Source organism: Cyanistes caeruleus, chromosome 9, assembly GCF_971803275.1.
Source record: "Cyanistes caeruleus chromosome 9, bCyaCae1.hap1.1, whole genome shotgun sequence".
In the NCBI taxonomy this organism is placed as follows: Eukaryota; Metazoa; Chordata; class Aves; order Passeriformes; family Paridae; genus Cyanistes; species Cyanistes caeruleus.
This window is the reverse complement of record NC_141709.1, coordinates 5,498,776-5,625,901: the sequence shown is the minus strand read 5'-3', so window position 1 is coordinate 5,625,901 and position 127,126 is coordinate 5,498,776. Positions and strand designations below refer to the sequence as shown.

The 127,126-nt window shown below is 42.4% G+C and overlaps 5 protein-coding genes, 3 long non-coding RNA genes and 6 other non-coding genes across 90 annotated transcripts; 3 read left to right on the top strand and 11 right to left on the bottom strand.

Annotated features, from left to right (window-relative positions):
• Positions 1-13,952: 13,952 nt before the first annotated feature.
• LOC147651462 (uncharacterized) lies at positions 13,953-17,221 on the bottom strand. Its single transcript, XR_015274063.1, has 2 exons — positions 16,963-17,221; positions 13,953-15,785 (listed from the first exon to the last, which is right to left on the bottom strand). It is a non-coding gene; the product is annotated as an uncharacterized LOC147651462 (long non-coding RNA).
• Positions 17,222-27,991: 10,770 nt separating this feature from the next.
• Positions 27,992-53,956, bottom strand: DHX9 (DExH-box helicase 9). 3 transcript variants are annotated; one of them, XR_015273974.1, is made up of 28 exons: positions 53,666-53,955; positions 51,409-51,549; positions 50,337-50,451; positions 49,985-50,097; positions 49,457-49,602; positions 46,132-46,178; positions 45,590-45,723; positions 44,859-44,948; positions 44,605-44,766; positions 43,199-43,276; positions 42,699-42,890; positions 41,941-42,082; positions 41,365-41,447; positions 40,090-40,246; positions 39,822-39,922; positions 38,981-39,194; positions 38,693-38,787; positions 38,472-38,545; positions 37,688-37,840; positions 36,143-36,303; positions 34,395-34,506; positions 33,607-33,768; positions 33,379-33,506; positions 32,057-32,286; positions 31,583-31,666; positions 30,414-30,529; positions 28,939-29,139; positions 27,992-28,464 (listed from the first exon to the last, which is right to left on the bottom strand). XR_015273974.1 is itself a non-coding variant. In XM_023931654.2 (27 exons), exons 1-27 carry the CDS (start codon positions 53,774-53,776, stop codon positions 28,185-28,187), a joined length of 3,738 nt encoding a protein of 1,245 aa, XP_023787422.1. In that variant the 5' UTR covers positions 53,777-53,956; the 3' UTR covers positions 27,992-28,184. The 3 variants fall into 3 exon arrangements, 2 of the variants coding, with proteins under 2 accessions (XP_023787422.1, XP_086698787.1); XM_023931654.2 differs by lacking the exon at positions 31,583-31,666 and having other exon boundaries at positions 53,666-53,956; XM_086842661.1 differs by lacking the exons at positions 31,583-31,666; positions 50,337-50,451 and having other exon boundaries at positions 53,666-53,861.
• A 1,084-nt stretch (positions 53,957-55,040) lies between these two features.
• On the bottom strand, positions 55,041-65,608 carry NPL (N-acetylneuraminate pyruvate lyase). 4 transcript variants are annotated; one of them, XM_023931655.2, is made up of 12 exons: positions 65,384-65,608; positions 65,114-65,182; positions 63,452-63,525; positions 62,634-62,721; positions 61,439-61,496; positions 61,284-61,359; positions 59,944-60,036; positions 59,483-59,631; positions 59,212-59,258; positions 58,347-58,431; positions 57,983-58,022; positions 55,041-56,904 (listed from the first exon to the last, which is right to left on the bottom strand). In XM_023931655.2, the coding sequence occupies exons 2-12, from the start codon at positions 65,176-65,178 to the stop codon at positions 56,747-56,749; spliced, it is 933 nt and encodes a 310-aa protein (XP_023787423.1). In that variant the 5' UTR covers positions 65,179-65,182; positions 65,384-65,608; the 3' UTR covers positions 55,041-56,746. The 4 variants fall into 4 exon arrangements, with proteins under 4 accessions (XP_023787423.1, XP_023787424.1, XP_023787425.1 ...); XM_023931656.2 differs by having other exon boundaries at positions 65,377-65,459; XM_023931657.2 differs by lacking the exon at positions 59,212-59,258 and having other exon boundaries at positions 65,384-65,454.
• Positions 65,609-77,772: 12,164 nt separating this feature from the next.
• On the top strand, positions 77,773-85,473 carry HEBP2 (heme binding protein 2). The gene is made up of 5 exons (XM_023931659.2): positions 77,773-77,978; positions 79,700-79,784; positions 79,886-80,021; positions 80,138-80,303; positions 80,824-85,473. Exons 2-5 carry the CDS (start codon positions 79,710-79,712, stop codon positions 80,996-80,998), a joined length of 552 nt encoding a protein of 183 aa, XP_023787427.1. The 5' UTR covers positions 77,773-77,978; positions 79,700-79,709; the 3' UTR covers positions 80,999-85,473.
• Positions 81,896-87,745, bottom strand: LOC147651461 (uncharacterized). 15 transcript variants are annotated; one of them, XR_015274026.1, is made up of 12 exons: positions 87,612-87,745; positions 86,459-86,505; positions 85,915-85,957; positions 85,547-85,645; positions 85,203-85,233; positions 84,579-84,677; positions 84,093-84,117; positions 83,606-83,653; positions 82,850-82,916; positions 82,423-82,453; positions 82,186-82,228; positions 81,896-82,019 (listed from the first exon to the last, which is right to left on the bottom strand). It is a non-coding gene; the product is annotated as an uncharacterized LOC147651461 (long non-coding RNA). The 15 variants fall into 15 exon arrangements; XR_015274025.1 differs by having other exon boundaries at positions 82,850-82,895; XR_015274033.1 differs by having other exon boundaries at positions 85,600-85,645.
• LOC111932873 (small nucleolar RNA SNORD47) lies at positions 82,297-82,371 on the bottom strand. The gene has a single exon (XR_002866407.1). It is a non-coding gene; the product is annotated as a small nucleolar RNA SNORD47 (small nucleolar RNA).
• Positions 82,958-83,033, bottom strand: LOC111932872 (small nucleolar RNA SNORD79). Its single transcript, XR_002866406.1, has one exon. It is a non-coding gene; the product is annotated as a small nucleolar RNA SNORD79 (small nucleolar RNA).
• On the bottom strand, positions 85,314-85,394 carry LOC111932868 (small nucleolar RNA snR60/Z15/Z230/Z193/J17). The gene has a single exon (XR_002866402.1). It is a non-coding gene; the product is annotated as a small nucleolar RNA snR60/Z15/Z230/Z193/J17 (small nucleolar RNA).
• LOC111932871 (small nucleolar RNA SNORD24) lies at positions 85,714-85,795 on the bottom strand. Its single transcript, XR_002866405.1, has one exon. It is a non-coding gene; the product is annotated as a small nucleolar RNA SNORD24 (small nucleolar RNA).
• LOC111932870 (small nucleolar RNA SNORD75) lies at positions 86,027-86,093 on the bottom strand. The gene has a single exon (XR_002866404.1). It is a non-coding gene; the product is annotated as a small nucleolar RNA SNORD75 (small nucleolar RNA).
• LOC111932874 (small nucleolar RNA SNORD74) lies at positions 86,844-86,922 on the bottom strand. Its single transcript, XR_002866408.1, has one exon. It is a non-coding gene; the product is annotated as a small nucleolar RNA SNORD74 (small nucleolar RNA).
• ZBTB37 (zinc finger and BTB domain containing 37) lies at positions 87,384-108,692 on the top strand. Of its 50 annotated transcripts, none has more exons than XR_015274007.1 (8): positions 87,705-87,864; positions 89,627-89,725; positions 89,853-90,070; positions 91,989-92,937; positions 94,218-94,317; positions 96,528-97,094; positions 104,444-104,550; positions 108,183-108,692. XR_015274007.1 is itself a non-coding variant. In XM_086842665.1 (6 exons), exons 4-6 carry the CDS (start codon positions 92,015-92,017, stop codon positions 97,014-97,016), a joined length of 1,512 nt encoding a protein of 503 aa, XP_086698791.1. In that variant the 5' UTR covers positions 87,782-87,864; positions 89,627-89,725; positions 89,853-90,070; positions 91,989-92,014; the 3' UTR covers positions 97,017-98,187. The 50 variants fall into 50 exon arrangements, 6 of the variants coding, with proteins under 6 accessions (XP_086698790.1, XP_086698789.1, XP_086698791.1 ...); XR_015273993.1 differs by having other exon boundaries at positions 87,786-87,864; positions 96,528-97,568; XR_015273988.1 differs by lacking the exon at positions 89,853-90,070 and having other exon boundaries at positions 87,424-87,864; positions 91,986-92,937; positions 96,528-97,568; positions 104,444-104,545.
• On the bottom strand, positions 99,092-123,109 carry SERPINC1 (serpin family C member 1). Of its 9 annotated transcripts, XR_015274023.1 has the most exons (13): positions 123,051-123,109; positions 120,907-121,095; positions 119,925-120,009; positions 119,105-119,166; positions 116,701-116,935; positions 114,247-114,625; positions 112,337-112,552; positions 111,878-112,015; positions 111,369-111,762; positions 110,967-111,031; positions 110,571-110,752; positions 100,707-100,832; positions 99,092-99,191 (listed from the first exon to the last, which is right to left on the bottom strand). XR_015274023.1 is itself a non-coding variant. In XM_086842668.1 (8 exons), exons 1-7 carry the CDS (start codon positions 116,841-116,843, stop codon positions 110,579-110,581), a joined length of 1,509 nt encoding a protein of 502 aa, XP_086698794.1. In that variant the 3' UTR covers positions 108,141-109,073; positions 110,571-110,578. The 9 variants fall into 9 exon arrangements, 8 of the variants coding, with proteins under 8 accessions (XP_086698794.1, XP_086698796.1, XP_086698795.1 ...); XM_086842668.1 differs by lacking the exons at positions 99,092-99,191; positions 100,707-100,832; positions 119,105-119,166; ... (1 more) ...; positions 120,907-121,095; positions 123,051-123,109 and adding an exon at positions 108,141-109,073 and having other exon boundaries at positions 116,701-116,843; XM_086842670.1 differs by lacking the exons at positions 99,092-99,191; positions 100,707-100,832; positions 119,105-119,166; ... (1 more) ...; positions 120,907-121,095; positions 123,051-123,109 and adding an exon at positions 108,141-108,388 and having other exon boundaries at positions 116,701-116,843.
• LOC147651460 (uncharacterized) lies at positions 111,729-121,497 on the top strand. Its single transcript, XR_015274041.1, has 5 exons — positions 111,729-111,810; positions 112,084-112,621; positions 113,510-113,594; positions 114,210-114,363; positions 116,337-121,497. It is a non-coding gene; the product is annotated as an uncharacterized LOC147651460 (long non-coding RNA).
• Positions 123,110-127,126: the final 4,017 nt, after the last annotated feature.

Genomic DNA, 127,126 nt, shown 5'->3' with positions numbered 1-127,126 from the left:
AAAGTAAACACGTGTATCCTACAGAAGTCTTTGCATTAAGAACCTGAGCTGGACTGTTCACAAGCTCTGCACAGCACATACTGGTCAGCAAGCCTAGAAATTATTCTGCTGCTGTGAGATGTGGTTTTTACATGTGTGGTTGTTATTACACATCAATTTGGATTCCTGTTTTTGCTGCCCCACAGAGCGTTAAGCTGGCTGTGGTGAGAACATCCATGCTGAGGGCTCCCCTGGCACCCTCAGCACCAGCAGAAGGGATGCAGTGGAGTACAGTCACCAGTGCCTCACTATTGTTGAGATTGGGATGACGTATCGCCAGTGGAAAGTTGGATTTCCACTACTTCCTCCACTTCTCCTTTTCTGAAAACAAACTGTCTGTTGAGAAAGCAGTTCTGAGCTGATGCCATCAGGGCAGAAGCTCTGAAAACAACATTTTCAGATGAAGCACCTCAGGTTCAGCAACAGCCTGGCTCATGCCTGCAGCTGAGAGTGGACACAGCAGGACAGACAACAAGGAAGGCATGTGGAACAGCTTGATGTGAAGAAGGGAAGGATTAGGATAGATGTGAGAAGAGGGAGGGAGTCCAGGCAGGATCAAAGGGTGTTGCCACAAATCCCTATCAGTGATGCAATGAGATCATCTGTCCATATGCGGAAGGTTCCCATAGATAATGGAAAAAATTCAGCTTCATGCAACATTCCTGGGTTTAAAGATAGTCAGTACCTAAGCTAAATAATTTACTTGAGTTTTTTAACTATTCAGTTTCCGACATTTTAAAGTACCTATATAGGACCATGCTCTGAAGTTTGTTTAAAGTCCTCCCTGACATTTTCATGGTACTGACTCTAATAAATCCTGACAAAGAGATATTTGCTGATATTTACTATTTGCCATCAAAATCCAGCTTATACTCTTAATGCAATTTCACCTTAACACACCTAAACACTCTGACAGATTGAGTGATGCAGTTAATATTTCATTCAGTAAACCTACACTTATTTAACTGAAACCAGAATTAAATCTCATATCCCTGTGAAGACATGATTTGTGATTTCATTTTCCTTTTTTACCTACTGAAGTAATCTAAGCATTGCAACATATTCCCCTTACACCCATTTTCTTCCCAACACAGAATAAAAGCATCCTTGTGTAAAATAACTGCACCTTAAAAGCACAGAACCTAGAGTACTTCTGTAACTTGGCAATGCTTACAGGTTGAATAATAATAAAAATACCTTGGTAAATAAATTGTTACAGGTGGCAATACCCCTGATGCAGAGTGAGTAATCCTGTGTGGCAGGAGTGGCGTGGAAGGAAGGACAGACTACTTGATGGGATGGACACCTACAGTTAACCAGCTATAAAACAAGAATATTTGTGGATAAGGTTCATGACTGTGATGGGCTCAGACACACATATTGACTGTAAGTTATTTGTTACTGTAAGTTAGCTGTGAAAATGGGTATGTTCTTACTTAATTCTTTTTTGGCATACACAGATTGGGTTAAATGTCTGAGAAAAGTGAGGAGAGACTAAGATCAAAGAGAAGAATTGCGAGAAAGGAAAAGCAACATAAAAACCTGTCAGGAAACAGCTTTTATAAAGGCAACTCTTACAGGAAATTCTGTCTGTTCTCAGAAGGCCAGAACTTCCAAGGCTGGCAGTCTCCCTCTTAGAATACACCTCTTTCAGAAAAAAAGAAAAGAATAAAGGAAAAAAAATGAGAGAAAAAAAAGTGTTTCATGTCCTTTTGATAAAAAAAAAATCTGCAACAATATTGTGTGTGCCCACAAGCAAGTTGAAATAATTAATTGGGAGCATTGTTAGCCTCTGTCCTTTTACAGCAACTCAAAACAAGCACTCACACACCCTTGCACGAAGATATTTGACCCATTTGGGGCTTAGGAGGTCCAGAATGTTTTTCACAAGAGTCATGGGACAGCACTCATTTTAATTTTCAGTCTTTCCACACTGATTTAGGATCAGCATTTGTTCAAGGATTTTACGTGTGCAATAGGAAAGGAAAATGCTAAGGAAAAACTCAGAAATTTCAGACTGTAATAGCAGACCTTGGTTGTTCCACACTTGTCAATTATTAAAACAGGTAAAAGTAACACCCACGGAGATAAAAAAAACCCTGCTTATGCTAATAAAAGTAAATAGATAGTTTTAGGTTCCCCAAATTAAAACTGATGTACACCTTAACATTTCATTGCCAGTACATAGATGTCAGTTTACACTAAAAACTGAAGGACAGAAAAACCCTATGCTTGCCATCAGCCTCGTAGAGTTATCAGCCAGCGGAGGAGCCACCCAAGTGCCGCGGCGGTGGTGGAAAGCCCGGAGCACCGCGACTTCTCTAGAGAAACAGCCCTGAGAAGGGCTGGCCCGAAGCGTGTGCGGCTTCGAGCAGTTGAGTGATTCCAGCTCAGCTCAGTAATAGTATAGTGATTTCAGCTCAGCTCGGCTCGGCTCAGCGGCGGCGGTGGCAGGCAACACAGGAAGTAGGGACGAGATAGCTGGTCCAGCGTTCCACTGAGGCAAAACCTTTTATTCAGGCAGAGCTTTGGCGAAGGGTGCCAGTAACAGCAAATCCACCAAACAGGGGAGAACCCGGGGTATTTATGGGGAAGGAGAGGGGCGGGGGGAGCCCGAGATACATGTATCAGGGTGGGACAGCAGGGGGGAACACCAATGGGACACAACAGTTTAACATATCTAACTCAAAGGCCTCTGGGAGCAACACATTGTGTCTCTCTGAGTAAAGGTGTCTTGCTTCCAGGGGAGAGCCAGGATCTCGGGCTCGGCAGGCTCCTCCGCATCCACACCCAAGCAAGCTTAGGGAAGGTCACTTGTCATAATCTGGCTGGTTTGGGCAATATAAGACGTTTCCAGCAGCTTCCTGCCTTGCTCTCTGTCATGCAGGGGGCTTCCCACTGGCCCCACCACTTTTCTCAGCAGATACAATCAAAACTACAGTAATCACAGCAGACATCCACCCCCCAGCCACCAAACAGCCAAAAAGACTTAAAAGAAAGCGAATCAGCAGATCCACCAAAAAGTTGGTGAGGATGAGTCAAAATTCAGAAAGGCTGGGTGACAAAATTCAGTTGCTTTTACTGGCAGATGCAAAAAGAAACCCCTCTGCAGTCTCCAGTAGTGCACCGGGGACTAACACAGCACAGGATCGATGTCACAATGTATGAGATACACAATTTTGTATTAAAATAGGGCTTAAAGCCAACCTGCTTAGGAAAAAATTCTTCCACAGTCAAGGACAGCTGTGAAAGGAATGTGAAATTGTTTGGTAAATGGCCTGAGGTATTAACAATCAGTAAAAATACGGAGTAAGTCAGACAACCATACTAGTTACTAAATATTCAGATCTCATTGTGATTTTTATGGAAGCAGAAAGTTACTGTAATCTTATTAATAGAACTGAAAAACAGAGCTATTAGCCATGAAAGCAGAAGGTATTTCATAAAATGGTTTATTTAGGTTTGATTTCATCACTCTTTTGCAGAATGTCCTAAATAAACCTGTACAGCAACTGTGGGTAGTTTCTATAAAGGTGAATAAAAATATATCTTTGAATCTGTTCATGTGAAGTAAGCTGCTTCTTTACAAGTTTCTGAAAACCTTGGAGAAATGAAATATGTAAGTGGATTATTTCATCTCTTTTCTCAAGTGGGTCTGGGATGTAGCCTCCTTTTCTTAATACTGGTAATGTTGGGAAAAAATGTGCTACAACAACAATAAAACATGAAAAGCCTGTGCAGCTTTCCATCTTCCTATTGTGGATTCAAACACAGCCCATCCTTTTAACTTTTTTCGTGTATATAAACTGCATTTGTAATCTTTTATTCCTTGCAGATAAGATTTATATATTTTATCTTTATTCTCTGCTTTTGTTCTGCCATGTGTGGAATTTAATCAAACACTTCTTGCAGTCTATGTTAGACTGCGGCTGTAACATTAAGACCCAAACTAACCCAAACCAACCCAAACTATACTCCCATCTCCTCTCTAAGCTCTCCCCTCACCTGTCCCATATGTTTCCCATGGAGAAAGAGACATGCATAGGTGCATTCAGCCTTGAAACATCTAATGGATCTCTTAGAGAAGAGATGTTCCTCAGCATTTCTTTTCCCTTCCCTTCTCACTCCCATTCTCAGAAAGTACACCATCACTGCATGGAAGAAAGTGCACCAGGGGAATTGATTAGATTTATTTCTGTATTAAATTTATAGTATAGAGACACTAAATTCTCTACACCATCATCCTTGTACTACAGGGTCCACTGATGGATTCTCTGCCACCAAAAAATTCCATCAATTTTTAGGTTTCCAGCATGCCAATGAAGTTTGCTTTGTAAAGATCAGGACTCATTTACCCTAATCTATTTGGATAATGCCTGAGTCCTGTTCTTTACCAACTTGCTTGGCTACATAAATCCTTCGGATGCATGAACTGGGCCTGTTTACATTACACCAAAACATTTCTCAGTGAAGCTATCTTCCAAGCCTGATAAAATGCATCCCAGAAAACAGTGTGTGTATTGGAACTGGTCATGGGAATCTCACCATGTAGGGTGCATGACCACAATGAAGTTGTTTAACAATTTCCTGGATTTCCAGCAGAATTCCCAAGGTTGTTTCAACAGAAAGCTGGCTAAAACAGAAAGCTGTTACTTTTGCCAAGTGACAACAAGAATTAAATTTTCATCCCAGTCAGTTCTTTATAATATATAGTCACAGCCCATCTTTCCATGGTATCATCTGCCAATCAGTCTTTCCATGACTGTAATTTCATTAGCAGTGAGTTGTGATGTTCTATCATTTGTAAAACCCTTCGTTTCTTCATACATGATGGCTCCTGAGAACAACCTTGTGACTCCCTCATTACAAGAGCTCACTTTAGTCAGTCTGACATTCTTTAAGCCTAGTTTTCATGAACTTTCCTTTGCATTTCAAAAACAAAAGAAAAAAGAAGTCCCTGAGAAACACCATCTTCTTTTAGATCTTTCTTTTTCCTGTAAAAAACAGGATGTGATACATCATGTACTTTATGCTCTTAGCCTAAGGTCTCTCTTAGCCATTGGACTCATCCAACCTCACCTCAGCCATGTAACAGAGGAGCCATTCAAAGAGATATTCAAGGTCAGTCTGGACAGGGCTCTGAACCACTTGATCTAGTGGACAGTGTCCCTGCTCACTGCAGGAGAGTTGTACTAGATGACCTAAAGGTTCTTCTCCACCTCAAACCACCCCGTGCTTCTCTGACAGTCGACTGAGAAAGCCAGTCTTTTCAATGATGGGCTTGGAATGATCAGAGCTCCTGTTTCTCCTGCTAAATAAATAGTGTGTCTTGACAAGCAGGCTGCAGTTTGGTTTGTTGTTCTGTCAGAAGAGTTAAACCTGGATGACCACCTGGAGGCTGGGAACACTAGACGTAATTTTGGAATCTGGAGATCACTGATTTGTGCCAGCTGCTTGTCTCTCCCCACACATCTCAACAATTTGTCTCTGCTCCCACATGGATTTAAGGCAGAGCTGCTTCCCTGACATATGACAGGAAGAATGCAGTGAAGGGTGAGCAGCTTCAAGGAATCTGTCCTACAAGGCTGCTTTTGGGATACCAAAAAACATATCCTTGGCTGTCTGTCAGCATGTCCCAGTTCTAGTCTTGCTACCCCCAGCTCACTATGTCCTCCCCTGCATTATTCTGTGGATGGTCAGACAATTACCAGCTGAGAGGACAGAAGAGACATTCTTTGAACTCAAAGCTCCCCTGCCACCAAAGACTAAATAGACAAAAGAAGCTATTGAAGGAAAATCTTTTTTTCTTCTCTGTAGCCAAGAACCAAAATGAAAAAAAAAAAAATTACTTGGAATGAACAGAATCTTCGTAAAATATAACTCTACAGAGTCTCTGCAAAGCTACAGAGCATACATGAACTGCAATTTGCAAAGTTTTCTAACTCAGCCATCCTTAGGTAGATGCTTGCAAGAACACTAAAAGCTTATTTTTAACATCAATACCATCCCCATGTCAAATTGCTGTTCAGATCAGAGTTACCATGATATGTACAGTGGCTTTGATATAAATTGCATGTGCAAAATAAAAGAAAGGATCTTAATTTACAATCAATCCTGATCCATAAGGAAGTGTTGGAACCTCATTCATTGGGAAGAACTGAATTCCTGTTTCCTTCTATACCCATAATTTTTTTAATAATAGGATAATTTTTCCTGGTGCTTTGAGGCATGCAAAATGCTGTGTAAACACTCACAGGGCTACTTACAGATCATCAAAGAAAAGAGAAAAATCAAGATTGTTGGAAAGGAAATGATATTTTTAAACTCTTCACCGCATACCATAAACAATGGGAAAATGTATAAAATACTTTATAAATAGACTGTTTTCTGCTAAAGTCTCATTTTTTTTCTTTTTGAAGTTCCACTAGCAAATTATGTAAGGAGGAGATTTAAAAATTATTATTCTTATTAAAATAAGAACTCAATAGGCAAGAAAAAACACAGTTTTTATAGCTGCAGGCTGCATTTTGCTTTCTGGAAACCTCAATATATTACCCACATTTTCGTCCTTGACACTCAGTTCATGGAAATATCAGGGGAACAAAGTCAAGTGTTCAGCCAAATGGACTGATTGTGCTAGGAATGGGAAATTCTATACCCTATATCCTGTTCTTTTACTTGTGAGATCTTTAAAGAATAGGAAATCTGTAGCTTCTGCAACAGTTTTTAATTTCTTCCATTTTGGAGCTCAGGAAAACTTTTACATCATGTGTCTAATTATATTAAAAGCAGTGTATTTATTGTATTAAAAGCATTTATCCAATTGGATCAACTGCAACATTAATCTTTGATATAGTAAATTACCTCCAGCTATAAGCCTGTTACTTTAAATAACATTAAGAAGCAAAAGAAATATTTAGCATGTTGATTTATTAAACAGTTGTCATGGTTTTAAACCAATAACTAAGAAAATTACTTATTTCTTGCTGTGAGATATGGATTAGAACAAGAGCAAAACAGGCATACAACTTAAAAGGAAAAAAAAGAAAGTTTATTGACAAACTACAATAATAAGAACACCAGAATAAACTTCCAGAAAAACCTTTTCATCCCCTATCTACCCACTATTCCCTTGTTCACATGACAACAGAGACAAAAACTTTGGAACTTGGATGGTTAAAACAGTCTCAATTCTTGCTAAAGTCTTTTCACCAGTCTTTGTAGAACAAAGAAACAGAAGTTTCTTCCTGTTAATTTATGGAGTTTCTCACAAGAAAACTATTTTTGTTATAGTTTTCTATTGCCCTAATGTTAGCTGCCCAGAGCTGTTATTATTAGAGTTCACTCCTCCTATTTTCACATCACTCTGAAGTGTGTATGGGCCATGAGTCTAGAGATAGCATTTTTAAGGATAAGTTATTCAAAGGCAAAAAAGTCTTCTTCATCTCTTTCTGTGAGCTTCACCAGAAAACAGTTTTCTCATGGCCTCTCAAGGCTTCAAATCTCCCAGCACCTCACTATACCATAATTACTCTACTTTTTACTCAAATTTACACTTTGAACACTTTATTCCTCTCTAGATACTGTATCATGAATTAAAGGAGTTCTTTTCAGGACTTCATTGTCCATCTCCATAGTTTTAACAGAAAGATATTTCAGCTTAATTAAAGCATCTTCTTAATTCTCTACCTTTCCTGAAGCTTCTTTTCTTTCCTGTCACTGGTAGTTTATAAAGTCTCTTTTCATGTTGATCACTCTCTTTCTCTCTCTCTGGATAAAAAGATTAATCCGCAAGTCTCATCTGGGTAATGAAAGAGTTAAAATCTTGCCCAGGCTTTTGTAGATGGTTCGGAGATCTCTGCCGAACAGGAGCTGGAGCCGTCTTCGATGGAAAGTTCCTCATGGCTGCTTTGGAGAGTGTAGTTGCTGCTCCAGCCCGCTGCAAGTCCAGGGCCTCTCTCTTTCTTCACTGGGCAGTTTCTAGTAAATTAGTTACAGCAAAACCTGCAGCCGAGCCAGAGATCGGCTCGGCCCGGCCCGGGGAAAACCTTCCCCAGGCCCCGCCATCTCCCGGCCGGGAGACGGGGCAGGCCCGGCCCCATCCCCGCCCGGCCACATGGCCTGGGCAGGGAATGGAAGGCCTGCAGCTCCGCCACCCTCCACAGCCAGAAAACAAAGAGAACCCAGAGAGCTCTGCTTTTACACTTTAAGGTAGGGTTCACAAGTTGATCCCACTTTTCAATGGCTTAAACTGCTGTCAATTCTCATCAATGACCGATAATTGGTCAGGAGAAAAGACTCCAGGCAGTTCCCAGCAACTCCAACTCCCTTAAAGGTAAAGTAACTCCATGACAACAGTGAATTGTAATAGTTTGTGATGGAGTTAACTTACAGTAAATACCAGGGGAAGTTGCAGAGGAGAATCTACATCTTTATAGAGTGACGGTGTCAACCTCTTCTGCTAGTGTTTTCTCACAAAGATTCAGATTCCTGTCAGCAAAAGGTATTTTAAGTACTGTCACTGTTGGATACTAAATGATTCACACGGATGAAGCTCAAGGTATGGTGAAAGAATAATAATAGTTTATTTGTTCTTTCAGTATTTATAGGTTTTTGACCATGACCAGGGATTGGATAGTCAGGTTACCACCTTCCCAACCACACTGGCCATGAGAGACATTCATCAAAAGACATATCTTTAATGGAATGTAGAAACACCTGTGTTTATATTTACTTCCCTGGGAAAGTGGCTAGAATTTGTGAAAAACAATATCGAAATGCCTGATTCTCAGGGCGACAAGTAGCATTGAATCAGCATTGGAGATTTAGATACTATTTTAAATCACAGAATGCTCTTTAAAATGGCATCTCAGTGTGTTGCAGTCAGCAACCTCGGGATCTCATCCAGGGAAGCTGCAGGATTCTGGGGACCAGCATGGAACACCAACAAGATGGGCTCCCAGTTCACGAAACCATTTATTCAGCATGGGAACAAAGTCAGGTCCAGAACAGAGAGCTCTGAACAGAGGCACAGCAAGGGTTTTTGAGGGACAGAATCCCCGAGGGTTTCCACCTTTGAGGGTGGAGTTCAGGGTCAGGGACCAGTAGAAGCTCACCAAGGGAGAAACCCCAGGGACTCAAACCAAATCAGAGCACCTGGGCCACCCTTCTCAAGGGGTTTGGGGTGGGACAATGTTAACTCTTTGTCTCCCTGAGGCACACTGCCACAGGTTACTATGGCTACCTGATGTAGCCGTTCTTTTTAACGTATATTTTTTAATATTTTTGAGTCTGGGCAAGTATTCTACCTGGAACGAATTGCAGAAGGATAAGATACTGTTCTCACAAATGCTGATTTTTGGTTTACATTACAGACCATTTATTTAAGTAACTTTGTGAGCTGAATCACAAGATCATACAGCTATGTCCACCTCTCTGGTTCTTCATATGCCCGGCAATGTTAATGTCACATTGCTTAGAAACTTCTCTGGCTCAGTTGACCTCATGCAGACATGTCTATCAGCTTGTAGTTGCTCCATCCTTGGCTGTACAGAAATCTCTGATTTTAGTCTCCTTACTCCAGCTGCATGTCTTTTTCCCACCTTGCTCTTGTTATTCCAGAGGCATTATTCCATGTTGCTTTACTATTCTCCATGCACGGTGTTTTTAAGGCTATAGCAGTTTATCTTGAGAGCTGACAGGATGTTTGAAAACATCTTTTTGGTCAAAAATATCAAGTAGGCCACATTGGTATGGATCCTCTCATGATTGACAGCCATTCAGGGAGATAAAGGTCGTTGTAACATTGGCTTTGTCCCAGTGATAAATTTAAAGTGACACTTTAAAGTGACTGTACACTCACTTAAGGTAACACAATCAGTCTGAATCCCAGAGATGTTTCTTTGGAAAAAAAAACAAAAGAAAACAACTCAACTTTGTTGAGTGCATGTGACTGGTAACACTCGAACACAAAACTTCTGAGTTTTGAAAGTTATCTTTGGACTTTGTCCTGAATGAGGGAAGAAGAAGAAGAAATCTTAATCTGAAGGTTTTGAGAGTCTGCAAACCTAAAAATGCTTTCACATTCAGCTGTTGATTTGTTTTGCTTATTGATACTTCACCCTTTGAATAAAGATTATCAAACAGCAGCCTGCAACTTGTAAGCTGTTCCTACTCAGGGTTTGGCTTTGTTTTTCTCTTTGTTATGTGTTACAGCCAGCTTAAAAAATTGCAAAACCTCACAGCAGAGCAGGTGAGGCCCCTACGGAACCCTCTACTCATAGAGGTGTTCAAAGGCATAGAGAGGTGTTGCTGTTTTGGGGACAAACTGATATAGAGACTTGGTCTGATTGTCCCACTGTCTGGTGATGACAGTGATCCTCAGCAGTCATTAGCATGTGCAGAGAAACATCTTTCTGCATGATTTATCCTAATTTACATCAAACCAAAATCAATGTGTGTTGCTTGTTCAACTTTTTCCTAATATCCATGTCCTGGTGTAGATGCTTTGTGAACCATTACCAGTATGATCGTGCAAACATGGGCATTCCTATTGAAAACAAGGAAAAGTCTTTGGAAGCAAAGTTCTCTTTGTTTACATAACAAAGGTATCTTCCATAACTGATGCACTAGAGATGTTCCTGAGGCTGACAGCCTCTTCAGTGCCTCTCCTGGGATTGGAAAGTTTGAAGTTCCTTAGCAAGCCCTTGGAAAGGCATTGTTTGTTTCTGCTGTGGGCAGGATTGGTGCAGAATGAAGATGCTGATCCACTGCTGTCTATTTTTAGTCTGTTCTTTTTGGTCAGCATGGCTTAACCCATCTTTACTTCATTGCCCTTGCTCATCTTCACCAGCAGAGCAGGGCCACTCTGCTTCTGCTGGGCTCATACAAGAGTATCTCTCCCATATGACTGCACAGAATTGGCCTCTATAGACACAGGTGTGGTATTTTTTTACCCCCTCTTCTTTCTCTCTCCTCTTGTGACAGACTGCTGCCATGCCCAAAGGATGAGCAATGCCAAATTCCATTCCTAAATCATTGCTGAGCTTCCTGTGAGCAGCCTGCCAGCTCCACTAGCCAAATAAATGTCTGCACTAGCCGTAAGGGATGAACCATTTTATGGCAGCTGTAAAAGATCACGGAGTAAACACCAATGCTACTGCTCATCTGCTCTCCCAGTGATCCAAGCAACTTGGATACGTGGTAGTGGTTTGCATGAGAGCCAGCAATTCAAATCTCTCTCCTGGCTTTGTGAGGTTCATATTACAAACTAGAGAATTAGGAAAATTTAGTTCATTAATTTGGGGTTGTTCTATCCAGTGGGAGACTGGTTATTCTATTTAAGATGAGTCTCAAGACCTGTAACACTTTAAAACTTTTGTCTAAAAATACATTCTGCCTTTCCTGCATAAATCCATGCAAGGCCCAGGGCTTTTGGGCTTCTTTGTTTATGGGGGCATTCGAGGAGATTATAAATATCTAAAAGTCTAAAGCTGTCTCACATTCAGGGATGTACTAGAAAACTTCTCATTTGCCTTCTCCTAAGAGTAAAACTGAGCAGTTTCCATTGCTGTGCTTAATTTTTGTATTATGAGTTTAGTAGGCCTTTCCTCCTGCTTCCACAGTGGTCTTTGCAGATAGTTTACAGGTTCTGAAATCCTTCAGCTTTATCTCTGCAGGGATGTACTTGGGAGATGCCTTGGAACAGCTAGTGACGTGGCAGGATCTCAAATTCTTCTCTTTAAGAGAGTTTTGCTTATTTTGTGTGCAACTGACTGTGTTCTGCAGTAGAACAGATGTTTCATTGTCCTGGAATGCTTCTTGCTCTTCACTTTCCCCCATGAATGATAGTGTGGTGGTTTTAGCTCTAGCTAAAATCACCAGAGTACTTACTCATTTCTTGCTGTGAGATATGGATTAGGAGAAGGGAAAAACAGGCTTAAAACTTAAAAGGAATGAAGAAACTTTATTAATAGGACTACAAGAAATAAAACCTCCAGAAACCTTTTCTACCCCAACCCAACTTTTTTCCTTTCCCAACTGACACCATAGAGAATAAACTTGGGATGTTATAGCAGTACCAACTATATAATAGTCTTTTTCGTTAGTCTCTGTAGGGAGAGGAGTTTTCTCGTGTCATTCCACGGAGAGTTCTCAACCAGAAAACAGTTTTCTTGTGGCTTTTCATTTCCTTGACTGGCAGCCTCTTGTGCAAAAACTCTGCATCATGCCTTCCTCCCATTTTCACACCACTCTGAGGTGTGTGCATGGGCCATGAACTCTAGGGATATTATTTTAAGGATTAGTAATTCAAAGGCAAAGGTTCTCTTCATCTGCCTCTGTGATCATCTCTGGGAACTGAGGTTTTTTCCTTCTCTCACTTGGGGCAAAGGGTCTTCATCAGCTCTCACTTCTCTCTCTCTCTGTTCAAGCCTCTCATGGGATCACAACTGCTCCACCATCTGCTTAGTTTCTTCAATGGATAACTTTGCTCAATCTTTGATCAGATTGGGGGGAATTCATTCCCCCCAATACTTTTCCATGAATTAAAGGAGTTTTTCAGAACATTATTGTTCATCTCCATGGCCCTGCCAAAAGAATATTTCAGCTTATTAAAGCATCTCCTCATTCTCCTTCCATCTGAAGCATGACTCTTTCTCTTACCTTGATGTTTCATGTTGTCTTTTACAAGTCGATTTAACACTTTCCTCTATCTGGATAGGGCATTAAGTGTGCAGGTCTCATCTGTGTAGTGAAAGGGTTAAATCTGGCCCAAGCTGTGACAGGTATTCATAGTGTTGGATTTCAGGTGTCTCTCTCAGCTCAGCAGCCACTGGAAAGCAAGGGACAGTTTTCAACCTGGAGCCATCTGTGTGGGCCATGGGGGGCGGAGGGGGGGCAGGTTTCGTTGTTGGCAAGTGTCTGCAGCTGTGGCCTGGCCCAGCCTGGGCCTGGGGGAAGCCCCACAGTCTCCATCCCCTGCCCGGGAGCCACTGCAGTCTGGCCCAGGCCCCCCCAGCTGCACAGGCTGCAGGGGAGTGGGCCAGCCGCACAAGAGCTCAAATACCTTTCAAGGCTGGAAACAAAGAGACAAGAAGTTCTCAGACTTGGGTTTAAAAGGTGGCATTCACAAAGGTGATCTTACTTTTCAGTGGTCAAAAATGCTGTCAGTTCTCAAAACTGGCTAGCTATTGGCCTGATCTCAAGCAGAGAAGAAACTCCCAGCAGCTTCTCTCAGAGGAATCCCTTCTGTGGGTGTTTTCCACTTTTTTCCTTAATGCCAAACTACCACAGTTATGCCAGGATTTTATCTCATTTGGTTATATTTTTTTCCAGTCTTCCCATAATAGGAAAATTAATTGCAAGCTTTTACATGTCTGTTAAAAAAAAAAAAAATGCAACTTTTTCCTGCTCTCTATGACTGCTGTCCCCTTACCACGATGTGATGATACCCATGATACCCTTTGCATTCTTCAGCAACATGATTTGGAGGGGCTGAGATGGCGATGGAATTTGAAACAGTCAGCTCAGGTAAAGAAACTCCTCCTCATGCTGCAGCAGGTCCCATGTTAAAAATATCTGGACACATATAAGATCTTGGTTTTGGAGTGGAATAATTATCAAAGTAATGTTAAAGAAGAACTGGCAGGTGGAGAAGCTGATAAATACAAGAAAAAGTGACCTAGTCAGATTCTCTGAACTGCTGAAGATGTGGAGGAATTATGTCTCTGGCAATCCTTCTGAGTAATCAGCTACCTGAAACTTTGGGGGGAAAATAGGAAGATAAAAATATAAAAATTCCGAAGTATATTTGACATTTGTTATCCTTAAAAACTGACTTTTTGGTAACAAATGCTCAGATCTTTAAAAAAAATTATAATGGAAAACCTCTCAGATTATTCACCGAGTCCTCATAGAGGTATAGCAAACGTCCTTTATTTCTATCTTTAGCACACTTTTATAGGGTCCCACAGGGTTCACAGGGCTTAACAAGCTGCTATTGGTTAATACATATTCGTTTACATTCTTTTCCAAGTACACAATGCCATTGTTTTTCTTGATTCTCACTGTTCCAGGAGAGTTTCAAGGACACTGCCTTTAATATTGTCGCCTGGATTGAAAACTGGGTTGTGCAGACAGGCTTTTGCTAAAATATCATGCCCTAGTTCTGCTAAAATATTCTCTATAATTACCCCTTTCTCTTTTTGCACAAGCCAGGCTTTGGACACGATTTGTTCTAGACTTCTACAGATACAGAATAACATACAGCTTAAGACAGCTATTCTTATTAATACCATAAGCAAAATTTGTCCCCTTTCTAGCACAAGAGACTTCAACCACCCAGTAATGCCCCAGTTGGCTAACCAACTTCCAATGGGGTCACTATCTTATTTCAGGGCATTTAACCCATTCTGTAGCTGTTTAAGTTGTTTGTGGATTAAAACTGCATGGTCAGTAAGGTTCAAAAAGCACATACCTTCATACTCCTCACAACCATGTCCTTGTGCCAAGAGCAAGAAATCAATTGCAGCTTGATTTTGCAATACGGCACGATGTATACTACTTACGTCAGCTGAAAGTTCACTTAACATGGTTGATGTTAAATTTAGTTCTTTCCTGGTCCAACAAACGAGCCTTTTAAGAGTTGATAAGCTTTTAGCAGCAGCTGCTCCTGGGGTAAAAAAGGAGGCCAGCCATACTATACCACGACCCCAAAAGTCTGGGTCTCTAACATCATCACATTGTAATTCATTCAGGCTTCACTTTGAATGTTTGACGTTTTTTACTTTACCAGATATATTCAGCAATTGGTGTAAATTTGGATGGAACAAAGTAAGTTTTCCAAAGTAACAGGGTCCTTCATGTGGGCTAGTGTTGCCTTTTAAGCAAGGCAGACACCCTGGTTCAGGGACAGCACGGTGACCAATACCCAAGCCACTCGGTCCATTGCACACAGACATCAATGTGATGGATGGCAAATGGCGTTTATTGCTGGAGAATTTGACATTTTATAACCTAGGGTCACTATGTTACTCCCATCTGCTTTCATCACAGCTAGGTGCTATTGGCTAATTGCAGGAGTCATTACCATACCAACGGAGAGGGGGGGGTTACTATCTTTCCGTTACATTCCTATATCTTCCGAACGCCAGACCCTGCTTCAACATATTCCCCCCTCTCTATGCATAACTAATTTGCTAGAATATAAGGTGTATTAGTCTTAAAAAGTTCTAACGTTATTTTCTATATATCTATCTCTAAACATTTTTTCTAACTTATCTATAGTATATTAAGTTTTAAAAGTAGATACTATAAACTTGAGTAAAATATAGGACACACTATACTTAACTAAAAGGCTAAAAACTTATAAAATAGATACTGCAGTTTTTCATTAGTAAGCATAAGGCACATGTGGTGACTAAGTGTATTTTTAGAGCATCTGTTGCCTTTCTACGAACAGGATGTTAACTTTTTCCAGTCGGCTCTTAACAAAGGACACAAGCTTATTTAAAATACATGGTTTTTCAATTATCTGAAAGTCTTCATCAATTGTCATTTGAAGCTGAGACAGTCTCTGTTGTTGGGTCACGATGGCAGAGACACCTGTGGCAGCACCAGTTGCTCTCAGGCTAAGCAGCATCACTACACCTGTTACACCTGTTACACCTGTCACCAGTTCTCTTTTCTGAAGTCGGGTGAGTCTCTTCACTTGCAGGCTCAACTCTTCATCCAGGTGGTACAGGACCCTGGGAACAATCACAACTTGCACACGAAAATTGTTAGAAACACTGAAGTTATAAGCTGATAGGCATGTGGTAATCATTGTCCCGTCTGTGCTTATCAGCTGTTGCAGGCTGGAGCCTTGCAGTTTAGGGTTTATTGGTGAGTGATCTCTCTGTCTCCCCTCTGACACCTGGACTGGGAACGCTAGCGCAGCTGAAGCTGGCATATGCAGTTTTTATCTGTCCCCAGTCTGTGAGAGCAGTATCTTCTCTCAGTTCTTTTTTAATGTGGAGGGGGGTATTCTTGATTATCTTTGTTGTTTCCTCTTCTAAGGACTCAGTCTCTGACCATTTGTCCTCGCTAGTACCTCTGTCAGAGTCGGAACTCGACTGGCTGGCCATTTCCTGTTTCCCATGCATGTTTGTTGGGCTCCAGCCCCACCTACCACCCCTGTGGGCGAGCTGTTCCCTCCCTCCTGGCTCTCCCCGCCCTTCAGTCCACCCTCCACTCCGCCTTTCACCCCACCTTTCACTCTGCCGTTCACCCCACCTTCCACTCCGCCCTTCACTCCACGCTCTGTTCATCCCTCTGCTCCCCCTCTCTCCCTCACATTCTTTTACATTCCTATCCTTCTCCCTCCGTACACTTCCCCCACATCCTTCTTCTTCACATTCCTTATCTTTTCCAACCTCCTGACTATGTTCATCTCTCAATGCCAGCGTTTGTTCTTTGTTTTCACAAAGGATATTTCTTTCCCTCTTTATGTCTTTTTGCTCAGCGCCATTTTTAGGCACCAGGGAGGATGTTTCCCTCCTGGCTTTTCCCACGGCACCCCTGGCTTTTTCTGTTAACTTTCTCCAAAAATATCCTGCTCTCTGTTGTTTCTCTGAGAGCAGATAAGGATTTGGGGATTGAGGGGACGTGTCGCCCTCTTGGGCCCCTTTTGGCTCAGCTGAGCCTCTCCTGTCTGGGGCCTGTGAAATCTGAGTGGCCGCTCTGACCCCAAATTTCGGGGTGGCCAACAGACAGTTTCTTGCCACTCTCCAGGTCTCTTCGGCAAGGGTTTTAGTACATCTGTCCCACACCAGATGGATTATTAGGGTGGATAAACTTTACTAGCTGATTTATGACCCCAATATACAAAAGTCTTGCAATAGCAAGAGTAAAAGAATTAGGTTTACAATTTAATTGCAATCTGACCTTTATCAGGGCTTTCATCTTCCTTCTGGATACAGGGATGTCACCCTCGCCAGGACTAGTCCAGCTGGTCCTGACCACTGCTCCCATTTTCCAGGTAATCCTCGCTTTCTGGGTTTGAATCCTGCTTTTCAAATTTTCCCGGGTTTCCGGTTGCCTTTTAAGCAAGGCAGATACCCTGGTTCAGAGACAGCACGGTGACCAATACCCAGGCCACTCGGTCCTTTGCACACAGACATCAATGTGATGGATGGCAAATGGCGTTTATTGCTGGAGAATTTGACATTTTATAACCTAGGGTCACTATGTTACTCCCATCTGCTTTCATCACAGCTAGGTGCTATTGGCTAATTGCAGGAGTCATTACCATACCAATGGAGAGGGGGGGTGTCATGGGGTAGCTTTACCTTTAAGACAGCTTAGAAAGAGGGGAAGTTGAAGCTGCTAGTGGCTGATGGGAGTTTTTCCTCCTGACCAATTATCAGTCATTTACAAGAATTGACAGCAGATCTGACCATTAAAAAGTGAATTCAACTTGTAAACACCCCCTTAAGAAGTACAGACAGAATTTTCTTACCGTCTTTGGTTTCCAGCTTCTGAGGAGGTAGCAAGGCTTTGTCTCGGCCTCCTCCCCCCCCTCTCCAGGCCGACAAGGCCGCGGGGTGGAGGGGGGGGAGGGGGAAGAGAAGCAACGCTGGTCAGCTGAGCTTGGTTTTCAGTTTTTGCTGCTAGACTGAAACTTAACACCATGAACTCTTGCAGTTTTCCTAAAGCTTCTAATTCTTTTACTACCTGCATAAACATACAGATTACTCCTTTTCTCAGAAAGGCAGAGAAAGAGAGAGACAACCAACATAGAGAAGACATCATAGAACCACTAAAAACAGTGAAGAAAAGAGTTAAGTTTAAATAAGAAAGAGAGAATAAGGAGATGCTTTACAGCTGAAATATCTTTCTGTTAAAGCTATGGAGATGGACAATAATAGTATAAAAAGACTCCTTTAATTCATGATGAGTATTGGGAGGAATAAAGTATTCAAAGTGTAAGTTTTGAGCAAAAGAGAGAGAGTACTTGTGATACTGTGAGTTGCTGGAATTGAGTAGAGTGAAGATTTTGAAGCTTTGGGGGGCAAAGAGAAAACTGTTTTCCAGGAAGGCTCACAGAGACAGATGAAGAAGACTTCTGCCTTTGAATGACTTATCCTTAAAAATAAAATCCCTAAGCTCAGTGACCCATGCACACCTCGGAGAGATGTGAGATGGGAGGAGAAGATCTAATGACAGATTTCCGGGCAGCTGGCATTAGAGAAATAGAAAACTATGACAAAAAATAGTTTTCTCGTGAGAAACTCCGTAAGTTAACAGAAAGAAACTTCTGTTTCTCTGCAAAGACTGATGAAAAGACTGTAACAAGAATTGAGACTGTTTTTAACCACCAAAGTTCTAAAGTTATTTGTCTCTATGTTGTCATGTGTACAAAGAAATAGTTAAGATGTGGAAGATAAGGGGGTTTTCTGAAAGTTTATTCTGGTGTTCTTATTCTTGTAGTTTGTTAATAAACTGTCTTTATTCCTTTTAAGTTTTAAGCCTGTTTTGCTCTTGTTCTAATCCATATCTCACAACAAGAAATAAGTAATTTTTTAGTTACTGGTTTAAAACCATGACAGGGGGTTACTATCTTTCCGTTACATTCCAATATCTTCCGAACGCCAGACCCTGCTTCAACAGGCTAGCAGGAATCCCATTCCACGCTCTATCTCCACAGATTAAGAATATTTGCTTTGAGTAACTGTCCTGTGAAATTGCACTGTGAATAAAGGGCTTTACTTTTGGTGATAGTGATAAGATGAACTATAGGGTTAACTGTAGCCCAGTGTTGCATCACTTTGTTGGAGTGGCTTTTTGTTGGGGCTCAAACATTATTCATCCACCTGAGGTATTGGTGGAGCCTAACAAGTCCAATTCTTCTGGAGACTCTATGGTAACATTAAGAACTTCAATAATTTTGGCTTGCCAACAGGCTTCAAGTTGTCTTGACATGAAGCCAACAGTGTGATTACACTCTTGTAACATTGCCAATTGATTCAGTTGAGTTTCATTACTAACTAAACCTTTAAATGCTTGAGGATCCCATTCAGGGACTCCTATGAGACAGGTGTGAAAAGGATCTCCAGGTGTGACTAGGCTTAGACACATTGATTTTTGGCCTGTTAAATGTGCCAGCGTGACCCATATGTTCTGTCGCTTTTGGATGTTAGTTAGGCGACAGTTGGTATATGGACAGTTGTCATATACAACACAATTACTATGAGTAGTTTGTTCCACACAAACAACACCATACTTTCAGAATCACAGCTAATCAGGCTTTCGTAATTTGTTGAATGAATTCCTTTAAGGTTTAAAGTTAAATGAACTTTCAAATGTGCTCACCTTAACTCTTGAAGGGGGGGATAATTATACCTTATACTAATATCTTCTCTAAAATTATCAATAGTTTGCAAATAACAATTATCACACAAGCAAAAACTACTTTTAATGCATGTGCTCTGGTATTCATGCAATCTAAGCATGAAAGCAATTTGTCTAAATGGTAAAAATACAGTTACAATTTTGCTTTTATATATAGTCAGATGGAGTCTCTATACTCTTTTAGATCTACAAAATTTTTCTCACAAAACAGACTATGATTTAATCTGATTCAGTCTTGGAACATCCGCTGCTCCTGTGATGTCATTTGGCAGTCAGTCAGTGACTGACTGAGGGCATTGATGTATGGATTGTTATTCACATCCTTTGTGGCTGGTTTGGTCCATTGGCTAGGCACCCATAGCAGTCCAGTATCTGTGGAAACACAACTGTAACCTCACCCGTTAAACAGCAATGGGTTTGGTCCCTCCCAGGTACCTGTTTTTGCATTCTTATAATATAATTTAATTTCTGGGGTAGCTTGCTTTTTTATCTGACTATTATGAATTACCACAGGGGGTTGCTAAATCTCCAACTAAACTGAGGAAATTTCGAGTAAATAGCACATGTTGCAACCGAATGACAGGGTCTAATTGTTCTGGTGTTTTTTGTTTACTTAAATACTCTTTTAACATTCTATGGGCTCTTTCTACAGTGGCCTGTGCAGTTGACACATGGGGAATCCCAGTTATGTGTTTAACTCCCCATTTTTGCAAGAACCAAGATACCCGTGTTCCTACATATGCAGGCCCATTGTCTATTTTCAGCTCTTTTGGCACTCCCATCACAGCAAAGCAAGCTATTAAATGTCAGATTACATGTATGCTTCGCTCTTCCACTTGTGCAGTGGCCCAAATAATTTTTGAAAAGGTATCTACTGTAACATATACACATTTGAGGCGACCAAATTCTGGCACATGTGTTACATCCATTCGCCTGATCTCACAGGCTTGAAGACCTCTAGGGCTAACACCTAAGCCTAGACTGGTTCCATATTGGCTACATTGTGGACAGGATTTTACAATGCCTTGTGCATCTATTGAGCTGATATCAAATTGTCTCTTTAAGGCTTTTGTGGCTTGGTGAAAGAGAGCGTGACTCTCTCTTGCAGCTGCAAAAGAGTCTCTTGGTGCTGCAACAGACTTGGGGTCTTGTGGATGGTACTGTCAATGAGAGTGACATCTACTGATGCTGCCAAATTGATTCCCAGGCTTCCCCTGGTTGCTGGTGGGTTGAGTTGCTGTACAGAGTTGGGCCAGCTACTTGTGTCCCTGTGTGACGACTCTTCACGCTCTTGTTCATGTTTTTTTTCAAAACAACATGCAGGAATAGCATGATTATCTATCTGGCATCGATCACACCATACAGTAGCTTGGGAGGACTTTCACAAGTGGCCTCTATTGCCACATCGGTAACAAATGTTTAGAATGATAGTGTTAGGTTTGTGTCCATTTCCCAATTTACTGACCGCAGCACCAAATAAGTTTGGTTTGGCTTCTGCAACTGCACTGGCTACAAGTTGTCCTTGTTGTGACTGGTTAACTCTCAGAGCAATATCCAGCATGTCTCCCACATCTGCTTGTTTTGGGAGCATGGCAAGGATAGGCTTTATTTTTGCATTGGCGTTCTCAAAAGCTAACAGTTTAAACATGTTCTGCTTTGCTTCCTCAGTCATGTAATTTTGAGCTTTCAGGGCTGCTGACAGACAATCAATAAAATGAGGATATGGTTCTGTGAGGCCTTGCCATACTGCTGTGAAGGAAGGATGAGGTTTGGAATCAGGCACAGCATTAAAAGCTTGACGAGCAAGCTGCGCTGACAAGTGATGCATTGTAAGGGGATAATTTAATTGTACAGGCATGTGACTGTAGATTCCTGAATATTAGCGAATATATAGTGGTGATCATGAGAGGATTAAATCCATACAGTACATCATTTTGATCTCGAGGCCGATGGGCTTCCAAAATAGCTAACCTTCTCCATTCCTTCTCCTACACCATAAACTGTGATGGAGATAAAAGCAGATATGCTAAGTTCTGGCTGTCTGTGGGACTATTAACATCAGAGGTGAATAACCAATCCAATGCAGTACTTGCAGCTTCAGACTTAATGCCATGCTCAGTAACTGTCTTTTTGGCTTGCTGCAAGATTTTCCAGTCCTGCTGTTCATATCGTGGATTTTGCTGGTCATATAAAATGGGACAAGCTATTGCTCCTGCTGCTTGCCATTTCCCTTCAAGGATTGCATCGCAAATGATGCCAGTCCACCTTTGCCCTGATTTTTTTTCTTGTTCTCTTCTTCTTAGGGTAGTAGTAGAAGCTGAATAAGATTGTGGTGTTGTGTCTCCAAAGGTGGAGCAGATGGTTCAGGATGTATCATATCCTGTAGTTGCTGAACAGATTCTGCTTGCTGTCTCAGTGTTTGCTGTGGAGCTGCTTTCTCTTGATGACACTGAGCTCCACTTGTACTTGATGACTGCTCAATACGAGCTTGCAGTTGTTGCACAAGTTGTTCTATTTGCTGTTGCCATTATTATTAATGGAATTAATGTTGCATAATTATTAATGGCATATAATTAACTATTAGAGAATGGATCTTTTTTCAATGCATCGTTACAATTTATTGGTTCTTCTCCTGCCGGTGGTAGCCCATCTTCTGAATGCATCAACACGTCATCGTCTGGAGGGAGAGGAACGTCTTATGGTTTTCCCCAGTGAGCAGTAGATGGCAGTGACGGATAGATTTTCGGCTTGCAATCTGGGGCTTTTATTTCCACTGACATTCGGGGCTCTGCCTGTCTGGGGCTGGTGCCATCTCCTTCTGGTGGTTAAAACAGTCCCAACTTTGCTATAGTCTTTTCATCAGTCTTTGTAGAGAAAAAGAAGTTCTCTTTTGTCAATCTATGGAGTTTTCACAAGAAAACCATTTTCTCATGATTTTCTATTTCTCTGATGCCAGCCGCCTGGAAAACTCTGCCATCAGTTCTTTCTTCTCATTCCACACCACTCTGAGGTGCATTCATGGGCCATTAGGTCAAGGGGTGTCATTTTAAGGATGAGTTATTCAAAGGCAAAAAGTTATCTTCATTTGTCTTTGTGATCATCTCTGGAAACAGAAGTTTTCTCTTTGTCTCTTGAGGGCCACAAATCTTCAACAACTATCACTTCTTTTTTCTTGTTCCAGCGTCTCATGGGATCACAACTACTTCACCATTTGCTTAGATCCACACTTGGAAATACTCCTTTCCCCCCAAAATACTCTGCCATGAATTAAAGGAGTTTTTTTTAAAACATTATTGTCCATCTCCATAGCTTTAACAAAAGAATATTTCAGCTTATTAAAGCATCTCCTTTTTCTCTCCCCATCTGAAGCTTAATTCCCTTCTTCACTGTCTTTGATAGTTTATGTTGTCTCTTTACATGTTGATTACTCTCTCTCTCTTCCCCTTTGTCTGGAAAAAAAGGATTAATCTGCAAGTCTCATCTAGGTAGTGAAAGGGTGAAAATCTTGCCCAGGCCTTGTAGATGGTCTTGTGATCTCTGCCAGAGCAGCGGTTGGAGCTGTCTGCGATGGAAGATTTTTCATGGCTGCTCTTGGGGGAGCAAGAGCACTGTCTCAGCACAGTGCAGGCCAATAGCTTTCCCTCTCCTTTCTCAGCAGTCTCTGGTGAAACTCAGCAGCAGCAGAAACTGCAGTCGAGCCAGGGACCGGCCTGGCCTGGCAGGCCCGCTGTACAAGGCCCAGCGAGCCCTCCGGGAAGGGGCTCCTGACACTTCACAGTCTCCATCCTCCCTGGGACCCGCAGAGCTCTGGCCAGACCCGCTCTCCCCACAGCCTTGTCTGGCCTGGGCCGGGGGGAGGCTGAACCGGAGCCCTGTTACTTCTTCAAAAGCCAGAAACCAAAGAGAGCAAGAAATTCCCAGGCTTACGTCTTAAGGTGGTGTTCACAGGTTGATCTCACTTTTCAATGGTCAAAACTACTATAAATTCTCAGAAATGACCAGTTACTGGCCAGGAGAAAAACTCCCATCAGCCTCCAGCAGCTTTAACTTCCTTAGGTGTTTCTCTTTGTTTCTTAAATGCCAATCCATCACACCATCGAACAGTGAGAAGTTTTATTGATTACTATTATTCAATTTCTGTTAAATAAACAGGTTTTTCCACTTCTCTCCAAGGAAATCTCCTTTTCCCAAACCAGTTGGGAGGAGGGGTCATTTGAATTTTGCTTTTCTGGGGAAAACCCATTTAGAAGTTCTCCCCCAAATTTGCCCTAAACTAGGACAAATACAGGGTGAAAAGTAGAGGACAAGCAGAAAACAAATGTAGAACAATTCTTCGGGAAGGTCACTTATCAGTGCATGGAGTGAGGCAGAGTGCCTGTGTGGGAAAGTGTAGAATTAACCCACCAATATACCCGCCATGAAATGGTGATCTGGGTTATATGGTACTCAAACTCCATTCAAAGTACTTTGGTCCTATCTATTTGTCAAACAACTGAGCAGCTGAGAAAAAAATGAATAGCAACTGAAGTGGTTGTTCTGTTGGAATTATACACTGAAAGATAAATTACCTTCTGAGATGCTTTACAACAAGCAACATAATCAAAAAAAAGCAAAACCAAAGAAAATCCTCAAAACCAAACAACCAACACTAGAGGTACCTCTTCTTCCTCCTTGGAATCCTGCCTAAACTCCTGGGTACCACCTACCAGTTTTTTCCAAGGACTGGTAAGGTAGGTAGGACTTCTCAAGGCCAGGGTGGACTTCAGCAACATGGTCATGAAAGGTGTCCATGCTCATGGCAAAGAGGTGCAATGGAATGAACTTTAAAGTCCCTTCCAATCCAAACCACAGCATGATTCTATGATTTATGACTGAACCTTTGACTTTCTGTTCTCCATCCATAGGTAAGAATTTTGGCCCAGCATTATAGCAATAGAGCCACATTATATATTGATATTATGCTTTTTGCTCACCATAATGAAGATTTTCTGCACTTGTCTTCTTTGGAAAATGCACTGATGCAGTTGGGACAACTCTTACTCCTCTTTCTCCCAAAACATCCAGATGGCTATTAACTCTTTTAAGTAGAAAGTAAGAGGAAAAGTGAGGAAATACACATCAGGCACTGACTGTAGGTCAGGAGTTAACATGTGTGTGAAACCAGTAGATAGGGGAAAAAACACAGTTCTCCATGTATTTTCCAGTACAGTCTTTCTGAACATCTCTTTGCAGATGGCAGGAGGAAAACTTGGAATTTTATAATACAGTCCTGGTATCTAAAACCTCTGCTAAAGGAACCGACTGCAGGAAACAGGGTGGGGCATATTTATAGATTGCTCTTAAATTGAAAACTTTGCTTATTTTTTTTTTAGTTGCTCAAATGTAGGAAGTGGTGCTCAACTCTGAGAGGTGGAAAATTTTCCTAGAGACCCTCAATTTTAGCAACATAAATTGAATGTGGCTTTAGTAAGTGGTACAGTAGAGACCATGAGGTCATTTTGCCAGAGGAATATGAGGCTGTAAACTTATCCCTGTTAACTAAACACATTATTATTGGGCCTTTATGTTCTCTTCTAATTTATGTTCTCTTTTCTGTCCTTCTATTATGTTCTCTTCTAATTTACCTTAATGATCCATAGCTCAATACAGTCCTGATTAATGGTTCTCAGCAAATGATAGGGAAGTGTTAAGTTCCCCAGGGCTTTTAATGGGATTAAAAACTTTCAATGAGAAAATAAACCACAGAGGAGAGCTTGTTAGCTACTGCCTAGGCAAAAAAATAGCACTGCTGGAATACAGAGAACAAATCTGTTTCAAATAAGACATGTTTATAACAGACAATGTTTGAACTGACAAACTGCTTCCAGGTAGTCATTTTCAGAACTTTTCCCATCAAAGCTGCAGGTGAGCAGACCAGAGCCAGATTTAGAGGGGTCTTCTCAAACATACGACTTTCAGACTTAAATAAAGCCTCATGGTATTTCATGCTAAGCCACTCACCTTGGTCAAGTTGTACCCATGATATTAGCTTCCCTCTGGCTGGCACTCCTCACTCTTTTGATTTGGAGGCAGAAAAAAGAAAGAAAAATTAGTGACTTGCAATCCTAATTTTGAAGATAAAAATTTAACTGTTAAGTGTTATCCTTCATATTATGATTTTGAGACTACTGTTAATATTTCTTTTCTCCTTTTCCACTTGGTACTGGAAAACCAGAAGAAATCATTATTGTTTCAAAATCCCCTTATCAGAACTCTGTGATATCAAAAGCCAAAAATATTTGATATATGTGATATACAAACCCAAGGTGCCTCAGGTCGGTGCAGCAGAGAGCAGTCGATGGCACCATGGCTCAGGCAGTTCTTTCTTCTTGAATTTCAGTAATTCACTATGCTGAACAAGACCCGTGAGTGCTCTGGGACTCTGGCTTTTTTGAAGCAATGCACAGATCCATGCACTGGCACAGTAAACTCACTGCTGGCTCTGTCTTTACTGGGAAAACGTACATGTCATTTCAGGTTAATTTCTGGTTTTCTGTATCTCGATTGCTTAAGCTCCTCATTAGCATGTCAGTCCTTGTTTAGACTGTGCCATTCATCAAGTGTAGGAAAGGATTATTGCTTCTCCACTTAATTGGCCATGATGGATTAGATATTAAAAACCAGACTGAATGTTGTTAAGCAGTACTTTCATGTTTGACACTCTTTAATATATAAAGCAGTAAACACATAAATAAAACCATAAGTTGTCATTTGTAGATGGTAAAAAGTCCATGGCTCCTTCTCCCTTCACAACCTGCAGCTGAGCTCCCAGACACACTTTCACTTTTTTCAACACCTGGCTGTTCCCTTAAGAGCTCATTAACTTTTTTACCAGTTCTTGTAAGCAACGTGTTATTAGAATCATAGAGTATCACAAGGATCAATGAGCCAAATTCCTGGCCTTGCACAGGACACCCCAAGGATCACACAAATTAGACCTTCATGTGAATGAATGGGGCTGTGATGGGCTTTAGCAACCAGTAGGGTATTAATGGTAATATTTTTTAATCTTTTCTTCCCAGTAATAGTAAATAATAGCTTTATAGTTACAAATTAGAAACAATTCTGTAAATAGACCAGAGAAAGATCAACTTCACTCTAAAAAGGAAATTTCTTTAGCTAGGACTTAACATCAAATACCCCAGTAAAACCATTTTTCACTAGTATCATAGAATATTGTACATATACTTGATAGTACCTGGTATCCTAGTCTACTTCCTCACCTTGCATCCATCTCTTGCCTCCCATTTAGATGCTGACCAGTAACAGCCGGAGGAAATTAGAAAGTTTTAACAGATATTAGATCATAGGCCAGACTTGTGAGTTTGATATTAAAATTAAGTAGAGTTATCTTTAAAACCACTGGACTTCTGCTTCATGCTTCCAGTTTGGTGCTAGTAAGATGACTGAGAACACCATGTGTGAGGGCCAAGCCAAGGAAAGCAGTTTCTGTCTGAATGCAGTGACTACAGATTTGCAAAGGGAAGTTGGGTAATGCTATAGCACATCTTCTAATATCCATTGGTGCTGACTCCCCCATAAGATTTTCCTGGGCCCAAACAGGAAAATAAAAATAATAATATTTTGGTAACAGTGGCATAGAGTGACAATTGTTCATCCATTCATTCTTCAACCCACAGAAAAATCTGCATCAGCAGAAGGAAGTGTGGGGTTTACTGCAGCAGAGCATGCAGGAGATAATACATGTTCCACAGTAAATCAAATGTGGAAATTAATATAAATCCTCTGTAATTCAGAGCAGGATTAAAGAAGCAGTGCTTCACCCTTACCTAGTTTTTAAGAACTCTTCATGAGAACACAAAAAATGTTGAACTTGCTTTGCAACCACCACCATCTCCCACACCCCAGTAAGCACAAATAATTACTGGTTCTGCAGTGGCATTAGTGGAGAGGTTAATTTTGTCAGACTTGGTAATGGAACAGGGCTGGAAGGCTTTTTATCCCCTCTATGTCAATACACTTCTGTGAGCACCAGGCAGCAGATGAGCTTCCCATGTCTGGAATCCAATGTGTTCCCATTAAAGAATTGTCCTCTTCCACATGGATATGAAGGAATGAAACCTGACTGTTTGGGAATAGTAATGAACACTGTCTTGAATGAAGGGAGAAATTCATGCTTCTGAGATTGCTCCAGGTTCTGCAGAGGCCAGCAGCATCACATCAGTCTTGGAAAAGGTATTCCATGTTCCTGCATGACCTGGATCACTCAAAGAACTCAGCACAGAGGGTTACACAGCATGCAGGACACTGGCTGCAAAGGAACCTAGTACTGCCTGGCATGGTTAGAAAACCACTGCAGCAAAGACTGTTGGTACAGCTTGTTAGACAATGAAGTGAAATCCCCACTGAGCCTAAGATGTTGTTCGGAATCTGTTTGGCAGGTAGTAGTTTTAGCCACCAAAAAGGTTTCCTCAGAATGCCTTTTATCTCCCATAGTCACAATTAGCAACAGAAACCTTTGAAATTCTAATCCAAACACAGAATCAAAGGTATAGCATGCAAGTTTTTAGAAACAAACTCTTTATTTAGAATAAAATCATACAACTTGCAGGAAATTCCCTAAGGGCATGATATATTACAGAGCTGTAATTGTACTAAGGAACCAAAAAAGGCATACAAACTGGGAAAAGGCAGAAAGGAATTTGGGAAGGAAACACACTTTTGTTAAGTGGAAAGACTCCACTGAACTGCTATCACTACCATCCACCCCTACCCGAATCCCTATAGCCTCCTCGGTAGCCCCTGCCTGCTCCTTGGTATCCTCCTCCTCCTCGGTATCCTCCTCGGTAGCCACCCCCGCCTCCGTAGCCTCCCCCAGGACCACCAGGGTATCCTCTTCCCACAGAGTGCCAGCTGGAGTTGCCACCATAGCCTCTGCCCCTGTGGCTGGAGCCATGCACATAATCTCCCCAGCCTCGAAGGTTACTGCCGTTATTGTAGCGAGCCATCTTGGGCGGGCGGGGGCCATCCCCGAACCTGGCAAAGATGAATAACATACACTTGAAGCAATCTTACAAATAACATCTTTTAAAGATGGGAAATAGCATGACCCTCAACTAAGCCACCTCAATTTTCTGTGAACACAATATGATGGTTGAAGTGCAGCTACACTTCTGCACCATTTCCACTTCAGAAAAGTTTCCTTTGCTTCAGAAGCAAGGGATGGAAACAAGAAGCAACAGAGGGGTGTAAGCCCAGTCAAATATGTGTTTTCTTTCCAGGAAAAGGTTTGCCCAAAGTAAATATGGATTATCTTTTTTTTAAGAGATAATTTGTGTTTTGGAAGAGGAGATGACAGCTTTTATTCCTGAGAGCTGTGTTCTTGTGGAAACAGGCAGTGTCATATCTCTGCATCAGGCTTTGAGTGCAAGCATTTCATGCATGCTCAGAGCATGGGACTGAAGTCAAAGCCTGAAGACCCCATCCTCACCTCCAAGCTCCGGCTCTCACCTGGTGCTGGCAGCTGTGAGTGCCATCCCTGCTGCAGCTGGCCGGGACAGCTGCCGGATCACATTCAGCATCCTCTCGTATGCAGGGTCCAGCTGCCGGATGATCCCAGGATCTTTGGTCACTTCAACCACGAGGGCCTCCATGGCAGCACGCAGAGCAGTGATGCAGGCAGCTGCCAAGTGTGGCATCTTCAGCTTGATCCTGCAGCACAAAGAGGGTGTTAGAGCTGCCATGACTTCCAGAGGAGCACCTGGGAAGAAAGAGGTTCTGAAGAGTGGCTTTTCATTGGGCCAGAAACCTACATTCTCATCTCAGAAGTTCTAATTTGCCACTGAAAGTGTGAGAAATTCAGGGGGCAAATTTGAAAAATCCCTAAAATTTGGCATTGTTAAAACATAACTATTCTTCTGGCAAAATTTGCTCTTGAAATTTAACAAAGGGCCATAAAGATGCTCTGAGGGCTGAAGTTTCTCTGCTCCAGAGACAGGCTGGGAGAGCTGGGGGTGTTCAGCCTGGAAAAGGGAAGGCTCCAGGGAGGCCTTAGAGCCCATTCCAGTGCCTAAAGAGGGCTTTCAAAAAGGAGATACAGGCAGACAGTGATAGGACAAGGGGGAGTTCCTTAAAATTGATGGAGGGCAGGGTTAGATGGGGTATTGGGAAGCAATTTTTCCCTGTAAGGGTGGTGAGGGCCCTGGCATAGGTTTCCCAGGGAAGCTGTGGAAGTGTCAAAGGCCAGGGAACAGGGTTTGGAACAACCTGGTCTGGAAAGTGAGATTTAAACCTGTGGAGAGATTTAAAGTTCTTTCCAACCCAAACCATTCTGTGATTCTATCATTTTATGCTTGGATAAATTCAACATGTAACCTCTTGCATCAAAACAGCAAGATACTATACATAAAATAAATTGAAAACATAAAGCTCCAAGATTTTGAAAGGTCCAACCCTCAAACTGTTAGCAAATTAAGCTTAAGGATTCTTTGTGTCTGTTTTACTGACTAGGAAGTAAAACAAGAAAACAAAACAAAACAACCATTCAGATGGTATTTGGTGATGGCCATAACATTTACACTGCCACAGGCATTTTTCTCCTCAAGCCGTATTTCTGTGCCTTGAAAACATGGTTTCCTTTGCCTGTGGAGGAGCTTCAAAACACATAGGGCCTTTTACCTTTCAGTTAAAGAGGAAAAAACCAGCAGTTTTTATGGAAACTGTCCTGTCCTGTTTTCAGTTTAAGCAGATGATCTGCATGAAACAGGCTCAAATTAACCTTCCTTCCTCACAGGAAACAAAGGTGATGCCTTCCCAATACACCTGTGACACCTGGCTTGCTCTGGGATCCCTGTTCTTTAGACATTTGGTTTGTGATAGCTGCACTTCCCCTCAGTCAGGGGGTCAGAACTGGATGAGCTTTGAGGTCCTTTCCAACCCAAACCATTCCATAATTCCATGATTCTGAGCACCAAGGAAATCCATACCAGTCATCCACCAGAATGATCTCCCCATCTGACAGGACTTTCTTGGAAGCAAAGAGAAGCAGCTGCAGTGGGCTCACCAAGGTCATGGTTTTGGCAGAGATGGCTCGTGTTCGAATCTGCAAGTGAAAGAGGAAAATGACTCTTGAAATGGAAAACAGAGCTCTACACCTTCCTCTGGGCACTGAAATGAGAATTTTTTTTAAAAAAACAAACCCAAACAACACACAACAAGGTATAACATTAGGAAATTGCAAGAGTATGTGCACATACAAAATTGAATGCCAGGCAGAGGTTTACAGGGATTCAGCACTGTCTGGTGTAAAACCTCAACAAAAATCTTCCATTTAAAAATATTAATTTTCCATGTCTGTAGTTATGCAATTTTTGCAATTGCCACATCATGCTTTACCAGCCTGAAAATGACAAGGACACATCTGAATTTCTTCCCACCCTTCAATTACTGGGGCTGTGATAAAAAGCTTTAGTGGGGTCCTACTCATGCAAGTGTGGAAGTTGCCAGGTGTCCAAGCAGTCACTTCTGTGTCATGTTACACTGACCTTGAGCTTGAACTGGGAAGATGGACAACGTCAAGCCAGAGATAACAGCCCTGACACATGGCTCCTGCCCCTCAGTTTAAAGAGGAACAGAAGAGGTATCTATTGGGCAGGAAGAGAGCTGCATACAAATCCTTCCTGCATCCCAGCCTCACCCAGGTGCTGTCTAAGCTACTCTTAAGCCACCATCTCAGTCAGTCTCCATTTGCTATATAGTATTTTGGTTTAATACTGTTTGAGCTCAAAAGTCTTTTGTTGGGTTTAGGGGAATCTCACTTGAGAGAGATGGTCAAGGTGAATCAAAGGTGTGACCCTCCTGGGATCCAGATACAAAGGGTTAAGAAGCAGCAAAGCAGCAAAGCCTCACCACAGCTCTGGATTGTGGAATCCAGATTGTCAAGACAAAATCCCTGTACCCAAAGGATTTAAAATTCTGGTTATTACCAAACACAAAAGCATGGCCTTCCTTTGCTCCTTGAGCAGGAGTAGCTGAGCTCATAATAGAGAGAGCTCACAGGGTTGCAATGGACATGCACAGAATGTACATCAAAATCATAGGATGGAAGAAAAGGTCATGGAGACCTTTTGAGTGATGTTTGGGAAATGCAAATTACCCTCGGGAGATGATGCACTACCTATAGGCCAGAACAGGAGCACCCCACTGCCATATTCCAAGTTCCTGTTTTCTTCCTGTATTCCTAAGAAGCAGAAGTGATAAGGGTAAAAATTCTCTGATTCCCAAATAGTATGGAAGAGCTCCTAAAACAAACTCTTAAAGAAGATAATGATTTAAGTCTTTCTATCTCTATGACCTGGCTGTTGCAGAAAAACTCACAGTAACTTTCTGTAGAACTCTACTTCTACTGAAAGTGGTTGACTGGAAGCTACTAGGAGGCTGAGTAACACCAAGACCATATAACATTTACTATCTGGAAAGAAAACCAACCAACCAACAACAGCACCCCCCTCCACCCCCCCAAATCTAGGTAAATATTGCAGTCAGGTTTTTTTCTTATGACTTCTTTACCAAAAAGAGCCTCTTGAACCGTTTGGCAGCACATGATCAAGAATAAACTCAAAGTCTCTACCTTCTCTCCAAAAACGAAGAAAGGTGATGGATACTTGATGTCCTGGCTGCTGAAAGGGCAGTTGACAGATGATTTGTGGATGAGAGCATTGTGCCCCTCGGTGGTAAGAATCTTCCTCTTCTCCTTGTGGTAGCAGACATTGGGGTAGACCCCAAAAGCCAGCAGGGAGATTACAACATCCAGGTTATTATCAGGGCCAGTGTTGTTAAACGGCTGAGTCATCAAACATTCTGTTGGCAGAGAACAGAAGAGTGGCTCAAATCCATGGGACATGTAGGAGAGCACAACTATTTAGGATCCTGGATCAATGCAGAGCTGTTTAGGATCCTGGATCAATGCCTTTTCTGATTGAATCAACTGCTAGATATGATCTCCAATGACCTCTGTACTCAGACCATTTAAGTTCTACATTCAATTTTTAATTTCTTAATGGAGAATGAAAAGCTGAAAAATACTACTACAAAGAGGTATTTTTCTCTCCCAAAACAAAAGAGAAACAAAACCAAAGAGAGAAGGGTTTGCCCAGAATGTGCTGTACCACAGTGTGTTTACTGTATTTGTTTTGGAAACAAATCTTTTCGGAAATGTTAAAATGAATATTTTTATTAGTTCATTTATTACAAATCTCCCTCAGAGTCTCTGGCAGCTTGTTTTCAAGTCATCTTGCTCAGAATGAAAGTTATGGATAAATGCAGCAGTGATCTTAACAGCATAAGGAGGGGAAAAAAAATTAAAGTAATTTAAAGAGAAAAAAAAAAAATAAAGAAAAGGAGAGATAAGCATCTGCTTAATCCAGGCAGCCATGCCACTTCACTGAGCTCCTTGGCTACAATAGACAAATTCAGAACCTGGCCAAGTTTAAGATTTTTTTTCTCTAGAAAATGGAATAATTTTGGACACTGCTGTACATCCCTCCTGCAGCGCAAACCCAAGAAATCATAGAACAAAACACTGTTCAGATCATACAAGCTTCACACTAAGGTCTATGGAAAGAAAGGGGAAGCACAGCACATTTTGGAGATGCAACAAGTGAAGGAGAAAGGAAGTCAGGGAGGTAACACTCTAAGGACACCTGTTTAATAGACTTTTAATCCTGCTGCTCTAACTTCAGCCTCCAAAATCTCCGTGTTGTACCACAGCCATCACAACTTTAGAACACTAAAATTCCACCTGAATGCAGTTGGTAAAGGTGGGGTAGTGTTATGGCAAATCCACTATACTCCCCTTGTATTGGGTGCTCAATATAGATTATCCTGGTTATTTATTTATCATCTCAGAATGAAATATGCAATCATTAAATTACTGAACTTAATCAGAATCACCTTCAGGAAAGCCAGAACTAATAAGTATGTCTTTTAGCTGGACTTTTGCTTCCCAAGTCATTCTAAGAGTGGCCATGCTGAGTCTTTTGTGTTCACAAAATCTTTTCTCTGCTTCTTCACCACCCATTCTGAAAAACAAACAGAGTGAATAGAAGCCTGACCAAGGAAAGGAAAAGCTTATGCTGTGTTACCATAACTTCCCATCACCTGTTATGCCAGACAACATACCTTGCATCATCCCAGGCTTGGAAGACAGAGAGCAAAGCTACATGATCTGAATACCTGGTCCCAGCAAAATTCCTATGGACATAACCCAGGCGTTTGCCTTCATTGATGAAAGGTTCAGGGAAACAGGTAGCTGCAGAGATGGTACATACAGCATCTCCCACGCTGAAAGAAACCATAGAAGGGATCAGGCTCATTCAGAGTTAGTACTGCCAGCATCTGCTGCAGGCTGCAGATATCAGGCAAAACTAAACTAAAACTGCTAAAGACCTTAGGAATTTGGCCCTTATCTGCTAGAGTTTTTCACTGAAACACTTCCCTGGAAGTGGATGTTAAATTAGCTCCATTTGCCCTCCTTTCCATCCATACACCACCTTCTTCTGGTGAAAATGTCCCTGCAGTAACCACAGGACCCTACAGCCAACACAGCGACAAAGAACAGATCTTATACTAAAGCAAAATGTGGAGACTGATCTTTCTCCTTATATCATTGTTAAATTCTGTATCTCCCCACCCCTAGCTCCCTATTATACCTAGGTGTTTCAAGTCCCACTCTTAATTCAGAAATATTCAGCCTCCACTGGTGTCTTGCTGTTAACTGAATTTCATCACCACTTTATTGCCTAATAAGAGAAGTTATTTCTTCTCTGGTCCATGAAGATTCAGTCACCTCTCCTCAGCTGCAGCACTTATTGCTCATCTAGATATATTAGTTTTTCTCTCTTGCACATATCAAGAGGCTCAGGAACTCAGAGAAACAAGAACATGACCACTGAGACCACTCAACTTACTAAAAAATACAGCCCATGATCATCATCTTGCCCAGACGAGGTTCAATGGGAAGTTTGGCCAGGATTCTTCCAAGAGGTGTCAACTCATCATTGGAATCCAGGGCATCAAGCTCTGAAACAAGATCCCTTGTTATCAAAGAGAATTAGCTAAGCCCAGAAATCTTTAGATAAGAAACTCAGATTTTTAATAGTTGTGTTTACACCATACCCTAGTCAGATTTAAGTTTAATGTTGGTTACACTGTTGTTCTTGAGGTGAAAGTTTTACTTTAGCTTTACAGAATTTTTACTACCTCCTCTGCAATTAGAATAATCACAATGTAATTCACATACATAATTTTCTATTCCTTTTTAGTTTGCTTCTGTACAAACCCCTATTACACTACTAAACTATCTATTATCTAATGAATCTAAACTAATTTCTGCCTCAGAAAAAATCAAAGCAGCCCTGCCACAACCAGCTGTAGAATCTTCATTGCCATTGCCAAATCACACAACTCTCTTCATCAAAAAGAGAACACCACAAACTCTCTCTTCCTTGAGGCTTCACCTACCTTTCCCTCATCCCATTACCTAAAAATTATCACCTGTACTCATCCTCAAAGCTACTAAAGGTTTTTTCACATAAAAAAAAAAACAACAAACAAAAACATAGCAGCTTTGTAGCCTCAGCAATTAAATGGGAAAGGAAATCAAGGATTCCTTGGCCACTATCAAATCCATTTTACCTGGTATACATTGAACCCAAAAGCCTAAGGAATACTTTGAAGAATAATGTTTCACCTTCCTAAGAACATACTAGAAGAGTACCTGCACTGAAAAACTACCCAGGAAAGGGAGACACCTGCAGAAACAGCTATTTCGTGTCAGAACTGAAGACGTTTGCCTTTTCCTCTGGCTCTACAATTCTCAGCTGCACAGTATGAAAAGTACTAATAATTTTCAGAACAGAAATTCATTAAACTAGACTACATATCCCCAGCTATATTTTTTCATTCTGGTCTCCCACCTGTATACAAGCAATGTAGGCTCAGCACACAATTTTTCCATAAAATCAAGAATCAATAGATATTTCCATTGTTAAAAATTGAAGGAAGGGCTTATTTAGTGACATTTACAAAGTGTGCTGAGATTTGAGGTCACTTTTATGCTCTACATCTAAAGCACAAATTTCGAGTTCTTCCCTGCTCTATTTTATTCATATTCTAGTTAGCTCCTTGAAGAGAGTGGGGAGACAATCCACACCTCAGTTTCTTCAGTTTTCATGAAGATTTAATTATCTGGAGATTTAAATTCTTGACAAAATCTGTGATATTGGGTCAGCAAACTGTACGAAGTGGTAATTATTTAATAAACTACCAAGCTCTGTTTTTCACTACTTTTATGGAAGCTTTCTGAATGCCTCAAGCACTGCACTGAGTCTATGTCAAACACAGCAGTGCCACAGCTGGAAAACAGGAAGCTGAAAGCTAACATATGTTACTGGTAAAACAACAAAATAAGTCTCAAGTTTGAAGGCTTAAGTTTCTAAAAGAAATCCACTGGGAATTCAAATATTTCTTTAGGTGCACAAACCACTAACACCCACATGATGCCTCCAGGTTGCTCTGTCAGGCAGAATATGCTGCTCTACCAACCCCTCCAGAGATGGTACAGTCGTTTCTCAGAGATCACATACATGGAAAACCACTTGGAGCCAGTTCCACTAGCCCAGGATTACTACCTAGCCCCATCGGCACATGAGGATACCTCTCAGCGTGCGTTCCGCTTCAATCACTGCGTCCAGTGGGGGCGGCTCAATGGCTTTGGCCAAAAACTGCCCGATCCCTCCCAGCTGCAGCAGTTTGATGCTCAAAGCAATTTCATGAAGTGGTGTTCGAAACATTTCAGGCGTCATGTGAGTCTGAAGTCTGGAATGAGAACAAAGTCCCATTTCTATGAACACAGGCTTTGATCACCATGAGGAGTGAAATCAGCAGAAACCACTGCCCTCCTCTGTCTCCAAGCCCACCCATTGGCTCTCTCTGTGCTCCTGGAATTTGGGCTCTTCTATCACAAAATTCTGTACTTCTCCATTCTCCTTTGGGGTAAATTTACATTGGAAATGCAGAGGGAGTAGTCCTCACATCTCCACTGCCTGCTGTGGGTTCTAGCATGATCTGACCACAGAGAGCCTGCAGGGCTGGAGCACAATTACCAGCATGACTATGTCCAGCCCCAAATTTGTCCTTTACAAAGGATAAAGATAATTCCTTCTCTGATAAGAAAGCTCTTATACTCCTGAGAGACAACCTGCTTTCAGCCTGCCCTATGAAAAAACATTTTTCTAGTGCAGCTAGAAAAGGTTTCAAAACACCTTGAACAGACACTCTGATTCAGCTGGCACCAGATTTAGATGATTTCTGTAAAAAAATCTATCTGTAGAAGTCCACAAACGTTCTTTCCTAAGCACCAAGGATCTTGCATATTTTGGGTTTATATTCTCTAAATGAAGGTAATCTTAAAACCATGATTACTTCAGTACCCTAAAATCAGTTCACTGTCAAAAATTGTTAATTAAAATCATTGCACTGTACTCAACAACAGATCTAAATAAATTCAAGGAGAGTTTCTGATCAACTGAGGCTTTCAAGAGTTTACAAGAAGTTGAACATCAAAACACAGCTATGCTGTTACAGCCAGAGAAAGGGGCACAGAAACCTTCAGCAGAGAGATCAGAGTGTAACTAACAGCTGTATTGCCTTCTCCAACCAGCAAAGAGATTTCCATGGCTCTAGTAATGGAAAAACAGCCTGGCAGAGGTGAAAAGTTTAAGCAACAGGTGCTAGAGCACTATGAAGGGGCTTCCTGGCCATGGAATGACAATGGAGAGAAAAATAACTTCTGCCGTCCCTGTTTTTTTACCACTTTCATGTCAAAATGGCCTGTTACATGGCAATGCCAGGTGCCCCCAGTGTTTGAAGGCAGACTAGGGCCTTGTCCTCACTACAAAGCTCTTTTCCTTGCCTCAATTCCCAAGCAGCAATGCTCTCTTCTTGAGAGGTTTGGTAGGTTGCAGTGACACTCTTAATTCTAAAATCATGAACTATTTATCCACCTCATACTATGGGTAAAAGCGTAACGTATGTACATTTCTTTTAAGCCAAAGAACTGAGGTATATCAGTGTGAGCCAACATCATCCATCTCTTCTCTGTACCTTCTGCAGTGATTTCCCCAGTTTGACCTAAAGCAGCACTCAACAGTTCTGGGAGAATTCCCTGAAGGCATTTTATTTCTGGAGACCACAGCCTCACCTCTCAAAGCGAGCTCTGCTGCACAAATGGAAACAGAACCCGGCTCGCACACGCCCAGCTCTCCCTTTCCGCTGCTCCAAATTGGTTTTTGATGCCCAGACCGTAGCATAGTTTGTCATATTGTTGTGAGCAGTGAACAGCTTCACTTTTTGCCTGTTACAGGAAAAACACCGCTAAAGATCAAACGTCTTTCATCTTAAGCCCTGCCAAATCAGTTCCTATTTTATGGCTTGCAGACACACTGCTTTTAAGAAGCCAGCCACCCCCAAGCTTTGATTAGTCAGGCATCAGTCTCAAAACTAAAGCATCACATGCTTTCTAAAGCAGTGCCCCAAACTATTTCACAGAATAATGTTCTCACAAATGTCCAAAAAGCTTAGAATTCTCATCAGTTCATGAGCTCTTCATGTGTAGTTTTCTCAGAGAGCATGCACAGCAAGGCAGGAACCATAACAGACTACAAGAATCTTCCTCTTTATCATCAGCTAGACACTGATTTGTAAATCTCCTTTGGCAGATGACGTCTATCAAACTGGTGTGGAGACCCAGTGACACCTCACATGAATAGTGCCAGCATGACCAACCCAATCCCCTGAGATGCCAGCATGCTGTGTCACTGTGCTGACCAGCTAAAGACAATGCTAATTTGTCCTAAGGGAGTTAGAGTCCACAAGCTCAGCTCAGGGAGTATGGGAACACAAGGCACTTCTGTGCACCCGCAAGAACCTCTTTTGCATTCCCAAGGGTAGGATTTATGAAACAAAAAGCTGCCTCATGAACTCACTTGCAAGAGTCAATAACAAAGACCACATCATTGATGGTAATGCTGGTCTCAGCAATACTGGTAGATAAAATAACCTATAAAAACCAGGAAATGCAAAGTGACATTATTTGGTCTGAAAAAGCTGATAATGCCCAGCAAGATAAACTACAGAATTTATTTTAAAAGCCAGCAATATGTTCCCCAAAAGCCCAAGAGAACTGCATACAGAGAAGGCTCCATACTTTGGTCACCCCTGGAGGCACAGGATCAAACACTCGACGCTGCTCCTCTAGAGGAATCTGGGAATGCAAAGGTAAAATCCTGTACTGGTGGCCTCCTACAACAGGAATACAAGAAGGTTGGTAACTACTACTATGTGAATCTCATTTCTTCTTTCCACAACATAAAAATTTCTGGACATTCACTCTCACAACAAATTAGCTCCCTAAGCCACTCATCCAACTCCCATCTTCACACAGGCAGTAGTTTCCTTGGGAAAAGATGAAATATAACAAAACAGCTGCTGGTACCAAAGCGCGGGTTCATTTCTAGATGCTTCTGCATTGTATAGATTAAGTTCCAGCCAGGCAAGAAAACAAGGACAGCTCCTGGGACATTCAGAGTCCTGATATAAATCAGCAGAGCCTCAATGAGTTCAAAAGAGGTTTCTCTCTCGTTCAGCTGAGCCATGGAGTGCTTTGTTTCTGGGCCATATTCATCACTGCAAATAAGGTTGCAGTTGGTCTACAGAAGAAAAATACAAGAAAGGAAATAATATAAATTATTTTACTCAAACTACAGAGACTGGCTGGCCAGGCAAATAAGAAAATGAGGTGTGTGGGTAGATGCCTTTCAAGGAAAAACGGCCATTTAAAAAAAAATTTAATTAAGTGACCCAAACAGAAGTTTCAAACCTTCAAATTAAAAGTTGAATAAAACTGATATTTTCTTGACAATGTATGTAAGCATTGACAATATCAGCTGCAAGAGAAGAAGGGAGAGAATATAAATTTTCACCCTAAAAAGGTACCACCAAGCTCATATTTCTCTATTTCTTCTTCCAAGGTTATCAATCTTCACATTCAAAAGCATTGCAGTTTTAGCTTTTAAGAGAAGTAGGCTGACAAAACATGAAAACCTTAGTTTAAATGAAAAAAAAAGATTCTTCAGTTTAAAAGGGCAAGAAAAAATTTAGTTTGACTGCTGAAGTTAACAGCAATCTCAGATATTAAAGATATCTGAAAAAAAAAATATATCTGAAAAAAAAGCTACTAGAGATGTTTCACTTCAACAATGTCAAATGAATTACACTCAAGCTGGAGTACTAAAAATGGCACTTGTTCAATTTTTCATATTAAAATTCAAACATACATTATCATCTTCACCACTTTCTTCATCTTTCTCTTTCTTCTTCTTTTCCTTTGGTGGAGGGACAAACTGAGTCATTTGAATACAATCTTCCAGAAAATAATCTGCAAGGACAGACAGATGATAAGGACTTACTGCTGGAAGCCTGTGCAAGGGAACATAATTCTTTACACCATTTCTCAAGAGTCTCCTGAAAGAAATCAAGATGTTTCAGAGTATGAATCCAAGATTGATAAAAACTCAAGCAGTTTCTGGAAGCACAAGGATTTACCTTGGACAGGAAAGGTTCTCCCATAGACCTCGATGATGGGACAGTTGAAGAAGTATTCACAAAACATACTGGTATCAATAGTGGCAGACATGAGGACAACCCTGATTTCAGGATATGCCTGAATGACATCTCTCAGCACCACCAAAAGGAAGTCAGTCTGCACAGAAAGAGAATAAGAGCATCATTAACTTCACATCTGTAAAAAACAGTATCTTCCCAAGAAACCAGAAGGAATTACACATTTACTGAGCAAGAGAAGTAACAAGTAGAACATAAGTATTCTAAAACCAGAAACAGTTGTCAGTGCTTTATTTTCAAACTACTGTCATGCCTAGGATAAGTGATTTTTAGGATATCCAGTGTAAATAATGATTTTTCTTTTCTACAGAAATAGCTTGCTTCCTTCCTAACAATACATTACAACCCCAGGTATTTTTAAACTTGGCTTACATATAAAGTAGCCATAATTCATAAAATAAATAGGAATTACTCAGTGCAGGTGTGTGTGGTGTTTGTAGTTCTGTTTAAATATGACACTTTTTAGTTCTGTCATGCAGGTAGTTAGGCACATACTTAGCTCAATCTCACTCACAATTTCCAAACTTGTATTTTACATCATTAACATACATTTAATAGACAAGGAAATGCATCAGAAAAATGTGTGTTGAAATTTTATTCAAATGAATCCCCAAATTCTGTCCAAACAAGCTCAAATAACATGTCAGAACTTCACAGTCTCTCTCACTCTTGGTATGACAGCTGAAAACTATACAGAATAATCAAGGGAACAGAAAATGTTTGCCATTTCAAATTATATACAATACCTCTACTAATTCTATAATCAACTTGTATTTTACTTCATGTAAACCCTGAATTTCAATGTATCACTATCAAGACTACAGGTTCTGTGAATATCACCAGTAATGTAACAGTGCTAGTAGAAACAGCACTCCAAAATAACAGTGTCCTTCACCGTGCTCCCCTACTTGGACAAGATGTGTTTGTACTGTGGTGTTCCATTTTCCAGAAAGGGCCAAGATACAGGGGATCCTAAAGGGAAAATAGTCAGAGGGCAGCAAGGAAGCACAGGTCCTTGCTCTGCTACTTAGATAAGGAATAAAGAGTTCTAAAAATCTTATCAAAGAAGGAAAACTCACACATCTGACATTCAGTAAGACAGGTTCCTCTCACATGTTGGCTACTACACACAAACACATACAGAAGTTAAACAGAACAGAAGCATATAGAGATTAGGACTGTCATCAGCTAACTCACGTTAATGTCTCTCTCATGGATCTCATCAACAATAACATGACTAATGCCACGGATACCAGTCTCCACCTTTCTCAGAAGAACACCTAAACCAGAGAATGTAGGTAAATGTCCATGTAACAATTCAACCATCCCCCTTCCAGCCCCTAGTTTAAAAACCAGGAAGTGTGCAGGCTGCACAGCCCCTTTTCCAACCCCATCTCTAATTGTCATGCTTTCCTTTGTACAAGTGACAGCAAGGCCATGAAACATTACCACAAGAGATGCCCTTCTGTCTTTCCCACCCCAATGCTGCTTTGCCCTCTGTCTTTTAAAGACAATCAATATACAGTAATTTTATCTTTTCATGGGATTATTTCTGTGTGCTATCAGACCTGTATTATCAGATTTCTGAACAAAAATCTTAAATCTTAATTTTGCTTTGCACAACAGCATGTCAGGTAACTTTTATCCAATAAAACCTTTTCAATCTTCTAAGCAGACTTTATAAACATTTTAATCTAACCATATTTCTGCTTTTGCTGCTAACTCAGAGTTCAGACCCATGATAAACTCCAAACATAAGGAAGCAATACAGACCTACAGTGCAGAACATGATGCTGGCATGTGGCCGAGGGAGCACAGACTCAAACCGTACACTGTACCCACAGCTCTGCCCAGGCTCTTCCCCCCTCTCATAGGACACACGCTCCGCTACGGAAACTGCGCTAATCCTCCGGGGCTGAGGAGTGGAAAAGTTTTCCCGAACTTAATGATGAGGTTTTGTAAGTTTATCACAATACCACTGAAAGCGATAAAGGAAATTACAAATGCTACAGGTGTCCTGTCCTAAGATTTCTTTACAAAGCAATCATTAAACATTAATATTGTAACAGCACAGGGTTTTGTTTCACAAAGGAAGGCTATAAGGATATATGACAATGACCAGCTGCCATTTCCCAAATCATTTTCCCTTGGTCTGCTGAGTTTTCACCTGGGCAAGGTTCAAGCCAGGTTATCCAAACTTTAAACCATTAAAGTGTAACTTTCTAAATGAAAATACACATGATGCTATGGTTTCTCCTATTTATATTGCTGAGGAGGTAACTTTATAAACCATGTCCTGCAATGATAATAACATTCCTCAACACATCCCTCTATCCTTCAGGGCCAGGTTTTATGGGCTTGTAGCAACCTCACTTAGTGGGTGTCATTGCTGACCATGTAAGGGTATTCAAATGAGATAAGCTTTAAGGTCCCTTCCAACCCCAACCATTCCACGGCTCTGTGATTTTATCCTAACCAACAGGTGATTTCTCACATCCATCACAGAACTCCAATGGCCACACATTCCTCACCTGTGTCACCACTATGTTGCACTCAGCAGCTCGGTTGGTTCTGATGTATTCATCCAGGATATACTGGGGCACTTGAGTAGTCTTGCCACAACCGGTGGCACCACGGATGACAACAACAGAATTGTGACAGATTGCGTCCAGAATCTCACTTTCAAAATTCTTCAGAGGTAAGGCCTCTCTCACTTCTTGGATCTGGGAAAATTAGCTCAGGACATTTCCAAAACCTCCAAAAATCAGCATGTTCTGCTCCACATCTGTACTTTGCCTCACTTTTCTACACTTTTCCTTACCCAAAGGAAAAACTGCCAAAGAACAGGTCATAGCTTGTATTTTTTCCTGGCACAGCACAACTCACCCCACATCCACCCCAGTGGAACATCCAGCACTTCTGAAAACATGGTGTGCGTTTGTGCTGAAATCCAGCCTTACACTTTGTGTTACGTTCAACCCCTTCTGGAAAATAAAGAGCAAGGATGACAGGTCACAGGAAACACACTTACCCTCTGTAATTCCTGATCCTGCTCCAGATGGTACATGAAATCACTTTTCAGATCCCTGCTTATTTGCTCCGGAGTAAGCTGGAAGTGCAAGACATTATTTGGAAGCTTTTTGACCCCTCTTCTTATCTACATCATAACTTCAGTATCAGATCAGTCACACCAACATCGTGATCCCAAATATCCATAGAGGATTGCTTCCTGTATAACTCCCTGAAATCAGTTATGCCTCTGAGCTGTTTTATTTCATTCATTCCAGCGTAAAACATTCATCTCCAAAGAAGCCTCTCAGAAAGACAGAGAACACTGAAAAAGAACGATTGTTTTAATTTAAATACTTGGACTGCTTGAGAAACAGTCTATTCAGCAAGAAGCCAAGAAGGTGATGATTTAAACAGATGTTTTTAGTATAAGTAATGACCTAATGTAAACACAAACCCACCCTTAAAACAGTAGCTGAAAAGGCAAAAGTTTGAAGAAAATTCATCAGACAAATCCTGGTTTTCAACTGCAAAACAGATCTGAAGAAATGCAAAAATTTGTTACCAAAGTGCTAGCTGTTTTTACTGCAAGTAAGTCAGCTGTTCCAGTCAAAACTAGCACAGGTAAATCCTGAAGAGATTTGAAGCAAGCTCAGTTTGCAATGTCCATACTGGTTATGTGTTTTATGCAGCAACAGAATTTACATTACTTCCCTATATTTTGAACTCAATATATAACAATCAAAATTATTGTAATTTATGTAATTATTGTAATTTATGAAAAAAACTCCAGTAGAAAAAGAATGAAATTGTTTTGGCTATAAGAAATCTGGATGTTGTAGGAAAATCAAGTTCCTGCCCCGAAAGTCTTTTCTGACCTGGTTATACCAGTCAGACCAAATTACCTTCTGAACTTGGCAAACCAGTAATTCTTTCCCTTCTCCTTCATTATATCATGCCACACTGTTGCTTTTCATTTGTTCTGTGCTGAATGGGACTAGAAATGACAAAAAGTAAGGAAGTTGGTTGCTTGTATAGTGGCACTGGCTTGGAGTAGTTTCTCCTCCCAGAAAGAGTCTGAGCATGGAAGTATGTGAAAGAGAAGCCAGAGAATTATAAATGATATTCCCATGAACTTACCTTTCTGTTAATTTTGATTACTTTGTACAGGCTGCACAGTAACAGGGAAAAAGTGAAACAAAGAAGAGAATTGGGACACTCAAGACACTGCTGCTCAAGACCTGATAAGTCATGAAGTAAACACAAAGAACTCTCTGCTTCCAGGTCAAGAAGGGAAGAAAATTTATCAGCGGACTGTCTTCACCTTTGAAATGCCTCATACTTTACATCCTGGTAGGGGAAAAGCATTTAGAAGTTCTGGAAGCATGGGGAAATCAAGCAACAGATCCATTTTTTAAGCTGTCTTACATTTGCCAGCGGACCCTCATCAATATTGCAGCCTGTCCAAGGGTTCCAGTTGGAATGAGGTGGCGACCAGGGAACAACTCCCATATGATTTTGTCTTTGTGATGGTTCGAAATGGGCCAACTTTCCAACGTTGATCAGAACTGGATTACTGGGATCTTCAGGCTATAAATCCAAAAGCAGAGTGGGAAAAGACAGATAAATGATTAAACGAGCAGGTGTGATGTTCTGTACTGAGTATCGAACCACACACTCACCAAAGGCACGATCTGCAGGGACAGTTCCCGTATAGTCTTTTGCAGATGATTTTCTAAGTCAGAAGATAGCAACACCTCATAGGGTTCCAACTAGGAAATATTTAAGAACTACATGTCATTATACACAAAAAGACAGACATTGGAAGCCAAAACTGTGGGCTTTTAGAGGTGAACCATTAAACACCTCCTTGAGAAACAAGGCCGGAGAATATAATCATTTCAGAATTCACATTCTTGAAATGTTTTGCTGACTTTACACTGAATAAGGATTTGTAGCCTATTTTTAAATATCTAAGTTCAATTTCAGAGGAACACGTTCCCAAACCTGCAACTAAATACCTAAATAACATATATTCCTTGGTATGTATATACATATATTTGAATTGCCAGAAAATGCTCACATGACAGATAATTAATCCAAACAACTGAGCCTAAACAGAAATATTCAAGCTTGTAGAAAAATTATACTGAAAACAGCATTTGTTACAAATCCTATTTAATTTAATAGAATGTAAAATTAGTTACTACTCCAATCACATACACATGAAGTTATACTTCTGATCCAAATCACTCGCCAGAACAGAACAGAAACAGCTGCTAAAGAATAAAAACAATTAATAACTTGTAAGATGTTAAATATGGAGAGCAAACTCTTAACTCACTCCTCTTTATGAGACTGCTTCTGTCACAGAGTCAGTCAAGAGAATTCCTGTCCCTCCTGTCAAACTCACCGATTCTCCTTTCTTCTTCATCTGCCCAGAGTAAGGCTCAATGACACCAAGATGGTAGAGCTGTCTGACCAAGGAAAGGGCACAGGACTGTGCTGCCAGCTTTTTGTTTGATCCATGCTCGCAACTGAAAATCCCTGTAGCACACAAAGGTAAGAGCTGTAGCAGTGGAAAAGTCAAGCAGCTTCCATAGAAGACACTACTCTGAACTGGGCTCTCTGACTGTACACTCAAACCAGGTTTCATGGACAGTCTCAAATCTTGATAAACCCAGAATTCCAACATAAAATCCAACCAGGTCCCTCCATTGCCCAACTCACACTGGCTGTGTGATGTCACTTTATTGTTAAGTCCTTTGAGGTTTATCTGCATTCAGTTCCTAAGGAAGTATGATTATCCAATACCACCCACCAACATCATACAAATGATCCTTTACCTCTGGAAGTGCCTCCAACACATAACTATAATAAACTTTGTACCCACAAATGTTCCTTTATACCAACACCAATCTCTTGCTAAGTTAAAAAATAAATAGGAGCACTTACTTCTGCCCAGCTGCTTCACATAAATGTCAATTTCTGCATTAAAGCTCCTGCAAGAGAAAGAAAGAACACAAAGGTACAATTACCAATAGCTGACACTGCAAAAATATTTACTCTTTCCAATATTTCTAGGCAAAGATCTCTGTCCTCAGTCTAAAACCCTCAATTCACCAAGGTAAAGTATTACTGCTTTCAGTCCCTTTTTAATCCCGAACTAGTAGCTAACAGACCTGTCATCAACAGAACCAGTACATTTGATAAGGAGAGTTCTGAATATGCCCTTGTTCAGCACTGATATTTAAAGCCAGATTATTAGGAAATATGCTCTAAGCTGTCCAAGTTTAAAGCAAATGGGAGGTTAATGTAACATGAACATGCATCCCAATGTACCATTAACTGTATCTCACATTAGTATTGGTATAACACTAACACAACCCAATAATAGCCTGTGATTAATGACTAGATGCAACATTTAATACAGTTACTCTGCTTTTTGCCATACATTTGGTCAGTTCAGAGCATAAACAAAACCAAACCAGGTCATTTAGGCAAAAACATGGAACTTATCTGAACAGGAGACAGAATATTTGGATTTGCATGCATTTCTCTTCCCTTATTGCCATATTCTGGAAACAGCAAAACTTGAGTAACAGAGTTACTTAAGGTTAACTCTGGCAGCAAACCCAACAGTTTGATTAATAGACATGTAACCAGTTCAGTTAAAGATTAACTGACATATTTATCACAGAATCATAGCACCATGGAATGGTTTGAATTGGAAGGGATCTTAAAGATCATCTCATTCCAATCCCCTGCCATAAGCAGGGACACCTTCCACTATCTCCAAGCCCTCTCCAACCTGGCATTGGACACTTCCAGCTCAGCTGCTCTGGACAACCTATGCCAGGGCCTCACCACCCTTACAGGGAAGAATTCAGGCTTTAAAAAAAAAATCCTCAGCAGACAATAGAAATCATTCTCCATGATTTCAAGAATCCCAAACCTAAGCCTGTATTTAGCACACAAAATATTAAAACTGAATTCTTGTAAGACAGAATTTAAACTGGCAAATGCGACTCAAGGCGCATGACTGGAATTTATTGGACTGAGGTCTCCTTTGGAAACTAGGCCTTGGCATTTGCACAGATGGAGGCTGTACCTTGCACCTGCATCCTTTATTTTTTGTTGAAAACAAACAATATAATAGGTTAAGTGAGTTATTTAAATTGCAGCTTAGACCTCCTTCCTGCACTATCAGCAAACTGACCTTCAGGCACAGTGGCTTCAGGGGTCAAAGGCCACTGGCTCTCAGGGACACAACAGCCACCTAAGACACCGATGACAGTATGTTTCTCAGCCAGGCCTACTGTCGGCATTCAATCTCATTCTCCTCCACCTGAGGGCAGAACAGTAACACCAGAAATCAGTTTGCAGCAGAATCCCACATGATTCCCTAGTCCAGCTCAGCAGCTATGTGAGCAGGCATAGGTCTGTGGTGTTGGTCTTCAGCAATAGCAGAAGGCGGTGCAGGAATTCCAGCAGAGAAAAGCCACATTCCATCCCTTCATATGAGTTTATGCTTTGTATTTTAGGAGAGCCATTTTTATATTATAATAACTTATACTCCCTTGTCACAGTTGAAGTTTTGAAATTCAAATTTTCAAGAATTTCTGAGAACTATTACTAAGTTCTCAGACCATGAGTATGATTTACTGACCACAAACCTCTGAGAGCATAGCTGACATATCTGTTATAATCTATATCTGTGATCATTACCTTAAAAAAACCCAAAACAAATTGGCAAGATGCAAGACAACTGATATTTCTTTAAAAAACCCAACAACCTAACCTATGTCCTCAAAACTCCAAAAAGATCCCTGTAACACACACTAAAGGATCAAATCCAACAGTCTCCCAACAGTCTCTCAATGAGCCAAACAACACATTAGCATTGTTTCATGACTGTTTGATCTGTTGCAGCAGGTAGTGAACAGCCCCTTCTGCCATTCCATCCAGGGCAATCCACACACACTTCCCTGAATAAAGAGTATATAGGAAACTCTGAAATGCACTCCAGAAGAACAATAACCAGGCTGAGAAACATACTGTCATCTGTATAAATACATTCTCAAGACTAGATAAATTTAAATACATGGGGTTTAATGCTGCAGAAGGTGTAACAAAGAATGAGCTATACAAATAATCCCTAAGCTACAAGATCGAAGAAATATTCAGAAGCTATGCCTGAAACAAGCATAATTTAAATTCCTAGTACTGTACAAAGTAACTTTTTATGTCCCTCACTTAAGTGAAGGAAATGGCCTTGCCTGAGAAACATAAATTGAGATGAAGTGACTTGAAGACAGGTTTTAAATAAAAATTTACAACTTTCTGCACCAATACACATCTTTTAGATGTTCGAAATGAATGGAAGACCCAATAACAAAGGAATACCATAAGTCCTGCAAGTGAGACTGTCTTTAAAGGCTGTAATAAGATTCTCTAGTCTTTCTAAAAATGTAACTCTCATAGAACACAAGTTTATATAATGCAAAAAAGCCCAACCCCAAACTCATTCAGGAGAATCCAGCAGCAGCAGTATGCCATTGCTTCCGGCCACAAAACATCATTATATTTTACCAGAAATAATACAGTGTCCTAATGTCTAGATGATTTCTAAAGACTATTCCTAAAAGTGATAAAATAATAAAAACTATCAATTCTTTATGCACAATCTGTTACAAACTACCTTCATTTGGGAGAAGCACATGCAAATTCTCTGGTGGAATGGCTGAAAGTCAAAAAAGAGTAATATCCAGCTTGTCTTAACTGAAACTTTAGACTCTAAGAACTCCTTTGAGAAGACTCTGCCATACTGCTTTTTCAAAAGAAGATTCCATTGCCAAGAAAGTTAATTATAATAAATATATATAATAGAATACTAAGAAAAATATAAATAAAATGTCCTTAAAGTTCATTGCTACATAAGCAAATTTAAGATTTACTTAAAACACACAAAGGCAACAACAGTCACAGAACAATTACGACAAGCAATTGAGCTCTCTTCACAGAAACTGACACCCCAGCAGCTGACTAGAGGACAGAAAACAGTTTAAAAGCTGCATATCCAGAATTTCTCAGAAACGTCTTCAATTGCTCAGATCTCTACACTGACGCTCATCACCCCCATATCAATACTTAGGGATGTTGTTGGTCCTGGCAATGAACCCTATGGCCCTATGGAGCATGGCAAGTAAATGAGAGCAACCACTGTCACCAAAAATATTTTGAACCATTCATACACAGATGGTGACTAAAACTACCAAACCTGTTGTGATCAGGCCCCATTTCAATGTATTTATATTCTTCCTGGATCTTCTCCTTTTGGAAAAACTGGTTCAGACGTGCCTTGGCATTTTCCAAGGTCCAACCCCCGTGAAGATCTGCATTTAAGTCCACTTCTGACTCTGAGGTCTAATATGGAGGAAAAAAGAGCATCATTTACGAGTTTAAAGATTAAGTAATTCACTTGTATGCTATAAAATAACTAAGACATCACAGAAAATGCTAAAAAGTCCTCAGTAATTCTTTATTTTCAGAGTAAAATGTCTGTACAAAGTCCTGGATGTTCAGACTATCCAGAGTGATTTATCTGTCCTTAGCTTAAACAAATTACTTTTAATAAAAAAAGTCAGCAAATCTGCAGCTTTAAACCTGCAGCTTAAACTAACAGTAAAATATCAAACGAAAACTACAAGCTTGATTATAAAAATATTAAATAAAATAAAATAAAATATTAAAAGGGATGTAATATACCTATTTAAAACCTAAAGGAGAATTCCTCTGCATGACTTACCTCATGCGCTTCTTGCTCCTCTTTCCTGGAATAATAATCTTGCAAGTCTGCACCCCGATCCCACTGAGCTCCACAACTGCCACAGTTTCCAGGTGCTGCACCTGGTCCATTGCCTACCACACAGAAAAAAAATTGAAAAATTAAAATAACTCCCCAAACCATTTTCTTAGCAATGGAGAGGCATTGCCTGCCCATCTTGATAGGCCATGACCAGTCCCTCAGATCTCATGCAGTTATCCCCACTTCTGCCTCAAAACTATGACTTCAGTGTCCTATCTGCAGAGTGATACAATTTGGGGGAAAAGTCACTGCCAAAATACATTCAAATACACAGAAATTACAGTAGTCTTACCTACTTCACTTTTTAAAAGCAAATGTGGAGGAAGAGGTCCCCCCACAGCTGAACTGGAACCAATGACATCTCTAGCTGCTTCCTGTCCTCCAGTGGGGATATCACCTGCTGCTGGCTAGGGAAGGGAATGAAGGAAAACCTCAGCACATCAGTGCAGAATAAGTAATTTTACTATTTAGCTAGAAACTGTTCAGGAAGTTTGCTCAGGTAACATTATGCAACAGTTAATCCCCAGTAAATATGCAACAGTTACTACCCAGTAGCAAGCCAAATAGTAACACAACTGCGAATTTTAACACTCAGCTGCCATGAAACTAACTGGCACAGCAAAACGAAAATACCAGTGTGTTCCCATTGGGTTTCACCTAGGTTGATGAGGCAGGGAGGCTGCTTCCACTGAGGAAAGTCATTTATCCTCAATGGAGCACTAGAAGAAGATCCTTCCCACTCAACTTCATGCTTTATTTATTTCTCTAAACTTCCTGTAATGACAGAGTTACCCTCCTCTTCCTCAGCCTTTAAGTGAACACTGATGAGTGTTCACAAAACATCATAAAAAGCAGCAATCCTGTTACACACCTAAAGCAATTATGATTTAAAAATGCCAGATTTTCAATGTCTAGCTTGATATATCTGTGATAACTGTTTTTGGGTTTGTTTTTGTTGTTTTTTTTAAAGCACACAGGATTATCTATATTATATATATATTAGAACATGGGTGTAAAATTTCACAGTGTCAGGTGTGAATACTCAGCACTTGTAAAGCCAGGCTGCACCTCGGGGACTCTGAATTCCTTCCAGCCTCTTCAGTTTTGCAGCCCAATAGACAGCTGTATTTCCCAGATTAACCTACAACACTTGGACTTGATAATCTCAAAAGTCTTTTCCAACCTAAATGATTCTATGATTCCACTGTTGTTCTGTATGTGCCCCAGCCTTCCAGCAGTGCAAGAAGTCCCTCACATTCATCACTGCACAGGGGCACCAGACTGAACTCCATGGATGAAACACAACCGGGAGCGTGACAGCACAATGATAGAGTAGTCTTTGGTAAGGAGAAAAAGCAGCTTACTCCAAAAGCAGGAATTTCATCCTTCTTCATTTCATTCACCCGCACTAAGTAGTTGATGAAGTCTCGGGCAGCATTGCTCTGCGCATCCTTCTTGTTGGTAGAGTTGCCCATGCCAACATAGTTGAAGCCTTCCACTCGAACCTGCAAGGAACAACACACAGCTCTGGCACATGCAGCTGAAGGGGGCTTGGAGGCCAGCAACACTGACCGGAACACCAAATTCTGGCTGCTGATTAGTACAGGAAAAATAACATTACTAAGTATTGTTACATATCATTATATATAGCTATATATTTCTGTAGGTTTCAAAAAGCAAACCGCCACATTCTGAGAACTTCTCAGAGCACAAGGGCTTCCCAAAACCTTGTGGAAGAAGAAAAATCAATGTAGGAAGGGACTCTGGCAACACACAGCAGCAAACTCTGCACAAGATCACTTTCCTCAACCTAAATCCCAAACTCTTGGACAACAAGGACAGGAGTGACCTTGTGTCCACTCAGCCATAGCTCCATGTTATTCCAACTACACACATGTGATTTACTTCTGATTTTTTTTATATTTTTAACTTTTAGAACAGCATTTCTATGCCCTGGACAATGGTACCTCCAAACACATAGTAACCATACAGGATTCACAGCCATTCTACTGGGCTGCAAAAATCAGAAAGAGATGTTTCAGTGAGTCTGATCCTTTCACCTGTTAAGCTTCCATGGATAATTAGGAGGCATCAACATATCAAAACCAGTACAGTACTTATATATTGTATAATACAACATATGTACATATAGTGTGACTTTTTACAGAAAGCATGGAGTGACAGAACAAGAACAGCTTCACATCGACAGATGGCAGGGTTAGATAGGACTTTAGGAAGAAATTGTTCCCTGTGAATTTAGTGAGACCCTGGCACAGGCTGCCCAGAGAAGCTCTGGCTGCCCCATCCCTGAAAGTGTTCAAGGCCAGGTTGGATGGGGCTTGGCGCAGCTTGGGATAGTGGAAGGTGTCTGTCCATGGCAGGAGGTGGGACTGGATGAGCTTTAAGGTCCCTTCCAACTCAAACCATTCCATGATTCTGTGAATATATCTATTCATACAACCATTCCATGCTTAACCATTTATAACACCTTGAAAATTCCTTTAATGCCACTGTGTTTCTTAGTTTTCTTACTGACACAGAAGATAAACAGGGAAGGAAAGGGTAAAATGACAAGTTTAAGGTGTTTAGTGCAAATCCATGGCATCACTCATGAACTGATCTGTTCTACACATAGTCTCACACTTAGCGCCAGCTACCTGTGAGAATCAATCTGAATTCACAGCTCCCACATCCCCAATATCTAGAGGCAGGAGTAAAGTACTATTACAGCAGTGCAGAGTAGCAGCCATTCTAACAAGAATTCTTTAATACATGTCATCTCAAGTTCAAGACCAGACCAAAGTTCTTGGCAAAGGTGACATACAGTACCCCTCACCAACTATTTTAACTGCAAGAAGGATCGCACACACTGAACACACATACCACCCTTAAATAAACCAATCCATTTTCCCTGCAAGAACATCACTCGGGCTTCTTCCCTCTTTTCACTCATTTCATCCCATGCACACCTAGCCAGGATACTGGCTCAAAGCGGCCCAGCCCTCCCTGAACCCTCGGCTTCCAGTGACTCCCAACCAGGTCGGGCAGGGGCCAGACCCCGGACAGGATTCCAGACCCCCGGTGCTATCCCCAGGTTCCTTCTGACAGAACCTAGACCCCGGAAGCACCCGCAGCAGGGTCCCAGGTTCCCTCTGACAGAGCCGCCAGACCTGCTCCCAGACCCCCGGCACTGATTCCATGTACCCTGAGGCAGAGCCCTGGGTGCGGCCCGGCAGGGTCCTCGTCAGCACCCCAAGACTCCCGACAAAGCCCAGACCCCGTCATGAACCTCAGATCCTTGGCAGGGCCCCCATTCCCGTTGACAGAGTCCTCACACGCTCGGCAGAGTCCAGGTCGCTCCTGGAGGCGAACCCAGACTCACGGTTATGGTCCAAGTTCCCTCTGGTAAGAACCCAGGCTCCCGTCGCGGCCTCGAACCCCGCAGCACAACCCCTAGACGCCCGGCAGGGCCCCGGACACACTCAAAGCCCTCGGATCCCCGACAGAGTTTGGGCAACACGCCCAGAGCCCAGAGGGCCCAAGTCCCCCTCTGTGTCCTCAAACCCGCGGCACAGCCTTAAGTCCCCCTCAGCTCTCAGACCCCCACAGGGCGGCCCGCACCTCGCACAGGAAGGTCTGCCGGCCGCGGCCGCCGGTGGCGCGGATCTCGTAGGCCGGCATCACCCTCCTCCTGCCGCACCAGGCGTACAGGTAATTCTTCACTTCCCCCATGGCCGGGCAGCGGGCACTGGGACACGGCCGCCTGCTCCAGTCGGCGCCGGGGCCGCAGCAGCACCACACGGAAGCGCCTGCGCGCGGCCAGACGGCGGCCGGGAGGAACCCAGGAGGTGCCGGGAGCGTTCCCTTCGCCCTCCAGCGCCCTTTAACCGGGCTCTCGTCTGAACCGTCATCCTCTTGGCTTCTTGCAGTATAGACTGTTTCTCAAGCAGTCCAGGTGTTTAAATTTAAACAAACGTTCTTTTTCAGTGTTCTCTGTCTTTCTGAGAGGCTTCTTTGGAGATGAATGTTTTACACTGGAATGAATGAAATAAAACAGCTCAGAGGCATAACTGATTTCAGGGAGTTATACAGGAAGCAATCCTCTATGGATATTTGGGATCACGATGTTGGTGTGACTGATCTGATACTGAAGTTATGATGTAGATAAGAAGAGGGGTCAAAAAGCTTCCAAATAATGTCTTGCACTTCCAGCTTACTCCGGAGCAAATAAGCAGGGATCTGAAAAGTGATTTCATGTACCATCTGGAGCAGGATCAGGAATTACAGAGGGTAAGTGTGTTTCCTGTGACCTGTCATCCTTGCTCTTTATTTTCCAGAAGGGGTTGAACGTAACACAAAGTGTAAGGCTGGATTTCAGCACAAACGCACACCATGTTTTCAGAAGTGCTGGATGTTCCACTGGGGTGGATGTGGGGTGAGTTGTGCTGTGCCAGGAAAAAATACAAGCTATGACCTGTTCTTTGGCAGTTTTTCCTTTGGGTAAGGAAAAGTGTAGAAAAGTGAGGCAAAGTACAGATGTGGAGCAGAACATGCTGATTTTTGGAGGTTTTGGAAATGTCCTGAGCTAATTTTCCCAGATCCAAGAAGTGAGAGAGGCCTTACCTCTGAAGAATTTTGAAAGTGAGATTCTGGACGCAATCCGTCACAATTCTGTTGTTGTCATCTGTGGTGCCACCGGTTGTGGCAAAACCAAAGTGCTCCAGTACATTCCTGATCTCTCTTCCCTCCTTCCAGCCCCTCTGCAATCATTCTTTTCATGAGGAACAGTCAGGGCACGGGACACCTCGTGTGTCAGGCACAGGGACCATCAGCCAGCATTCAAAATAATGCACCTTTCAATCTGACAGCAGGTGACTTGCGCAGTTGAGACCCCACCTGCAGAGCTGCCTGCAGCTCTGTGGCTCCCAACATCAGGACATGGAGCTGCTGGAGTGAATCACCCCACACCTGGCCAAGAGACATTTCCAAGACAAAGTCCAAGAAGTGGGTATTTGCTTTATTCAGTGGGCTGGGATCACTCCTCCTAACAGCGCACACCCAGGCACATAGCAAATTAAAATATATGGTTATACTTTATGCACATTGTTTTCCTTAGAAAAGGTGTGGTTATGCAAAATATTTCTTAGCACGCATCATTATCAGTAGCATACGCGAAGCAAAGGCGCAGTGCATCCTAGTGGTTACACTGAGAAAGGCTCCATGTTTTCCTTGGTGGTTCTTTGATGAAGGCTTGATGTCTTCCTCACCATTTTTTCACCTTTCTCCTCTAGGCATGTGTTGTCTCTTGGCAGCTGTTTCAGTTAGTTCCTCACTGGTTTTAGCAAGCTTTGTCCTTCATTTTATGTTTATTGCAAAACATTTCAAGTTTTGTTCCCTATTGCCAAGTTTCATCCTGTGTTTTTAGCTTGTGGCCTGATATTTGCTAGCTTCTATATAGGTTATGATAAATCTTATTCTTGCCCAAGTATGCCTAGGCCCAATGCTTTTAACTCTTTCAGGAGCAAGTCCAGAGAAGGCCTTGAGGAGTCCCTCAAGGAGGCTAGAGTTCTCTGCTTTGGAGACAAGGCTGGGAGAGCTGGGGATATTCAGCTTGGAGAAAAGAAGGCTCATATGAGACCTTAGAACCCTTTCCAGTGCCTAAAGCGGCTCCAAGACAGCTGGAGAGGGACTTGTGACAAGGCCTGAAGTGATAGGACAAGGGGGAATGGCTTCCCACTGCCAGAGGGTAGAGTCACATGGGATATTAGGAAGTTCTTCCTTGTGAGGGTGGTAAGACCCTGGCAGAAGTTGGCTTCCCCATCCCTGAAGTGTCCAAGACCCGGCTGGACAGGGCTTGGAGCAACCTGGGATAGTGCAAGCTGTCCCTGCCCATGGCAGGGGATGGAACGGGATGATTTTAAGGTCCCTTCTATCCCAAACCATTCTAGGTTTCTAGGATTCCATGGCTTCCTAACCTGCATGACAGCATTCTGCACTGCCACATGGAGGTACACAGCTCATTCATGACTTTATTTTGGTCCTAAAGAAAAAAATTGAGAAATACCTACTTATTAGAGATCCAAATCTTGCTGTTACAAAAGGGATTTAGTTTTTAAATTTTGTGTTAAGGTGTATAAACACAGAGCTCAGACAGAAGCAGGATTTCATATGCACAGACCATGTCCCAGTGACTCTGATGAACAGATACCAGCCTGAGCAACCTGATGGTGTCATACTGTTTAAACCCACAGTGTAGTGTCCTCATGGAGAGAACAAAATACCATCCAGCTGAGAGAGGGCAGACACAGATCTTCCTCCTTCCTAGGCAAAAGTCATCAGCCCTCTCCTCCAACTGGGAAAAATTGCTATTTTTTTATTAAAGATTCCCAGCCAGTCTTGGAACATGCAGAGCTCCAGGGGAGCAGTGTAAAATGTCAGGCCACGTGTGCCCCAGCAAAGCCAGCTGGAACAGCAAGTGGCTTGGCACATTACCAGTTCACAGAAAGAAATTCTGCCCATCATGTGGGAGATGTGCTATATGGCAGAGAATCCCAGAAAATGAATCTCCAGATCAACATGGAAGTGAACAACATCATACATGTGGCACCTGGGGATGTGGCTTAGTGGTGGACCCAGAAGTGTCAGGTTAATGGCTGGACCTGATGATCTTAGAGGTTTTTCTCAACCTTAATGATTCCATGACTATGAACAATCACCATTAGGCCACACAATGCTGTCCAGCTTGGCTTTGGCCTTGACGATGAACTCATTGGAGGCATCAACAAGTGGAAGCCGTGGAGGTCCCATGGGAATGCCAGAAACAAAAGTCATTACAGCTTTAGTCTGTGCAACACCAAAACCTGGGCAGACAAAAGCAAAATCAGGACTTTTACAGACCACTTTCCTTAAACCAGCCTCAATACAGGTGTCAAAAAAAGTAGCAGTACAGATTTTCTGTGTAATCCAGTATCAGGCAGGCTTCAAACACTTCTTAGAATAGGGATATTGAAAAGAGGTAACTGCTTGCAGACAGGAATGACACTGCAGTAAAAATTACTCCTACTTGCTACTTTTATTCATAAATAAGCATCCCCCAATGCAGACTCACACAGAGCCAAGCCTTGGAAGTAGCAACATCCTGCTCTCTGTCCATAGCTTACGAATTCTTGTGTACCTTTGCATATTTAGAGTTTGCATTTTCATCTATAAGGCTAAAAAATAATGCAATTTCTCTGATTTTGAACCCAAGAAATACAACTAGGCTCTAAAGCTTGGTGAGATTCATCAGTACTTGCATATGTACCGGAAACCCACAGTGAACAGTTCTCTTCATTAAACGGCTGATATAATTTAATGTAAACATTTCCTGTCTGTTCCCTACACCACTCTATTGGTCTTAATAGTTTTTTATATTTAAACTTGATTCTGTTTCTAGAAATCATTCAATTTTAAAATGTTTTGGCCTTGTATATAGCCTTCAACATAATTTCTGCTTAATTACAGCAAGGCAGGAGAGAGAAGTATCAGAGCTATTCTTCTACTTAGGCACGACCATTTCAGAAAAATAACTGTAGAAATAAAGCTGGAAATGAGCTTTTGGAGATGGAAGGAAAAAAACCCCTAACAAATAAAACAACCCACAGAAAGAGTCAGGATAAGAACAAGGGTAAATCAGGGAGTCACAGTTTTAAATCTGTGAGACTTCACAGCAGAAGGAAGGAAGAGAGAGTGGAATCTGTCCAGCGTGCTTGGTCAGCAACCTTTGTTGAGGTCCTAACTGCTACTAAGTTGGGAGACAGCAGATGCAACAGTTTTTCACTGCAAAATCTTTCAGGAAGGAAGTTCTAAGAGCACAGCAACAAGAGAGTTTGAGAAGCAGAAAGTTTGCACTTTTAGACATAATGAGGGAAATAGGTAGTGTTTACGCAGTTTACTTACCCAGTTTGATGACAAAGTTGAGAAATTCCCCAGTGAGTAACTAGAAAAGACCAACAATAATTTATTAACACACTCAAATTTGAAGGTGTAGAAACAGCTAAAGCTACTATATTTATATCATTGCTTACTTGCATGGATGAGATTAGAGTTGAAGAGTAAGTCATTAAGAGGTCTTGGTTAAAAGGCAGTGAGGAATGGTGAAAAAAGTGAGGAGGGATGAGTAACAAAAAGGGGAGCTGAAGATGAAAGAATTTTTCTTTAATAAAGCTGCCTCAGTATGGATGAGAACCACATGGAAAACAGCCACAGTAAAGCTCAAAGAGAAAGAAAGTTGCTCCCAGTAAGGCTTGGGAAGATGCTGTACCTGATACTGCTGTGCCAAGGCAAAGTCTGGCTTTGCAAAGGCTTGCAACATAAGATTGGTTTGTCGGCCCAAATAGTTGTATGTACTGTCAAAAAAACCAAACAAAAAATAGAATTGGTAGATGCAAAGAAGGAACTTGAAACCAGTGAAACAAAAGAAGTAACCACAGGCTTTTGCTGTTGACATTGTCATTATAAGTGAAATTTGTGGAATTTATGTGTGGTGCAGTCTACTGTCAAGCATCTGAAGTATGCCAAGCTCCCTGGAAGAGAGACAATTTCTCTTCCCTGTTCTTTCCAAATGGAACTGCTTTGCAAACTAAAAATAAAAAGACATCATCGGATAATAAGGAAAGTCAATCACTTAATTTTCCAGTTGCTTGTTCATTTAATGGATTGCCTAGATGGGAACACAGGTATCACACAATAATTCATCTAATCAACCTGATATGAGGGGCAGAGGATAAATTAGAAATTCAACTCAGCACAGCTTTTTTCATCACAGACTGCTTATGTGAACTAACAGTTTTAACCTCTCTGTGATTTTGTTCCTTACCCAATGCAGACAGAAGTGATTACCTACTTCAAAAGTTGCCATGTGGATAAAAAGTACATTGAAACCTTTGTGTCAGCTTAAAAACCACAACAATGATCACCCAAAGGAACATAATCTGAGATCCTGGGTTATATGACTGTTCCATCACTAGGACTGGAGCTAGATTATGTGTCTGTTTGCCTCTGTACATCCCTATCTTGCAAAATCCTCCACTGCCGTGACTGAAGGCAGTCAGGGAATACTATGCAGATAGTGAAAGATAAAACAGCATAGTGTATGTGTGACAGGAAGGAGTCCAAGCCATACTGACCTTCCAACTGCTCCATTTGCCCCTACTGCCAGTGCAGCCAACAGTTGCTAGTTTGGGGTGGAGGGAGGAAAAAAAAAATAAAAAAATAAAAAAAATTTTACTTCATGTAATAAAATCAAGGATTATAAAAAAAAAGGGTGGGAGGGAACAGCAGAACTACTGAGTGTCCAGGGTTATTTCTTCCTCAAGGCTGAAGCAAGAGAGGATTTTCTTAATCCTCTAATAAGAAGTTATTTCTTAAAAGAAATTATTCTTAAGAGAAGCTTCTTACCTCATCCACCCCATAAAGGAATTCAAAGTCCCCTGTTTCGTTCTTGTTTATGCACTGTGCCAGGTCCAAGAGGTCCGTGTCACTGAACTTCACACCCTGGAAGGTGGGGATCTGTGCTTTTATCCCATCCAGCAACTCTTCCACACGAACTGTGCAGAATAGCAATCTCATATGAAGGAACACAGGCCAGTTCTGGGAGAGTTCCTTCCTTGTCCCCAAGAGAAAGACTTCATATTTTACAAGTTGTTTACTTTCAGCCTAAGCCTAGTAAACTATACAGCTCTAAAACAACAAGTAAGACAACAAAGAGTAAGACTTTTTTACCAGATGAGAAAAAGTTTAGGAATGAACTGGCAACAACACATTTAAGACTAAACATAAATCCTTTCAAAATGCTTTCAAAAATACTACATAATCTGCTTTCCAGACCAAATAACCAAAGATCTGTACTCTGTACTTACTCTTCACACCCGTCAGAGGAGGAATGTGATAGTAATAAAATGGCACCTCAGGGGCTTCAGATGCAACCTTCTGTAAGAAAGCAACCAGCTCATCTAGAAGGAAACCATCAAGTATCCCATAAGAGAAAGAGACTATACATAGGGAGACACAGTTCAGATACACAGCACAGGGGTTGTGGAGGGGCCTTAGCTTGTGGACCACACATAGCAAGTCATACAAAACCCTTCACAAGTCATAAAACATTAAATGTGCCATAAATTAGAGGAAGACCTTAAGAAAGTCAAAGACAATATTTCTTTCAAACCAAACTAGTTTCAATAGCTCCCACACATCCTCTTGCAGGTGCAGCTCAGGCATGCTGTCACATGTGCCAGACCTTTGTGCCAAGTGGTCTCATCAGGATCACTTGTGTGCAACAGAGGACAAGGGATCAAGTTCATGCTCACCTCCCTGGGGTATTTCTTGGTCAGGATGATGAACAGGGTTTTGGACAACTTCTTTTGCACCATTTTAGGAATTAAAGAGTTATGGTTGACATTATTCATGAGAATCTTGCTCATTGCATCCTTAATAGATCTTAGGCAATTTTCTCATTTATACAGAAGGAAGAAGAATGGCAAAAAACAGTGCTGAACCCTCACTGCCATCCTACTCTCAGTGAGGTTTCTGCTGACTTTTGTGCTATTCCTCTGTGAGTACCAGCCTGATTGCCACTGACTGTGCTCTGGTTGTCACTATCAGCCATTCTGGCAAGTTACTCTGGTTTCTTCTGGGGCTTTCATGTTAACATTTCCATTCAGAATTCATTCAGACAACGTTTAATATTTCTTTTACAGACCTCAACATCAAGTGGTTCTTTTATGTTATTGTCAGGATCTTAAGGACAAAATACTCAGTTTGCAAGTTTTGAAGTAACCTTAGACAGAACCAAAGCTGATCACTTCAGTAACAAGAGCCACACCTGTGTATTAGCAGTTGCACAACTTGGAAAGTGGTCAGCATGGAACCAGTTGCTTCCTAGTGTGGCCCAGAGTAAGCATGAACAGCAAACTATCCATTCAGAACAGACTAGTTAACTAGACTATTCTTTCCGAAAGCAATTCTTGTTAAAAAAAGCTAACAAGATACATCCCAAAAGACATCCTTCCCATTTCTTACCAGGACAATTCTGCTATCTCTCATCTTAAAAAAATGCTTCTTGAAGGTTTTGCTTCTCCATTACAGTTATGCAAACATTATCATCAGAATATTTTCCAAAGAAAGTACCTGGCATTAATCCTTTATCAATTACGAAGGTTGGGAGGGCAATAAAAAAGCCTCAGAAATCACATCTACTCACCTTTGTTTGTGGGTTTGAAGAAGAAGGGGGCTATGACAGCAATGCCACCAGCACCTATGGCTGCTGCGTGTCTTGCCTATAAAAGAGTGGAAAGTATCTGAGGGTCCATCTGCTTCTATTTATCACACACAGAGTGAAAAATATCATATACACACCAGCTCTTGGCACTCTGGCAGATTCAGTGCTCCCACATGAATGATCACATGGTCCAATCTGCACAAAAAACCAAATTCAGAATATTCTGGGGAGATTTCAGTGATTGTGAACTATCAGGCTGCCAAAATTACTCACTTCAGCCTAGGCAGCCACAGAACAAGAATCTAAAAAAAGAGTTGAGCCTGTGTCAACCTGATGAGCAGAAACAGGGAGAAAATGCTGACAGTGACAAGTGGTGGTAGAAGAAAGACAACACATTTGTAAACATGAATCACATGTGACTTCTTGCTGTACTTGCAAAGCTGTCAAGACGGATGAATCTTAGCATTTTATTAGGAAATTGAAATTAAGACATTGAGGATTTAAGGGGAAGCTGGGAAGAGTAAAGGAAATCAAAGCATATCTTTACTTTCTAAACCTATTTCTCTGCAAACCTACCAGAAGAGTTCAATCTCACAGTAACACCTTTGACTGCTTGTCTCCTGCAAAGGGGAGCCTCCATTCTATCTGTTAGAGTGTATCCGGACTGGAGTTCCAGTCTATCAGCCCCATTGCTGTTTTTCTCCTTTATATCCATAGGAGACATGGATATAAGGGCTATTGATCTGAAGGCCTCAATCCTTCACACCAGTTTATTTCTCGTCATTATCTTTGTCCCGCAAAACACTTTCTCTTCTGCATATCCTCTGACCCAGCATCCAGGAGAAATGCAGCAGCAAGGGGTACAAGGCTATTGACAGGTACAAGAAAGGGAGAATGAAGCTGCAATTGGATACACAGCTGCAGATACAGATTGAATTCTTTCTTCTGTTACTAATTTTGCACCTTTAGGGAAGCAGTTAAGCACTTGACACCTCAACTTCAGTCACATCAAATAATGTAATACATTAAAAGGTTCAGAAATGCTCTTTATTTTCATTTCTTCTCAAGACTAAACAAAGCAGATTTTCCAAGCCCTTTCTCATCCCCCCACCTCTCACTGTACCAAAGTGAAGGACTCTTGCAAGCTCTCTAAGCAGCAGGAACAGACACCAGCTAACTGCCCTGGCAAAAACATACTTCTGTGATAAAGGAGCTGAGGAACAAAGCCAGCAACAAAACACTTAAAAAAAAGAAAAATAAAAAAAATCATCTGCAATCAGGCATTATTATAATGTAAGACCTGGAATCCCCCATTCCCTTTCAGTTACTCACTTGTCTTTTCCCTGGCACATCCATTCTTCTGCCAATTGCTTCCTCTCCTGGATGCTAAGGGACAGTCCTTCTCCTGTTGTGCCATTCACTGTTTCAACACAACAAAACACAACACACTGGCTGAGGCCGCACCTACACACATTGGTTTCACTGAAGACACAAACTAACGTTTTTGAGTTGGGAAGGATCATTCAGATGAGTCTTCTCTATCAACACAGCATTTTCCATTAATCTCCAGGAATGCCACCTTATCAAGGCACCTTATTTTATTCCCCACAGAAATGGGGTGTGGGAAAAACCAGATTCCTTAAGTACCTCTTGCACTCTTGTGGCAGCAGCCTAAAGGGAGACAAAGAGTTACATTGTCCCACCCCAAACCCCTTATGAAGGGTGGCCCAGGTGCTCTGATTGGGTTTGAGTCCCTGGGGGGGGTTTTCTCCCTTGGTGAGCTTCTACTGGTCCCTGACCCTGAACTCCACCTTCAAAGTGGAAGCCCTCGGTTCTGTCCCTCAAAAACCCCTGCTGTGCCTCTGTTCAGAGCTCTCTGTTCTGGACCTGACTTTGTTCCCATGCTGAATAAACGGTTTCGTGAACCGGGAGCCCGTCTTGTTGGTGTTTCATGCTGGTCCCCAGAATCCTGCTGCTTCCCTGGATGAGATCCTGAGATTGCTGACTGCAACACACTCTCTCCGCTGGTAAATATAAATGGCCAGGATGATCCCACATCCACATTTCCTCCCACTACAGCTCCTATCAGATGAGATATCACAGGATTCCCATCCAGGTAAAAGGTGTGTAACATAGTTTTGGTCACTTACCAAAAACGTTCTTCACATTCTGCTCATTTACCAGATAATCCACATATTGACGAATCACCGGGAGATTAATTTTTCTGCAATAAAAGGAACCACAGCAACCATTAAGTCCTCACCTACAGTTACTTCAAACGTAGTGATTAAGAAACAGAAAAAAAACATGTATTTTGAACCCTTGCATTTGTACACACACAGATTACCCAAGGGTTAAAAACCCTTGACATCTGTTCAACATCTGAGGGTAGCAGCTCAGCCTTGAATTCTCTCTTGCAGTTTCTCTTCCTCCTGAAGTTTGCTATTCCAAACTTTTATTGGGAATTGCTGCAGGTTTGCCACAGCAAAGAACTTTTTTGGGAGATATGAGAGAACAGGAGACACTTAAACCTTTTCCTCTTTTGAGGGAAACAGGAGTCCTCTTAAGAGCACAAAGTTATTTGTGCAAGTGCTGGCAAATGGTTAAACTGCTGGATGGTTATAACTGCTTGATACAGAAACAGCATTCAATGGATGTGACTTTGACCTTTCTCTTTAAAGGATGAGGAGAGTAAGAGGATTCCCTGGAAAAGAGGGGAAATAGAATTCTTGGGTTATCTTCTATGCAAGACAAACTTATTTTGTTTATTAATGTATAATATTTCAGTGTTGTTCTCATTTGTCAAAAATACAAACCAAACCTATGATCTGGAAGTAAATTCTGATGCCTTGATAGGTTTTACACAATACTTAAAATTCCATAGATGCCTTCCCAGAACATATCTGACAAGGACCATGCAGTCCAGGCAGAGGGCTCAGGTCACTCTCTAAATACTGTGTTGCAATAAATTTGAGTCATAATAAAAAAAAAAACAGAAAAAAGTTTCCTTTGAAGCAAGAATCAAAGCAGTGACTGCAATAGAATGAGTTCCATGACTGGGATGAAGCCATGTTTTTCAGCACTTAAAGTTCTGGAGATCTGTACTAGTAAATCTCCACTGTCTCTCTCAAAAGCACATACAGATCCTGAAATATCCTCCACGAGAGCTAGGGTCTCTGCTAACTCCAAACAACTCAGTCTTGCAACATTAAAATGCAGTGAGGAGGCTTTTGTTTTCCACCCCTGGTCTGAAGAAAGCTGAATTTCAAGTTTCAATTTGATGTTATTTTCAAAACTGTGCTGTCCTTGCAGTATTTTCTTCAAGTTGAAACTAATTCCATGCACTCATACACATGACTGCGTGCATGACTTTAGCTAAGGTACAGAGAAGTCTAAAAGGCCTTCAGATTCTGACAATTATTTTCTAGCTCTAGGGAGCTCTTTTTAACTAGGACTGCAATTTTCCTTAACAAATGCGAAAACACTGCAATGCTCTACACATGTAACTGCACTATGATTTAATTTGCATATACAAAGCAACAGAAAAGGAGATATGAAACTCTCTGAACCCAGAGGCAAGGTACTTGCTGGCAGCAGAAGGAAGGAAGCAGAGAGAGGGGAATCTCAGTCTGGTCTTAGTCGGACTAATTTAATAGTTCTCCCAATCCCATCAGAGATCTGCTTTAAAAAAAAAACAACAAAAAACAACAACAACAAAACAGCAAGAAAGCAAGCAGATCAGTTCTGCAAATGAGAAAGAAGGAAAATAGGGGTGGAAGGAAACAATAATCAATGCAGCTTTGACAGCTCACCCATCCGGAGTCATTGGAGTGATGGTAGCAGCTACAAGACCCTTTAACTTCTTTCGGGGTATCATTGAGCTGTTGGGGGGAAAAAAAGTATAAAAGGGATTACCATCTCTCTTCAAGTGCTTCTGTGAAAGGATAAAAATGCCACGGGCTGTGCAGCCGAGCCCTCCGGGCAGGGAGGGCGGTTCTGCAGAGACGCAGACCCCCAGCTATTCCCGAGGGAACGGATGGCAGGGGAGCGGGGGGAGGGCTCCGCCGCAACTCACCCCTCACCTCGATCAGCCGCGACAGCAGCTCCCCAAGCCGCTCCTCCAGCGGCGGTGTGGGAACGGCCAGGAGGGAAGAAGGCGGGGACAGCGGCAGCAGCTGACGACTGCACAGCCAGCCCTATTCAGCCCAGCCTCTCGACCAGTTCAACCACACACTCCTCATCAGCGTCCCCAAATCCAGCCCATCTCCACCCAGCCTGCCCATGGCTAACTCATCCTCTGACTGCCCCGCAGCCCCCCGTGGCCCCTCAGCACAGCCGCGACCCCTACGGGCTCCTACTGCCCATGCTTTGGCAAGAGATAAGGCTGGTTTGGGTTATCCATTATTATCTGTAAAATTCAAGATAAAAAAAAATAAATGAACCTTTAAATATTAATAAACAACAGGATGGAGACAAACAAAATCTTGGAATGCTTTGGGTTGGAAGGTACCTTAAAAGGTCACCCTGTGCCACCCCCTGCCATGGGCAGGGACACCATCTCAGGTTGCTCCACGCCCTGTCCAGCCTGGCCTTTGGACACTTCCAGGGATGGGGCAGCCACAGCTTCCCTGGGCAACCTGTGCCAGGGCCTCCCAATCATCACAGTGAGAAACCTTATCCAAATATCTCACCTAATACTGTCCTCTCAGCCCTGCTGAGATGGTGGAAGCGCTCCAAATAACAGTGCAGTGTCCCTGCTCTGGGACAGATGGATCTATGTCCCTGTGTGAGAAAGGCAAATGGAGCTCAGGCTTTCTGCTCCTTGCATGCAGCCCAACCTGTGGTTTTACCAGATGTGTACCATGTCCATTGTGGAGTGTGAGCTCCATCACAGCACAATCCTCCCCATCCTACCAGAACTGCACCTGGGCCAGGATTCAAATCTACTCCCAGGAGATCTGACCAATGGACTACTAGCATCCTAAAAGGCAAGGTACTGCCCTGAACAGATTAATACCAATAAGCTTCCAAGAAATATTTTTAAAAAATTTTCTTCATTCAGTGTGCACTTCCAAATCTTCTGTTAGAGCGTGTTCTGAGAGCACCCAGTGCCTGCAGAGAGAATAATCCCTTGTTGTGTGACCCAGGAGCACATTTTTCACATATTCACATAATAACCTCAGGAGTTTGAGGCTGTGGTATTCCTCCTCCATGACAAAATATGCTCACCGTGGGCTGTTTGCGTGCAGAGATCACTCTCTGGGTTTTGGCCTTATTAGCAGCTCCTTACAAAGCACATACATTTCCCTTTCCTTAGAGGGACATCTTGTTCTTCCAGAAATCCCCTTTCTCTACACTCTTCCATTCCCACAGTTAATTTATCTTTTTCCAGGCTCAATAGTTCCAGCTCTTGCAACCTCTTCCACCTCCCCAAAGCATCAGTGTATGTCTGGAAGTTCACAGACAATTCAGTGCTCTATAGAGCCATTTAGAGGAAGTCCACAAGATTTCCTGAGTATTTTAATGCAGTTCTAGTGCTACTTCATGGTGTTGACAGCACAGGAGAGAAGCTTTACAGTAGTCTGGAGAAGTTTAGAGCTACTTAGAATTCTGCAGGAGTCACAGACTGAAATAAAAGGGTTTTAGAGCTCTTTTGAGCTCTTCAGAGGAATTTTAAAGCCTCCTGGAGGAAAGTTGTACAGGAGAGATTTAGAGGCATTTTAGATGCATTTAAAGATATATTAGGGCTGCTACACCAAGATAGAGCAGCTTTAGATCAGTTTAGGGGAGCTCTGAGGTGTCAAGAAGTTTAGAAGATCAAAAGGAGTTTAGTATGTTACAGGAGTTCTGGCACATTTCACAGGACTTTAGAGCTGCTTAGAACAGTTTGTAGGATGTTTAGATCAACCTAGAGCATTCAGACTGGTTTTAGAGGGCTTCAGAAGGGTTTTAGCACTGTCTCTAAGCAGAGATTCCAGAACTGCAGGAAAGAGTTCTAGACCTGTTGCAAGGAAATGTGTAGGATGGTGCTGTGGGCAGCCTCACCCTTGATGGGCTGCAGTTGTGTCTAATGACAACAGAGTAGAGAACAGCCTTGCCCTTGTTGAGTTGTAGCTGTGTCTAATAAGGAGATCTGTTACAAAAGAGTGGGTTGCCCAATTATGAGAGAGTGGAGTGAGTTGGCTGCCCATGCTGTCTAACAGAAGGAAGGTATGAGAGCTTTGCTATAAGAGCATAAGCTGCTGATACATATACCTGCCTTTGGTGAAGGCACTATGTTATAAATCCATATTGTGATATTGGCTTTCGCAAGTATTGGGATGAATATTATATGTTAAATACTTTTTGGCTATGTATGTACTTTTTCTCTTGCTAACAAGTTTTAAGCGTAAAGGAATTTCATGGTACAAAGCAAGGAAACCCCAGGGAGCAAAAACAGTGGGGCCCAAGCTGTTATCTGTTAGCTGTTATAGAAAGACAATGAAGCCCAGACTGTTTATCAGCAGCAGGACATGGAGACAAGGCTGTTATCAGCAGCCAGGACCAGGCCGTTGGCAGCAGAAGGACGAAGTCCAGCTGTCACCGGTGGTATGATGAGGGGCCCAGACTGTTATCAGCACTGACCACTTGCAAAGAAAGGAAATCAAATTCAAATAAAATGATGATCAGCAAAAATAAAAACCATACGAAGCATGCTCTGAAGAGGCGAGTTCAGGGTGTAACCATGCAAAATGTTTCTTAGAAATTAATTGAATTGAATATGCATTAAACCCTCACAGCAGGAGGGGATAAAAAGAGTGTTCCAAAGATACCAAGTGTGTTCCTGGCAAGAACCAGGGCACGTTTTAACCCTTTGCTTTATTTTCTTTATCTCCTAATTGTTTTTTGTTTATATTAAACTTTTTATAATTTATTAAGAAAGTGAACCTTGTTTTTCACACACTATTATTCAGGGGAGCTTTTATAGAGAGTCTTTAGAGTGATAAGTGTGAGTGTGGTGGTTTGACACTTAGTGAAAATAGTAAAAGCCACCTACGAAAGTGATTTCTTTGAGAAAAGCTGCTGGGAGCTTCCTCTGTGCCTGAGACAGGCCAATAGCTGGCCAGTTCTGGGAACTGACAACATTTTGCACCATTGAAAATTAGGTTCATCTTCTAAAAGGCGAATGCCACCTTTTAAAAACCATAAGCCCGGGATCTCTCTTTTTTTTCTGGCCTTGAAAAGTAGCACAGCTCTGATGAGGCCGGTCCTGCTCCCCCGTGTCCTGTGCAGCTGGGGGGTGGGGGCTGGGCCAGACCCCAGTGGCTCCCAGGTGGGGGATGGAGGTCACGGATGAGGGTGGGGTGGGGGTGTCCGGCCCTGGGCCGGGCCATGGATGCTGACACTCGCCAACACCTTCCACCCCCCCAGCACAGACAGCTCCAAGCCAAGGACCACCCACCCCTCTCAGTGGCTTCTGAGCTGAGGGAGGCACCAGTGTGGCCTGAAATCCAGCACCATGACTGCTGTGGCACTAGGCGAGATTTAACCCTTTCACTACACAGATGACACCTGCAGATCTTGTTCTTCTCTCCAGGGAAAGGACAGATCGACACGTAGGAAGACAGCATGAAAACATCAAGGTCAATAAAGAAGGAGTCTGTAATAGATTGCTATTGTTTGTTAATCAAATTTAAATAAAACAATATATTGTGATTGCTTTGCTTTTAATACATATAATTGGTGAGACAAGTGATTGCTAAAGCACATGAGTGCTGAAACTGTAAAAAGGCCTGACCACAGAATCTGGCTGTGCAAGCAGGAATAAGAACATCTCCTTGTTACGAGGTATATACTGTAAATTGCATAACTGATACAGGACCAACGTCTGAGCATGGACTGAGTCCCTCAGAGAGAGAAAATAATTAAAATATATTAAGCCATAGATATAGGGAAAGAGTGTAGGTTTTAGATTTAAGTAGGTAGAAATATAGCTTAAATGCTTTAAGAGCTTGTGTTAGCTAGTGAAAAGCCTTATTTTATTTCCCAGTTTAAAGTTCAGTGATACCCTTCACAGATTCAACTTAGCTCTAAACATAATGAAAACATAGCTTATATTCTAGATAGAACAGATAGGATTATTCATGTAAACAGATAATACCCTATACATAGGATTTAGGTAAAGAGAACATTGCTTTCATTAGTTAGAATTAAGCTTGGATTGATGTAAAAAGTTTTGGTTTAGAACCATGTTATTAGCTGATTGGATGATTTATGAATTTAATCCCCTGTATTGGGGATCTCTCTCAGACACAAACCCACCTGAAGAACAGCAGCAGCATCATCATCACCAAGAACTACTGCAACTGCTTCTGCGGCCTGGGACAACAGGACTCCATGCCAAGAAGCTGCTGCCCAGGACATCAGGACTTTATACTAAAAGCTTTTAGCAAGGACTTTAACTCTCTGAACTCTTTGCCTTTGAGACTGATGCTTTTATACAAGAAATATATTTCCAGCAAACAGCACCTGCTCATTTTTCTCCTTGAGACCTGGAAAACCCCTTGTATCCCCTTTGATGTGTTGACACCTCAGTCATGCCACCACAGTTGATTGATGCCCTGTGTGGGGAGCAAATCAGTTCCCCACAGAAATTGAGAAGGGCTTGTCATCTGTTTTGAATCATTTTACTGCTCCTTTAAGCATCGTTGTAGCAGTGTTGTTTAGAGGATTTCCTGGAAATTTTAGAGGAATTTATGACTTCCCACTGTTGTTTGTAGCCAATTAGAATAGTTTTAGAGCTGTTGGGTTGTAGAGCAGTGTGGTGTATTTTAGAGCTCTTTAAGTTTTCTAGAGTATTGTTGAGCCCTTTAAAGAAGTCCACACTGGTTTAGCACTCTGGAGTGTTTTAGAATCAGACTTCAAAAGGTATAACTTAGGGCGTGTAAAAAAATAGCTCTTTCAGAGCTCATCAGAGGCATTTTGTAGCTGTGTAGTGGTATTTTAGAAGGGTTTAGAACACTTCACAGCATATTCAAGGTTTAGAGGTGTTTAGAGGAGTTTAAGAGGCCCAGAGGAAGTTCACAGATCTTCAAATCAATGTAGAGGAGTTCTAGATATGATCAGAAAAAATACTCCTTAGAGGAGGCTTAGAAAGATGCTAATGGAGTTTAGAGGACTCAAGCACTCTACTAAGGGATATTGCAGCTCCTCAGAACTACTTAGTGAGCTTCTGAGGAGTTATGGAGGAATTTGGAGCCATTTTTCTGATCTTTAGAGCTGCTTCAGGAACTGTAAAGGTATTTTAAAGGTGGCAATAAAGTGTTACAGATGTTTAATATAATTTAATGGCAGTCTAGAGCTGATTAGAAGAGTTTTAGAGTGGTTTAGAGATGGCTTAGAGTTGCGTAAATTACATCTGGTTTGAGGCAATTGCCTCATTTGAGAAATATAAGCGTTCCCTACAGCTCTTTAGAGCTAACTAAAGGATTTTAGAGCAATTCAGAAGACGTGCACAGAAGTTCAGAGATGCCTAGAGGTGTTTAATATCCTACAGTAGTTCAGAGATGTTTTGACAAATTTTAGTTGGCCCAGCCAATCACCTCCCTCAGATCAAGGTTGGAACTGTCTTCCTACATCTGGTCACTGTTTCTGACTCCCCTCACTACCCCTGTCCCTCTCCCCCACTATCACACACTAAAGGTTTCCTGTCCCAGGGCAGTTATTACTAATCTGTGGAAGGAATGCAACTGAGAAAATGATGGTAAAAATTCTAAGACTCTCTTAATCACCAGAAGAAAAAGAATTGTGCTCTAGCCAAAAGGAATGCTTCAATGGCTGTGGGAATGTACATTCAGAAGAACCTGAATACATAAACTGACATTCAGATTCCAAAATTTGCACTGTAAATTCTAGACAAGACAGAAGAGAAGTTCAGGCTGTCTGCAGCTGCAGCAACTTGTGTAGTGACTGGGAAAGTGTCTTCCATGAAATAAGCAGTAGTGTCCGTGGTGCTAAGACTCAGAGGATAAGGACAGCAGAGAAAACAGCAACAAAAATCAGTTACTATTCTTCCAAAGTAAGTATAGCAATAAAAAAACAGTTTTTAATAGATTTAAGCAAATTTTCTATATGGAAAAGCACATGAATGTCAAAAGCTTATCCAAATAACTTTGTAAGGTAATTTCAAATAGGGAAGTAATAAACGCTTTTGCTGCCATGTGCCAACAAGATGGATTAATATATTTAATAAGAACTTCATTATTCAAGTAACTGATTTGCTGAAGGAGCTCAGTAACTAAAGCCAAAGGCCCTGCAAGTTTCCTTCAGACTTTTTGTTGTTGATGTATTAACTTTTCCATTACTTTCCAATACACCAACAACATCTTACCATCCCTGTCCTTTACTTCAACTTTCCCCAAATAATAGCTCTCTCTACCTATACATACTTTTGACATTCAAGCTTTCACATTTCTCAAAAGCAGAAGGGGACTTCTGCTTTGGCATAATTACACTATACTCTTGCCTCTTTTTCTCTGCAATAAACAAATGTATCCAGATGTAATTTTCTTTAAAAGAGGGACCCAAGTCTATTTTCAGAGAAATATGAAATACTGAAGCCTAAATGAAAATTCAGAAAGACAGTATCTGTGAAAGTGATAAAATTCTGTTAAATACCATCATGGCTGGCTGGTATTCAGAAGTACATAATCTGGAGAGTTGATGTGATGTCATTATCTACATATGTATCCATCTACCTACATTTACTCTGCTCTAAATCAAAACGTGCAAAAATCAAAATAAATAATAACCTCTTGCATATTAAATTTTCATTCTGAACTATTGTCTTGGTTTGAAAAGACAGGTGTCTGCTAAGGAAGGTAGGAACCTCCCTTGAAATGGAAAAATATCCCCTCTGAATTATTATAGTCTTGAAATCGAGGGGCTCTCAGATATGGGAATAGGAATAACAGTTCTTTATCAGTATGTATAAATTTAAAAAAACTCTACAATTTAATAGGAAAATTAAAATAAAAATGCAGTAGTACAAAAACCACTGACAAAATCAGAATACAACCTGACACCCTTGGTCAGGGTGTTGGTAGCACTCTGACTAAATGGTGGCTACAGTCCTCTCGAAGTGACAAATGTTGTTCTGCTGAAGCAATGATCCTGTAGAAGGATGTAGTTTTCCTCTGAAGGTCCAGTGGTGGTGTAGTTGGGTCCAGTCTTCCTACTTCCAGTAGAGGAAGGCTGACTGTGGTGTTCCAAGTCTGATTATATCCAGGTAGGAATGCTTGGCTCTTCCCCCTGGGTAGAGGGCATCTCACAATGGGGTGATGATATTTTATCAGTCATGCAGTGAGACGCAATGGCCCATTAACAGAATAACATCCTCCCTGGAGGGAGGATGGGTTGTGGAAGAGATAAAGAATACTGCAACACCAGGTTTTAACAGATGGTAACAGAATACATATTTTTGGTTACATCTTGCATTGCAACCCAATACTACTATTAAGTTTGCTGTTTATTCTACCCGAAAACTTGCCAGTTTAACTGTTTTAGAGTTAAGAGTAAATCCTTGAGTGTCGCTGTTGGACACAATGTAGAAGCGTGGATTCATTCACAGCACGCACCAGAACAAGTTGCTAGGAAAGGCCTTTATTCCCTGAACTTTTCAGACTTTTATAGGGTATTACGCTACAGGTTTAATGTGATTGGTAAAGGGAACACCACCTCTTATCCCATTGGTGGGATAAGAGAAAAACACACTAACCACAGCTGTACAGAACTGTTTTGAGAAAATGAAATTGTTTACAAAGATAGACCTTGAGCGAGAGACACTCTCAAGAGACTTTCCCTTGGGAACAGGTCAGCCACTGTCAGGCTGTAATTCTTTCAGGCTCAGAAAAATCAGGTCCGCACTGGAGGATTTTCCTACCTTAGCCTTTAAACAGACATTCCCTGGTAGGGAGTTGGAACTATAAGCTCTTTAAAGTCCCTTCTAACACAAACCATTCTGTGATTCTGATTCAGGTTGCTGTGTCTGCTGCATAAAAGATGTTGTAACATGCCAAGTTGTTAATTTTTTAGATGTTAAGATGCTTTCCCATTAGCAGTCAACAAGAGTATAATCTATACAAGAGTATAATCTATTTATGTCTCTGGAAATAGAACTATGAGGGTGTGCTGGAGCCAAAGTATTACTGGCAACCAAGAGAGTATCAGGGATGTTACTCTTCAAGTAAAGCTCACCACTGAACACAGCCAACAGTGCCATCTGCTGCAGAATGCAGCATTGGCTCATTCTCAGAATGGACAGAAAGAGACCAGGTTGTTGGAGAATCCATCTCTGACGGCCTTACATCATCTAAAGAACAGAAGTGCCTGCCACCCACTACCAATATCCTTACTATTAGAAGACGGGAGAGTTCTGATATGATCCACACTCATGCCAGTAAGATGAGGAAGAAGCTTAGGAGATAAACCCTCAGTTCCAGCAACCTCTTCATGGTTTTTTGGAAGTGGAAAATATTATTTTAAGGAAAATATTTCCTTTAACGTATTAATCCCTATTCTCTGGGCCTTTTTCCATCATGTCTGGACATGTTCTCAGGTTCTTGGGACTACATAGGGAAATCCTGAGCTCTTTAGTGCAATTTCTGCATATCAGGGTCTTTTTCAGACATGTGGGGCTGTTCCCAGCATTTCAGAACAACCCTTCAGCAGAGTCAGGAGCTTAACCCAGATCCTTGGCAGAGGAGCTGCCAGGTGGTCTTACTCCACACAGCATATAGACTGGACTAGGCTGAGAATGAGAGGGAGGAAGGGAAGGGAGGGGGCCAAAGCAGGTAAAGAAAAAGAGAAGGGAAAGATCACTTCAAAACTCTGGAAAGGGGGATCAAAGTAAAAAAAATGCAGTGCCCACTGTGTTTCTGCCCAGAAAGCTGTTGCCTCTTCAGAGCTACAAGTTTGCAAATAAGGTGTATTCAGTCAGTTTAGGCTTAAGTCTCTCCTACACCATTTAAAAAAGGAAAACCAGCAATGCAATAAATTTGTGTCAAGACTTTTTTTCTAGCAAGCAGTATTACCTCTTTCCCTTAATGAAACATTCCTATCTTGAAGATAAAAAATTACCTTTTTTATGTTCTTATTTCTGAGAAGACTCTATCAATAACAGAATGTGGATCAATTTGTAGGGGAAGATGAATTAATTTCTTCTCAGCACCCAGAGAGGACTGGAAGTTTCTGTGGATCTGTGTAACTTCTTTCACAGGCTAAAGTTTGCTGAGACAATTGCTTGTGGAGTCCAGTTTCTAGTTAAATCCCAGAACAGATCCACATTAAAAGTAAGCCTTATTGTAGAAATAAAGAAGTATATAAAGCTGAGATAGCTTCTCTCTGGGCTGCATGCACAGAAGGCAGGAAGGTTTTCTAATGTTTTCCATGGCAGCTGGAAGCAAGGATCCATTTAGGATTAATTCCCCAAACCTGGAATGGTTTCAAAATGTGAGCTTCAGCAGAGAAATCTTGGAAAATGCTAAGTCAGGAGTACTCTGGAGTGGTGTTTGGCATAGGAAGCTTTTTATTTGGTCAAGAGCAGCCACTTCCAAGCATTCTCTGAGGAAGTAAGCACAGAATCACACATTCAGCAAGATTTAGGTAACACTGTCACTGAGTAAGCAGGAAGATTCAGTAGTTTCACATATCACTTGTAACAAACTAGCTGGAATCAGGCAAAAACATGGACAAAATCCACATACACATTTCCAGAAAGCAGATGATTTTTGGCTAAAGGTGAATGCAATGGTAACAAATTCCCCCACTAATACAATATGTGTAGGTCAGAGCATAAGATCTAAATATCACGTTACTGCAGTTAGAGATTTCCTATCCATAATTTCTAAGGATAATAAGGAACCTCCTTGGAACAGTACTATAGTACATTCACCTGCTCCTTTGAAAGATGGTGTGTTTATGCTTCTTCATTTTCCATGCTGGGAGTGAGAATGATATAAAATGGAGGCTTCCTTTAGAGCAAGGAGGTAAGAGGCTTCTTTTGGTAGAGGAATTTGCAGTAAACCACAGTTCATCTAACAACATATAAAGACACTTCTACTGCTGTCGTCAGTAACTAGTAGCATCACATGCTCAACTCCTTTGCTGTGAAGTGAGGTTTCTGCACCATCAGGTGAGTATATGTTTACAAAAGTAAAGGCCATTTATATATTAAGAGACTCAGTTATTTTCAATTAAAATCATTGTCAGAGATTCTCTGACAGGCTTAGGCAGCAATGCAAAACTGCCTGGAGCTTTGGGTTGAGACCACTTGATAAAACACATGAGTGGTCACACATCCCTGTCCGTCTCTCACAGCCCCATTCTTCACGTTATACTACAGAATGTCAGCTACAAGAACATGACTCAAGAGTTATCATTAATCACGTTGTAACAACACACGTTTTTTCCTGGGTTCTTCCAGTCCTGACACAGGTCAGTGGAAAAAGATTCCTGCTTGTGCAAACAGTCTGTGTTTACCTCTAGGGAAAAAGGTAACTTATAACACAACTGCACTGATAGGACAGCAGCAATTGTAATGCTGCCAGATAGCAGATGGAAGCAGTTTTGCTGTGAAGAATGTTACATTAAGGTCTTGTTATAGAGAGGAAAAGTGGAAATCACAAGTCATCATTTTACAGGCTTGTGTTTATCCATTCTAAGTTATTATTTAAGTACCATTTCATTACAGTGTTCCTGCACAGATGAAGACAGTAAAATTAAGGTACAAACCACATGCTTTTATCTGCTTGTGCCCTCATCTCTGATCCTTAAGGCAAGAGAACAGAAAAATATTGCTTTGTTAGCCGTTCTAGAAAATGCCAGCCAAGTGTCAGACATGTACTTACGCCATTACACAGAAGTCAAGTCACAGAACCTTTGAGACTTAATGGCTGCTGTGTACTTGGATTTTCCTCTATTTGGAGGTACTAATGAGACTGCGCATCAGTTTGTGATATATATAAACAGAATACATGCCCTATCTCTGCCCTACTGTCTCATGCAGCTGTTGCCATGTTCTCTCAATGTGAGATGTTTTTATGTGTAAAAACAAGAGTGCTGGAAAACAACCTCTTGGGAAAACACCAAGGATTGTTCTCCAGCCGGGGGGTGCTCCACCAGAAACAGTAACCTCTTTGTCAGGGACATCAGCTGAATATGTACAAACTCACTGGGGGTTTGTTCTGGGCCTCTCTGCTTCAGAAACAAAATGAGAATCCACTGTGAGATTGTCCCTATCTATAGAATTATTGCCACCCTTCCAAGGTAATACTTCTGAGCGCACACCAATGAGGCAAATTTGTGGAGATTTGCCAAACTATTGATGCTGGGTATTGTTTTTCATATGGCCTTTTCTACTCTGAAGGTGTTCAAAACCACTTCCATCCCTGAGGTGACAGAGTAAGGTCACAGGTCACCTTATACCAGCCCATGCCTTTGCATGCCTGTTGCTCCCAAGTAAAGACCAAGCAGCATCTGCTCCTCCAAACACCCTCCTGATGTTCCTGTTTGACCCAAGCAGAACACAGGTAAAATGAAGAAATATTTTACTCCCTAAAATAAAAAGCACAAAGCATGCAGAGAACTGGTTACACATTTCAGGCCTCAGTCTGTTTGAATGATCTCCAGTAGCAAATGGCTGTACACCACCCTCTTCTGTGGCTCTGGAGAGATCTGTGACTTTAAATTCATAATTGTTATTTGGCATGGTTTTACCTCCCTTTTCAGAACAGGACTGAACATCCTGACGAAGTTCCCTGCAAGCAAAGTGGGTTTCCTGTAAAAAGTCATTCCCAGCTATTGATATCAAATGCCCCTGAGAGCTCAGCTGAATTTGGCTGCAAAGAATTTGCACAAACCATGACTAACTGAGAGGTGTTCTCAGAATACAAACTGTCGAGTTTAATCTACCCTATTGTGCTGGTACCAAACTATGGAGCTGCAGCTGGCTAAATGAAGAGCCCAGCTTTGCTGTGTGCATTATAAGCAGGACAGGATTTCACAATAGCTTTGCATAACCCCTTTGTGCAGATATCCAAGGGCTAGGAGGACTGATTAACCTCAAATACAGCTCAGAACAGCCAGGCATCAGAGAACACTGTCTCTTTCATAACATGCCAGCAAAAATCTCGTGAGGATGGTCTCAGCAGAGCATGCAGCCAGATTTCTACCTACCCTTTACCTCTGCAGCAAAAAGAAGCTGGCATTCTGTATAGTATCAACTCTCTCATAATTCAAACTGAGTGGTGGGAGAGATATGTTATTTATGTGAAATCCTTTCCCCCAGGGCACAAAACCTGCCACTGACCCTGTCATAAGTAGCCACACAGCCACGGCGAAAGGGAAATTACACAAGAGTGCAAAACTGTTTATGGAGCCAGATCACACACTAGTTCCAGTGCTGCCTTATGGGTAGTAGGTGGGGCTTTTGGCATTTGCGTGGGGGCTCTCCAATGAGACTCACAGCAGGACAAGGCTCCAGCCTTCTGTTTTTTTTTAACAGCAGCCCCCTCCAGTAGGGTTGGGGCATGGGAGGAGCTTGCTCAAACTCAAAAAATACTGACATGCAGCACCTTACGAGGATGTGCAGCCTAGACAGGACACACTGCAACATCTAGAAGGACAAGGACAGCTGAAACTGTAAGTACCTCTACCTTCTCCGCTTCTTTAATAGCACTAGTAGTTTGTGGAGTGGCATATTCTGGCTGCACTTGTGCTAGCAGTGTAACCTTACTGCCTGTCCCTTTGGCCTGTGTATTAACAGCTGCAGAAAAAAAACCTAAGCACCCTATAGACATATTTATAAGAAGAAATGGAAATTTCAAAGTTCAGCTTTCCTGTACATCTAAAAAAATTCAACTGTATCTGGAAGATTCTTCCATTTGTCTCTTCCATCCCAAAGCATTGATTTAGGTATTAAAAAATATTTCTAACAGGCAGTCACTGACAGTACTATCCATAAAGTTACAAAATCCAGAGCTGTGAGGGCTACCCAGTAGTAGTTAAGGAAAAGTATGTTGGGAAGCAGCTGGAATTAGCCAGTAAAGAGAAACTAGCTCATTCAGTAGCCAATAGAAGTGATTAAGCAGCATCTTTGTCTTTGAAGTGGCAATTAATTGTTGCAGGAAGTTTCAGTGTAATTGCTTCTATTTGCTTCTAATTATATGGCTTTCTGCTTCATGATGCTTTGTTGACTTGTTAACACCATGAACAAAATCTATTAATAGAGTACAACTATGCAACAGTCTCTGGTAACCGTCATTCTGGTCAGGTCTGCTGGGGATGATGCACCTTCAGGCTGGGACAGAGAAGGAACAGCACCTGCCTTTACTACTAGTAGCTGTATCCAGCTGTTTGATACAGACCTTCCCTTGATCTATGGTGATAACTGAAAGTGCTGCTAGAAAAAGCTCAATAGTTAAATGGTTCCACATACTACTTTACATTCTAAAGGAACACAGTACCACCAGAGCTTGTGACCTTTTTATTGGTGTGCTTTAATAAAAACTTTTCAACTTCAGATCCCAAGAACTCTTTATAGCCACCTCTAGGCAGGGTATGGAAGGGGATTAATAGAATTCAACAGCAGTCCAGATATTGCAAGAAGATGGAACAGCCAAGGAAGTCGTTAAGTAGCACAAAGCAGTTGGTTTTACAAAACTCACATTGCTGCCCAAGAAATAGGTAATTTAGTTATAGCCTGAGAAGACAACATTCTATGACCTAAGAATCTAGATAATCACTGAATTATGTACCCTTTGCAACACAAAGGGCAAAGGACATTGTAATATAACAGAAGGCAGAGACTGTCAGAATGTAGGTGTCACACTACAGTCTGCCTGGTCAACAAAAGAAGTTATATATGGAGGCCACTAAAAGCTCAGCGTCCAACTAGATCTGATTATTTCAACAGTGGTTTTGAATACTTTCACTCGCTTTGTTTGGGACAGTGTTTTTAAGTTTTTACCTTTTTTCCTCACATGTGAAGACTATGGAGGAAAATAGTTATTCATTCAGAGATGCAAAAACTCATTTATCCACAGGACTCTGAGGCTAAAGGCCTTTAAGAAAGTCATCAGCTATCATGATAGGCCAAATAGTTAAGGACACAGTCAACACCAGATCACCCACCAAACCACTACTGGTTTTTCATCCAGAAGGGAAGACTTAAGTCCTTTTAACTTTCAGATTTTCACAAAATTCCCTTCCTCCAGTAGAGGTAGTTTCCTGGTCCTGCTGCTCTGTTCCTGCAGGGCTAAATAGGTTTCAGCCTTTTTTCAGGCCTTCCACCAGTTCAGCTACAACTGAAAAGCCCTAGTGCCATATTTAAGAGATGCCAATGAACTGTGTCTCCCTTCCAGCTCTGGTAAGATGATCAAGTCCTTCAAGCAAACATTTCTGTCCCTGGACCTGAAGTCCCCTCGCTGGAGCTCAGCAGAGGCAGTGGTAACTGGAACAATACTTGTATGCTGATTTGGATAAAGTAGCTACTAACTTCTGTTAACACCTGTGAACATGTGGTTTCTGTGACTTTTGCTGCCTTTCAGGCAAAGGACTATGAACTGCGTCAGTATGAGACAGCAAAGTGGGTCAGTACAGTCATTAGGGGAGAAACCCAGAAGGAAGCAATGCGCCAGGGCTTCTGGAAACTCTTCCACTACATCCAAGGAAAGAACGAAAAAGGTAGAACATGACAGTTTTGAATTGAAAGAATTAATTAATTAATATAAATAATAATATAAATAACAATAGAGGACCCAGGAGATGCAGCTTAGACACCTGGTTTTCCTTTCCCCTAGAAATGAAGATTGATATGACTGTGCCAGTGACCTGCCTGGTAAAATCAGGCTGCACAGACTTCAAGATCTCTTTCTTTGTGCCATTTGAACACCAGGACTGCCCCCCACAGCCCACTGACTCCAATGTGTTCATTGAGGAAAGGAAGGCAGCACCTCTTTTTGTCCGGTAAGCAAAACCAGCAGCTGACACCTGATGAATCAGCCCTCCTTTAAGTGTGGACTGCATTTTCTTAAGAGATACTAAGTGTGGATACACCTTACTGTTCAGAGTTTCAATTGCTAAAATCCAGCCATTAGATCTTATGCTTGGGTGTCTTACCACAGTCAAGTGACCAAGTTATGAAACAGATTTTTTTTTTTTTTCAAGACCATTGAAAATTGCATTGATTTTCATAGATGCAGCCTCCAGAATCATCTTCTGATGACAGCTTGTTCTACAGAACATCTAAACCATTCTCCCAGCACTCTTATTTGTAGTCCTGAACTGCCACAACACATGCAGGGCAGTTGTTACCTGGGTGTTTGCTTGTTTTAAATCTTATATTTGAAAACAGACAAAATACTTGTGTTACTCAACTAACTACAAACTGCATCCAAAGTGCTCAAACTAGCTTTGCAAGTCTGAAGTTTTTGTCTGAAAATAAAGCCAGGGACTTGAACCAAAAAATTTCCCTCACTTTTACCAGGTCCTTCGGTGGATTTGCCACCCCAGAGAAATATGCTGAGGAAGCTGACATCTTGGCCAGAACCTTAAGAAACAGAGGCCAACCATTCCACGAAGACTTCTTTTACACTGCAGGCTATGACAGTCCCTTCAAGCTCTTTAACAGGCATAATGAAGTGTGGTATTTTAAAAAGTAACATGATGGGAGAATTTTAAGAGGCTACTAATCAGCTCTGGATGAAAACAGACCTTAGTATTGGCTTTTTGCTCTAGTGCAGAAGAGCATTAATTTGAATGGACACAATGTCTTTACTTTCTCTAGGACGAAGCACTCTTCTGGCTAAAACCAGTTCAAAAGGCAATTCAAGACACCAGGTGGACTGAGCAGGAAACAAACTTACTCCTCTTATTGACTATCTGAAAATAATCTTGTTGAAGTTTAGCTACATAGCTTTACTCCCTATTAGACATGCTACAGGACTAGTTGAAATGTTATGGAAAGGGAGTTCTTCCTAACTGACTTTCATAAATTGACTTTCCTCATATTGACATCACCCTTGACACCAGGGATGTATTTAAATGAACTTTTAAGAGAAGCAAGTTTCCATTAATGAGCATTAGAAAGCAATAACATCTTAGCAGATGTTTTTTAGTGACTCAAACAGTAACTGTTATTAATTAGTATTATCAAAATCTCGCACCTCTCCAACTGAACTTTTTTTCCTCCTGAAGGCCAAATGTGTTGTTTAATTCAGAACCCTTGGAAAAGGGTTACCAAGTCCAAGCTGTACACTTGATCTGAGAAGATCTGCACCTGAACACATAATAGCAGGATTACTAGTAGACTATTATGTTAGTAGCAAATAAACAAGTTTAGCTCTTCAACACTTGAAATACTCCTTAAGTTATTTAGCTTTGTCTAAATATGGTCACCTGCAGCCTGCACACCAGCAGTACTTGACACCTCAGATAAGACTAAGTGTCTAATATAGTTTAGTCCCTGCACTAAATTAAACATTTTCAATCTTAATATAGCAGACTGAAGGTGTTTTACATCAAGTTGTTGCAGCCAGAAAGGATGTCACAACACCAGGTAGGGTTTGCAGATTTTTATTGGCTCCAATCAGCATCAGGCAAACATTACCGGTGAGATAAGAACACATTGGCTTTTTTAGTGCTGTTCATGCAAGTGTAACCCATTTATGAGCAATCTTCCACCTATTAAGACAGACATAAGAATCATTATAAGGTACCAAACCAGCCCAATACACTTGATGGGAACATCTCAGACCATAGATTTTCATCTCTGTTCAGTGAGAGAGTTCAAGCTAAGGTTGTCATCACTTGTTCCAACAAATAACATTATTACAACAGTTACACTCACCTTCTCAACTCTTCATTTGCCAGTTTCAGAGTTGCCTCTTTACCTAAATTAGAAAAAAAACAGTTTGCATACATAGCAGCACAACTACTAAAAGCTCCACAACAGCTTTGTAACCTCAGATGGAAAAGGAACGGAAAGGGTAATATCACAGTAATTCATTTGGCAGAATCAATTTCATCAGTGGCTACAAATATTTCCAGAAGCTTTTAATTCAATTAGTTTGCTGTGTGGACTTACCCACAGTGAGGCTGCAGACAGAAGTCCCTTCCTAACAAAGAAAAGTACTTTCAGAATAACAGCAGTATTATATATGCAAAGTTTATTTATCCATTAATTTCTATTCACCAAACTATTTTACCTAAAAGGAAACTGACTTTTAGCTGGCATCTTATGAGTTCAGCTTGCAACACCCAAATAGGATACACAAAGCTTATAACTGCTAACTTAATTGGAAATACAAAACTACTAACATTGGAAGAATCAGGGACTTTTTTATTTTAATTCCTGAGTGCCATGTTACAGTAGGGCCCACAGAACAGGCACATACAATAAAGGGAAGACAAAGCAGGTATCTTATAGGACTAATTCTAGGCACCACTATTAAAGCATTCAGTGCAAAGACACTATTCCAGAAATTATTAAACCCCATGTATTCTGCACTTACCTCAGACACATCTATTTTGTTTCTTAAACTCCATTCAAGCTTCATCCTGTGAAGATGTGAAATTGTACTAGCACATTTTTGGCAGTGGTTTGAGAGTGTGTTTGTGAGTACTGTTTCAGCACAAGAGTTCTCCTCAGCCTCTTTCAGAGAGATTCCCATTGCTTAGAATTCATCACAAACAGTACATGCCAAGACCAGGTTAATGTTACATCTCTGGTTTGTCCTTTAAAGGGGATCTGACCTTGAAATTTGGGACCTTACTCCCAAAACCGTATCTTCATTCACTTCACCGTAAGAGCTCTGATCTAGCCATTGAGATAAACTATTTATCACATAAGCATTCAAGATCAGTGCTACTCCATGGAAGAGTCCACTAAATTTAAATAGCAAGTTTAATAGCAAGTAATTGTATTGCATTTGTTCAGCCCAGAATGTGTGACAACATGGTAGCATAGAGCTTTTCTTATCAAATAGGAATTTAAATAGTCTACAGCAGTTACACATTTTAAATGGTCACCACTATTTGTTTTTAGTCACAGAAAGCAGGTAATTTTAAATTTGAGATATGCAGCACCTTGGGTGAATGAATCCTACAGGCTGCTGGCAAATCTGTGAGCTTTTTACCTGGAAAGTATAATAAAATCATCAAGAACCCTGCTTAATGCTGCAGCTGCACTGTAAAGGTAAGAATCCAGTAACTTTCTCATTCCCTGTATCACACAGTTCTGAGCAGTCACTCATGTGTTAGCAACTTACTTTTGCTGGGAGCACTACCAGGTCCATCACTTCCCAGTTCCATCACACCTGGATCAAAGCAAATCATTAGGACAGTACAGAAACAAGCACAGAAGGAAGAAATTCAAGTCAGGCGCCTGCAGTCAGATAGAGCTAATTAAAGACCTCCATGATTGAAGTCAAGGCAGTCGCATCTCATCACACAGGCAGCTCACACTGTCAGCCCCTGTGCAGCCTTGCTAAAGGGCTAGGCTGCTATGGGGAAGAAGGTAAATACTTTAAATAGTGCTATCAGAGCAAATTCAAGAGCTCACAATGATGAGTTTAGCACACACCAGCCTGTAAAGACTGGGCACCAGTGAGCTGTCCCCCTTTAAAACACCCTCCTGTTTCGGCCAAGATGCAAGACACAACCAGCCTTGTCCCTTTTCCCCTAGCTGAGAAGCTGTTAAAAACTTACAAGCCCATGTTGAAGTCCTAATACTTAGAAGTTAAAACAAGTACTTACTTCACAATGAGAAACATTTGGAAGTCTGCAAAGAAGAATTTGGTATTAGGCAGGGTCCAGCAGAAGTTATAGCAGTAAGAACAGTTCAAGTAAAATACTGTATCAGGGTTTGGTCAAGTTTTATCCTCATGGGGATCAGAGACCTGATTCAACATCATTTACAGTAAGCTGCAACACTCCCATACCCCCTCTGAAAGCAGGGTGTAAAGCCATCTCCTAGCACTCTCCAACGCTGTGATATGTTCATTCCTCAACTCCAGAGTGTGCTGAAATTGCATGAAGGAGCAAACTTTGCAATTGCAAAGCTCAGTGACCTGAGCTTTGTGTATTGAAGTTGTGCATGTTAAGGAAAATAATTTCAGACACTAAATTCACAGTAATGTGGCATTCACCATTTAGTTTCAACAAGAAAATTTTACAGATCATTAACACCATAATTATTTCATGCTCTTACTCTGAAAGACAGTAAGCTAAAGGTACACTTACGGTACTAATCTTCACCTCACATTTTTTAAGAACAAAATGAATTTGCAAGATCTCTAAAAGCAATCTCTCAAATGCGGCACAGACAAAAGTAGCATCCATCTGAAAAACAAAGGTTTATTAATTACTTTTAATTAGGAAGGTCTTGTCTTCACCAACATCAGTAACAGGTTAAATAGTTTCTCACACAAGAGACATAGGGCTCCTCCATCCAGGGCAGTCCACAAAGCAACAAAAGACTTTCAGAACAAAAGACTTCCAGAACCTGGAGTACTAACACTAATTAACCTTAATTTTCCTATATTCTGTGCTTGACTTCATAACTACATCCCACTCTCAACATTTCCATTCATCTTACTCGACTTTTTTGATGTTTAACCCACTTACTGGTCTACTGAGATACTTTTAAAACACATTCATGGAACAAAATAAAGTGTTTCACCTTCAGCTTCCCACATGATTTGTTTGAAATAGCCTAAGCTACAGGAGGCTGAATCAGACAGGAGGGTTAAGACAGTAACTGTGATCACCACAGGTTATCTGCTGAACTATGCAGTCATCACACAACAGCCTTTCCAGATAGCAGGGATGAAATGAGTTCTCAGATGCCATTGATGCAGTATTTACCTTGTAACAGCTTAGTTTAATCTGTCAGTGCCTGCAACAATAGAAAACAAAATCAGATCCCTTCAGCCTTTGCACCCAAGCCCACAGCTCCTATTGGGAGACCACAAGAGCCAGATACATCAGATAGGGGCGAAGAACAAAAGTGTTCATCACAGGATATTCTGCTGAACTATGCCATCATCACTGTATCTGTGCACCAAGCAATTACCTCTTGTGACTGCTTTGACAAGCAAGTTTTCCCAATTAAAAATGTAATATTTAAAAGTTTGAATACTAGCAAGTATAAATTGTTTCTGTTCTTAGTGGAAGTTAATCATAAAATGCATCCCGTCCTTCTTACTGACATGTTTAAACAGCTCAGTGGAAGAAACCTCAACATGAAGTGCATATTTCTCACCAGGTGATGTTTCTTCTATGTATCTCTGAAGTGCAGGATTCAAGTTCTAGAAGAAAAGAACTTGTAAACAGTATATTCAGCAATCAAAGCATCAAGGGGAATTTTATGTTGTTGTGCCTCAGAAAACTGTTATGGTGGTAAAATTGCTCATCACTCTCTTGGTCAAGAGTAGCAAATAAGTGTCATCACTGTGGCACCAGAGAGATAGCTTTGCTCAAGGAATTAAGCTGTTTTCTGATATCAGAGCAGAAGATGCTAGCTAGACAAACACTAAGCACCATTTTATATTTAATTTTCAAGATTTTTTTTTTTTACCTTGGGAAGAAACAGCTTTAAGTCTCCACATTCGGGGGCAGATCTGGAAGAGATAAAAGAGTTAGAGATGTTTGCAGAACTAGGGAGCTTCTCTGGGGGAACCACATCAGAAAGCCTCAGAACTGAGTTTTCAGAAATCACTTCTGTCCACTACTCTTATACTGAAACCATCACAGGCTTTGAGATTTACTTAACATCAATCCCTGTAATTACCCATTTTAGACAACATACTCCAGGCAGTTTTTTAAAAACATTATTTATTGTTGTGAACAAAGAAACAGCAGTAAGGAAGGAAAAAAAGCGACCCAGGGGTACTCTTGTAGTCTGGTTACAGTATGAGCAGTAGTTCACAGACACACTCCAGGACAAATGAACAGGTGACTTCCAGCAGAAAAGTGAGGCCTGCCCCAAGACACTACAGACAACACCTGAATTACAACTGCTGATACTGTAACTCCCTGATACAACAGTACTCCAGTCTAGTTGGTATACACAAATCCAACATTTGTTAATTTTAACGCTGTATTTCAGAAGCAACATTTACCTGTACTGAAGCCACAAGAAGGAAGAGTGTAGCTGATGCATGTTGAACTGAAAAAAACAAGAAAGCACATTAGTTTTTCTTCTCCCAAAAATAATGCAATATTCAAAACTATTACTTTGAAAAATCCAAGCAACGTCCAAAATACTTTGAGTTTGAAGATTTCCTCTGATGCAATCTGAATTTCAGCTTTTTGAAGAATTGAAAACACAAAAATTAATTGCTATTAAGTATTTTTAAGCAGGATGTGATTACTAAACTACTTTGCTTTCTACATCATCGATTCTGGTGTTTTATCACCGGGGCAGCCAGGCACGTGTGAACTTAGGCTGCTTAGAAAGGCCCAGTGGTGTCTCAGCCATCCCAGATAGGCTATCAGAAGCATTCCATGCCCAGCTCAGATATGTTGGCATTCATCACCCTCTCAGATGTCCCTACCAACATAATTTTCATCATGTGCAGAGCATACGGAAGTGAAGTAAGCCATTTTTCTTTAAATGTGCTGAGTTAGGACTTACAAGGACCACGGAGTCCAACTCTTAGACTTGTAAAGGACTATAGCCAAGAGCCACCACACGTGCCTGAGAGCACTGTCCAAATGCTTCTCAAAGTCTAGCAGCCTTGTAACTGTGAAGCCCGTCCTTAACCCTTCTACAATACATGCACTCCCAGCTGGGCAGGGATCCTTAATCCTTCCATAATGCTACTACTGCTTTATACACGACGTTTTCCATTTATCTGCAAAAACAAGCTCCTTAAAGCCCAATGCAATTAAAAAAAATCCAAGCCCACAAAAAGCGAAGACCTATTGTTGGTATTTGCAGCGGGCATGTGACTTCGACATACTGCACACGACCACATCTTACACATAACAGACTGGTAGACAAGACCCCGTAACTCAACGCCTGAGGTATCACCCTGAGCCGTTACTCTCCCAAACCCGTGTGGGGCTTTACAGAATCTCCCTCACACCCCCCAGGGCCGCCATGAGGCACAGCCCCCGCAGGCCTAGGCCGCGAAGAAACCCGGCCACGCAATCCACCTTAATCCTCCCTCGCCATCTCGCATCGGCGACCGACCCGCACTCACGGGGCCCTTATACCGTTCCCCAGACCGGTACCGCCGCACCCCGAGCGTGGAATCGGCCCCCACTCACCAGCGAGGCCGTAGCCAGCACACAACACAGCCAGCGCCACGGGACCAAAAAAAGAGGAAGAACTACCCGTGACCGTTCCTTATATAACATAAGTCACGTGGTGATGACGCAGCCACACCCACTGGGGTGTAGTCCGCAGACAGGGGCGAGGCGGAGGCCTTACAGGCCTCATGGAGTTTCCTTCCGGGGCGCGGCTGGCGCTGGCGCGTTTCGGTTCCGGGCCGGCGCTGCGGGCCCTTCCCACCCCCGGCAGGTGAGGCTGGGCCGGGAGGGGCAGGCGAAGCCGCCCGGGGCTCCGGGGGTGCGGAGGGGCGGGCGCGGGCCGCCGCCTCGCGGGGCCAAGGGTGGAAGGGGCGGGGGCTGGGGGAGGTTGGCCCCGCCCGCCCCGCGCACTCCCGGTCCGGTGCGGCGTGGCTGTCATGGGTCAGAACGAGCCGTGGGCCCCGCTTCAGAAGGGTCCCGGAACGATGGGGCGGGGAGACACCGGGCTTTGTGAACCGGGTCCCGTGCGCGGGGTGGGGGCGGGCGAGAAGCCACCGCCGCCCGTCTCAGTTTAGAGTTACGTTTGTTTTTATAGTTGTTGGAATCCCCTTAGAATGTGCAAGTAGCCAAAGAGATTTATTGGAAAGAAATTGTTACCTGTGAGGGTAGTGAGGTCCTGGCACAGGTTGCCCAGAGAAGCTGTGGCTTCCCCTGGATATCTGGCAATGTCCGACGCCAGATTGGACAGGTCTTGGAGCAAGCTGGGCTGTAGTGGAAGGTGTCCCTGCCCACGGCAGGGGGTGAAACGGGATAAGCTTTAAGGTCCCTTCCAACCTAAACCATTCTGGGATTTTAAGTAGCTCTCTCTGGAATCGGGGACAGGACCTGTGGAACGGCTGGAGTTGTGTCAGGGGAGGTTTAGTCTGGATATAAGAAAAAAGTTCTTCCCCCAGAGGGTTGTCGAGCACTGAGCAGGCTCTCTGGGGAATGGTCACAGCCGGCTGTCAGAGCTCCAGTGGTGTTTGGACAATGCTCTTCGGCACAGAGTGGGATTGTTGAGGTGTCTGTGGAGGGCCAGGAGTTGGACTCAGTGTGAGTCTCTTCCAGTTTAGGATATTCTGTGATTCTGTGAAGCTGCCCAATTACAGTAAATCTCAATGCAAAAGCTGAGAGTATTCAGTGCAGCTTCCAGGGTGACATCATCTGCTGGGCAGTCTGTCTCTGCTTCTTACCTGATGGCTCAAGAATTCCACCCGCTCCTGGTAGCTGCCTCACAGGCTGGGTGGCATTTGCTGACATAACTAAAGTCTGAGTCTCAGCTGGTGACATTTCAGATTTTTAAATGGCAGTGTCTCAGTGTGTGCCCTGTGCTGACTCAGCTCAGCCTGCAAATAAAGGTGGGTGGAGGTGACAGACTTCCCAGAGAAGAGAGAAATCAGGATGTCATTGCCCTGTGGCTGAGGTGCAGAAGCTGACTAGAGGTTCCCTTACTCAGGTTCCTTAATCAGCCTCTGACAGGGTAGTTGGAACCAAGAGTCAGATTCCCTCTCACCAGTCTCTGAGTGGATCATAACACGGGGTTTCCTTGACACTGAAGTGAGCAGAGCTCTGTGGGTTATAAAGAGTAGATGGATTTTCCCTGCCTTCTGAGCAGGAGCTCACAGATAATTTGTTGGGCTCTCTGGGGAGCAGCTGCCTTTGCTCCACAGCCATGCCCAGCCATGCTCATCAGTTAAGGTCTGATGATTTTTTTTTGCCCTTCTCTTTCTGTATATCCCAAGCTCAGCCTCTGCCTCTCTCTTGCCTCCCTGGGTGCTCATGGTCTTGGCAAGGGTGTTTCACCCTTGCCTTTCTTGAGAGTGTACCCTGAGGCTTACTGCTTTAGGAACAACTATTTTGGGGAAATGGTGAGCTAATCCTGCTGCTAGATCCTCCACCAAAACCAAGAATGACAGAGCTTGATGTTCACAACTGTGCTTGGGAGAACCCAATTCCTCTGCACTTAATTTTTTCTTTCTTTTTGCCTCCTAAAGGGGAAGGGGGCAACAAGTTTTCTTCTTACTACATCAGAAGAAAAAGAGAAGGCAGTACCCCCATTTCTTTCCCACTGCATGTAACTCACAGCATTCCAGGTAACATGTTGGGTTTTCTATTTCCCTTTGTTCTGTGCAGTTGATGTTCTGCTCCCAATGCTGTGTTGACAGACCTGTGCACTGTGGTTTCCTGATTTTTGTGGGGTTTGTTGCTTTCTCCTAAAAGGGAAGGACATGGAGCTGTTGGAGTGAGTCCAAAGGAGGCACCAAGATGATCAGAGAGGTGGAGAAGCTCTGATGTGAGGAAAGGCTGAGAGAATTGGGGTTGTTCAGCCTGAAGAGGAGAAGCTTCAGGATGACCTAGCTATGGCCTTCCAGTTGAAGGAGCTGACAGGAAAGATGGAGAAAAACTATTTACAAGGGATGGAGTGACAGGACAAGGGGGTATGACTTCCCACTGACAGAGAGTAGATTTTGATTGGATATTGGGAAGAAATTGTTTCCTGTGAGGGTAATGAAGTCCTGGCACAGGTTGCCCAGAGAAGCTGTGGCTGCCCCTGGATCACTGGCAGTGTCCAAGGCCAGATTGGACAGGTCTTGGAGCAAGCTGGGCTAGTGGAAAGTGTCCCTGCCCATGGCAGGGGGTTGGAATGGGATGGGCTTTAAGGTCCCTTCCAACATAAATGATTCTGTGATAGGGGAAGGATAGAAAAAGCCCTAAGACCTGGCACTGTTCAGCTGCACCTTGTGAAGCTTTGTGCACTCTGATCTGACTTCCCCAGGGACACGCAGCCATCCTGCCACTCAGAAATCCCTTGACACAACTCCACAAGATTGAGAGGCTGTCCTGCAGCTTCATATTTAATAATTGGGTTTGCCAAGTTTGCACAAAGCCTGCTTGGGCATATGGACATGCTGCAGTGTTCAGAAATTCCAGATAAAAAGTCCTCCTAAGGCAGACATGCTCTTCATGTGCCAATCCCTTAGATTTGGAGATTCCTCAGAGTGGAGAGTGGGCACTGTGATCCTTGGTATTCCCAGCCTGCTTTAAATGATTTTGACATCTGCCAGACTCTGCTCAATCCACACTTCAGATGCTATCCAGCTTGGAAGCTGCTTATGCCATGAGTGGACTTTAACAAGCTTATTTACTTTTTTTTTTTTTTTTTTTAATGAGTTTATGTCTCACTTTTATTCATTCCAAATGTTTAATGTATATGGTCAGGGCTTCTTTTCAAACTTTGCCAAAATGAAATGTGATGATGTGGTGGTGCATCCCCAAGCCCCCCCTCCCTGGCCCTGCTCTGAGATCTCCTGATAAGCCTTAGTGGACTTGGCTGAGTGGTGAAGGGTCCCTCGTCTGCATCAGCTGGGCTGTGAGGTGCTCCCTGAGCCTACCAGGAGCTCTTGTGTGGTAGGGGTGGGAATATCTAGGAACATCCCAGCCAATCTGGAAAACAAGGGATAAGCCACGTGTAGCTTGGGTAAACCATTTATCTGGATTGCAGCCCAAGCAAAGCAGCACCATTGTGAATTGTAGCCTGAGTGGAACAGTCTCATTATTACTCTACTTAGGAAAAAGTCCAGGAGTTACTCACTTAGGGTATGGCCAGGATAGGAACTTAGGATGACCAAAGTGAAGTCTCTTGGGACCCTACAGAAGTGATCTTGAGATCCCTCTGAGCCCTTCTGGGCCACAGCTTATTTTTTCACCCTCCTGTTATATATTATATTGTGTTATATATTTTCTGGTATGTGTCAGAAGTGCCACATATGATGGATATCTCAGGTTAACAAGGCACTTAGGATTCCTTGAGGTCAGATGTGTGCTGGCCAACTTTTCCAAAATCTCAGGAGGATTTAGGTTCTGGTGTGTCCTTTCCGGTTCCTGTTTACAAATGAGCTTTGCTTATTACTTTTTCTTTTCAAAATGCTTAGAACATACAAATGGTGTGTATTTTAATCCATTATGCAATCAGGTGGCTATTTTTAATACCTGTGTCGTTTTTAATGTTCTTTTTACATGCAGATGTGTTTTTATTGAGGTTGGCAGAACAAAGTGTTTCACATGCTAAAGCTGCAGGGAATGGGGGGTGGGTCTGTCAGGGTCTGGTTTAGCAAAGCTCTTGTGCAAGGGGATGCATACCATGGAGAGATCAGAGAGCTTTTGTAATGTTTTTTTAAGCAATCTCAAACACACTTGTTCGTGACAGAGCTGCTGCCAAGTGTGTGACAGTTCAACAGGTGAGGAAGGTCTCTAAAAAGTCCAGCATTTCAAACTGTGTGGAAGCAGGTGAAGAGTGTTCTAATTTCAAATGATTGGCTGTGCTAATCATGGGATCTTTTCCTCCTTTTCCAGCAGAGTCGTGCACCTGCAGCTGGGAAACCATGGAGAAGAGTGGAAACATTCAGCTGGAGATTCCTAACTTCAGTAACTCTGTTCTGAGCCACCTGAACCAGCTGCGCATGCAGGGTCGGCTGTGTGACATTGTGGTCAATGTGCAGGGCCAGGCTTTCCGTGCGCACAAGGTGGTGCTGGCTGCCAGCTCACCCTACTTCCGTGACCACATGTCCCTGAACGAGATGAGCACTGTGTCTATCTCTGTCATCAAGAACCCTTCTGTTTTTGAGCAGCTCCTCTCCTTCTGCTACACTGGCAGGATATGTCTGCAGCTGGCTGACATTATCAGTTACCTGACAGCTGCCAGTTTCTTGCAGATGCAGCACATCATAGACAAATGCACGCAGATCCTTGAAGGGATTCATTTCAAAATTAATGTGGCGGAGGTGGAAGTGGAATTGAGCCAGACCAGAACAAAGCATCAAGAGAGACCACCCGAGTCTCACCGGGCAACACCAAATCTAAACCGTTCCCTGAGTCCACATCACAACACCCCCAAGGGGAGTCGCCTGGGCCAGGTTAGCACAGTGCTGGACATTCGGGAGCTAAGCCCACCTGAGGAGTCCACCAGCCCCCAAATAATTGAGCAGAGTTCAGATGTGGAAGGCAGGGAGCCCATCCTGCGGATTAACAGAGCAGGACAGTGGTATGTTGAGACAGGAATGGGAGAGCGCGGGACACAGAACGACGAGGAGGTGCGGGTGCTGGGAGGAGTGCGCATTAAGACGGAAAACCTGGAGGAGTGGCTGGGGACAGAGCACCAGCCCTCGGGAGAAGATGGGAGCAGCGCTGAGGAGGTCACGGCCATGGTGATCGACACCACGGGCCATGGATCGCTGGGCCAGGAGGCTTTTGCCTTAGGCTCCTCTGGAGCCAAAGTGGTCAGGCCAACCAGCAGCGAGATCGACAGGTGGGTTTTCTTAAACATAATTATTCACCTTGGCTGTAAGAGGAGATTATGCAAGATTCTGACTTGGCTGGGTCAGTTGCTTTGGAACATTTCCTCTTTCTATTTCCTTTGGCCATCTTAAGCATTGGCTGGGTAGTGATCAGACCAGGATCTCCAGGTACAGGCTAACTTGGGAAATTACTTATTATCTCTTAGAGGCTGGGATCTCTACCTCAATATTTCAGCTGAGGTAGGATTTTTTTTTTTTAAGGAAGATGTTCAGTTCAGCCTCAGTAGATACCAGATTCAGCATTTGGATTAATGAGGCCATATGCAATATATGTTACATATCTCCATTGCACTGGTGCCTTCTGTCCTGAAGATCTGGAGATGGTTCTGGCTGAGAAACAGTAGGTCAAGGTCTTCCCAGTGGTCCATGACAGCAGTGGGCCCTGGGTTTACATCTTCTGAGGCAGTTGAAATGGGGAACCTAGTTGCCTCCACTGTTGTTTTGACTTGTATGAGAGAGCAGAAAGCCTTTGTTGAAAATGAGAGGTGAAGTCTGCTGTGTTTGGATTCTCCATCTATCTGCTTCTCCTCCAGTCCAGCATTTGATTTCTTGCCCTAAGCTTGGGCCAGAGAATGGATTTCATAAAGGGCAGGTCTGCTTTGTTTGGGGAGGTTGTAATTCTAGGGTTTCCCTTCACATCTGCCTCTCTTCTAGTTCAACCCCATGGGGAAAAAGCTACCTGGAAGCAGCGGATATTCTGTCATTTGTCACTTAATAAATCAATCAGTGGGAAGAATGTTGAGCTGGCCCTTGGTTAGTGATGCTTTCCTACTTCCTTAGCTCTTTTCAATGGATCATCTAGTCTCTAGCCTCTCTTTTTGCACTGCAGTCTGTATGCACTGTTTCCCACCTCTAGTCCATCACATCCCTAAGGTTTCACACTGGAAATGGAGGAGGAGGGTGATGGAAGAGAGGTGTCCTCTGAGAAATGGTTTCTGTCCTACTGTACAGTTCCTGAGTCACCAGGCACATATTGGTTTACTCATTCCTCTCTGTTGCTGAACTAGAAGCCAAATGACTCAGTTTTATTTTTCAGATGTTCAGACTGAAACAATAGACCGGGATGATTTGGTTTTTCATTTATATTTGCACTGTTCCACCTCTAGTGTTTTAGCTAATGAGGATGAAGAGATGCTATAAAGGTGCCTCTATTACTCATCCATTGTTCTAAATACTGTAGTGACCTGATGCCAGTTAGAAATTCTATTTATGTTCTTGCCCCACCCCACAGATTTAGCCCTTCTGGCAGCATGGTTGCTGTGACTGAGCGGTACAGATCAAAAAGCGAGTCTCCCGGGCGGATGGATGAGCCTAAGCAACCCAGTTCCCAGGTAGGCAGATCAAGACATTTGGAAGTATATGTTGGCTTGAAGGTGAAGGGGACTTTGTTGTGATGAAGTGTGCCATATTTAGTATTTCCAAGCAATAATGTGTATGATACAAGGACCTTTTACTTTGGCAAAGGATATATTTGCTCACAGGAGAACATGTGCTGGTCATTTACGATTTAAAACTGATTCTGGCTGTTTGGGATTTTGGCGTGATACCTGGAAAACAAAAGGAGTTTCTCTTGTTGTTTGAGGGCATAAATATCCACTGTTATTCTCAGCAGGCCACCAACTCCTGAGGAGAAGCCCCATTTGCCTTCAGAGCTGGATCTGACCTCAAACAGCTCCCAGCAAATGACTGAGCAGAGGGAGGAGGTGTGTCTTGGCTTCTGTGGAAGATGGGTGACAACAGCTGAACCTTTCTATGCCAGTACCAAGACCATTTCCAAAAGCCCTCCAGGCACTAGACCAATAAACCTTTTGGGGTGGAGTGTCAAAGAGCTGTGGAGTTTTAGAGAGGTCTCTGTCTTTTCCAAGTGACTGTGTTGCACAGTGGACTTGGCAACATAAAAGCTCTGAATTCTCTGCTTTCTTGGGCACAGTTTTGGGGCAGGAGGGAGTGATGCACAGAAATGGGAAGGCAGTGGGCTAGTAGAGTGCAGCAAAGTAGGACATGGTATTAATGCCTGTGCCTTATCATTTTGATCTAATTTAGTTGCATCCAGTTAGTGTCACAGTGCCACTGTAGTGCAAGCATGTCAGCCAACACAATACAGAAGTACTCTTGTGAGCCTGGCACGTAGGGAATGTGTCAGTGTGTAAGCAAAGGACTTTGGCTGGAGGTGGGTAAGGAGATACTAGGCTGCTTTGCCCTTGTGTGAGACCAAGTGAAGTGAGGAGGGGGAAATTGTGATTGCTGTCTGCTGACTTTGTTAGACACTTCCATAAAATGACAGATACCTTTTTGTTCTTGTTTTGCAAAGCTTTGTTTTGTGTCCCCAGAAGACATTGCAAAAATTTCAGGTCAAACCAGCCCTCTAGGGGAAATGTGACATACTAAGTAATTTTAGCTCTGCCTACAGAACAGCTGCTCTTATTTCTCCATTGTGAGGCAGCCTCAAACATGAAACCTTAGGCTTTACACACTATGGGGAAGTGTCTTCCTTCCACTCTCTTGGCATTGTGATACCCATACTAAAATAGCCTGCCTGTGAACCCTGCCCAATGGCAATGGTAGAGTGGAAAGGAAGAACCAGAGCTTTGTGTATCTCCTTTAATCCTCAGCAGCTTCCCTATGTCTGTACAGCTGGATTCAGCAGCACCTGGCATGAGTACACTGCTGCTCATGCCAGTAGAGCCCTGGCTTGTGGAGGAGATGCCCTCCTGCTGTTACATTTGTTGCTTCTCCACATTTGGCATCTCTGGGAAACAGCACTAGGGGAGTAGATAATAGATATTCCTGCACAGAAGCATTCTGGAGTCCGTGTGTGTCTGCTCAGTCTGAATACAATGGCCAGAAGTATCTGTCCTGAGTCCAGGCTTGAGGTTCAGGTTGCCCTTGGCTGTTTGTCTGTGTGACTTCAGAAAATAGAGTCCTTGCTATGCAAATTGGGTCAGGCACATCCTTGCCTGCAATGCCATGGGGCTGGGATGAGTTACACAGCCAGGCAGGCAAACTAGACTCATTATAAAATGAACTCTAAGTGATATGTGAATAAATACCTGTGTAAAATTACGTCTGAAGACTTGCAGATGTGATTTGTGGTTTGCTCCTCCTTTGTTTTACTGCAAGCTTGGCTTCTTTTTTTTTTAAGTAGTACTCCCTTTCCTTTTAATAAGGAAAACAGAAGGTGATACACCCAAGTGTTTTAATAAAACTGGCACAAATTTTTAAAAAGTAACAAGTATTGATATGTGATCCACAACTGAATTGGTGGTCAGGTGCCGTTGTGTGAAGGGCTGTCTTTTCTTCACCAGATTCAGGGAATGGCTTGGCAGAAGGGGCCTCTGTAGCAGTGGTTTCTAATTGTTAGCTTGTTTGTCTGCTGCCCCAAGGCCCCAGTTAAGCACTTAAATGTGTGCTTGAGGTTGCAGACATTAGTGTTGCTGATTTTGAGTTTTGGCACATGCTTTACTGGCAGGACCAGGCCTGATCTTCTCCACAACTTGTTTTAGGCTGCTTGTTATTTAAATTTATGCCATTTCCTTGGCAGGGGGAGGAATCAGCCATGCTTGGAATGAGTGGTTACGTGGAATATCTGCGGGAGCAGGAGGTTTCGGAGCGCTGGTTCCGGTACAACCCACGGCTCACATGTATTTACTGCGCCAAATCCTTCAACCAGAAGGGGAGCCTGGACCGGCACATGCGGCTCCACATGGGCATCACACCTTTTGTTTGCCGCATGTGTGGGAAGAAGTACACCCGCAAGGATCAGCTGGAATATCACATCCGCAAGCACACGGGCAACAAGCCCTTCCACTGCCACGTGTGCGGCAAAAGCTTCCCTTTCCAGGCCATCCTCAACCAGCACTTTCGCAAGAACCACCCTGGCTGCTTGCCCCTGGAGGGGCCCCATAGCATCTCCCCTGAGACCACCGTCACATCACGGGGGCAGGCAGAGGAGGAATCTCCTCCACAGGAAGAGGCTGTGGCAGTGGGGGAGACAGCACAGGGATCTGTGTCCACAACCGGGCCAGATTGAAATGTGGCTGTGGAGTCCCAGGAGAAAGGACTGTTCCCATTCCTGGCTCTAAAGAGTCAGCACCAACCTGGCAGGCTGGTACTGTAATTAGTGCAATGCCACCACTGAACAGAAAGAAGCTACCAAGATGTTGCCAAAATAGAAAAATCTCTTTCTCTCTCTTCCTCTCACACACCCCCACACACACACCAATAGAGTGTTAAATGTTTTTCTCCCTTATTCCTCCTCCTCTTGGAGAAAAACAAAACAACTGTGTCAATCAACTTCTTATTCAGGGATCGACAGCATTTTAAATTTTTTACTGTTCTGTAGTGATCTGGGACAAGCAGTCATTTGTATTTCTGGACAGCGCTGTGGCCCAGCAGGGTATCCCGCCAGCAGTGCCAGGTTCAGCCACAGAGCCATATCCACTGCTCCCGCTCGAGGGGAGAGCAGGGGCAAGGGGCTGTTGCCTTCTTCTCTTCCCCAGGTAGTTGCCAAGCAAAGAAAACAAAAATACTGTCCTGGTGGAACCTGCCTTGCCCAAGTGTATTTATCCGTGTCTTATTTTTGGTGTGTCTCTTTATGTTTTTATTTAAACTGTCATTTTAGGGCTTTGAGCTTGCCTGTTCTAGGCATGTGGCTTACATTTTTATTTAAACTATTATTTTAGGGCTTTGGGCTTGCCTGTTCTAGGCATGCGGCCCTGGTGCCCCTTGTTAAAGTGGGCACAGCTACAAAGTGGTATTCCAGAGGTCAGCAAAATGTGAAGGAAGCACTTCAGCTACTGAGAGTGGAATTTTGCAGCTGTGAGGTTTGCATGGGACTCTGATGCATTGGGAGAAGGGCTGGAGAGGTCTTCCAGAGGAGGTTGTCCTCTGCTGGAGCTGAACTGGAGAGCTCAGACCACTCTAAGGTCCTGGCTGGAGCACTGTCGTGCTTCAGGTGTTGCTAAGGATTAGGAAGAGATTTTCTGGAGTTGCTGAATTGTGGAGTTAGAGGCTGGCTACCAAAGTCCTCTTTCACCCCTGCTTCCCCCTTGACACGCACTTGATCTTTTAGAACAGCAATATGGGATATGGGAATACTGCAATGCTGTTGTCACAGCCGAGCAATCGCAGGTGGTTGCTTTTAAACCTGTTTCTACAAACTAGTTTGATAACTTTTTTATCAATGAAATGCAAAAAGAAAAGAGAACTTTACTCTATTTCCTTATAACAGTTCAGGAGACTTAATAGTGGATGATTCCTAGAGCAATCACAACTCTGTCCCCTTGCATGGGCTTAACATTTTTGTATTCTGAGTAGCTCTGATGTTTAGAGCAAATTTAGCAAACCTGGAGAGATATGCCTGCGTGTGTATTGTGGGTGTTTGCACCGGCTTACATGGTTCATAACCAGAAAAGCATGGGACAGGAAGATAAGTGCAAATATTCTGACATCTTTTTTTAAAAAAAATATGCAATATTTAAAGTTTTCTCTAGTTCTGATGCCAAGTTGTTCATGATGAAGGCGGGGAACAACAGGTTGCATGTATCAGGTTGGTGAAGGAGTACTCTTGAGGATGTATAATGTGTATATGATAAGGAAGGGTGAAGTTCTGAACCTTAAGGTGATGGGAGGAACAAGGAGACATTGGAAAAGAAATAACACTTCATCTTGCTTCAGCAAGAAAGCTGGATGAGTGGTTAGAGTGGGGGCTTAGCAGGCTGGAGACTGACCGAGTGACAATATAGCTTGACCTGCTGTCTGACTGCAGTTTTGTGCACATGGAAACATCTCCAGCCCTTGCTTTACCCATCTGCAAATTGGTACTTGGGATCATTTTCCTGCCCCTTTGGAGGGAATAATTTGGAGAAGGGTGATGTATTCTTGCCTTGCTTTATAGATTTTTTATATGTGAGGTGTCTCACTGTTCTTCCCATCTCTCCCTCAAAAAGAGATGTGGCTCTAATGTGTTTTTGTGTTTGGGGAAGGGCTCGGTGCCAGTATCATATGTAACAGGGATGTAACAAGAGGAACCTTTCCCGGTGTTCTGAGCTGGGAACCTGCAAAATACCACTTCATTGACCGTTTCAAACAGAACTGATATTTCACCTCTGTTTTCCTTCTGTACCTTCTTCCTCCTCTCCTGTCAAGGGCATCCATCACACAGGGAGTGGTTTGGCCACTCAAACAACCAGCTCCATCAGGTTTCCTGGTAAAGGTCAAACATCATGGTAACAAAAGAGTGAGATTGCCAGAGAGTTGTGACAGAGGATGAGGTGAGAGGGTGGCCAAGGTAGGATTTGTTGCAATCAAGGTGCAGGGAGGAGTGGAGATACGCTGCTTTAGTCATAGCTTTTGAAGTTACCAAAAATGGAAGAAAAAAGTTAAAAACTTTGAAATCCTATCCTGTTCACACTAGAGAGCATAAAAAGTTACTTTTAGTTGCATAAAAGATTTTTAAGTGTTTTAAAATAGAAATTTTTAAAGAATACTACCAAACTATAAAAAACAAAAAATTATTTATATACATATATTATATAAAAATATAGTGGGAAAGTTTCCCTGCTAAGCTTGCTGTGAAGAGAAGGGTGAAGGTGCAGTAACTGCTACACAAGCAACATTTTTCTGAGACAGGTGGCAACCGTAGTGAAGAAAGGCTGACATAAAATGGTGAATGCCTTTGTTCCCATGGCATAGCTGTGAGTTTCTGGAGCAGGTTTTTGTTTTACTGTATCAATACTGTGAACAGAAGAGCATCCAAACAATACAGGATGCTGACAGTTAATCCTGTTTGCTGATTCACTACTTCAAGTGGCCTGGTGAAAATCATGAAATTAGTCCTTCATACCTTACTAAGCTGAAAACAAAGCTTGTGAAAGGTTTTCAGTTTCTCCTTCTTTGTGTTTGCTTTTCTTTTTGTTTTTGTTTGGGTTTTTTTTTGTGCAGAGGTTGCCACTGTATAAATGATCATATCTGATTGCATGCAAAAGAGCCAATATTCTTGCCCAGGCCTCGCTGAGGTGAAGTTTATAGCTTGTAGCTAGAGTCAGTATAAGGTATGGTAGTGGGAATCATTTTGATATTATTTCTGTGCATTTAATGGATCTGTATGTATGTGTGGGAATCATGATGACTAATATTTCTTGAACAGTGCTGAAAACAGTTCAGGCCCATCCACACTAGACATTGGAACCAGTTCTGAAGGAATTGTTATTAAACATTTCTTTCAGTGGTTGACTTTCTGAGTGCAGATGAGACCAAGGTTCAAGAAAAAAGGGGTTGGAGGTTGTATAAGGTATGGAAAACCTCATGAATTTTCTGGCAGTGGTGTAGCTACTTAGAGGTGCTTTCCCTAACAGAATGATACTGTGTCCCATTGCCTCTGCATTGGTGTGGCTCTTTGCAGTTGCACCAAAGCTATGGAGAATCAGATGCCAGCTTTCCAAGCGTGAATGTTTCTGTGATGGGTTGAGGCAAAGCTTTGCATTCCCATGTCTAGCTGCATCTTGTTCTCCCAAAGCTGTGATTTCAACTGTGATTTAAGGAGGATGTGAAGAGAACTCTGATGTTTTAATACCTCTGTACATAACATTTCTATCTGCTTTAGAGTTAGGGCTTACTAACCCATTTGTTTTCTTGCCTCAGGCAACAGGGAGAACACACTCTGGTTTTACAGTTTGCTTTCTTGGAGGTGGACATAGTTCTTTGCTGTCAAAGAACTTACCTCCCAAATGTGAAGAGTTGTGGTTATTTCCTTAAGCCTGCAGCAAGCCCTGGTGCCAAGTGTCAGCCAAGTGAAATGATGGTTGCCATGGCTGTTCCCTGGTGCTGCCAGGTTCCCTGTGAATAGCTGTGAAAATAGCAAGAATTGTTTTAATACTGTGTTGCTACTTCGGAGAAAAGATAAACCTCTTTGTCTCAGGAGGATGACTGATGTGAAGCTGGGAAAAGGAGAAGGCCAAAATACAGTGAGAGGATGTGAAAACAAATTGTACTTTTTATTTCCAGCAGCTAGAGAGGGATGAATGAGAGTTTTTTTGGGATGTGAATTTGTTAGAGGAGGCTAAGAACATGCTTAGAGCTAACTTTGTAAGATCCAGGGATAGCCCGGTGAGAGCCAGAGCAGCTGGTGCAAAGGGCAGTCTCTGCTTGTCCTCTCAGCATTATCCACCATCATCTTCTCTACAATATTCTCAAGCTGTGATCTGTATAATTTAACTTCAGTTTGGGTGCTGGGAAGAACAGAAAGCATGTTGTGTCTCTGCCGCTGTTTTAAACCCAGAGAGGTTGGCAGTGACTGACCGTGTTCCCATCAGACAGCTATTCAGAGCTTTGGGAACAAGCTGCAGCCCTTCTGAAAGGCATCATGGGGCTGGCTCAGTGCAGAGGGCACAGGGCCAGGATTTCAGCCCTCTGTGAGCTCAAGGTTGAAATACATGGACAGGACAGCTCTGTCTGTTCTCATTGCTTGTCCTGCTCTCATTTTGTGACAGCTCCATGGCTGTGTTTCCATCCCACACATCTGCAATAGGAATGTCACTTAACAGTGACATGCCCATTTCAGGAAGTGATTCCAAGCAGAATTACTTTTTTGGAGTAAAGTCCTGGCACTTTTGCGTGATTCAGCCTAACAAGGCCTTTGCAAGAGTAGAGTTGTAGCTTTTATTTGCTGCAGACTTCATGTCTCCTGCAGAATCCAATCTATAAATAGGAAGACAGCTGCAAAGGCGCCATTGATTTGGGTGGTAGGTTGATTGGGAGGTAGATAGGATTGTGCCTCTTAAAAGCCAATAAAAAACAGCATTTAAAATTATTTAAACTTCACCAATATATTCTCTTTGATCCATGACTTGCCTGCCAATTTAGCCATGACAGCATATAAATGTTTCTGCAGATTAGTGACATCAAATGTTGTTCAGGCTCTGCTGGAAATATTTTGGGGATAGAAAAAGTCCCTGCTCATGGCAGGATGGTTGGACTAGATGACCTCTAAAGGTCCCTTCCGACCCCCATACTATTCTATAAATCAAGAAGCTGTCACTCAAGGAGGCTTTTTGCCAAGGTCTGGGCTCTGAGTTTTCCCAGGGAGCTGAGCCTGTGGGCAGGACTGCAGTTGGAAAGCCTGGAATCCACTGCCATAGCAATATAATTGTGGTGAACATTGCTTCTGTCGCAAGGTGAGAGCCATGCACAGAGTTTTGATATCAGCAGTTAAAGGGCCTAAAGAGGAGCTCAGAATCTTTATTTTAATCACTATCATTCACAGGATATTTTAATCTAAAATACATATGTACCTGTGTGTATATATATATGTATGTATTTGTAACCAAATAGAAGTTAAAACTATGCAAGCAATACTGGCTACTTCTTGAAACTAAAGTCTACCAGAACATTTTGGAATAGAGTAGATTTGGAGTAGACTTGCTGTGTTTTTTTGGTATTGTTTTATAACCAGTAAAATGCAGCAGGCCAAAGTTTTGCTGCAGTTAATCTTACTAGAATTTAGGTTATTCCTAACCTGGAACCCACTCAGGTGGATTACAAAATTATCTGAAGAGTCCTACCATCTCTAAAATATTTCCATCTGCTGAAAGGCTTTGGCTTGGCAAACATAGAAAAACACAGAGGCTGGGAATTAGGAGAGATTGAATGTGATGCTTGGGCTGATGGAATCAAGAAAGGACTGGGAGCATTTCTTTTGGATGTAGGATTGAGTTGGTTTAAGGGAATCTTCCTATTTGGGAAAATATCCATTGCTGAGATGGAGGCAGTGATCAGAGAATCCTTGGGATGAATTCTGGTTTTGATGGAGGTATTGGAAAGCTTCCTGCTGAATCTGATGGTACCAGAGTTTAGGCTGCTGGGAGAAATTCCACATGGTTTCTGCCATTTCTTTGTGTCAGATCTGATATTTGCTTTTGGAATTAACTGCATTATATCTATATGTAACTTTCAGTGACCTTTGGCTTTTTATTCCTGGAACTGTAGACAATTCAGGTTTCCCATAACATTATCTTCAGCCCAACTGTGAACAAGTTACTACTGCTTCTTATAATTTATTGTCTTTCTGTTCCTGAATGTCTGTGTGATCCAGCTGGTCGCCAGCACCACCTTCCAGTGTTTCATTAGCTTTTATGCACAGGGAATTGTTGCAATGGATAAGCTGACCATGCTAGTTGGAAGAGTAGAAAGCCATTGGAGAATGACTTTTGCTTCCTCTAGCTGTCATTAGGGAGTGCACACACACATACCTGTATATACACATATAGAAACAAATATAGTGTGTTTCAATATAAACTCATTTAGCATTATTATTTAATTTATATTTTAATCCAGTTGTAAACCAAAGTATTACAGCTTGTGAAATGATCCTCTTGGAAATAGGAGGAGCTTTTTTTATGTGGGAATTCTGAAAGGTCTTTGGTGACATAAACATGGATACAAGTAAGACTTAAGAACTTGTGATACTGGGGAGTTGCAGCCTTGAAAGAATTTGAAACTTCTGGGTAAAGTTGGATGGTGGGGGCCTTTTGAAGGTGTTCTTCATGGTCCTTAACAGTTTTGTTGTAAAACAAGGGCGTTCTGGCAAAGCTAGAAATAAAATGGTAGAAATCAGTAAATCAAACTGTGATCTGGCACAGGTGGGAGCTGGGAAGGAAGCCACAAAACCAGCCACTGATGCATTTAGTGTCTAATTTAAAGTTTTAGGAAATGAGCCATTGCTATTTTCTGATGTCTAGAAGTGTTTGGGGGTTTGTTAATAACTTCTGTGAAGGCGCATGTTCTGCTGTCACCAATGGGAAGAATGGATTTAAAGATAAGATCTTGCTGATTTTTTTTTGTGTCAGGGAATAATTTCCTTTCTGAGGAATTAGCAAGTGCTAAGAACAAATTCACCTCTAATATGTCCTGCAGGCTTGGCAGTGGCTCTTCTTTCTCTAGGGAGAAAGAAGACAGCTGAAATAATAAGAGAGCTTGCCTGTTTTCAGCACTGGCTGGTGCTGGTGGCACTGGAACTGCACAGGGGGATGGGTAGAAAGGTGGAACAGCAGCAGAGCATCACTGGGAAGAGGTAGTGCATGTATCTGGCATGACATGGATGCTGTGGGCAGGGAAATGCTGGGTTTAGAACCTGCACGGGGCAGAAGCATGCAGAAAATGCTGCTGCCTTGTGAGACAGGTGTCCAAAGATGCCTATCCTGCACATGACAGCTGAGCAGCACCAGTGTTTTACTTGCTGGAGAAAAAAGGGCCAGTCCCCTGTGGGGGCAGTTTTGCTGTGAGCATTTCAAAAACTCCATTGGAAGGAACTGAAGGGTGAGAAGTAAAGGGTGGAAAGGGTGGTACCAGACTTCAAAATGCTATTTTGTGCGTTTTCTCCAAGTGTTGAACACTGAAGTTTGTTTTTGTTTTAGTGCTTTCTCCTTTACCTATATCATTTTTCCTATTTAAACTCCACAGCTCAGGGGAGGGTGCAGAGAAGATGGAGCCAGACCCTTCCTGGAGGCACACGGTGGTAAGAAGAAGCAGCACTAGGCAGCAGTTTATACAAGGCAAAATGAGGTTAGGTATGATAAGACATTATCTCACTGTGAGTATACTCAAACAGCATTGGATCTGGTTGTCCAGAGAGGCTGGGAAATCTCTATTATGGGAGAGTGTAGCCTCCAAGTTCCTGTTTCCATTAGACTGCACCAAGCTGTATTTTTGTTGCCTTTATTTTTAGTTTTATCACGTAAAATGGGAAGCTTTACTGGCCTTCCTAGTTCATATAAGTTAAGCTTTTGAAACACGTTCAGGTATTTTCAAATACTCCTGTGTAAGTTCCTTATTTAATCTGACATACTCTGATTTATTATTTTACTGCAGTTACCTAAGGCAGTACTTAAAAAATCAGTGCATTATTTTTTTTGCAGACTTTCAGCTTAGCTATTGTTAATGTACCTAACACCCTTCCTCTCAGATCTATGGTGAAATGCCTGCATTATTTTTATACTGCAGTAAGGCTTACTTATTTAAACCTTCCCATTACCTTTGCAGTCAGACCCAATACCATTGGTTATGAAACTGTGAAACTAATTAGAAATGAAAAATGAAGTTGGATTGATTAATTTACTGCTGATCATAAAAAACAGAAAGTGGCAGTATAAAAAGATAAAATACATTTGAAATTAGTTACTCAAATCACAGAATTGTGGAATTGTTTGGGTTGGAAGAGACCTTAAAGCTCATCTTATTCCAACCCCCCTGCCACGGGCAAGGATGTCTTCTGCTAGAATTGCAATAGAAATTACTGAGTCTGGGGCAGGACGAGGAGTCACAAAACTAGTCTGAAAGAAACAAATTAACTTGATGATGGCAATGAATTCGTTCCTCATTTGGTCAAGTTTTAAAAGCTGTTTCTTGAGGTTTCCCTGGCTCTGCTTGTTCATCTACATGTCTTGGGCATTGGTATGATACGGGGGTTTGTACCTCTGAGAGTATTTCTGAGAGTTTACATATGTAAAACTCTCTGAATTACTGTGAAGCTTTTTCCTGAATCCTTCCTTGCCTGTGCATTGGTAACTGAACACAACTCTTGGCTGCAAGAGGCCAGTGGGAGGAGGGTGGCAGCTGTGGGTGACACTAACAAGTGGACTGTGCAATTCTTGGGCTGACAGATTGGATTTTGGGAAGAGGCATGAAGCCCCAACCCCACCGTGGCTGTCTCCAGCCCCAGGGTGTTCTTTCAGTCGATGTGTGTTTGCAGAGGCTGTACAGGACAGCCTGGATCTCCAGAGATGCAGGGAAGGAGGGTGTAGGTGGCATGCAGGCACTTTTCTCATGTGTTAGAAGTTTTCTTAAGCCAGGGTTGTGCTACTGGGGGAAGCACCCCAAGTGGGATTGAGAGTAGAATTTTGTTATACCCTTTGCTTAAGGATAATTCCTTGGGCTTCCCTAAGGCACTGGAAGAAAGCTGACACTAGACAGTTTTTTCCAGGGCAGTGTTTTCATGGAGCAAGTGCCAGTAAGGAATATTGGGAAGGGAGAGAGGAGTGTTGTTCAAATAAGGCATGGTTGTTTTGTGTTGGTGGGTAATATGGCTGACATTTAGAATGGGCAAGAGCAATCCTGGGTGGCAAAAAAGACTTTTCTGAATAAGGTCTATTAGAAGCTGAATGAGGAGGAAAATAACATGCACCTGTATGTTCTTGCAGTAACATATTCCTCACTTCATGCCCCACACTTGCAGGGAGAATTAGCAATGGATGACAAGGCTGGATCAAAGCACTACTTTAGTCTGAAAAGGGAAGGGAATGAATGCAGTTTTCCCAAGTCTCTAGTGTGTTAAACACTAGCTGAAGCTTCCATGAGCTGTGACTCCATTGTCCCCAGAGCTCCCCTTGTTTCCCTGGTGTCCCCCCAACTTTCCTGCACAACACTGTGAATATGATATCTGTAGCTCTTTTCAAAACTTTCGGTTTTTCCATTAAAACTTCTCAGAGCAGGAAATGTTGTCCTACTGCAGGAGCAGACAGGACATGACCCCCAACAGGGCACAGATAGTTGAGAAGTGGGAGAGAAAGTTTTAAGAGTTAACAAAGGAAGTGGCTTTGTACAGCAATTTGCTAATCAAACAAACTTGTAAAAAACTTAACTGACAATCAATTTCTAAAATACAAAAGCCTCTTAGAGGTATAGTCAAGTATATCTTCACCAGAAAGATTTAACTGGGATAACTTAATAAAGAGAATAAAGAGCACAGGATTTTGGGATTTTTCCTTTTTTTTTTTTTTTTTTTCCTTTTGAGCAATCACTCCAGAAACGTAGTTGCATTCAGGAGCAATGTATTCACAGGACAGTAACTACCTCTCTCTCTTGGAGTGCTGAGGTTACCACACTACACAACACACTCTAGCAACAAAGCTTTCACTTTAAAGAGATTTGTTTTCCTTACCTCTGTGTTTCAGAAATGCAAGTCTGCTCTGTAAAGTGACTCTAATGAAAATGTCATCTGGGAGGGGCAATGGGAGTCCTTTGGGGTACACACAGTCCTTGGCCTCCAGTTCCTTACTGTGACCCTTTGCAGGTTGGCCATGGGGCTCTGACAGTTCAGGGGGACTTTGTCACCTCCTCTGTGATGCCTGACAGTGAACTGTCCTCTGGGCTAGAGCTGTAAGACCACATTCCTGCATTAGGAAATCAGTTAATGGTGGGGAAGGTAAAAGGAGTATCCATCTCCCTCCTGCCTCCAAGGCAGCAGGCAACAGTAAAAAAAAAAGCATAAAAAAGAAAAAAAAAAAGAAAAAAAGCATAAAAAAGCAATAAGATAATATAGAAACACTTTATATATTGTTCATTAGTCCGCGGATCTGACTCTGCAAATATATATATATATACACACACACATACAGAGAGGAAATCTCTCATGTGAAAAGGTGCCATTGTTTTTTCTAAACAGAGTCCCTTTCCAAACTAGAACAGCACTTTAAATAGGTTCCTCTTTAAAAAAAAAAAAAAAAAAAAAAAAAAAAGTAAAAAGCAAACCCTTTTCTGCCGCAATGCACTTTAACTGGTCATATGAGTACAGCTGTGGCTGGCTTGGGACACGGCTGTATGGGCAGGCAGCTCCAGGGCAGCCACAGCTTGGGGGGAGCAACGTTGCCAGATGCTTGGACATGGCAGCTCTACCTCCAGCAGCCCCCCAGGCCAGCATGGCCCCCACACCACCTGGAGTAGCCCCACTGTGCCCAAGCACTGATGGGGCTGGTGGCTGTTAAGGGACTTCATAATGTGTCAAGAGAAACCCACCCTTGCCTATCAAGAAGATTTAAACCCCATTTTTTAACAGGTCAGAAGTTGCACCCAGTTACAACCCAGCTGGTGGCCCAGGGCTGAGCTAAGCTGAATAGCAAAGCTAGGAGAAAACTGTTACTGGGGTTGTGGGGTTTTTCCATAACATGAATATGGAGACCTTGTCAGTTCCGTTTGTTTTTTTTTTTTTCTTTTTTAATCCAAGTTTGTGTGTCCCACATTGATTCTGCTGTGAGCTGGTTTGCAGAGTAACCATTTGTAACAGAAATTTTGCTGTCACCTTCAACTAGTGACCTGTAAACCAAACCTTTTTAGGACAGGTGTCCTAATACTCAAGACTTAATTTCACAGTTAAGAAATTTCCTGCTGTATTAATTATTCTTTATTATTTTATTTTTGATTGCAGTCCTTATTTCAAGAAAAAGAAGTCAGTGTTCAGACTAGTCTAGAGTAGGCTGAAGCCTTCTGTAACTTGTGGATATCAGACTGTTCTTCGGTGATTTTGCAAGCTGTTTCCAAACTGGTCCTCCATGACTGCTTCCCTTTTCCTCTTCCGTGGGTGCTGGCAAACAGAAGCTCCATGGCCACTGTGTCCAGGGACAGCCAGCACTGCTGGAGGGGAGTGAGCAGGGGTAGAAGGGGAACCAGAATTGGGAAAGGGGGAAAGAAAACCAAGGTAGAGGGGACTGTACAATTGCATTGAAAGCAGTTTAGCAAAACGTGCTCTCATTGGACAGCTTTAAGAACAATGTGAATGAAAATTTAGCAACTTGGGTAAGAATTTGGAAAATGCTTATAAATGTATACTTGAAATTCTGTTTGTATTAAAAAAAATGAATTTTCTTCTTTCTTTTAACACTGTGTAAAAGAACATTATGCATGTGAGTGGTTTGAGAATTAAATGGTTTAATACTCAGGTCCTTGTCTGTGTCTTATGGCTGACTGGTACTGACCCAATGTGGATTTTCCACCTGATCTCAGCTGTGGGCAGCTCCCCACTGTCCTAAGCTGAGCAGCTTAAGAGAGGTTGCACAGTGCCAGGCTGTTGTTCCTGGAAACTCAAATGGCTTCTGTCCTTGTTGCATGAGTTTTGTCTCACCTTTTCAGTAGGCTCAGCCATTTTCAGTTTCCCCAGGAGGAACAAGCCCTGTGCTCTTGCTGCAGGTCAAGTTTTGGATGTTTTCCCAGCTGCCTATGGCAGGGGAAGCATTTTGGTTCAGTGCCATGCTAGGGAGACCCAGGCATTTCCTCAGCCCTCCTCTTTCACCAGTGTCCATCTCCACAGCCTGGAGCACAACTGAAAAAGGCAGAGATTACAGGAGGTTGTGTGTGTCTCTCAGTGATGTTCACAGGCAGAAGATGGGATCCATCAAGAAATGCCACAGTGGTAACTGCCAGAGGAGGGCAGGGAGAGGGAGAGGAAGAGCTGCTTTCTGAACTCTATTTTCAAAATGCTTCCCCTTTTCTCCCAGGTTCCCAGCCCTTCACAGCTTCTTTCCAAGGTACTGCTCCAGGGGAGCATGTCAGCTCCTTAAGGACACCTCTCAGATGCGTACAGTTTGCTCGTGGGACAGTGGAGGAGGTGGCCCTCCATGTCCTAATCACACACTACTTGCACAGATGCTCAAGCAATCTTGCTAGGAACAGGAAAGAGTCAAACCACTGATACCTTCCAAAACTAGAGACCCAGTGACCAAAGATCTGACATACCAGCTCTGTTCAAGTTAATTCCTTCACTACTTGGTTACTCTGGTAATTCCTGCCAAGAGAACCCTTTACAAAGGTGGATATTTTGCTGGTCCTACACAATCCAGAGTACATGGCCACTGGGGAGTGCAACCCTCTGTCTGCACACACCACTTCCATCACCTCCTGAGGACAGGAACTGTGCTTTCACTGTCTGGTTTCAAACAACTGCCTGAAATGGAGAAATCTTCCGCACCTTTAGGACAACCCTGCCCAAGGTGCTACCGCAGTACAGACACCCTGAGAAACCAAGAGGTCTGATCACATGTGGCCTCACAGCAGGCCAGGACACCTCAGCTCCTAGAGTAAACTTGCAGGTAAAATAATGAATTTTTATCAAAGCTACAGCTACCGGTTACCTTACCTGAGCACTGTCATGGTTCATGGGCACTGCTGCTATAGTAACTGTTAGATGAAATCTTAATATTAAAAAAGAGTTTCAAAGCCTTGGCTATGCAAGACTGTCACTAGTGACTCTTAGCACTTGGGCACACAGGACATACCAGAGCAGCTGGCAAGCAGGGCACAGCTGTTTGGCAGCTCTTCCACCCACACAGAGCTGCAGGAGGGTGCTCCTAGCCCAGCCAGCGCATGCCTTATGGCTGCTGCTATTCCACTCACCTTTCTGGTGTGGGGCCCCATGTACTGGAAAAGATGAATTTAAATCTAGGAAGTGGCTTAATGTAAACTGTGCATTCAGAGAGCAGTTTGTTACATACAGATCTATAGGTTTTAATGAACCAAGTGATCAGAGTTACAGAGGGTTGGGCACAGGAAGGACAGCAATGCTGGGCTTGGGTGCCACAAAAATACTGGTGCCAGATGAAATTCAGTTTTCCTTGCCATGGAGGACAGGACAGGTGAGGTGACCTATGAGCCCCCTCACCTGACATGGCAGGGAAGAGCAGGGACAGCCTAGTTGGATGCAGTCCCTCCCTGCAGGTGGCACCAAACAGCAAGACCAACCACCCCAGGAGCAGCCCATGCATTGTGACAATAACCCACCTCCCCTTTTCCCAAGGCAGAGGAGGGAGAAGTGAGGCCCTACCAGCTCCTTTAGGAGCAAGGATCAGCTATCCTGCCCATGAAGATGATGGTGTTGAGGGTAGCTTCCCGGATGAAAAGCAGGAAGGGCCTGTTGGCATTGAAGATTTTTCTGTTCATAGGGAAAGAACGGCCAGAGATGGTGACAGCTGTAGCAGCTGAGGCCTCACTGCCTTCTTCATTCACCTGCCAACCAAGAGAGAATATGGGATTAAAATACAGGCATTATGCAGCATGGAGAGAGCTCACCTTCCTCCTCCACAGAATGCAGGGGCCAGACTCCCTCCAAAGCCCAAAGCTGCTGAGAAGCAAACACTGCAGGCTCAGAGCTATTTTCTTCCCTTTAATATTTGTTTTTAAAAAGCAAGAGGAAGACACACTGGCACAAAACAAGGCTCACCTCAAGGAAGGCTTTGTGGAAAGCCTCAGACACATACAAGTCTGTGCGGCCCTCTGCAATGATACCTGAAATACAAAAATATACAAAGGTAAAACTGTGAGTTTAGAAACAGCTCAAGAAAGAACATATATCCATCCTTCATGGCCTGGGATCAGGCAGAAGGCATGGCTGCCCTAAAACAAAAACATCCTCCTCCACGTGCAAGTGACTGCTAAACTCAGTGCAGAACAGGAATGAGTGTCCATGGTAGACTTTACCAGATAGTCCATCACTGACTGCAGCAACATATAAATGCTTTCATGTTCTCGTTCCTCATGTGTTGTTGCACCTACTACCCTGCCATATAGGGAAGAATTGCTGCCCCTCACCTCTACCCTGCACTGCCCTATCTCCATATCTCACCTGGGAGTCTAGCATTTTCTGGACTGAAGAGATCTTCCAGCCCCATTTTCCTCAGCTTTTCCTTGACACTGAAGCTGTCCTCAACACGGAAGCGAGGGAGGTAGACAAAGAGAGACATCTCCTTCATGGAATCTATCCAGTCCTGCAGCTTCTCTGATGTCAAGTCTCGCTCCACTTTCTCTAACGGTGTCCCAGCACTGGGCAGGACCAGCACCATTGTGATATCGTCCCCTTTGTAAGGCAGCTCCAGCACCTGGACTTTGTCCTGGGCGATGAATGTGTAGTGGAATTTGGACTCCTGGTACATAGTTGGGACTTGGCAGGTCTCACCACTGGCTTTATGAAATATATCAAGTTTTGTATTTGGAGCTGGGAACTGTGATTTCCAGTGCCCCTAAAAAGGAGAGGGGGAAAACAAACATGAGCACCATGTCTCCTCCAGGTAAGTGTACTGTTCCCCAGTTTTGTTAGCTTAAAATATTTTAAAGCTTTTTGTTAGCTTTTGTTACCTTAAAATAAATGGTGTTGACCAGGACCAAGACAGTGAGATCATCAATACCATTTTCTGGGATCACTTCTGTAATGCGCTTCTCTGTCTTATTAGCCACCCACTCATTAATGATTTGCCTGGAAAGTTCTGGCTTCTCCTAAAGGAAGAGACCAAAAAAAAGTTTAAACCAAGGGTTTTAAACCCCTCTTTGTACCCCTTCTGCAGGAGAAAGGTTCACAGGGTATGTGCTGGGGGAGGACAATGGAGCTTAGGTATGACGAGTACAGATGTGGCTGTGGTTAAGGTGAGCTGGAGTGAGAAGAGCTACATCCCAGATTCCCTTTTGCTTTCACTCATGTCACACATACCCAGAGCAGAGAACTTCCTCTGGGCAAAAGACAGGGATGGACTGGGGGGTGGGGGGGGGGGGGGGGTGGAACCAAACGAAAAAGCAAAATCCTGAGTAGTTCTAACTCACTTTGAAGTTCAAGGGCCAGAGTTTTGCTCCATAAACGATTTCACTGATGTTCTGGTAAGTCTCATTAAAGCTTAAAGATTTCTCCCCGAAGAGACGGTTGGCTGATACCAAATCTGAGGATTTGTTTGCTTTCTTGTAAAGGCGACAGTTCAGCTTGGCAAAGAAGAAATGGATCTGATCTGATGTTTTCTCTGAAATGGTGTCAAATTGAAAGACCTGGACAAGCCAAACACCAACAAGGAATCTGTGAGAAGGTTCTTGTGCTCCTGGGCCAGAGAGGAAATGGTAGTGCAGCCTTTGCCTCAACAGCAACAAATTTGCAGGCCCTCAGAGCTTCACCCTCCATGTGTGGGAGCCCAAATCTATAGAAAATCAACACATCACTAGCCCAAGGCCTCCTTTGGAGAGTCCAAATGGAGGATTAAACTCTACTTAGATGTGGAGATGCCGCTCCTCTTTCCAACACGTTTTCTTGCTCTCTATACCCCGCCTTTGACTGGTCCCCAGCTTCCCCTTTAAATGCTGTTAAAATTAACACAGTGTTCATAACCCCCTACCATACCCCAAGATGAGCATTGCACCAACAGGGCCTAAATCTTGGGTCATACCAGGTCATGGGAGGACTCACATGTGCTAAGCCCTCCTGTGACAATGCTAAAGGCTACTCCTTCCCAGGAGGAATTTTCATGGCCTGTTGGGTACTTCTGGTACATTTTTACAGGGAATGGGAATATGTAGCTATCATTTTTGCAGCCCAGGGAATTTTTTATCTGTTCCCAGCTGCCAGCTGGAAGGACAATTATTATTTGTCTACTACTATCCAACTTCAGAGATTTGAGGCACAGAAAATCCTACAGCACATTGCTCTTTATGAACCTCCAAGATCTTTGGCACTGTTTCCTGTAAGGCAAAGCTGGTGTTAGCAGCCATTTCATAGGAAAAATGGAGATTAGGAGTGCAGGTGTGGGTGGCTCAATGGGAGAAGGCTCCCCTTCCAGTGGGAAGGGCTGCCCAGAGGGGGACACACAAGTAAAGATTTTGGAGATGTGGTTATAGCTGCTCTATTTGGGCTGTGTGGAGAACCCCAACATCATTTGTTCCAGAGGTAGGATCTGTAATGACAGCAACAGAGGGGACAAGCAGAGCAGTTTGATTTACACCTCCTCATTGCAGGGAAAAAGGCTCCTTGGGCTGAGGTCTCCCATTGGAGAAAAAGGTATAGGCAGCATCAAACCCCACACAGCAGTTAAGTTGTCAGGTGAGTCTGACATTGAGTGCTGGGACAGGCAGGGAGTTAAATTAGTCACATGGAAGAGCCAGAACTCAGAATTACCTCTTAGTCTGGGATCAGAACTATTCCCTGAGTATAGGGCCAACAGGTGGAGGGAGAGGCTCCTCATGTACTGGCTCCCCTGCCCTGGAAGTCAGATGAACTGCAGGATCTCCCGTGTGTCCGATTTTTGTCCCAAGGAAGAGAGAGAAGGAATGTCCCTCTGCCAATGGGACTTGATATCATGGCTTTTCCTGCTTTTTACATAAGGAAAAGCCTAGCTCAACCTGCAAGGAGAAAACTGTTGCCATTCCTTTCCCTCGCCTTCCAAATGGGCTTCCTTTCCTCCAGATGAAAACTAATCTCTCAAACCCAGGAATGCTGGATCCAAATAGGGACTAAGGGGAAAGAGCTGGAATCTAAACAAATCCAGAGACGGGGCTTGGAGCAACCTGGTCTAGTGGAAGGTGTCCCTGCCCATGGCAGAGGGTGGAACGAGATAAATTTTAAGGTTCTTCCAACTTGGGATTTCCTTCTCAAGGCAAGAAGCCATCCTGACCCTGAGAGTAGCCATTAGCCATGATCACCTTTCCTGTCTTTCAGATTTGCTACAGGAAAAGGCTGAGGAATCTCCACCAACCTCCATGAGCTGCTGGAGGGTGCTACCACAGGCTCCAAGCTTGGTCATGGCGAAAGCTGTGGAAATGCTGAGGGGTGACATGAAGATGTTTTCCCCATTGTCCTTGGAGTCAGCCAGGTACTTGTAGAAGATGACAGCAAACCGAGAGTTGGCTTTTGACAGCTCCCAGACCCGGGGGTTGGTGGACTCTGGGATCTTGTCCTTTGCTGACTCTTGCCCCTCACCCTCCTGGGGGTTCTTTTCAGGGTTGCGATAGATGCAGATAGGGTTCACTGGGATGTCACGTGGCTTTGCAGTGCAGATGTCTTCCACAGTGTAGTGCTCAGGAGCAGTCAGCCCCAATACACTGAGCAGACACACCACAAAGAGACACATTGTCCTGGAACCAGAGAGAGAGAGCTTAGACATGCTGCCTGTCTGTGAAACCCGTGCTGCTTGCCAAAGCCCACCGGCCTGTTCCAGCCAACATCACAGTGATAGGAGCCCCACAGTCTTCTCAATCATCTTTTGCCCTGGACTTGTAGGATAAATAAGGACAGACAGATAACAGGATAAGCTTGCCTGTGAGCACACAATACTTTTAGAAGCAATACACTGAAACTAGTGTTTTCCCAGTGACCTGGGCCTCTCTTTTTTAAGAAGCAGGCTCAGCCCTGACAAGTTTGTACCAAAATGGATGATTTGAACTTTTGAGTCCTCCCCATTGGCAGGTGAGGTGGCTACAGTGTAAGGAACCTGCCAGGGTCACCTCAGCTTTACAGTACTTTTCAGTTATTGATGTAGGAGATACTATGGCAGAGGAGAAAGGTGATAAGGAAAAGGTCTCCAAGGAAGTTGGTCCCTCCATGGACTGAGCATCTCTAATCCCCCAAAAATGTACTTTATAAGCATGTATGGTGTAGCTGGTTCATCACATCAATTCCTGTCCAAAGTTCATACCACCTCAATGCAAACTGGTTGTCCTTGGTACCTAAAGAGTGCAGCAGGCTAATGGTAATTACCGTGTTCCAGCAAAAGCTGGTCTCTGAAAATCTCCCAGCAAGAGAGAGATAATTTTTATTTTCCACTTTGCTAAAGCACAATGAACCTCAGAATGGTTTCAGTTAAAAGGAACCTTAAATATCATCTGGTTACACTCCCTGCCATAGGAAGGGATATCTTTGCTAGACCAGATTTTTCCAAGCCCTGTCTGACCTGGCCTTAGACACTTCCAGAGATGGGGCAGCCACAGCTTCTCTGGGCAACCTGTGCCAGGACCTCACCACCCTCACAGGGAACAATTTCCTCCTAAATCTCATTACCTACCAGCTCTGGCAGCAAGGTCTCATGAGCCATCCCAGGGCTGACAGAGCATGTCCTGCACGCTGTGGTCCTAAGATGCCCTTTGCATGACTGATTTATGTACCTCATGGGAAGAAGCTCAAGCACCACAGCCACAACAGTTTGGAAAACTGGGAGGGGCTGGCAGCCTGCCCAGGTCTTGCCAGCTACTGGGCACTTTTTCAAACTTGTGTCTTAAGTTGGGTAAGTCTCTGCCTGCCTCCACATACTGCCACGGCTACCAAGCATTGCCTTCTGAGAAACTAAATTAAAAGTCACCTGCATTTAGCACTGGTGACCCTCATATCTGTGATCTTCCAGTGCTGGTGGGCCAGCACCTGCTGGAGGAAAACAGGAGCAGCTCAAAGGCTGATCTGGGATGAAGGCGACCTCTGACCTTCCACAACCCTCTCCCCTGGGCTCTTGGCCAATGACTTCATTTGTGCTCCAGTTCTCTGCAAAAGCAGAAACTACCTCATCTGGCACTAAGACTGTCTGGAGCCCCAAGGCTGTGTGATAGCACAGCAAAACAAGAGGGGCTCACTCAGGCAATGGCCACAGCTCTCACTGGTAATGACACATAGATTATCTTGCAAAAGGTTTAGCACAGATGCAACACTACAAAGGGTAAAAAAAAAATCTAAAAAGGAAGGGAAGTTAACTAATTACAAAAGCAAAAATTAACACCCAGGGCAAGAGAAAGAAAATATATTAAGACACTTGAAAATACACCAGGAAGTGCTGTTCTTTCAGACCTTTCAATCCCACAGGAAAAGTCAGCCAGCAACAAGCCAGACACACTCCAGAGTTCTGCAATCCTGGGGCCAGGAGCAGAGCCCTTCACTGCCTGCAGCAGTCCTCCGTCACCCACACTTGGTCCTGCAGCTCCAGCAGCACCAACGCGCAAGTGGCCAGTTCCACCATGGAAAGGACAACCTCATCATGGTCCCTGCCCTGTTACTCCACTCACCTCCAGGGAAAGGCATGTCCTGACCCTGTCTGTAAACAGACAAACACCTGCTTCTGTCAAGCCAGAAGAAGCTTGTGGTGTTTACCATCACACAAAGTGCTGCTAATCTAATCTCATATTTAAAGGCCAAAGCACAAGAACGGGGAGGGCACCTCCATCCTCACCTTGTCCTCATTAAATAAGAAAGGCTCCCTGTTTTTACTCTGCAGTGAAGTCCCTGCTCCATAAATTCAGAGCTTCTGACACATCCAATCTTGTCTTTTACAGGCAAGAGTCCCTGCTGCTTCTTAGACCAGCTCTTTGTCATAGCATTTGGTCAAAACCCACTCCTCCTTCCCACACAGCTCTTCAACACTCCCTTTTTCCTCTGCAGCACTGACACGCAGTCCAAGTGTCAACCTGGAAGGATAACAAAAGTATTCTCACAACAGCACTTCCTGAAAGGGTTTACTGGCAAGGGGGAATGTAGAAATTAGAAAAGGTTCTACCCAGGGTGAAGCAACAAAAAGTGCAGAAAGCCAAGAAACCAAGTTGCTGATTCAGCTCAAAATCAGAAGGCTCTGAGGAAACATCAAGAAACCCCCCGATCCCTCGGCTGCTGTGCAACATGGCTGGGCTATTACCAGCACACTCCATTTCCATCCTACTGTTCCATTGCTGTAGGACAGAATGATTAACTGGGCTTGCAGAACCCTAGCACTCACCTTACTGAACCTACTGGGGTTACTGGTAGTGGTGAGAATGTGCCACAGCACCCACACACTGTGCTACACAGCCCAGCTAATGTAAAATAGCTCAAACCATTTTGAGATTAATTTAGGCTCTTGAGAAACCTTCCCCACTACCTCACACCCCAAAACCAGAGTCCAAAGCAAACCAGCAGTGCTCTTTCACAGCCAGCAATTACTCAGGGCATCCTGACTTCGTTAACTGCCCTCCACACCATGATTGGTGCAGGCTGGCAATAAAAGTCAAGCCTGACAATTTAGAAAGCCAGCCTTCATGAAAGCTAGGGTGGGAAGACCCTCTCTAATTGAGCAAAAAGCCACTCTGGCAGCAGCTAAAATTCATGAGCTCCTACTAAGGGAAAAGAAGCTGTTTCAAGGAATTAATTAACAATGAAAATGAATGGCATCTCTTTCTCTTACCTGCCCCTGTACCTCCAGCTTTCTGCTTTTAGGAGGTAAAAGCAAATTTTTGAGAGAACAGTCTTGCTTGAGCCCAAAGCAGCTTCCCCACTGGATTTCTCTGCTCAAACAGAGCTGAGACAGGAGCAGGGGGTGGTGGGAGGGGAGTAGGATGCTAAGGCCAAAGGCTGATGACCAGCTGCTGAAGGTTAAGCAAAGAATAGGGAAAAAAGAGGCAATGTTTAGTTTGAAAGAGGTTTTAAAGTTCAATCTGACAAGGGAGAGTTTGACCACCTACCCCACACACGTGCCACATGCCCTCAGTTTTTGCCAACAGAAAATGAACCGCTTATCCCATGAGACAAACCTCAAACCCTTCAAGAGTTTGAATAAAAATTATATAAGGTATTTGTAGATCTAATTTTAGGATCCTGTAGCTAAGCAAAATGTTTTCCCCATCTGCCTGGGACAGCCCTGTCACCTCTTTCCCCATTTCCTGAACAGACACAAGTTGGGAGAAATTGCCCCACTTTACATTCTGCAGTTTCAAATGCATCCCATCTTAAACACACCTGGAACAGCATCCACAGGGAATGGTTACAGCCCCAAGACTGACAGAGCTCCAAGAGTGTGTGGACAACACTTTCAGACACAGGGTGGGACTGCTGGAAAGCTGAGGATTAAAGCAGCTCCCCCAGTTCCTGTCCTGATTCACAAGTCAGTGAGCAGTACTGAATGCCATTTCTGATCCAGGATGCTCTACAAATTCTGCAGCATTGCTCCCTGAATTTCAAATCCCAAAAGCAGGCTGGCTCAGCAGGTGCTGTTTCTGGCCTCCAGTAAGAGGAACATTTTCACTTAATGGAAATTTAATTGCAAAATGATTGTATCAGTATGGGACACAGTTAAATGGGGCAGAGATTGTGGAGATAAACTGAAGGGTAATGTAAAAAATGTCCTCCATGAGAAAGGAAGAACTCGCATACCGTACCTTGTTATTTCAGGTGGTTGCTGGCTTAATTTTTTGAGGTAACTGACATGCTCACAGGTCCCAGGGTTTTCAGAGTGATTAGGGATGCTCCACACCCAGGCAGACATCCCAACCACAGGTTCCCATTTACCCGGTGCTCAAAGATAGTTTAAAGCAGTAAAACCAAAAGCAAACAACTATGCACATCCCAGAGTTCCCAAGGTATTTTCATCTAGGATAGCTGAGTAAATCTGTCTTTTGAAAGTAGCATGTAAATGGTAATTTATGGCTTATTCAGCTCCAAGCAACAACCCAGCACTTGCATCTGAGCAGCCATCCCTAAGCAAGCACCCAATATGGCCAGTGTCTTAATAGAGCACAGCTATTCCTAAGGAAGCACCCAAGATTGCCAGTGTCTTAATACAAGCTGTTAGATGCCTCATTTGCTCTAATACAGTCTGTTTTACTCACAAAGTTGCTGCTCTCAGACCCAAAGCAAAGATCAGAGGCTCAAAACCATCCAGCACCAAAGCCTGTGGTAAGACAGATGAAGCATCACATTTTGGTTTTCTCCCACACTTTCTGTCCTGGAGATAGGGAGTTGGAGTTCACAGTTAGGAAGAAAGAGGTTACAGAAACAACTGAACACATCCTAGCTGTAAAGAAGCAGTTCTCAAACATACTTGATTGGCAAGGAGGAACATAAATTGCCTTAATTTTGTTTTGTGCTTTGGGTGTTCACTGTTTAGTTTCATGGCTATGCACAGGAAAATGACTCTTGCACTCAGAGCAAGATGGGATCAAGGAATCTCATGAGCTAGCCTTTTCAAGATTCTTTCTATCCTGCCATCCATATCCAAAGGGAAAAAAATTCCAGCAGGTACCATCCACTTGAGCTTGGTCTCCCCTCTTTTCCACATAAAGAAACCCAGCAAGTTTCCCCCAATCTCTCTTGATGCAGACCACCCACCACTTCATTCCACAGGGATCTGACTCTCCACAGTGCTTCAGATCTTCCTTTTAACAGCCAACCACTGTAGGAATTCAGCTCTCTGTTTTTCCTTCTGAAGTGAGTCACTGCATGAGGATCCTGAATCCTCAGATTAGTGGGAGAAAGGGTAAGGAAATCATCATCAACTGAAACTTAGTTTTCTGCTGGATTTCCCTCTAAATACAATTCCTTTATAGGAACTGAATGTTTCAAGTCATCCATCCAGCAAGTAAGTGTGTAAGTGTGAGGGGACCTAATAATGAGCAGTGATGGGATTCAGCCCAGCAAAACACACCTTACCTTGATCCATAGTGCCCAGGCTCAAAATAATGAAGACAATAATAATGAACATTATGCACTTGAGGGGCAGAAGGCTGTGCTTGCCCTGGAGTAGGAGAAGGAACAGTTTTTCAATGAAGCAGCAGCTTCATCTAGTTTACAAAATTACAAATTTACACACAATAACTTGTTAATGACCACAAAGAGGTGTGAAAGGAGAAAACTAAACATTGTAAAGTAGACTGTGGAGCAAAACTTATTCTCACTTTAAGGCAAGTTCCAAATCAGGCTCAACATTAGACAAATGCTGCTCACTCCTTGCTCTGAAGGGTCTGGTTTGCTTCTAAGCAATTAACAAAACAGATTATTTTGAGTATCTTTTCTTATCACCTCTGGTGATAAAGTGAAGGAGCCATTTAGTTTACAGATGAAGTCAAAAGAGGGCAGGCCAAACCCAGAAGACCTGTGGCTTCTCTGCCATTTGGCATCTCTTATGCTCCAGCCCAGCAGAGAACACACACACTTTGAGCTGGTGAAAATCTTATTCAGATGGTCTGACAGTCATACACCTCACACAAAATTTAGAGGAATGTACATTCATCACAGACAGAAAACAAGGGATATTTCAAAGCATTCTTCATTATCACTTAATATAAATGCTGACAGAAAAGCAGGTAAGACCTTGCAGACCCTTCCATCTATCTACAAACCAAAGAGTGAATCACTTTTCCACTCTTTTTTTTGTTCAATCTGCTACTTAAAGGACTCTCAGACATTCTGTGAGAGCAACGTGAGGTTGAGTCAGCTTTAATAGGGAAAAAAGCACAGTGAAGAGGGAAGAAATAGCATTTCATCATATGGCTTTTTCTATATAACTGCTATGTATGTACAGTAGGTCTCCACTCCCTTGTTCTTTCACGCAGAGTAATACTGTTGGCTCCATAGGTCTGAGAATTAAATAAAGGAGACCAATACTGATTTTCAAATCTCTGGATTCTCTTACCTTTTGCCTCCTTCAATGCATTCTGTCCCACTTCAGCAGAGTATCTAGAATGTTTTTATTTCAAGTCTAAAAAGTATATTGTAGGAGTTGGATATAACACAGGCAGTTGGATATAGAGAACTTTCTTCTACTCCTTTTGTTATCTTTTTGTTTTGTTTTCCCAAAAGGTAGAAAAGCATCCAACCTTTCCTGGAAAAGATAGCAATTCCGCATGTACCACTGAACATCTTCCCCCATGACCAGGCTTGTATGTACAAAACTTCATAATTCCCCTAAACTTCCAAAGAATTCAATTTATGGAATTCTTCTCATACATTCTACTTCATCTCTACTCCAATTGCGAATATTTTGGTAGTTACAAACAATAAATATCCACAAAATCAACCCAGAGTCAACCACTCCCATGAAGGATTGAAATTTTGTTTATGGAAAAGAGAAACAGGAAAGGAAGAAAAAAATAAAGGAGAAGACAAGCAAGAAAAAACACAAGGAGAATGAATGATATTTTGTTTAGCACTGATTCATAAAACAGCAGATGGAATTTTGCTTATCTAGGATCCTAATAAATTTAAGAAATAGTTCATAATCTGACTCAACAAATCTCATGGTCTCCTTTATTACCTAGACTATCCTTTATTTTATTTTTTGTTAAATATACCTCTGCAGGGCACAATCACATACAATCAATACGATTGGATAATTACATGAGCTCTATCCCAAGCATATATGTACCAATGTTAAAAAGTTATTTTAAAAAAACAAAACAAACAACCCAAAAAATAAAATAAACTCCACCCAAAAAGGTGATAATGACTGCAGAATGTCTCGGGGAGACTTGTAAGGAGCTAACAAGATCAAAGAAAATTAGACTTACAAAAAACACCAAAAAAAATCATATATCGAGAAATCCCACAACTGGAAGTAGATGATTTCAAAGAAGTGGGAGCTGTCATATAGATCCCACAATTCTTCCTCCCTCCTCTCACACATGTCTTGCTTCACCTCTTCCTCCCCATAGCAACAAATACAGGGATGGAGGGTGAAGAGCTTAATACAACACTACCAGCTAGAAAAAATAAGGAACAACAGCCAAGCTACACAATGGTTGCTAAGCTGACTTAAGGAAAGACCCTTTTAGCATGGAATGGAAGCTGCTTACACAGCAAGCAGAGGCTAAAAGGGGAATAGGAATTCCTTAAAATTAAGAAAAACTAAAACTGATTAGTTTTGACCATGTTGATCTTCACTTACAAGAGGCTGCAGATGCACGGCACCAGTTGTGAGCTGTGCAGCAGCTGTGATGTGAACGAGACTGCTTCTTCCTCTCAGGTTGCTTCATGCATTTATTAAAGGCTGCTGCCAAATTTCTTTTTAAAAAGCTACAAATAAAGAGGTCAGTGCACACATCCAGTTGTGGGATCCATCTGATATACAATCTAGTTTGGATGCCAAAGACTTGTGAGTACAGTCTGCCACATAACTATTAAGAAAATCTTTTTAACATTATGAAGAAGCAAATAATTTCTTGAGCATCAAATACTCCACAATATTTTCTTTTTTTTTCTGCTTACAGATACATTTACTCCATATACATTTCACATGTAATCCCATCATGTCTAATGCTTAGACTGCACTGTGTTGCTTCTGTCTCTCCCAATACTGTATTTTTCAAATTGAAGTGGACAATTGTGTTTTCCTAAAACTTGCAGATCTTCAAAACAGTTTTTTCTTGGCATATGAAAACACCCAACCAGTATATCCAAGGAAAGCTGCCCTGCTGGATGAAGTTAGGCACCTAAACCTTCCCAACTGCTGAACACCTTGCAATTAGGACTAATAATCATACACAAACTCACTGGAATTGCAAAGATTGCTTGGGAAAGATCATTTAATTATTCATGTTACTAATCTACAGGCATCCAATTTTGATTAAAATGACCACACATTTTAAGCATTAAATGACTCTGATGTTCCTGATGCAGACAAATTCACATTGCCATGCACTTTTTATATTTGGAAATTTCAGAAAAAGCTGCAGCGTCTTTGCTTGCTACACTTCCTATGGCACAATATTACACTTGCCAGTAGGAAATAAATTATAAATGTTAAGTTTGTTCTCCTCTCTCTGCTAACAAAGGCTCTACCTGCATCACATGAAGTGTTTCGAGGACTGTGACAACACTAAGCAGTTACATTCTTCCTCCTACAGAAGAATAAAGGCCACATGTTAACTGTAGAAGGACACTGTGTTGGGATAACCTCTCCCCAAATCCCTTTCTTATGTTGTAACTGTAATTAACTCTAGTCTCTGTCATCCCCTGACATTCCAACAGAAAATAATGCAGTTGGTAACTGATGACTACAGAAACAAAAATTCCCTATGAATTTTTTGACATTTTAAGACTATTTGAATTAAGAGCAAATCAATTTGTACTACATAATAATCTGTATGTTGATTTACTACAAGTAACAACCATTCATCTCTTGGCACCATAGCTACACACAAAAGGTGGCTTAGAAGCGCTGCTTCATTTTCCTCAGAAATTCAGTTTACACTTAAGCAAGGTGGATGTTTTTCTAGTTCATAACTCCATTACCATGTAGGCAACTCAAGAACTCTTGCTCCATTTTTTTCCCCACCCAGGGGAATTGATTTATTGTGATACAAGAAATTAAGCTGCTGACATGCTAACTTTTTTTTGCGTTGTTTTTAAATCAGCAACATTAGGAGGCAGGAATGGAAGGCTGTGTTTTGGAAAGTGAATGATGACAAAATTTTAGTATGAAGGTAACATCATGCCCCAGCAGCATTGTTCTGTGTTCCTTCTATCTATCCTACGACCAAAACCACTTCTCCATACATACACAGACAAGCACAAGAACCTGCACATTGCATATGTTTGGGTCTTTTCTTCCATTTTTGAGCAGAGAAGGTGGCTGGCAGCCCCACTGTTGAGCCTCCTGAACACTGGCATGGCATTTCTCAGACCATAAAAGAAGGTCTGAAAGAGCCAGTCCAGGAAAGAAACTTTATGCTGGGGGTCTTTCAGATGACTGTCCTGTAGGTCTGCTTTATTACAGTCCAAAATTATAAATGGCAATAGAAATGAAGGTTTATGCTACTCGGACATTTAGAGATTTCTCTTTGAACCTAAAAACTTTAGTAACAAGTCTGTAAGAGTTTGAGTAGCTCAAGAAAGGGAAATGCCAGCAGCTTTCTTGTATTATCAATAAAAGCCTCACTCCTGGCCCTTTCTAATACAAAATTTGCCCCACCTTACTCAGTCAATGCTCTCAAGAGACAATATCATCACAAGTTTGGTTCTTCCACATCTAATTTAATGCAATGCTAGTGTTTCACAATTTTTTTTGGTCCCACTGGACATAAAAGTCACATTTGTAACACAGATTTATCTTTTACTGTAACTGAAGAAATTTCAATCAGTATTCAGTTTAGAAACACTTAAAAACAAGGCTTCTTGGATTATAACATTTCTAAGTTCCTTCTCCCTCTCTAAACGAGCCATTCAGTCAGCTGAGAGAATGCATGAGAGACTGAAAACACATCACAACACCTCAGATACATCTCAGTACACTGCAAACTGTATGACTAAATGGAATGATTTTCCACAATTCAATGTACGGGCAAGGCTTGACAATCATTAACTTCTGGAAATTGTTATTAGGATAGTACAGTCACACAATACGCTACACAATGTCTGACAATCAAAATGGCTATACCTGGGGAAAAAAAGAAGTATAAAGCACAAGTCTTTGGCTCTCCTTTAAAGAAAAACAGCAGTTTACCATGTTTATACAGATCCCCTGTTTGCCTACCAGTAGGGGCAATATCATATTTGTGCATCACTGAGTAATAACACCATTAGAAAAGGCAACTTCACAGAAGTTATTGGCTAAGCGAATTCATTTGAATGCTCTGTTTTGAGGCAGCAAGCTGTCACTATTACACAATCAGGGAGGGTGGATGGGCAAGCCACAGGAGAAAAAGACACAAAAAGGGGAGGGACAGCTCAGAAAAATTACGCAGAGAACTTGAGAAGAACAGGGATAAAAGTGCTGCTAGCTTGAAAGGTGCTCTGATTTTCAGAAAAGAAGTCCTACTCTGAAATTGGACAGCATGCAAGAAAGGCAGAAGAAAAAGGTTTAAACTTCTCCTATTAAGAAAAGCGAACTAGGTCACAGGACAGACAGACGAAATGTTGACAGAAGGAGGGAAATAACACCACAGAATAAACAGATATCACCTATATACTGACTGAATCACTGACACACTGAAGCTAAACCTACCACTTGAAGCTTCCTATTCTGAAAGTTTGTCCATCTGGCTGAAACCCAGATATCAATGAGGGTTCAGAGTTCCCTGGTGCAGCAGAAAATTTAACCTACCCACTGAAGGACACAGCAGTGGCCTGACACTATGGTAATACTGCTTCTTCTTGCACAATAGAAGGAACTAAATTGCTTGATAGCCAAGACCAATTTCACTGAGGTGGCCAGAATTCCTGTATGACTGAGACAATGATAGGCTAAAGGAGTAAGTGTAGCAAGATACAGAGTCACTCCAGATATTTTCATGTTAGTTAGCTGTAAACACCAATACTGCCACTACACACAGGGCTATCTGTCCCCCACAGTCTCACAGTTTTTTCACAAAACTGGAACATTTTAAGTGCAGTTTCCAGAAAAAACTTAAGAGCATGCACTGCATTTTGCTGTTTGATTTGATTTTAAACTTCTGCAAAAAAAAAAGCAGAAAAACGGTAAGAGGAGGAGGGGGATTAAGCAAAGTAGAAAATCAATACTGTTAGTAGATATTAAACAAACTATTTAACAAGCTAAACTATAATTTTGAGCAAACAGGGCATTCACCTGGGCATATTGATCACAACAAAGACACTATGCACAAAGTACAGCATGGAGAGCTCGATGAAGGAGAATAAAGCCCCAGTAAGGTCTTCCTTCTAATCCACAGATTTTGGAAGCATTCATCATACGTAGGCCAGCAATCTAAATAGTGCTTACTGAAAAATTGCAGGAAAATGTGGAGAAAATAATAAGCCCTAACCTGGTAAGGGAACTAGGAAACAAAAGGTAAAGAAGTTTTTGCCCCGACAGATTTTCTTCCTAGTATTACAAATAAATCTGTAGTGCCCAACCTATCATAACCATCTCTGAAAATTAATTTTACATCCACAATTACTACAGTCAAAAAAAGGCACATTCTCAGCTTGTCCTCCTAGATTAGAATATTGCACTAATTATCTTGACTAAGATGAGCTCCCTGTGTTAATAAAGACACAGCAGGAAGGAGCAAAGTAATTAAAATTAAGGAAAAGGCTGACCTGAGGGTCATGCTCTGCACTGAAGGATGAGAGGGCCCAGGGCCTGCGTCAGAAAAAGACCTTCATCCTCCTCATGCCCAGATCTGAGAAGGGAGGAACAGACCTGATGGGCTTCCAACTGCATCACCCCATTTCTGCTCAGCTCCAAGGGGAGTGGCCGGAATACTTGGCATCAAGTAGGAGATACAGATGGATAGGGGCAAGGGGAGATGAAGCTGTTTCAGTGCAAAGTTGATTCTTTGCAAAAAGTTAAAAGAGGCATTAGAAAAAAAGCAAGCTTCAAACTACTGTAGGCAATTAAGAGGCCAAAATTCAACTAAGAGTGAAATAAACCCATGTTAAGACACGTGGAAAGTAGGGGAGGGGGGTGTGGTGAAAAATGCTTTTATTTTCATTCAGTGCTTCTACCTCCCAAACATTTGATCACAACAGCTGCGCTCATGCGAAAAAACTCTTAAAACATACCCAATATATATACAGATATAACTATGTATATGTGTATATATATATTTATATATAAATTTTTATTTAAATAAAAAAGAAAGCTCGAATCCCAAGCCAATATGTGTATCAAATCCTTGACCAGCCAGGTCTGTAGGGCATAATCAAATTCAATGTGAAATAGTATATAAATGCGGTGCCTTGACTGGGCAAATTAAATAATTGCTACTCAAAAGAGTCTTCTGTTTGGACTCTCCTACTGGTAGGCAATAGTGAGACTGTATCCCCTCCCACCCCCCCTTTTGTTCTATTTAACAATATGATGAATGCAAAGCTTAAGCCCAAGGTTGCTATAACCTCAGCAGGAGTTAAGATTAAGGAAAAAAAACTAAAATCCAAGAAAATTTATTAACTCT

Bases quoted from the DNA above. Each gene is read 5' to 3' on its own strand.
- DHX9 (XM_023931654.2), bottom strand. From the start codon at position 53,776: ATGGGGGAAGTGAAGAATTACCTGTACGCCTGGTGCGGCAGGAGGAGG. The intron at 42,083-42,698 runs GTGAGGAATGTG...TCCACTCCTCAG, and splicing joins GCAACATAGTGGTGACACAG to CCCCGGAGGATTAGCGCAGT. The intron at 38,546-38,692 runs GTATGGAGCCTT...TGGTTTTTATAG, and splicing joins TGCCTCCAGGGGTGACCAAA to GTTATTTTATCTACCAGTAT.
- NPL (XM_023931655.2), bottom strand. From the start codon at position 65,178: ATGATACCCCGAAAGAAGTTAAAGGGTCTTGTAGCTGCTACCATCACT. The intron at 63,526-65,113 runs GTGAGCTGTCAA...CTTTTATTGCAG, and splicing joins ACTCCAATGACTCCGGATGG to AAAAATTAATCTCCCGGTGA. The intron at 59,632-59,943 runs GTAAGTACAGAG...TATTCTGCACAG, and splicing joins TCCTCTGACGGGTGTGAAGA to TTCGTGTGGAAGAGTTGCTG.
- HEBP2 (XM_023931659.2), top strand. From the start codon at position 79,710: ATGATCAAGTCCTTCAAGCAAACATTTCTGTCCCTGGACCTGAAGTCC. The intron at 79,785-79,885 runs GTAACTGGAACA...GCTGCCTTTCAG, and splicing joins GGAGCTCAGCAGAGGCAGTG to GCAAAGGACTATGAACTGCG. The intron at 80,304-80,823 runs GTAAGCAAAACC...CACTTTTACCAG, and splicing joins GCAGCACCTCTTTTTGTCCG to GTCCTTCGGTGGATTTGCCA.
- ZBTB37 (XM_023948721.2), top strand. From the start codon at position 89,542: ATGACAGAGCTTGATGTTCACAACTGTGCTTGGGAGAACCCAATTCCT. The intron at 89,726-91,985 runs GTAACATGTTGG...CTCCTTTTCCAG, and splicing joins TGTAACTCACAGCATTCCAG to CAGAGTCGTGCACCTGCAGC. The intron at 94,318-96,527 runs GTAGGCAGATCA...TTTCCTTGGCAG, and splicing joins CTAAGCAACCCAGTTCCCAG to GGGGAGGAATCAGCCATGCT.
- SERPINC1 (XM_086842668.1), bottom strand. From the start codon at position 116,843: ATGACAAAGAGCTGGTCTAAGAAGCAGCAGGGACTCTTGCCTGTAAAA. The intron at 112,553-114,246 runs GTTGGTGGAGAT...TGGCTTGTCCAG, and splicing joins CCCTCCAGCAGCTCATGGAG to GTCTTTCAATTTGACACCAT. The intron at 111,032-111,368 runs GTGAGATATGGA...TTTGTATTTCAG, and splicing joins AGAAAATGCTAGACTCCCAG to GTATCATTGCAGAGGGCCGC.